The following is a 142,012-nucleotide window of genomic DNA, read 5'->3' as shown; positions in this document are numbered from 1 at the left end:
GAAGACTCCTGAGAGTCCCTTGGACTGCTAGAACATCCAACCAGTCCGTCCTAAAGGAGATTAGTCCTGGATGTTCATTGGAAGGACTGATGTTGAAGCTGAAACTCCAATACCTTCCTTTCTCTGATGAACAGGTCTTGTGGCCTCTAAGCCTGACCTGGTCACCTTTCTGGAGCAACTGAACGATCCCAGGAGTATAACGATAATGGAGACAACAGACATATACCCAGGTCGGTAGGAATGAACTCAGATGAGAGATCCAAGGAGCAGAGGGGAAGTCATCCTTGTCTAACAGCTGTAATACTGTCTGTCCAAGACCCAAGAGCTGTGACACTTGAAATCTTTGTTGTCTCGAGACACAGCCGAGGAGCATCCACTCACATGACACTCCGAACGGATCATCTGAGTGGTTACATTCTACTTTTCGTCACTGAGGAGACACCCATCTTCACACACTCACACAAAGGGCTTTTGAATTCTCCCAGTTTTTCAACTTGCTGAATACATCTCAGCTTCCCATAGAAGCAGCTCTCAAAATTCTTCTCTTTTGCCTTAAGTTGTGTGAAACACTAACTTAGAACAGGCAGGAAGCAGCTCTGCTCCAGAGGAAGTCAAAGAGATTTAAAGACATCAAAAGGCAGAGAAAGGAAGCACAGCTGCACAGAAGGACCAACAGACCCAAAACGGACTGGGGAGGGGTGAAGGGAGGTAAGGCTCCGCCCCCACTGGCCCCGCCCCTACGTACCTTCGCTTCCGGCCTCGTCCCTCCCTCCCCCCTTACGTCGCCTCTCGTTGGCCGCGGCGTAGCGCACTCACCGTCCTCTGTACCGGATTTTCTACCCGCGCGTGCGCAGTAGCCTGCAGACCCGGAGTTGCTGTTTAAATGAGCGACAGAGAGTTCTGGTGAGTTTGTTTGTTACTTTAAAACCAGGACGTCGTAGTCCCACGGCCTGTTGTCCTTCACACGTGGGTTTCGGGGGTCTCTGTGGACGTTCAAGGTACCGCCCCCATTTTCCCGTCCCCAGTGTGTCTTCGCATCACCGTGAGAAGTTCTGAGGTCAGTTAGCTTAGCTGCCGGGTCCCTGGAGCCCACGTCCGCTTCCTGTTAGCATCGTTCTAGGGTCTAAGTCCTTCTCTGGCAGTTCTGCCTTCTAGTTTGTAGAGACCGCTGCTTAAAAGTCCTGCATTACCCAACCCCTAGGTCCCTGATCCACGAAGAGGTGAAGGAGGCTCTATTCTGTATGGAGTTTGTTCAGGGTCTCGCCTATGGTTTGAAGGGGAGGGTCAGCCTACAACGCGTGGTTTTCAGAGGAAGGGCCGCGAGTTCTGAAGAAAAGAATAAAACTAAAACCACCTCGTTTGATTCTGTGTTCCAGAATCCCTGCTGTGCCAGTGGCCGTGGAGGATTGTGATTTGTACCTGTTGAGATTCTCCCTCTGTGTGGGGCTGTGTTACAGGGAGCTCGCTGTGGTTTTCTAAGTATTGAACAGCCTATTTTCAACACTCGGGTCACTTCCCAAGACTGATCTTACCTGAGAAGGAAGACCAGAGGAGGAGGAAAGCAAGGAGTCAGAAATGACTCGTTCGCAGGTAAGAGGCACAGTCCGTGTTTGTTCTGTCTCTCCCGAAATGCTGTTTCTTTGGACTTGATAAGCTTCTTAACTTCTGGATGGGTTTGTTTGGACTTAACCATAGTCATCATGCCAAGGGACCCATTGCCCTCCTGGCATGTGTGACAGAAAACAGTATTGCCGGGCAGAGAAGCTCACTCAAGCTTTTAAGTCCCGAGTTTTTATTGGGGTTTAGCCACATAGCCGTAGTTGATAACATCTCCAGCATTCTCCCCTCTTTAGAGGTTGGACTAATAAGCCCACCTGGCTCAAAGCCCCAAACCTCTAGTCACTTCGTTGGTCTTTGTGAAATGCCCAGCCTCACAACCTGAGTCATCTCATTATTAAAGTAGGGGCCAAGCGTAGGTCATGTTGCTAGCATAAATTATCAGGGCGCATGGGGAGTGTAAAGCCACTGCACTCACTAAGGACATTCCAAGAGAAAAAAAAAAACAAATTCCAAGAGTAGTTAACAAACATCCAGAACCTGGGGACCAAAGCCTGCCAAATTCTTTTTTTGTTGTTGTTTTGTTTTGGTATTTATTTGGTTTTGGCTATACTGGGATTTTGCTGATGGTCTTGGGCTTTCTCTGTTGTGATTAGGAGGGGCTACTATCTTGTTGTGGAGCTCTGGCTCTAAGGCACGGGTTCAGTCGTTGTACTAATAACTGGCAGGCTCTGGAGGATGTGGGCTTCAGCAGTTGTGGCACACTAGCTTAGTTGCTCCGAGGCTTGTGGGATCTACCCTGACCAGGGATGGAACCCGTGTCCTCTGCATTGACAGGCCAATTTCTCACCAGTGGAGCATCAGGCAAGCCCCTAAATTCTTTTCTTTTTTCCCCTAAATTCTTTGTTACACAACGCTGAAACCTAAATCTTTCCTTTATGCCCTTTGACTTTTTTTTCCCTCTGATTTTTGTTACTTTGGAATACCTCACCTGTTTCAATATGAAAAAATATTTTGTTGTGTTTACCTTGTATTTTTCAAAATAATGTCTAAGTCTCTTTAGGTGAGCTTCTTTCACTACCTTGTAACTATTTTGCTTCATCTATTTTGAAGTTTTACTAGTCTATACAGTTATAACTTCATCTGTAATTTGGCAGAATTACAGATTTACAGATTGTAATTACAGAAATCTGTAATTTCCCTCTATTTATGTTTTTTTCATTTTTAAATTCAAAATTATGTTGGCTCCCCTAGATACAGCTGAGACTTATACTTGAAATATCCATGTTTGTTTTGAGTTTGAATTGTTCTGAGTTTGGAGTCACTGAAGTCTTTATGTCTCCACATCTTCCAAGTAAAACTTGTGGTTTTCAGACTTTATGTGCTTCAGTAAAGGTTTACAGTTTCTTCACATAGGTCTGGAAATGTGTTCTAAATAGGTGTCATGGTATATTTGCTAATAAAATGTAGACTGTTTCTCATATTGTGTTTTTGGTCATTGTTACTAGAGAGAAACATTTGTTTTCAGTGAACCCAAGTGATTCAGTGGTAAAGAATCCGCCTGCCAATGCAGGAGAACTGGGTTTGAGCCCCGGGTTAGGAAGGTCCCCTGGAGGAGGAAATGGCAACCCCCTCCAGTATTCTTGCCTGGGAAATCCCAGACAGAGGAGTCTGGATGGCTACAGTCCATGGGGTCGCAAAGTGTTAGACGTGATTCATGTGACTTAGCACACATTCATGCACAATTTGTAAATGTTTGTTTTACCATAAATGCTAAAATACACGAGTTTTTTTTTTTTTTTTTAAGGTAGATTAAAAGTGTTTCTTCCAAAAGATCTGTTACTTATGAAAGGCTGCTTTTACCTGAAGTGTGTTTATGTGTGCATCTGTGTGTGCAGGCAGAAACCTAGGGCTTACTTAAAAGCCATCATCATTTCATGAAGATGTGTATTGATTCTAACCTTTGAAAACTGTTCTTACATATTTTCCATGGCCTTCGATTGTTTCATTTTAGTGAAACGAATATATAGTTCCATTTTAATATATGTATGCATGGAAATGTTCATATGATTTAATCAGTTATTTTTCTTGTATTCTTTACAGTTAGAGAAACTTCTAAGAACTTTCTTTAGAGTTGTCCCTATGTATTGGTGTGTGTATTATTAGTTAAAGTTTAGAGTACATAAAGTGAAGTAAATTTAAGCTGTTTAAGGAATGTTTGCTACATATTTGCAAAAAGGTGGAACAGCAACATAATTGGAAGACTCTGTCAAAACTCTCAGAAAGATATATAGTATATCCTAAATAGTTAAAATGATTGTTACTACTGAGGATGCTATCATATTTGAACTGTAAAATGTGTAAAACACTTGAAGTTCAAAAGTAAGGATGAATGCTTACCTTACTATTGCATTTCGTTACTATTCAACATGGCCATTCATGGAGCAGAATTTTGAATACCACTAGTTAAAAGAAGCTTGTTAACAATACTAAGGGAAAAAGTTAAGCTTGCTAAAAGAAATGGCACATTTGTCCCACTCAAGAACTCTTGGGTCAGAGTATGCTTTTTAAAAATATTCCCTGTTTCCTTGATAGAAAATTCATCCTGTGTCATACAAATACAACACTCAAAAATAAATATGCCAATGTTGTGCTTATTATTTTATCATTTCTTTTCCAGATCAGAATAGTTTCTGAAATGGTTTGTGGTTCATTTCTCATCTTTTTTTGGCTTAGGATTGTAATAGAAAATATTGCTGTGTTAAAGTCATATTATACTCTAACACCAGTTCAGTTCTGCTCTCAGGACTGAGATAAATGAGATGAATCGCCTGCATGGATTTCTTTCAGTAAACTCTTTCCCTTCAGTAAATCTGCCTCTTGAGATACAGGTTTTCTTCTGACCTTATGACCATTGTTAATTCCTTCTTTCCTTGGTAACGGTTACTATACGTTTGGTTTTCTGATCTTTATTATTCTCAAAGAAATTCCTTAACAGCCTGTATATGCTCACACAACAATCATTAAAGCACCCTTGTTCCATGAGAGCTTGGGTCCCTGTGTCTTTCTTTCTTTCTCTCGCTCTCTCTCTCTCTCTCACTCTCCCTCTCAGGCTAATTCTCTGGAGCGTGGAAACCGGCTGAGCTCACTTTCTCACCCGGGCTTTCAAGAGTTCCTCAAGAGGATGCCCTGTGCCTTCATGAGGGGTACAAGCCCTGTGTCAAGGGCTTTATAGGTTCTCTGCATAAACCAGGGAATATCAGCCTCTTTCTGTCTTTTGCTTTCTTATTGTTGACTCCGGACCACCAGGTTCTGGGCCATTAAAGGACTGCAACGTTGGGCTGCATATCAGGGAAGTCATATATGAAGTGAAATTTGCTTACGACACATTTTTAAAATATTTATTTATTTGGCTGCACTGAGTCTTCTTGTGGCAGGTAGGATCTTCAGTCATCCTTGTAATTTTCAGGTTCTTTGGTTGTGACATGTAAACTCTTAGCTACAGCATGTGGGATCTAGTTTGCTGATCGGAGAAAGAACCAGAGCTCTGTGCACTGGAAGCTCAGGGTCTTAGTCACTGGATCATCACAGAGTTTCTGAACTAACATTTTTTAATGATAGATTCAGGTCATAGTTTCCATATAGTGCCAAAATACCCATGCAGTGATAATGCATTCCTCCATGTACTTCTTACCCCATGACTTATGTTCACTGGTTTAGATGTTTCTGTGAGATTTCCATGCTATGAATTTGTTTTTTTTTTTACTTGACTTGAACAACTGTCTTGAAAAGAAAAAGTGAGGGATATGCCTAAACTCTCACAATTAATGAAGTAACACCATGTCTTCTTACTTTCTTTCTGCTTTAGAAGATGAACACTCAGGTGTGTTGAGCAGAGATGCTGGGTTTTGGGAGTGGGGGTTTTCATCCCAAGCCCAGGTCTGATCTTTTCCAGTATACTCCATGCTCACATCAGAGAGTGTCATCACAGTTGTATTTTCCAAAATGTTTACAAGAATCTAATTAGTCCTAATCTATGCTCAACTGTATTAAAATTAAGATACAGTTCAGTGCAAATAAAGAAGATCATCCTCTCACATTACGTACATTTTAATCCATTCAAAATTAACTGAGTTTAGTGACATGAAAAATTTTCTCTCTTCCTCCTAATGAGCATATAGCCCCACTTGAGTGTATGTCTGTACTCAGTGGAGATGAGTTTGAGTAGGCTCCGAGAGTGGGTGATGGACAGGGAGGCCTGGTGTGCTGTGGGCCATGGGATCGCGAAGAGTCAGATACGACTGAGCAACTGAACTGGACTGTATGTATGAAAACATTAACATGACTTGATCAATTTTTTCTTCTTCTTTTCTTTTTGCTTTGTTTTTTGAAGAACTTCTGGGGAAGGGAATGACTACCCATTCCAGTATTCCTGCTTAGGAGTTTCTTGGACAGAGGAATCTGGCCAGTTAGAGTCCATGGGGTCACAGAGAATGAGACATGACTGAGTGACTAAACCTTTTCTGTCTTCAGTATTCTTTACAGTTACAGAAACTTCTATCAACTTTTCTTAGCGTTGTCTCTGTGAATCTGCCTGTGTTTTATTAGCTAAAGTCTAAAGTACATAAACTGAAGTAAAGTTTAAGCTCTGCCGTTTAATGGCTGTTTGTTAAAATATGTGCCAAAAGGTACAAGAGCAACTTTACTGATTTTTAATTATTTCTCTTGTCCTTTCAAGACTCTGATAAAAACCATCAGAAAGATATAGAGTATATACTAAATAGTTAAAATGATTCTTTCTGCCAAGGTTGTGGTTACCCAACGAGTGAAGAACAGATAAAACCAAGGAGGGTCTTAGAATGCAGAAACTAAAAAACCAGACCCTTATTGTCTCATGTCTGGACATTCTTTTCCAACTCGCATCCAGACCATGACATTTTTGGTGACTTGTTTGGGGACTTAGAGTCTCTTCCCCGCCTCCTCGCTTCTCCTTCCTCATAGGGACCCTCTGCCAACAGCAAGTGCTGTGGCAGCAACTGAGGAACTCTGGCCAGGGTTACCCTCTGGTGTGTTGTAAAGGCCTCACTGCCCACTGCACCCAAAGTGGCTGCCGCTTGAATGGGTGAGGGTCTCTCCTTTGTCTTTTTTGCAAGTGAGGACTATGCGAACCAATATTGTGTGGGCTCAGGTCAGACACATAAAAGCCATTAGGGCGCCTGCCTGAGAAAGACTCCCATGTGAGGATAGGGGGGACACAGAACGGATCAGGCTACAGGGGCATCTGCCCCCAGGAAGACAACTTCCGTCTACCATGTCAGGCACATAGTGGTAGAAGCAAAACAGAGACCATTGTCCCCGGGCCACTGCCTCCTGGATATATTGCAAGGCGGATTCCTCAGCCTTCTTCCCTGTCACTTTCACTTCTTTCCCTTCTGGTCTGGATTGGTTTACAGGAGCCTGGGTGTTGCCTCTGAGCCATCCCAAGTGTGCCTTCCACGTTTCAGGGAATCACCAAATGGTGAGTCACCTGGTTGCTCCCAGGAATATCTTTCTCTGCCCGTGTCACCTGGTGGCTTCGCTGCAGGGCTCTCACAGGTCTCGTCTCACTGTTGGACGCGACTGCTGGGCCGCTCGGCCATTTTGTGCATCAGTCGCATGGAGAGACGACTGGGGGAAAAGGGACGCCTTTCTGTCAGCCAGTGACTCAGTTCGCCCATTCTGTGGTAGGTGGGCTAAGAGTGGGTTCTCTCTCATCCCAGGAGGCTCTCTCATACTCAACCCTTGGCTCCATTCTCAGAAACTGGGAAATGTTGACCCTCCAAAAGGCCTGACTCCTACACAAATGGGGGACCCCCCAGAAATGGCCTCTGAGTGGCACACCAGGTTTTGCCAAAGGAATGGCAAGGACTTAGAATTTCCTTGCATTCTGTTGCCTCCCTGTCTCCTGTGCCCCTCTGTCTCTGTCCCTCAGATTTCCTAGATGACCCCTACTTGACCTTTCATATCCACATGATCTCTGGGAAAGGATTCTGAGGTTCCCTTTGGTCCAGGTCTTTCTCCTATATTCAAAAGCCTGAAGGATCAAAAACTGTCCTATCATTCTAAAGAATCCCCTTCTAAGGATGCTTATCTGTCAGGTGGAGAGGGAACCAAGCTTCCCCCACTGCTGAACATCCTAAAGAATTCCCTTCTGACTATTGTTTCTCAGGGCTGGGAAGGACCAAGCTTCCCCCACTCCTGCAAATTCCCTTAACCCTTCAGATTCTCCTCATGAGACAAAGACCTCAGCTCCCACCAGAGGGACAGTCCAAACTTTTTATCAGCTGAAATGCCCCTGATATCAGAGTCAATTTCAGCATTATTTGGTCTATATTTTAGCTATAAAACTAAGACTACAGAAATGAATAATGGCTTTTTGACACAGGATGACCCTGATATTTTTTAGACTCTGGAGAAAACTGGTTAAAATGAAATTTTCTTTCCCTCGGAAACTGCAAAACCCTTTCTTTTTGCATATGCATTTAAAACCAACTAGCTTGTTAAAAGGCCTACCTAAGGAAAAGCTTGAAGTTAACCCTTTCCTAGTCCTTGAAATACACTGCCCACTTTGCCTGAGACCTCACTCAGCCTTGGACAAATCACAACATCAGGCCAAACAAACAAACAAACAAAAAAGGGTCAAAGAGATGTTTTAACTCTCAGGCAGGAAACTATGAGGTCTCTGTCTGTCTGTCTGTCTGTCTGGATTTATGTATGTCTCAGTGTGCGCTCTTTTTTTTTTTTTTCGTAATATTGCTGAAGTTGTAAATGAGTTCTAATTTAATTGGCCTAAAGGAAAGTAAGCGCTTACAAATCAGACAATTCTAACTACCCGAGAAATTAACCTAAATGAATTTCAGATTCACGTGAACTGGGAAATATTCAATATTAAATATGGAGTATTAATGTTTGTTTGCTAATCTAATGTAGATATGTCTAAGACTCATTAAGCACAGTATTTTCATTGTCCCAGGTTTATTATAAGTTAAATGTTGTTATATTTTTTTATCTGTTACAAGTTTGTCAACCAGGGAAGTACCTCTAGGAAAGGAAAAAAAAAAACCTTCAAAGAAAATGTAAAAGAGATATGAGCTTTCAGAGAAACTCTTAACAATAATTATACTTTAGAAATGTCTGTCTAAAACATTCTCTAGATTGTGGTAACCTAAGTTTCTAGGGCTGTGCTAAACTAAGTGATGGGAGTTTATTGAATAGCTAAGTCATTTCCAAATAAAAGAAGATTCTGAAACATTCATTACTAAGGACTAACTTCCTCTTACAGAGAAACTGAGATTTTGGACTATTCATGAATAATGCTTGATGGATCGTGAGATGTTCTCTAGAATTTTTTTTTTTTTAGAAATTATCACTGGTATTTATGTTCACCAATGTATAGAATGCTTAAGTTCTTGGTTGCTTAAGGAAAGTAGGATGTATATTTTCAGTAAAGAAGGTATGAGGAATGAAATTACATTTTATGAACGAAAAGGAAGTAGGTCTGACTTACAGGTGGCTGTTTAAGGGTGGGAGAACAAAGTAATGGGTACAGAAGTGATAAGAAGGTTTCATGGAAATTGGACCCCAAGGGAAGAGTTTTGTTCATAAATACAAGTTTTCTTGAGATGTTGGGCTGCCTTTGATGATGGATTTTAAGTTTCTTTACCTCTGAAGTGATCTGTTCTATGTTTACCTTTGAAATCTTCTTTTTTACTTTGGCTACGTGAATATAATGTTTCCGAGTGATCTATATGATTTTATCTGACTTGAGTGTTATAACCCCTTTTGATATTTGCCAACAAAACTTCCTAAATAACTTGACTTCTAGCTGACTTTGGAATGCTTCAGAGGGCCCGTGAGAAATCCCAGGGAGCTATTAAACTACCTGGGTTCATTGGACATGTTAAATTACATGGGAAGTACTGTTGAAGGGGTGATAAATCTTCTCAGATTATACGATATGGTGGATGTTACTAATATAGATATCCTAAAATTATGTGGAGTTCATATAGATCTGATATGCCCTAATAAAATGTGGTCAACTATAAGTCTAGTTATCCTGTTAAAGTGTTACAAGTCATAGCAATGACCAAGCTACCTTGTCAATTGCAGTTTAATCAGATTTAAACATGCCTTCTATGATTTCTCTCTGATGCCTTTGTAAGAATACTGCTACTTCATGATTTATGGAAAAGATTTTTCTAAGGTTAACCGATGAACAAGTTTTGTTTGCTATCTGGTAAGCTGGTACCAGACTGGAATTTAGTCTACTTTCTATGCTAATAGAACAGAGTTTTCTTAGAATGCAGCTTTCAAGAAGACATTATGAATTTCTTTGCCTTTAAGTGATTTATATTCATTTTTAAAATCTTTTGTTACTTTGGTAAAGTAAATAAGCATTACTTAAAGATTATGGTACATGTAGACAAAGCTCATTCTTCTTGTAAAAAAATAACCCCTCATGGTTAGACTTTTGCCATCCTGATGTCCGAAAAACATGGCCATAGTCTGCTCCTGAATTGGGGAATTAAAAATGGGTGAACAATAGATGTAAATCAAAGAGTCAGTGCTATGGGAAATCCAAGATGGCTGCCTGGCTTTTCCCAGCTCCCTGACAAACCTCATTTTTATTTGATGGGTTAAAGCCTTCCCTGGCTACAGGGTTAATGCCCTCATAAAGAAAAAACTTGTTTCACTGAATATTAAGTTTTGTTCATTGTTAAACTAAATTTCTAGTTTTGTTAATTAAAGTCTAGTGTTTACTAAGACTCACTTCTGAGATAGTTCCTTGTTATATTATATTTCTAAATGAGTTGATTAAGTGATTAAAAAAGACGCTGTAAGTTTGTTTCTAAAGCTAATCTCAGTAAGCAGTCTTCAGATAAAGATTAGATGCTCCATGATATACAACCAGGAGATTAACACCTGGCTATAGTCATTTAAGAAATGAAGTCAGATGACCTGGGGTATACTGCTCTACCTAATGAAAGTTCTTGACTTACTATTCTTACTTATGACCTGACTACTAACTGCTAGCTATAGCTATATTATTTTCTATGTTGCTTGTTTCAGAAGATTGTTTCTTAGGTTCCTAAATCTGTGACTGAGCCTGCGATAAAATGTTGATATGCAGTTACATATGCTATTAATTGTTGTAATAATGTAACTCTAGATATGGGAAGAAGCAACAAGAGGGACTATTTTCTGGGACCAAGAGGCTAGTAAGACAGGTATGATCCAAAGACTTTTGCTACTCACAAGGCCTGCTCTAGAAACAGCACATTGAGTGGCCTATCAATGGAACCTTCCCTAGACCTAGGAATGAGCCTTCCCAGTGCTTCGGGACACAATGACCAAGAAATGCCCCCAGAGCATGGTCAAATATGTGCCTACAAAGGGACCCTGCTGACTGGACTCTGCCAGCTGTCTCGACAAAGATGACATCATGACCACTGCAAGCTCCTGACTTTCAACACCCCCCAAAAGGAGTTCAGCGTAGAGATCAGGAATAAGGCACTCTGAGCTCCGGGAAAAACCCAGAAGAACTGGCCTTCTGATAGTCAGATACTTTCAGGTAAAGATTTTGTGAGCCCAAATTCTTGCTTCTTCTTGTACCTAGAGAAACACTAACGTCACGAACCAATGTCCAGTCCTGGTTCTCCTCGCTAGCCCATGAGCAGCTTTTCTACTTCTCATCTTTGGGTCATGTACCTTTAACTTTCTTGTAAAGTTTGTTTCTTCTAAAATACCACAAATATCCAAGTGGTCATGCAAGAATATTCCCTGACCAACACCTAGACAATGCGGAAACAAGTCACCTTATCATTCCATGGACTCTCATCGCCCTCCATAAATGCACCCTGACAGAGTAGGCAAAGGGAACTCAGATTCCCATGACACCCCTGCTCAGCCTGAGAAAGCCCGAGCGGTCATCGCCCCTTTTTCCTTGAAACTGGAATCCCAAATGTGTGAGAAGGGAAATGGGTATAGTTAGACATGAACAGGGTATCAACAAGGGCCAAAGAATTGGCCCTGAAAATAAAGAGAGGGAGGTATGTGGCGACCCAGGGACAAAGAGTAGATAAAACCAAGGAGGGTCTTGGAATGCAGGAATGGAAAAACAAGACCCCTTAGCATTTACCCTCCCCCATGTTGTAGCTATTGATGGATTTCAGGTCCTCCTGAGCAGCATAAACTGTCTCCCCTCCTACCCCATAAGGAGAATGTATTTTTCTTATTCTGCCCCCCACCTAGTATATGTGCCTCATCCATTCAGCAAATGATCCACAAGACCCCTATCCCACTCCTTGTACCCTGGCTATGAAAGTGGACTGAGGACCCCTGTTCAACATCCGTTCTCATTTGAGCTGGCCTGCTGTTCTAACAGAGTCCCCCATTCTAATAAACTTGACTTCCCTCTCATTTTGTCTCATGTCTGGAAATTCTTTTCCAACCCGAGCCCAGACCACAAGAAAGGTCACTATCCTATTCAGTTCAGTTCAGTCGCTCAGGTGTGTCCGACTCTCTGTGACCCCATGATCGCAGCACCCCAGGCCTCCCTGTCCATGACCAACTCCCGGAGCTTACTCAAACTCATGTCCATCGAGTCAGTGATGCCATTCAGCCATCTCATCCTCTGTCATCCCCTTCTCCTCCTGCCCCTAGTCCCTCCCAGCATCAGGGTCTTTTCCAATGAGTCAACTCTTGGCATGAGGTGGCCACAGTATTGCAGTTTCAGCTTCAGCATCAGTCCTTCCAATGAACACCCAGGACTGATCTCCTTTAGGATGGACTGCTTGGATCTCTTTACAGTCCAAGTGACTCTCAAGACTCTTCTCCAACACCACAGTTCCAATGCAATAATTCTTCAGTGCTCAGCTTTCTTCACAGTCCAACTCTCACATCCATACATGACCACTGGAAAAACCCTAGCCTTGACTAGATGGACGTTTGTTGGCAAAGTAATGTCTCTGCTTTTTAATATGTTATCTAAGTTGGTCATAACTTTCCTTGCAAGGACTAAGCATCTTTTTAATTTACTATCCTATTCGAGCTACTAAAATCTGTAAAACAATTAAAGTTCCAACTTAAGTATGAATTCTTGACTTATTATTCTTTCATAGAGGTTCAAAATCATTCATCGAGCAGAATTTTCAACATTACTAACTCAAATAACCTTGCTAAAAATGTGGCACTTTGGCCCCACTTCAGAACTCCTGTTTCAGAATACACTTAAAAAATTTTTTTCCTGTTTCTTTGGTAAACAATTTATCCTATGTCACACGAGTAGAACACTGAAAAATGAATATGCTAATGTTGTCCTGATGATTTTATAATTTCTCTTCTAGATGAGAATACTTTCTCTAATGGCTTGTGGATCATAACTCATCCTCTTCTTCACATTAGAAGTTGGGTAGAAAGGATTACTGTGTAAAAAATATATTTTGTAATACCAGCCAAGCCATTACTTCACGACCAGGTCTCTGAACTTGCTGTTTTCACCTTGGGTCACATTAGGATGTCTTCCCACGTCCACATGGCCTCTGTACTTTGTATTTCAGGGACGGCTGACCTTCCGGGATGTGGCCATAGACTTCACTCAAGAGGAGTGGGAATGCCTGGACCTCAGTCAGTAGGAATTGTACAGGGACGTGATGTTCGAGAATTACGGGAGCCTGGCCTTCTTGGGTGAGAATAACTGCCATCCAGAATCCCTTATCCACCCACTGGGTTTTTGTTCTGTCATTCTAAGAATGTTTTCTGACATTTTCTGCTTCCCACAGTAGTTCCAGATCTCTGCTTTCTAGGGGAAAATGGGTATTTGTGAGTTTAGGAAGAAAAGTGATGATTCATGATGATTCGTTATGCTGGTGATGTTTTTCTTCCTTCTGCCTCCTTCATTCTAGGTTAGTGGTAATTGTGTAAGTTCTGTGGCATTAAATAGTTGTACCCTCTCTTAATTTCACATCAATTCTACGTACATTTGCCTTAGTACTACTTGACCGGAATCTCAGGATCTGTTTGTTAGGTGTTTGTTAGTATTGTATAGCGGCTTTGAATAAAGTATTTCAGGAAATGTTTTCTAGGACAAAATGCGTTGTCGTCTCACCTGAATACATATTGGATTCGATACTGATGAATCTCTACCAACACAAATTTTTCTTTCTCTGATCAACAGGGCTTGTCTCTAAGCTGGACCTGGTCGCCTTTCTGGAGCAATTGAAGGCTCCCAGGAATATAAGGAGAATGGAGACAACAACCAGTTACCCAGGTAGGTATGAATGGATGGAGATGAAGACTCAGATGAGTGGTCCAAGGAGCAGCGAGGAACTCATCCTTCGTCACATGACTTTGGATGATTTGCTTCAATGGAAATGGTTTTTGAAAACCTGGGTTTGTGTCTGCTACTGTCATAGAAATGTATCACCTGCCCCATTCTGTCTCTTAAATCATTCATGGAATTTATCTCCAGTGATTACTTTTCTCCATCACAGTGTGAACTGAAAGGCTCCTCTTGGCTTGTGACAAACTGCATTCATTAGTTGCTCTTCAGTTTCTTGGGAGCCCTAGGAAAACTGCCCGTTTTCGAGTAATTATGTGACAGTCCTTTTCAAGTTTCCTTCTACCTCTAGACAGAAATGTGTGAGTGGAGTGGTAGACAAACTGCCAAACTTCTAGGAATACTGGGAACGGGTTTCTGTCCTCTGGTTATAATTTCCTATCCACTGGGAGCGACACATAGGACCTTCTAAATAAATTTCAAATTCAAGTAATTTTTCACTGCAGAAAGCAAAACCTCATGAAAGTGAAAGAATGTACATCTCAGGTTGACTTCAAAGTTTCTCTTTTACTTTTATGATCTCATATTAAATATCTTTAGTGTATTTGATCCAATTATAACTTGCTAAAATACTTTATTATATTCTTTTACCTCATGGAATTTTCAAATAAATTGACATAAACTCTTAGCACATGTTCCACTATAGTATTAATGGTTGATTCAAACTATGACAAATTTTAGGTTATATAAAGAAATCTTCATTAAAAGTTCTAAATGGAATATAGCTGTTTTCCAATTGTGTGCTTCTATACAGCAAAGAGAATCAATTATACTTATCAGTCAGTTCAGTTCCATCACTCAGTCGAGTCTGAGTCTGCAGTCCATGGTCTGCAGCAAGCCAGGGTTCTGTGTCCATCACCAACTCCCAGAGCCTGCTCCAACTCTAGGCCATTGAGTCAGTGATGCCATCCAACTATATCATCCTCTATTCTCCCCTTCTCCTCTCATCTTCAGTCTTTCCCAGCATCAGGGTCTTTCTCAGTGGGTCAGTTCTTCGCACCAGGTGGACAAAGTATCGGAGTTTCAGCTTCACCATGTCGTTCCAATGAATATCCAGGACTGATTTCCTTTAGGATAGAGTGGTGTGATCTTCTTGCAGTCCAAGGGACTCTCAAGAGTCTTCTCCAACAACACAGTTCAACAGCATCAATTCTTCTGCACTCAGCTTTCTTCATGGTCCAACTCTCACATCCATACATGACTACTAGAAAAACCATAGCTTTGACAACATGGACCTTTTTCAGCAAAGTAATGTTTCTGCTTTTTAATATGCTCCCTAGGTTGGTCATAGCTTTTCTTCCAAGGAGCAAGCGTCTTTTACTTTCATGACTGTAGTCACCATCTGCAGTGATTTTGGAACCCCAAGAAATAAAGTCTGTCACTGTTTCCATTGTTTCTCCCACTGTTTGCATAAAAGGGTATGACCGGTACCATGATCTTCGTTTTGTGAAGGTTGCGTTTGAAGCCAGCTTTTGTACCCTCTTCTTTCAGTTTCATCAAGAGACTCCTCAGTTCCTCTTCGCTTTCTGCTATAAGGGTGGTGTCATCTGTATATCTGAGATTATGGATATTTCTCCCTGAAATCTTGATTCCAATTTGTGCTTCATCCAACCCGGTATGTTGCATGATGTGCTGTACATATAAGATAAATAAGCAGGGTGACAATATACAGCCCTGACGAACTCCTTTCCCAATTTGGAATCCGTCCGTTGTCACATGTCCAGTTCTCACTGTTGCTTCTTGACATGCATACAGATTTCTCAGGAGGCAGGCAAGGTAGTCTGGTGTTCCCATCTCTTTAAGAATTTTCCACAGTTTCTTGTGATCCTCACAATCGAAGGCTGTGGTGTAGCCAATAAAGCAGATGTAGTTGTTTTTCCAGAACACTCTTGCTTTTTATGTGATCCAAGGGATGATGGCAATTTGATCTCTGGTTCCTCTGCCATTTCTAAATCCAGCTTGAACATCTGGAAGCTCACAGTTCTCACACTGTTAAAGCCTCGCTTGGAGAATTTTGAGCCTTTACTATTGTTTGAAATGAGAGAAATTGTGTAATAGTTTGAGCGTTCTTTGGCATTGCCTTTCTTTGTGATTGGAATGAAAACTGACCTCTTCCCGTCCTGAGGCCACTGCTGAGCTTTAAAATTTGCTGGCTTATCTAGTGCAGAACTGTAGCATTATCCTCTTTTAGGCCTTGAAATGCCTCAGCTGTTCTTCCATCACGTGCAGTGGCTTTGTTGGTCATCATGCCTTCTAAGGCCAACTTGACTTTGGACGCTGGGATGTCTGTTCCTAGCTGAGTGATCACACCATCGTGGTTATCTCGGTCATTAAGATCTTTTTTGTATAGTTCTTCCATGTATTCTCACCAACTTGTCTTAATATCTTCTGCTGCTTTTAGGTCCATCCGGTTTCTGTCCTTTACTGTTCCCATCTTTGCTTGAAATATTCCTGGTGCCTCTAATTTTCTTAAAGAGATAGTCTTTACCGTTCTATTGATTTCCTTCCCATTTAGGTCTGCACAGAGCAATCAGTAGAGTTCCCTCTTTCAGTCATAGTTTTAAAGTCTCTCTTCTTATTTATTTCTTAAAACTAGTACTTTATTAAGTTTATCTTCTTTGTATTCAGCTTCCTCAGACACTGTCTTGTGTGTCCTCAGTTTCTGATTAGTTCTCTGTCACTATCACTTATGATTTTTAGACTGAAGCATCTAATAGACCATTCTCAGAAACATGTGAGGCAAAAGGTCGAGTTACGAATTCCTAGGCACCTAGGATTTGTGAAAGTGTTTGCTGTCTCCACTTAAGAGGACTAAAAGCAGGAAGTAATCATTAGGTTGCCTATCACCTCTGAATTCAGTGGTGCTTGGAAGCTTTTATCTTGTTTCTTCCCCTATAACTTATTTCTTTGCCATCTCATTTGTCCACCGTTCTGTTTGCGGTCTCTCTTTTGAAGGCTACAGGAACCTAGTTAGTCTTCCTTCTGGTGTCTGCACCTTGGTGGGTGAGGTTGGTCCCGAGGTTGGTGCCCTCATCCTCTTGATCTGGGCTTTGATTGCTGTTAGCCGTGACCAGAACCTGCTGTGGATATTCAGGGCTGTTTCCACATTGTTCTGTGGTTGTTACTGCCCTCTCTCTGCTGGTGCGTGCTCCGTGCATGGTGGAATAGTGCCCCCAGATCTGAATCTTAGCTGTGATTCTGATCTGTGGTGTGAGGCAGGTGGGACTGGAGCACCCCCACATGGAGAAAAGTCACTGAGTATTACTCCTCTGGGGATGTTCACTCAGGATGTGCTCTGGTTCCCCCTCCCGTGCGTTCTGCAGGCCCTCATGTGATGTAGTGTTGGCACTGCTCTTGGCCCCACCTTAACCACGGGCATGATGGCACATGGCCCTGGATGTTCACAGATGTTGTTTTCACAAGGTCACCGGCATAGATTCAGTGAAGTCAGGTCCTGGGATTGCATTCAGCGTGGAGCTGGACCTGCTGTGGTGCTCTTGGGCAGCTCAGGCTCTGTCCTGGCCCAGCCCCCTTGTGTGGGAGCCCACAGAGTCTACAGCAGCTAGAGCTGCCCCTGCCCTGACGGAGAGAGCGCTGGTAGGTGATTCAGATGCTCTGTAGGGGCTGAGGTTACACAGCCTGCCGTGGGTGTGAGACCGTGGCTTCTGTTGCTGCAGGGAGAGGTGTCAGCTTTTCTTCTTCATCCCTGGGGCCAGCTGTGCTTTCAGGTCCATCTGAGCGTGTGGGCAACTCACAGGTGTCTGCTCCTGAGCTGCCCCAGAGCGCAGGAGTCTGCTGATTGTGGAGGAGGTCGATGGGGGAAGCCGTGGCTTGGGCTCAAAGACTACATGGGTGGAGTTCTTCATAGTCCTTGGCGAGCAGGTCCGGCAGAAGGGACAAGGGATGCAATGGGCTTCTTCTTTGGCCACCACTCCCCAATGCCACTCTGCTCTCTGGTGGTTCAGGCTTCCACTACAAGCATCCCGTTTGCAGAGCTCTTCCCACAGCCCCATCCCTTCAGCATGTTTCCTCACAGCCAACCTCAATCCTCTGCCTTGATCTGCTCTCTGAACCCCACATTCCAGCACCCAGCCCTTGTCTGCAGTGGTGGTCATGCCTCTCAGGCTGGGTGGGCAGGGCAGGGGTCAGGACCCCGTGTGCAGGTCTCTCTCTGTCCTGCTGCCACATGCTGTTTGCCATGTTCTCTCCCACAGAGAATGAGGCTCTCCTTCTGTCCAAACTGAGTCCCCGATGAGGGGCTTCCCCTAATTTGGAGACCTCTTCTCACTTTCATCTCCCCACAAGTTTACAGGCCCCATCCCACTTTCTCTCCTCTTTCTTTTCCTTCTTCTCTTGTCCTACCTGACTCAGCAGGAATCTTTCTTGTTTCTTTAGACTTCGAGGGGTCTCCGCTAGTGTTCAGCTGGGCTCTGTGAGAATTGTTCCATTTCTCATTCATTTGTGGAGAGAGAGATGATCTCCACATCTGCCTATGCCTCTGGCATCTTGATCCTTCGTCTCTGTTTTATTTTTAAACTAGCTAATAGTCATCAATTTTCTCTAAATCTTTGAAGGTATTCACTAAGAATAGCAAGTAAAATTACTTGTTATTTGGTATCTTTCAGCTATGACTCCACAAGACACCCAGGATTTGATGCCGAAGAATCCAACGTTAGAAGATGTATTCCCAAAAGCAAACTTAGGAATATGTCAACTATTTCACCTCAGAACCTTAAATTTAATGAAAGCTTGGGAATATACGAGAGTATATGAAAGACAGAGAGGATGCTTACATGGACATAAAGAAATGGAGACAGTTACACAGAATGCTAACATTACTGCAAAAAGAAATGAGCAATGTGAGTCAAATTGGGAAAAACACCCACTTCAGTCTTCAACATCTGCCGAGACATGTAAGTGTTTAAGAAAAGATTTCCATCCCTTTTTGAAACATACATGTTCTCTAAAAGTAAACCTGGAAAATCTGGAAGGTAATCTAGTCTCTACTGCAAATCCTCATTCAGACAATTCTGAACTTAGGCTTCGACTAAACATACATTCAAGCATGTCTGAACACCTACAATTTAACAGTGAGTGGGAAAACACACAGTCTAATCATTTTGAGAGATCCGTGAGCAGGGGGTCATTTTTCTTCCCCCAACAGATATTTTCTCTCCATTCCAAGATATATCATGTTGATGATAATGGAAGAGATGCAACCCAACCATCATTGTTCAATACATATTGTGATGTGGTTAATACACAGCAATGTTGCATGTGCAATAAAATGAGTCAGACCTTAAGTAAGAGCTCCAGCTCCAATAATTACAAGAGTATTTTTGATGGACTGAGAAGGTATTCAGGCAATGAACCTGGGTATACGGTTGAAGGAGACTCCAACCTTAAGAATCATCTGGGACCCAAATCTTCAATGAAGGATTCTAAACGTCATAAATGTAGAAATGCCTTTGATCAAATGTCAGGTTTTTCTCTCGATAAGAGTACTTGTACTGAAGAGAGGACTTGTACTGAATATGGTAAGGTTTCTAGTCAGTCTTCAGAACTTATTAAACCGCAGACTGTTCAGAATCCACAGAAAGAAAACAAGTGTAAGGTTATGTGGGAAAGTGTTTAGTAAGCCATCCAATCTAAATAAACATAGGGAAATTCATACAGGAAGGAAACCTTTCCAATGTACAGAATGTAGCAAAGCGTTTACAAGTCACTCAGTTCTTACTCAACATCAGGGAATTCATACTGGAGAGAAACCTTACACATGTACAGAATGTAGCAAAGCCTTTACTTACAATTCAAGTCTTATTCAACATGGGCGGATTCATACTGGAGAGAAACATAAATGTACAGAATGTAGCAAAGCCTTTGTCTGTTACTCACAACGAATGGATCGGATCATCAGCGAACTCATACTGGAGAGAAGCCTTATAAATGTAAAGAATGTGGCAAAGCCTTCCATAGTCGCTCACTTCTCACTCGACATCAGCGAATTCATTCTGGGGAGAGACCTTATAAATGTAAAGAATGTAACAAAGCCTTTATCCATCGCTCACATCTTACCCAACATCAGCGAATTCATACTGGAGAGAAAGCTTATTGTGCAGAGTGTGGCCAAACCTTTATTTGTCACTCAGAGTTAATTGTACATCATCGAATCCATATTGGGGAGAAAGCGTACAAATGTAAAGAATGTGGCAAGGCCTTTATTACAAATTCGGCCCTTACTCAACATCACCAAATTCATACCGGGGATAGACGTTATAAATGTAGAGAATGTGGCAAGGCTTTTATTAAGGTTTCTGGTCTTACTAAACATCAGCGAATCCATACTGGGGAGAGACCATATTCATGTACTGAATGTGGCAAAGCCTTTGCTTACAACTCAACGCTTACTCAACATCGGTGAATTCATGCTGGCGAGAGACCTCATAAATGTAAAGAATGCAACAAAGCCTTTCCTCGTCTCTCACTTCTTACTCAGCATCAGCGAGTGCATACCGGAGAGAGACCTTATAAATGTACTGAATGTGGCAAAGCCTTTGGTTGCAAGTCAACGCGTGCTAAACATCAGCGAATTCATACTGGAGAGAGACCTTATAAATGTACAGAATATGGCAAAGCCTTTAGTCAGAGTGCCCATCTCGCTAAACATCTGAGAAGACACTGAAGAGAAACCTTAGAAATGGGACATGTGATGGAATAGGTTTTCCCTAAACATGCATCAGAAAACACAATAGTTTATATAAGAAACCTATGGAGATGATGTAACAAATATGTAGAAAGGTATTTAATCAAATGGTAAATCAAAATAAATATCAGGGATTACATACTAGAAGACATGTCATCAGTCCTCTTTTCTGAAGTTTCTCTGCAGGAGAATGACTGTAGGGAGTACTCCATAGTTAAACACATAGAAAATGGATATATTAGCATGAATCGTGAGATGAAGGTTGATGGTTAGAACGTTCCAATTCTTAGCAATGTATGTATGCTTGTTCGTAACGACGTGAACTGAGATTATTTGAAGTGAATGTGATTCAGCACTCAAGTAATGCATACTATGCTTTGTTTCTGGTATGTTTGTATAGCGAGGTTTTTGACGGTTTATTAAAGATTAGCCTTTTTATATTGTGTAGCAACCATTTCTATCTATCCTCCATTAGAAGATGAAAGGTACCATGATGTAAAATGGACAGTGACCATCTAAATGGAGGTGTCTGTCATTGATGTGAAATATCTGGAAGTTGCCATGATGTCAGTGATCTTTTAATCTTTCCATGTATTAAAGTAAAACAGAAGTTGCTGGTAAGGTTTCAATGGTAATATCCTTGATTTGTAAGAAGAACACAATGACAGTTCACTGCAATATTGATTTATTTTTATAATATCAATGCAAGTCATGAATATTACTGGCAGTGTTGAAATAAAGACACATTCTGTGACAACCTATAAATGTATTAGAAACCCTTCCTGGAAAAGGCATAAAATTAGTGCATACCATGCTTGCTAAGTGCTTCCTAGGCTTTGTTTGGTAAGCAGTAAAAATCACAAATCTCACATCATTACAACAGAAAGATGAATATCTCACTCTGTACTTTTGATCTGTATTTAATCATGGATCATACCGTGGATTGTAAAAGGTTTTATTTCAACTATGTGTTAAATTAATACATGGTTATTAATAACAGTGATTGGCTTTTAGTGTTTTGGTTGATTGTAATGAATGAAATGTTAACCCACCAGCTACAGTAACCTCTCCCACCTTATTTAAGGTTGTAGTGAGGAAACCACAACGAACTCGTTGGTAACACAGAGAGATGGCATATGTGGAAATTACTTTACTCACTGGGTTTAAACTTCTCATAACTTCATATATATTCCCTCTTTTCTGTGTTGTATCTCTTCTCCCATTTTTTAACTACTTGGATACTGTGATGGTTCTAATAGGAAGGATTATGCAGAGTATTGTTGACAATTTCCCTAAACTGCTCCATGCTGTTGCTGCCTCAGCATCTCTCTGGGGAGCGGGTAACCTGCAGTTCCCTGAACTCACAGAAGGCAGTCCTGTGAGCACCTGCACTAGATGACCATCTTCCTTGAGATCAGCAGTCTTGCTGAACCCCAGGGTCTATTCACAGGCCCCCCTTCAATCACACTGAGAGAGTCAGTTTCTAGGGAGGTTGCTAAGTCTGGGCGTCCTCAAGGAGAGAGGGATCTGGAATTCTCGAAAGAAAAAACGTTTTTCTTTTTGCCTCTACAATAATGTATCCTGCTTGATAACAGTCTCTGGAAAAAAAAAAAAATCTGGCTAATAATGTTATCTTAAAAGGTAAATTATTGGGGTGGGTCTAGTGAGGTCTTTACAACCTTCAGAAATTCTTTTGATCCCCTGTAATAACTAATTAAAAGTATATAACTCCTTTGCTAACACTAGTAAGGGTGCATTCTTTCTGCCCCTTCTGATGTCTATGTCAAAAGCTTTCTCTGTCTCTTTTATATGTTAATAAAACTGTTATACAAAAGCTCTGAACTATAAAGCCTCCTCTCTGGCCCTGGATTGAATTCTTCTCCTCAGGAGGCCAAGAATCCAGGCGTCTTTCATGGTTCCGCAGCAGTCTTTCATCTTGGGCGCTCGTCCGGGATTCTTCAGGACAAGGTGAGGATGCTTGGAGCTCTGCTTGTCTGTCTCTAGTGAACACGTTTCTGCTTCACTTCGCTAACTCTGCAGTGTGCTTGTGTGAATGAACGAGATGCCCTGCGTGAAGCAAGGGAGGAGGCCTGCTCTGCGGTTCCTCGGTGACCTCATATGCCTTAGGGCAGAAACCTGTTGGGGGTTTATACCGACCTGCCAATGACAAGAGGCAGCCAATGTCTCTTTCGGGCACTGACTAGAAATGGGCAAAGCGTGTGGACCGAACTCTCCTTTCTCGGTCAAACTTTCCACTCTCTTTGGCCATTTCATGACTTCTTGGGAATTAGAACGATTAACCTATCTGTCAAATCCTAGACTTTCAAGGGACTTGTGATCTATGCTGTTACTGTGTGCTGTTACTTCGCTCCCCCACTTGGACTGGTAGTCAGGAAGCGCCTAGCTTCACTAGGAATGGAAAGTCAGGAAGCGCCTAGCTTCGCTAGGAATGGAAAGTCAGGAAGCTTGATGGAGCTCTCGCTCCAAGAGCATCTCTGAGGATAAAGGATACTTAGATCGGAAGTGCAGTGGGTTTCTTCCTGTGGTAACACGCTCCTAGTGGACCACAGGGGACTTTCCAGGAGCTTTTGTCCCAACTCCTAGTTCTTTCTGTGGAATCATAATGAGCTGGAAGGACTGGCCCTAAGAACTCAGGAAGAAAAATCACTTTTTCCTCACTGGCGAGCCCTTCTCCATCTCTTTTGCTATCGCTTACACTGGTGCGATGATGCTTGGAAGGAACATCTCAGTTTTATGTTTGTATCCGTCTTATTGTGGTCAGGAATATAGTCAGGGTTGTGCACACACTCTCAGGTGACGAAAGTTTCCCCAGAGGTCTTAGCTTGGGAGGCATTCCGGAAGGTTACTCTGATGGCACCCCAGGTGGCATCAGAGGCAAGCAAGGCATTAATGGCGAGGAGCTGGACATCAGTTAGGGACGCCATCAGGTCTGCCCCTGGTGCATCTCCGACCCGTCTCTGTGGTAGAACCGGCAGGGACGAGTGTGACGCCTGCGTCGGTAAGGGACAGACTAGGTCCGACCAAGGAAGGATAGCTTTGGAGTAAAGTCTGTCTACACCCTCATCTAGAGCAGGGAGGGATGCCTCTGGTAGAAAGATGGCGCTGGTGGCTTTTCTTCTCTCTTACAGATGGGAGCTAACTATTGCAGCCTCACTCCTTTGAACTGTATCCTGAAAAACTGGAATAGATCTGATCCCCAGGGCTTAAAGAAGACACATCTGATCTTCCTGTGTGATACTGCATGGCCATGGTATCCTTGGAGGATGGCAAACGGTGGCTGGTTGGAGGGTCTCTTGATTATAGTACTGTTTTACAATTAGACCGGTTCTGTAGAAAACAGGGGAAATGGGTAGAAGTAGCATATGTGTTGTCCTTTTTCTCACTGTGAGGTATGCCGGACTTATGTCCTAAGAGTATAGATTTGACTGTGAAACCTTCAGCTCCCTCCTGTCCTCCTACTTTGCCCCCACACCCGGAACTCCCACCTGAGCAAACTGAAAGTCAGGGAACCGCCCCCCACCCCCCACCCCGGGAAGGTTTGCCTTGGTCTCAGTAAAAACCCAAACTGAGATTCAAACGGCCCAAGTAGAGGTCCAAACAACTCCTATCCCAGTACAACTTCAGACTGCTCTGGTTTCAATAGGACCTCACACCACTAAAGTAAGAGAACCTCAGACAGCAAAAACTAAGGGTGAAATACAGGATGAGATGGAGGACAGGAAACAGAACAAAAAAAGCAGGTTTCTCCAATCTGTCCCTGGGATCGTATGCACAGAGCAGCCAGAGATGGTGAGGACAGCCACATAAGCTGTTGCCTCTTCATGAAGCACCCATCGGGAGAAACAATCAGTCTATGAGAGGTAATAAGCCCTTTTCTTATCAAGAAATATAAAGAATCAAGGAGGATCTGGGAGACTATTTAGAAGACCCAGCAAAGTATATCGGAGAAGGCAATGGCACCCCACTCCAGTACTCTTACCTGGAAAATCCCATGGATGGAGGAGCCTGGTAGGCTGCAGTCCATGCGGTTGCTTAGAGCCGGACACAACTGAGTGACTTCACTTTCACGCATTGGAGAAGGAAATGGCAGCCCACTCCAGTGTTACTGCCTAGAGAATCCCAGGGACGGGTAGCCTGGTGGTCTGCTGTCTATGGGGTCGCACAGAGTCAGACAGGTCTGATATGACTTAGCGGCAGGAGAAAAGTATATTAGAGTTTATACTTAACTGAGAATATGTTATCTCAACAATTTAGGGACCAATCCCCTAAACAGCAGAAGTAATTATGGAATGAAAACGACGTCCATTCCCCTTGGAAGCATAATTCTACTAAAAGAAAAGGAGGGAATGAGCGTTTCAATGTCAAGGCAGGTTGATAAGAAGTCCAGGGGTCCCCAAGGAGAGAGGGATCTGGAATTCTGAAGGAGCTAGTAAGAACAAAAGTTTTTTTTTTTTTTTTTTTTTACCCTCTATATTCCTTCAGTTCAGTTCAGTTCAGTCGCTCAGCTGTGTCCGAATCGTTGCTACCCCATGAATCGCAGCACGCCAGGCCTCCCTATCCATCACCAACTCCCGGAGTCTACACAAACCCATGCCTATCGAGTCTGTGATGTCATCCAGCCATCTCATCCTCTGTCGTCCCCTTCTCCTCCTGCCCCCAATTCCTCCCAGCATCAGGGTCTCTTCCAATGAGTCAACTCTTCGCATGAGGAGGCCAAAGTATTGGAGTTTTAGCTTCAGCATCAGTCCTTCCAATGAATACCCAGGACTGATCTCCTTTAGGATGGACTGCTTGGATCTCCTTGCAGTCCAAGGGACTCTCAAAATTCTTCTCCAACACCACAGTTCAAAAGCATCAGTTCTTTGGCGCTCAGCCTTCTTCACAGTCCAGCTCTCACATCCATACATGACCACTGGAAAAACCATAGCCTTGACCAGACGGACCTTTGTTGGCAAGGTAATGTCTCTGTTTTTTAATATGGTCTCTAGGTTGGTCATAACTTTTCTTCCAAGGAGTAATTTCATGGCTACAATCACCATCTGCAGTGATTTTGGAGCCCCCCAAAATAAAGTCTGACACTGTTTCCACTGTCACCCCATCTATTTCCCATGAAGTGATGGGACCAGATGCCATGATCTTAGTTTTCTGAATGTTAAGCTTTAAGCCAACTTTTTCACTCTCCTCTTTCATTTTCATCAAGAGGCTTTTTAGTTCCTTTTACTTTCTGCCATAAGGGTGGTGTCATCTGCATATCTGAGGTTGTTGATATTTCTCCAGGCAATCTTGATTCCAGCTTGTGCTTCATCCAGCCCAGAGTTTCTCATGATGTACTCTGCATGTATATTAAACAAGCAGGGTGACAATATACAGCCTTGACGTACTCCTTTTCCTATTTGCAACCAGTCTGTTGTTCCATGTCCAGTTCTAACTCTTGCTTCCTGACCTGCAAACAGGTTTCTCAAGAGGCAGGTCAGGTGGTCTGGTATTCCTATCTCTTTCAGAATTTTCCAGAGTTTATTGTGATCCACAAAGTCGAAGTCTTTGTCATACTGAATAAAGCAGAAATAGATGTTTTTCTGGAAATCTCTTGCTTTGTCAATGATCCAGTGGATATTGGCAATTTGATCTCTAGTTCCTCTGCCTTTTCTAAAACCAGCTTGAACATCTAGAAGTTCATGGTTCACGTATTGCTGAAGCCTGGCTTGGAGAATTTTGAGCACTACTTTACTAGCGTGTGAGATGAGTGCAATTGTGCGGTAGTTTGAGCCTTCTTTGGGGTTGCCTTTCTTAGGGATTGGAATGAAAACTGACCTTTTCCAGTCCTGTGGCCACTGCTGAGTTTTCCAAATTTGTTGGCATAATGGGTGCAGCACTTTCACAGCATCATCTTTCAGGATTTGAAATAGCTCAACTGGAATTTCATCACATCCACTAGCTTTGTTCGTAGTGATGCTTTCTAAGGCTCACTTGACTTCACATTCCAGGATGTCTGACTCTAGGTGAGGGATCACACCATTGTGATTATCTGGGTCGTTAAGTATTTTTTGTACAGTTCTGTGTATTTTTGCCACCTCTTCTTCATATCTTCTGCTTCTGTTAGGTCCATACCATTTCTGTCTTTTATCGAACCGATCTTTGCGTGAATGTTCCCTTGGTATCTCTTAATTTTCTTGAAGTGATCTCTAGTTTTTCCCAATCTGTTGTTTTCCTCTATTTCTTTGCATTGATCGCTGAGGAAGGCTTTCTTATCTTCCTGGCAATTTTTTGGAACTCTGCATTCAAATGAGAATAACTTTCCTTTTCTCCTTTGCTTTGTGCTTCTCTTCGTTTCACAGCTGTTTGTAAGGCCTCCTCAGACAACCATCTTGCATTCTTAAGATTGTGTAAAAATAATCTATCCTGCTTGAAGACAGTCTCTGGAAAAACAAAAACAAAAACAAAAAACCTTCTAGCTATTCCTGTTATCTTAAAATATAAATTATGGGAATGCGTCCAGTGAGGTCTTTACAAACTCCAGACATTCTTTTGATTCACTGTAATAACTAATTAAGAGTATATAACTCCAGTGCTAATAATAGAGAGGGGGCCCTCTTTCTGCCCCCTTCTGATGTCTATCTCAAAAGCTTTCGCTATCTCTTTTATACTTTAATAAAACGTTATTACACAAGAGCTCTAACCAGTCAAGCCTTGTCTCTGGCCCTGGATTCAATTCTTCTCCACTGGAGGCAAAGAATCCCGGCGTCTTTGTGGTTCAGCAACAACCTTGCAGAACCCTCACGGAGCTCACCAGAATCCTTTTCTTGGTTTAAACGGATTAATCCGCACTCAGCTTAGGGAGCCCAGAGCACTTCACCCAGGGTAACTTATAAAAGCTGAACTGCAAGTACTCATGTTTTCTTTGCCTGATTCTAGCTTTGACCTCTCTCAGGAATTTCCTCCCCTACAGAGGGGTCTCAGGTACGATGAGTGTGAGGCCTTGAGTTCAGGATTCCTGAACGTTGGTGTGGGGGAAGAAACATCAGAAGAAATGGAATTTGCTGACGACTCCATTCATGGCCCCACTGTAGACCTGCAGATTCATAAGTTCCTAGCGTGGGGACCTGACCACCAGGGATTTCTATTCATTGAAATGGTTCAGAAAGAATATTTAGGCGAGAGGTTTGCATCTGGTTTCCCACCAGGATCATGTGACCAGCGTTCGTAAATGACCTGACTGATGCTCTCCCAAGAGTTTTGTGTCGGTCAGTGTGGTGGGTAGGAAGTGCTCCAGGGGACTCTAAGGGGAGGCCCGGGTTAAGGACGTGGCTCCATCCGTGAGAGCTTAGGCCCAGTTTCAGTCCAAAGAGAGGCCGCAGGGTTGGTCTAGCTGGATTTGGATCGGGAAAGTCAGTCAGCTCACATCGTCCGTGTGAGCAGAGCATTAGGAGCTCTCTGTGGGGAGAGAACAATCAAGAAATTGGCTCATAGGCTGGTCTCCCAGCGGGAAGTGATTTTTCTTGAATCTCTCCTGAGGCAGAGGACAGGAGAGGTCGGTCTCAGCTTTGCAAGGTCCTTCTGTCTGTAGGAGCGGTGGTTGCAGGTTAAAGAGCTGTGTTGACGCCCTCCAATGCACTTTCCCAAAACTCAGAAGTGCGTTTGCAGCATCACATCCCAGAGGAGACAGAGCAGGAGGAAGAAGAGGAGGAAATGGCAGCTTCTCAGGTCAATATCCTGTCCTGGGCCTGGGACTGCATCTGCTTTTCCTCCTAAAATGCCCGCAATGGGAATATGCAAGCCTTTAGCTTTCTGCTCCTAATTTTTCTTCCCGGGGCATTTGTTATCATCTTATTTTTTTTCCATTTCTTCTTATAATAGTGAAGACCTGCCCTTTAGACTACTTCCTTGTGTCCCAGAGCCTTTTCTCCATTGTCTGCATCCTCACTTTCTTTGGAGCATCATGAATTCTCAACATGCATAAGTGACTTTCAACTGTTGAAAATATTCTTTTAGTGAGAGATCAGCATGGGGAGTCACTCCTATCCTCACTCCCATTGCGATGTGATTTGGTGTTTGGATTTTAGGGACTTTGGGAAATGCAGTGATGACTACAGAAATTATGATTTTTACAATATGACATTTTGTTTTCAGCAAATATAGCTATGTTTTTTTCAATAGTCATATATGGATGTGAGTTGTTGTTCAGTTGTTCAGTAGTATCTGACTTTTTGCAAGCCCATGGACTTCAGCTCGCCAGGGGTCCCTGTCCTTCACCATCTGCCAAGGCTTGCTGAAACTTTCCCCATTGAGTCGGTGATGCCAAACAACCATCTCATCCTCTGCTGTCACCTTCTCCTCCTGCCATCAGTCTTTCCCAGCAGCAGGGTCTTTTCCAGTGAGTCAACTCTCCACACCAGGAGGCCAAAATTTTGGAATTAAGCTTCAGTGTCAGTCCTAGAGGTGAATATTCAGGATTGATATCCTTTAGTTTTGTAGCCACATGTTTCGGGAAACAAACTCACTCAGGAGGACAGTGCAGATACTGGAATGCAGAGTCTCCTCTTAGCCAGGGACCCTGACCGGTTTTCGCAAAAACCTTACATACCTGAAGTGTACGTGCTCAAACCCACCTCCCCAAATTCCTTGAAACTAGTCTGGACAAGGTAAAAGAGAGAAATGATTAAAGTTAACCCATGATTCAGGTGTCATAAGCCTGGATAGTTAAGCACTGGACATTTATCAATAGGCCTGTGGTCATACCCTGATAAGCATGATGGGATTTATGACTTTGTTCTGTTACAGAGATAATTAACACATTCTTTTAGGCGACGGACCGTCTAGGCACAAGTCCTGAGGCTCCTTCATCCGGGGTCTGGTTTTCCATTGCTATGTCATTTCCATCGATACTGAGCATATAGCTCAGAGTCCACAGTCCGACCCACGATGGACTCCTGCTTTCAAGATGGAGCCTGTTCTGTCTCTTTCCTCCCTCATAAGGACTAATTTGATCTCCTTGCTGTCCAAGGGACTCTCCAGAGTCTTCTCCAGGACCACAATTTGAAAGCATCAATTCTTAAGTGCCCTGCCTTCTTTATGGTCCAAATCTCAAATGACCATTGGAAAGACCATAGTTTAGACTAGATGGACGTTGTTAGCAATTGATGTTTTTCCTTTTCAATACACTGTCTAAGTTTGTCATAGCTTTCCTTTCAAGAGGCAAGCATGTTTTGATTTCATGGCTGCAGTGACCGTCCACAGTGATTTTAGAGCCCAAAAAGAGAAAATCTGTCACTGTATCCACTTTTCCCCTCTATTTGCTATGACGTGATAGGACCAGATGTCATGATCATAGATTTTAATGATGAGTTTTAAGCCAGCTTTTTCACTCACCTTACTCACCTTCATCAAGAGGCTCTTTAATTCCTCTTCACTGTCTGCCAGTAGAGTGGTATCATCTGTATATCTGAGGTTATTTGTGTTTATGCAGGCAATCTTGACTCTAACACTAAAGAAACCTTTTCTAAATGCAGGTCTCTGAGCCTAGGTGAACCAAAGGCTGCGATTCAGAAGCTACCAGTTATTTCCTATTTGGTAAGTGCTGAGGAGCTGGGGCGGGTGGGGGTGGGGGGGTGGGGTGAGAGACTGCCATCCACCACTGTTGTTCAGACTTTGGTCCTTGAATAGACTGATTCATAGAGGGTGTGAATTAGTGATCAGGGAGCCCCCTCATCCATTCAGAAGTCGGGGAATGATAGGCTTCTGTCTCTATGTTTGTTGTTGTTCAGTCACTCAGTCGTGTCCAACTTTTTGAGACCCAGGGACTACACCATGCCAGGTTTCCCCTTCCTTCACCATCTACTGGACTTTGCTCAAAGTCATGTCCATTGAGATGGTGATGCCATCAAAATCTCTAGTCCTCTGTCGTCTCCTTAGAATCAGGATGTGAACAGTCAAGGAAGAAGGATTGGCCCCAGATAACTAGATGCATATGAAAGGAACCATTTCAATAAGTTCAGGTGCTTCCATCTTCCCATACAAGGAAGATCATTAAATCTCTTCATGTGAGAGATGTTTTTCCTTTATGTTAATTGTCACTTTTAATATTCAGCTTACCTGCCCTTCCTACAAACTTGTATATAGTGTGGCTCCTTCCTTGCTTCCTCAGCGTCGTCTGACTTGTGGTCACCTGACACACCGTCTCCTGGACTCAAGTTTGAATATTCCCACCAGATAAAACCTAACTCTCAACGTTCAGGCCACGTGTATTTTTTCTCAGGCTGTAGTTATCTCACTTATTTCTTAACACAGATCATTATTTCCTTTGGTGATCTTGAGATATGCATTTAAGGCATCATTTTCACAGGTATTTCTCCATTCCCATACACTCTTTTGGACTTCCAAGGTGGCAGTAGGACTAAAGAATCTAAGTGCCAATGCAGGAGGCCTAAGGGACATGGGCTTGATCCCTGGGTCAGGAAGATCCCCTGGAGGAGGAAATGACATTCCACTCCAGTATTCTTGCCTGCAAAATCACATGGACAGAGGAGCCTGCTGAGCTACAGTCCAAAGGGTCAAAAGGATTCAGACATGACTGAGCGTCTAGGCACATACATTTTTAACCTGAGTTTCGTTGCTGTCCCTGGTTTATTTTCAAGGAAATCTGTGATGGTCAAGAGAAAACGTTCAATTTTTACATGACCTCCTGCTCCTTCTGCCTCTGTGACTCAGCTTGCTCCTTGCAAAATCCATATCAGGTAGGTCTAAAAAATGGGGACTCACAATACTGGGAACTGGAGCTTATCTCACTCACCCTTGTCTTGCTCTTTGCAATCGCCCTACCAACTGCAAACCTGTAAACTTGCTTAATCATGCATGCAAACCCGCTTAATCATGCCTGTATGAAAACTCTTGTACCCCTTTGTTTGGGGCTCGGAGCTTGGAGGGTTAACTCCTCTGGGGCCACCAGTGTAATGAACTGGAGTTCTCCAACTCTCTGAGTGTGGTGCTTGGTTTCTCGAGTACTGGTTTCTGCAACATTTCTGGAGGCCCCAGCGAGATTCCAACCACGCTGGCCCCTTCAGCCACTGGACTGGTGACTCAGCCAGGTCAAAATGAAGGAGCCCCGAAATGAACAAGGAGGCGTGACACCTCATGGTATTCCCAGAACGTTGTTCCAACTTTCTGGATGGCCGAGCCCTGACCAGACCCGTTAAAGGGACAGGCCAACTCACCAGGAATGGCCACGGGGTCAGGTAAAGCCCTGGGGCCAATCCCTAGTCAGGAGATCTTACCCCAATAAGCAGAAGAGACTGATCACCTCCTTGGAGCTTCCAGGAAGGGAGCATCAGATAGGCAGGCCTGGGGACTCAGGAAAAGGGCGGTATTGTGATAGGCTCTGAGTGACCTTGTATGCATGATTGCTGACTGAAGGAAGTGAAAGTGAGCTTCACAGTTCGTGGACTATGGAGCCTGAGAGCGTCCAAAATCTGCAGTTCCGTGAGGACCTCAGGAGGCTGAAAGGCGGTGCCAGTCTCTGGGGGACTTGATCTCTCCTGAGAGACTGGTTCGGGTTGGGGGTTTATACCGACCTGCCAGTATTAAGTGAGGGCTTCCCTGGCGGCTAAGATGGTACAGTGTCTGCCTGCAGTGTGGGAGGCATCTTCAGTCTCCCTCGGGAGAGTGGCCAGGCAGATGGAAAATGAATGTGAACGAGTGTGTGGCCTGATTGCCTCGAGCTTCAGGCTCGATTGTGTGGCTTCACGGCCTTCATGGCTGTGGAGTCCCTGTGGGCCCTAGCTTGCAGTTCCATGGCGACCTCATACGGCTCAAGGCAGTGTCTGCCTCTGGGGGAACCAGTCCCTCCCTGCGAGACAGATCTGCATCAGGGGTTTATACTGATCTGCCAATGCTAAGAGGCACCTAAGATCTGCCTTGGGGGGTGGCCAAGTGGACACCTAAATGGTCTCCTCTTTGGAGGGGGCGCCCACCCTTGTTTGTGTTTTTGTCACTGACTCCGGACAGGATACACAGGGAGGGAGAAATTATGGTTACTGGGTATTCTTCTGTCGACTGACTCCTTGAGCAGACATCTAAGATTTTAGGTTTTCCTCAAAACGCTGCCAGGTAGATTAGATTTGTCAACATGGGTGGAAGTTCCTCTAAACCAACAGTTTTAGATTGCATGGGAAAGAACTTTAAGAAGAGCTTTGGAGGAGATTTTGGAGTCAAGACGACCCTTAGGAAGCTTTGTAACTTATGTGAGCTCCTTTGGCCAGCCTTTGCTGTTGGGTGGCCACCAGAGGGCACTCGACCTGCCCACTGTCCAAGCAGTGCCCCAGGTAATCACTGGGACTCCGGGACATCCAGACAGTCTCCATACATAGACTCCTCGTTTCTAATAGCACAGACCCTGCCCCCATGGGCAAGATTTTGCCCAAATGGACAGAAACAGAGTAGGGAATTTGTGGCCCAATCACTCAGAAAAAAAGAAAGATGGGGGGAAAGCCCTATATTCCAGGGAGATGCAGTAGAAGACCCACTGATGCCCCTGCCACACATTCCCCTGACTCGACAAGCCCCAGCCCAGCCGGTTCCAGACCCATTGCCAGACAGTCCACCTCCCTCCCTGTCCCCCGCACCACCTCACGAGCAAGACTCCAGCCCCTAGCAAGGAGGGACACAGCTCCGCTCAGCCAAACAGTCTAACCAGCTGACCTCAGCCTGTCAGATATCACTGAGAGAAACTGAAGGTCCTCAACAAGGAACGAGGATGACTTAGTCCAGCCTGATCGCTCCATCCTCTATTACCAACCCCTCAGCACTACTGATCTCCGAAACTGGAAACACCATAACCCAGCTCCCTCTGATAGACCACAGGCTATGATTGACCTCTTGAGTCCATTTTCCACACCCATCAGCCTACACGGGCAACTGTCGCCAGCTCCTCATGTCTTCCTTCACCACTGGGGAAAGGCGATGCATCTCGACAGAAGCCCAAAATGGCTCGGAGGACAAGCCCCTGCAGAGGTCTTAGATGTAGAAGGGTGGGCATGAGGAGCGATGCCAGACCCTAGACATAATTGGAATTTCAGTATCAGAGAAGGCAAGAAACCCTGGGTTGCTACCATGATGCCTTTCTACATGGACTTCGAGCAGGAGTCAAAAAGCCCACCAATATGTCCAACATTACAGCGATAATACAGAAAGTAGATGAGACGCCCCCCGATTTCTATGAAAGACTGTGTGAAGCGTTCCGGACATACACCCTGTTGGACCCTGAGACACCTGAGAATCAACGAATAAACACTGCCCCTGAGGCTGAATTCTGCGCAGACATGCGACGGAAGCTCCAAATGGTGGACGGGTTTGCTGGGACGAATGCCACACGGCTTCTGGAGGTAGCAAATAAAGTCTTTGTGAACTGAAACCATGAAGTCCAACAAGAAGCAGATGAAAGAGTGAAACAAACAAACAAACAAAAAGAATGCAACAGGAAGCAGCCCTTCTAGCAGCGGCAGTGAGGAGCTCAGATCCAGTGAAACAGGCTGTTCCCGCGTGGAGAGGGGAAACGAAGAAGAGACCACCTTTATGCCACGACCAGTGCGCCCACTGCCCTGAGACCAGACACCAGAAGAATGAGTGCCCCCATCGCAGAGGGACATCTAAAGGGTCCAAGAAGTTCAGTCGATCCAGCACAGAAAGGTACCAGCGTAAGCCGGCCTTGCAAAATCTTATCGGCCTGGCTGGAGCAGAATCAGAGTAGGGAAGACCCAGCTCCCTGATCCTAGGCCCCCAGGAGCCCACGATCTCATAAGTTGAGGGCGAATCAATGTCTTTTACGGTGGATGCCGGGGCTGAACCCTCCGTGGTAACCACAGCTGTGGCTCTCCTCACAGGCTGATCAGCGACTATTGTTGGGGCCATGGGGGACATGACAGCCCGCTCACTGTGCAAGGCTCATGCGTGTCAGTGAGGGGGCCATCTGGGGACTCATGTTTTCTACTTACTGGAATGCCCCATTCCCCTGCTAGGGGGAGACCTACTGACAGAGCTGCGGACACAAATCACTGTTCCCTTGGAAATCCTGTGAGCCTCACTCTGGGGAGACAGTCGTCTCTGATGATGGCCATGACCGTGTGTCGGGAGCTGCCAGGACGTGCCCCGGCCGTGACAAGGTCACGAGTCGGGAAAGGAACCTGCAAGGCAGCTCTTCCCCTCGGGGTTGTCCCGGGGGCCCGGCATGTCCCTTTCTTCCTTCTGTCTTATTTTTCTTGGGCTTTCTATTAATTTTGGGGGATATAATATATAGTAATAAGGCCTCCCTGGAAAAGTCTAAGCCTTTTTGGAAATGCTCATGATTGCTCTGGCTCAGGACTTGACCACAAACATCATCAGAAAAGAAAAGGCCACAGGTATCATTTGGCTGCTTGCTTAAAAGATTATAATGCTCTAGAATAGAAAAGAGTATTTAGGTTTTAGGCATTTAGGTTTAGAAGTAGATATACTGGTTTAGTTTACTTGCTCCTTGGTTGAAAGGGTTGTCATTATTGCTATTTCCTTGTTGCTATTTGTTCATTGTTTCCCTTTCTTTAAACAACATGGGATATTACAGGTGTTTTTGTAGAATTAGAAAATGGGGTACATAGGATTTCAATAGAAGATTTATATTAACCAGCTTCACTGCCATTTTCTCACTATTAATAGAGGTGTTTTGCTGCTTTAGAGGTGTTTTTGCTGTTTAATAGTTAATCATTGTCAATTGAGATTTTGTGGTTTCAGGTAAAGAAAAATATCAGGGTTTTCTCATGGTACTCTTCTCAGAAATGTCAAACATGTTACTGTGACCCTTCCCATGTATTGTTTTATTACCCAAAGAATTCATACTATATCTGGAATCTATGGAACATTGTTTGTGTTAGAATGAGAATGTTAGGCCATTGAGGCAAGAAGACTATATATGGGGCATTTAAGAAAAAAACCTGTAATCGGGAACGTTCTAGATTAATGCATAGGGGAAAACCATGGGGACAAAAATATTGACAGAAGCATGAAACAATATCTGATGTAATATGTGGTGGCTTCAGGGGGAGGCAACGTTCATTCTATAAAAACTGAGCTATCCTAGAAAAAAAAAAAAAAAAGCTTCCTCTTCTTCACAACCTTCTGTGTGTGTCTGTCTTCTTCCTCGCCAACGCCACTCATCCTTTTGGTATTCCTGGTCCGGCCGGGGCTGGACCTCGGCAACCGTGCCTTAACAGGAACTGATGAGATAGTGAAGGCCGAGGGCCAGCACCGAGGGCTGAACTGTGGGCACTCGCGCAGGCGCTAAGGCACGCGAAGGGAAAGGAGTCAACATGTATACCGAGGCAAGGAATGCCTTTTGCTACTTTAGATGTACATGGAGCCACTTATAAAGAAAGGGGACTATTGTCAGCAGGGAAGGGGGGGAGGAGATTACAAAGAAAAAAGAAATCCTTCAGCTGTTAGAAGCAGTCTGGAAGCCTTCCCAAGTGGCAGTCATCCATTGTAAAGACCATCAGCGAGGAATTGACCTTATCAGCAACGGAAATCGGTTCACTGACCAGGCAGCCAAGGAAGTGGCCACCCATCCGAGGCCCACAGTGAGCCCTGAGTCAATCGTTAAGGTCCTCTTGGCACCAGAATTGCCTCCATCCCCAAAATATGCCAGGAAGAAGATCAATGGGCTCTAAATGAGGGAAGAATAAAAGAAAAGGAGAGCTGGTAGAAGCTCCCAGACCTAAGACTCCTTGTGTCCAGCAATATAGAAATCCAGCTGGTAAAACAGCATCATGAGAAATCTCCTTTAGGAAAACCTGCGCTGGCGACCTTACTGAGCCACTTCTATTTCGTTCCTAAGCTCCCAGCCCTGTGTGTGCAGATCAGTGCTAGTTCTGTGACGTGTGCTCAGAACAACGTCAGCCAAGGACGAAGACCCAACCCAGGGGTGCTGACTGTTGGAACACTGCCGTTAGAAGATCTAGAAGCGGACTTTACTGAAGTCAAGCCCTATAGAGGCTATAAGTATTTCCTTGTGGTAGTCTACACCTACTCAGGATGGGCTGAAGCCTACCCCACATGCACTGAACGGGCACGAGAAGTGGCCAAGGCCCTGTGAAGAGACATGATCCCGAGATATGAGCTGTCTCTCTCCCTAGGGTCTGACAATAGGCCAGCATTTGTGTCTCAGGTAATCCAAACCTCATCCGGGACACTGGGCCTCGAATAGAAGCTTCATACCGCTTACAGGCCTCAGAGCTCAGGGAAAGTTGAACGCATGAATTGTAACCTCAGGACTACATTAGCTAAACTCCGTCAGGAGACCAGTTATCTTGGATCGACATGTTACCCCCCAGCCTGACTCCAAGCCCGATGCACCCTGAGTCCTCAGGCTATTCTCCCTTTGAGATCTTATATGGGAGAAAACCTCCAGTGATAGGAAAACTCAAGGGAAACCCCCAACAATTAGCTGACCTGGAGATGTCCCGACACCTCCATTTCCTGGGAAAAGTCTTCCACCATATCGCCTGAGAAACCTTCGAAAGGACACCCATTCCTTTGGGCAATTGGGTTCATCCCAATCATCCAGGAGATGAGGTATGGGTTGAAGATTGGCAAGAAGAACCATGTCCGCCAGGAGACAGGCCCTCACACAGTTGTCCTGGCAACCCCTACTGCTCTTAAACTTACAGGCGTCATCCCTTGGATCCACCACACCAGAGTCAAGAAGGCAGCGGCTTCCTGTGATGAGGACACCTGGAAAACAATCTGGGACCCCAGAAATCCCCTCAAGGTCTGGTTCCATAAACAACGGCACTCACCCACCAAAGACGCTGCGCCTGCTCTAGCCGCTCCAGATGCTGACTAGTCACGTGCCATTCACGCACGGCAGAAGCTTGAGGATTCTTCAGCCTTGTTCGAGCCATCCTCTGGCAGCTGGCTGGTCAACTCATGGAAGCTTGAGGATCTGGCTATCAAGATACCAATGGATTTTTACTGTCAACTTTGGCCTCTATTCCTCATTGGTATTATTGTTGTACTCTTTGCTACAGGCCTAGCTTCAGTAGCACCCCAGGACTGGGATTTCTGACTGGATCAGAAGCTGCAGTTAGCTGTCTGTTAACTCACCGAAGTGGGAAGCTTCATTCTAATTAGATGTTTCTATGATCGGTTCTCCCTCCTATCTAAATCGCTCACAGGATAGCTGACCCCACTTCACGACAGGCTCAGTTGCTATAGCTGTGACAACTCAGAGATGCGGATAAAACCTTTTGCTAGTGCTCAGTTGCCTGTTATGTGCAGCTGCTTTGGAGCCTTTTGGTGTCCCTTGCTGTAACAGATGGAGCCGTTCCTTATCCATCATGCACCTGTCAACATTACAGTCAACCCTTGGAAAAATCCCTTACTCAACCATCAGCTAGAGCAATGTATAGATAGCCTATCCTATAGGCCGATCACCCTCTGCCTTCATAACCATGCGGTGTATATCCAGGGTCCTGGGTGCCAAAAATGGTTCCCAGCTGTGTCCCCCACTGCCGCTACCTTTCCCCCACCAGAGGATCCAAACCCCGGGCGGGACCCCGACACCATGGTCTTGCCATCACTCCCCTGTGCCTCCATCTACGCCCAAATGCCATGTAGATGTTACAACCCAGAACAGCTGTCTGTCTGCCAAATAAATGGAAAAACCTACTGGACAGGGACAATAATGCAGACAAATGAAATCACGGACCAACTTTGCCCTTCAAAATCAGGCTCTGCCTGTTGGTAGTATGACGCAGGTTATAGAGTTAACTCCCCGTTAAACCTTCATCTGTACCAGATTCTCAACGCAACTCCTCACCTTCTATATGACACCAACCCCAGCTGGCCAGAGATTGCTGGCTTTGCTCATCCTTAGGAGCTCCACGGTATTTAGCTACACCAGTACCATTAAATATTGCAACAGCCATGGGAACTGTGACAGATCCACCCTTAGAAGGACCAGTCTTAAGGGCAATTGAGTTAACTCAAAAGGCTCCAGAACGCTTTACAAATGATGGAGGAACTGAAGTTGTAGGCAATTTAGCCAGGGACGAATGTAATCAAACTGTAAAAGGTGAATGGCCCACTCATCTTGCCACAGACACAATATGGTGCCGCCCCATCAAGGCCTTTTCTTAGTTTGTGGGACAGGTGTTTACTTATGTCTACCAGTCAATGGGTGAGTATCTGCACCTTAGCTTTCCTGGATCCCCAGATGAATATTGGCCCTAACAACCACACTCTCACTGTACCTCTGACAGCACAGACCTGGTCCAAAAGAGCCATCCAGGTTATCCCCTACTGGTTGGTTTGGAAGTTTTGGCTAGGGTAAATATTGGAATAGGAGGCATTGTTTCATCAATCACCTTCTACCATACACCATCCAAGGACTTCACATGAAGGAGGAAACAGAACAGGCTCTGTCTTGAAAGCAGGACTCCATCTTGAGCCGGACTGTGGACTTTGAGCTGTATGCCTAGTATCTAAGGAAATGACATATCAACTGGAAAACTAGGCCCCCGGAAGAGCCCCAGGACTCTCCTTTGCCTGAAAGAATACCCTAATTATCTGTGTAACCGAATAGAATCATACATTCTATTATGCTTTTTGGGTATGACCACAGTCTTATTGGTCTTAACTACCTAGGCTTAACTACCCAGGCTTCAGGCATATGATTGCCGGTTAACTTTGAGTGTATCTTTCTTTTTCCATTGTTCAGACTAGTTTCAGGGAACCTTATCCACTTAGGGTATAGAAGGCTTTCATAAAAACTGGTTGGGGTCCTTGGCTAAGAGGAGACTGCCTTGGCCCCGCCGGTGTCATAAACTGCACTCCACTATCTGCGTTGTCCTTCTGAGTGAGTTTGTTTCCCAGAACGCGTGGCTACAACACAGAGACAAGATTGAGAGAGTAGCCACATCTTTAGTGGCCCTACAGGAGCAGCTAGATTTCTTGGCTGAGGTGTTTTTACAGAATGGGAGAGGGCTCCACCTACTGACAGCTGAGAAGGCGGGACTCTGCCTGTTTCTCTTGAAGGAAGAAGGCTGCTTTTGTGTAAACCAATTAGGAATAGTCAGAGACATGGCCCAACAGCTAAGGGAATGAATCATGAAAAGCAGAGAGGAACTAGCAAATTCCTGGGGTAATTGGAACAGTACCTGGAGCTGGGAATTGTGGCTTCTCCCATTAACCGGTACTCTCTTCATGTCCTTTCAGGCCCTTTTTTTTGGCCCTTGTATTCTCAAAGTTATTACCCAGTTCATCACCTCTCGAGTGGAATCCATAAAGTTACAAATGTTAATAGCTCAATATAGTCCCCTAAATGACGGGGAGCTCTGAATGTCCTACCAAACATGAGATGATGCTTTCTACAATTAGTGATAGAAGCATCAAGAGGGTGCGATGAAGAGGAAAAAGTACAGATTTTTTTCATAGCCTCCTTCTCCTTCTGCCTCTGTAACTCAGCTTCCTTTTTGCAAAGTTATGATCACGAAGGTCTCATAATGTGAGGACTCACAATACTAGGAACTAGAATTAATCCAACTCATACTTGTCCTCCTCTTTGCAATTGCCCTAGACCCTGCAAACCTGCAAACTCTCTTAATCATGCCTGTCCCTGTATCAAAACTCTGCAACCCCTTTGTTTGGGTCTCAGAACTTGGAGTGTTAACTCCTCTGGGCCCCCGGAATAATAAACCTGAGTTCTCCAACTCTCCAAGTGTTGGTGCTTGGTTTCTGCAATGACTGAAACACTCCAGTCTCCTGGTCTCTGAAGTTGCAGGTCCCTCGCTTGCAGACAGGTGGTCACAGTTCAAGTCATTTTGTGAAAACCTGTGTCCCTAGGCTGCAGAGGGTAGTAGAAAAACCTAGGTACTCGGGGTATCCTGTGGATTCCCAAGTGGCACTAGTGGTAAAGAACCACTTGTCAATGCAGGAGACACCAAGAGATATGAGTTCAATTCCTCGGTCAGGAAGATTCCCTGGAGGAGGGCATGGCAACCCATTCCAGTATTCTTCCCTGGAGAGTCCCCAGTGGCAGAGGAGCCAGGCAGGCTACAGTCCAAGGGGAGGCAAAGAGTCGGATTTAGCACGCTAAAGGCAAGGCATCTTTGGGAAGAATTCTGAGAGCAAACTTTGCAGGAACCCAAGGCCCCCAGGTGCTTCCCACCAAGCACGCATTCCCACCACCCCTCCCCCAAGGGCACAGGCAGAGGCAGCGGAGGGCCACACCCATCCTAGAAAGAGCCCCTCCCCAGGCAATCTGCCCGACTTCCTTTGTTTCCAGACGTTCCCGCCCTAATCCTCGCTCTGCCGAGGTCTCAGGAGTGCGGAGTGTGAGGCTGCAGCTCAGGGCTCCTAAATGCGGGTCTTCACCCGCCATGTTTCAAAAACTCTCATAATGTAAGTCAGCTAGCCCAGTAGTCAGGTCCATTGTCTCCCGAGAATTGTGCTGCGACCTGCTCTCTGTAATGCAAAAAGAAAGGAGAACTCTCAGGGGTGGTCTGCAAAGAGAATGCACCAAAGGTAAGCACCCAACACAGAATGTGATTCACATGTCAGATTAGTCTTGATTGCCGCCTACCGATCAGAAACAGAGGAAGCCCAAAAAAGGCTCGAAAGGGCAGGAGAGACTAGAATCTTTTTTGTTCATTTTCACTGCAGCAGTTGCAGGTGAGAGAGCTGTGTGGATGCCGTTGACGGTATTTTCCCAAACTGTGGATGTGAGTTTGTGACACAACATCCCCAGAGAAGACTCAGAGCAGCAGGAAGAAGAGGAGGAAATGGCAGCTTCTCAGGTAAACGTCCTGTCCGGGTCTGGGGCTGGGCTGCTTTTCCTCCTGAAATGCCTGGACTGAGAACCTGCAAACCTTTCATTCTCTGATTCTAAGTTTTCTCCCTGGGTGGTTTGTTGTTATCTACCTCTTAGTTTTTCATTTTTTTTTTTCTTAGTATAGTGAAGAGCAGCTCTTTAGACTAACTTCTCCATTAAATCCCAGAGCCTGTTATCCATTGTCTGTATCCCGGCTTTCTCTAGAGCCTAATGAATTCTCAACATGAATTAGTGACGTTCAGTTGTTCATATATGCCCTTTGGGCGAGATCAACACGGGGAAGCCCTGCTACCAGAGACTGCCATTGGGATGTGGTCTGGTGTTAGGATCATAGTGAAGTAGGGGAAAAGCTGTGATGAGTTTATATCTGGATGCAGCTTCAGCTCATTAGAACAGGAGTTACAGATTGTCCTTATAAATAGACTGAACTCAGTGGTCCATAGATCTTCAGAAAAGATTCAGAAATAAAAACGTTGCAGAGACTGCTCTATATCGATAAGTGAGACTAACTACTTAAATGTGGTATTAGGCTACAGATCAGGGAAGGCACATATGAAGTGAAATTGGCATAAAACACTTTTTAAAAATATTGATTTAAATTTGAAAGTGATCGCATTAAAGACCTGAGGTTGCAAGAGACCACAGTATGAACCAGAATTCCATTTTCCTTTAAAAGACCTCAGTGGAAAAGGTATTTGGAATGAGTTTCCTTTGGGAAAGACTGGCGGGAAAATACAGAAAACCCTGGCCATTGTTGAAAGGCACTGGGGTCTTTCTGGAGTCAAAAACAATGGGATTAAACTCCAGTAGGAACAAGCTCATTTCCACTCCAACAGTCTGGAATAAACTCACAAAAGGAACAAGGTCTCCTTGGTTCCAGTACTCTGATGGTGACCAGGGCCACCTGGTTAGAGGTAACACCTGAGGGTTTGAAAGGCAAATCTCAATTGTGGTTTAATTTTTTTTTTTTCTTTCTGATATTAAGGAAAAAGGTTCTAAGGTGTTTTATAAACAACATCCCACACCCACACACATGTAAAGCTTTATAGAATATATAGAAAAGATATTGAAAAGATGTTCCACTTTGCATTCTAAAGGAAACTGCCACTTGAGAATGTGAAGAGGCCAGTGAATAAATGGAACATCATTTCTGGAAAAAAAAAAAATATTGATTTATTTGGCTGCACCAGGTCTTTGTTGTGGCAGGTAGGATCTTCAGTCATCCTTGTAGTTTGCAGGTTCTTTCATTGTGACATGTTAACTCTTAGCTACAGCATGTGGGATCTGGTTTCCTGATGAGGGAAAGAACCAGAGCTCCATGCATTGGGAGCTCAGGGTCTTAGTCACTGGATCATCACGGAGTCCCCAAACTAACATTTTTTAATGATAGATTCAGATCATAGTTTCCATATAGTGACAAAATACCCGTGCAGTGATAATGCATTCTTCCATGTACTTCTTGCCCCATGACTCATGTTCACTGGTTTAGGTGTTTCTGTGAGATTCCCATGCTATGAATTTGTTTTTTTCCATTTGACTTGAACAAGTTTCTTGGAAAGAAAAAGTGAGGGATGTACCTAAACTGTCACAATTAATGGGGTAGTTTCATGTCTTCTTTCTTTCTTTCTGCTTTAGGACATGAACACTCAGGTGTGTTCAGCAGAGATGCTGGGTTTGGGGAGTGGGGGTTTTCATCCCAAGCCCCGGTCTGATCTTTTCCAGTACACTCCATGCTCACATCACAGAGTCTCATCACAGTTTTGTATTTTCCAAAATGTTTACAAAAATCTTATTAATCATAATCTATGCTCAACTGTACTGAAATTCTAAATATAGCTCAGTGTAAATAAAGACTATCATCCTCAAACATTATGTACATTTTTAACCCATTCAAAATTACCTGAGTTTAGTGACATGAGACTTTTTCTCTCTTACCCTTAAAGAGTATACAGCCCCATCAGGATGTAGGTTAGTCCTCAGTGAGATGAACTGAGTAGGCTCTGGGAGTTGGTGTTGGACAGGGAGGTCTGGCGTGCTGTGGCCCATGGTGTCGTGAAGAGTCGGACCTGACTGAGCGACTGAACTGAACTGGAATACATGTATGGAAATACTAACATGACTTGATCAATTATTTCTTCTTCTTCTCTTTTTTTTTTCTGGTTAGTATTTTTAGAAATTCTGTGGAAGGGAATGACTACCCACCCCAGTATTCCTGCTTGGGAATTTCTTGGACAGAGGAACCTGGCAAGTTAGAGTCCATGGGGTCACAAAAAATTGGACATGCCTGAGTGACTAAACCTTTTCTTGGCTTTAGTATTCTTTACAGTTACAGAAACTTCTATCACCTTTTCTTAGCATTGTCTCTGTGAATCTGTGTTTTATTAGTTCAAATCTGAAGTACATAAGCTGAAGTAAAGTTTAAGCTCTGCCATTGAATGACTGTTAATATTTGTCAAAATGTATAAGAGCAACATTACTGATATTCATTATTTCTAACTAACCATATCTCTCAGGTGGGCAGGGAACAAAGCTTCCCCCACTCCTGAACATCCTCAAGAATGCCCTTCTGAGTACTCCTATTTCTCACGGGTGGAAAGGACCAAGCTTCCCCCAGTCCTGCAAATTCAATGGATGACTGCCACTTGGGAAGGCTTCCAGACTATCGTATTAGACCCATTAAAATCTGTAAAACAATTGTTCTGCCCGTAGTCCGAGTCCCCGGTCGGGAAAGAAGACTCCTCGAAACAATGCAACTCGCAATAGGGGAATTTATTACTGACTCGAGCCAGGGCCTCCCGCCCTCACCAGGTGTGTGAGGACGAAAGGCCCCAAGCCCCAGTTCTCTCGGGTATTTATTAGGTCAAAATAAGCAGCAGGTAGTTGGCGCAATCGGATTGGTTACACAGTGGGTAGTTGGCACAAGCTGATTGGTTACACAGTTGCAAGGTAATTTTTGTTGGCCCAGCGTGGGGCTTTCAGTTTTCTCCTGATAGGTTCCCTTTTCTCTGGCTAGGCATATGTTGATTGGCTGGCTCTAGGAGGCCTGATTATTATGTTACCCTGGGAAACCAGGCCTACTCCTAATCTAGGCTGCCTGCCATGGCGTTAGCCGTGACAGCCTCACACAATTACAGTTCCAACTTAAGTATGAATTCTTACCTTACTATTCTATTTCATTACGGTTCAAAATCGTCATTCATGGAACAGAATTTTCAACATTACTAACTCAAGTAACCTTGCTAAAAATGTGGCACTTTGGCCCCACTTCAGAACTCTTGGCTCAGAATACACTTTAAAATAATTTTTTCCTGTTTCTTTAATGAACAATTTATCCTATGTCACAGGAGTAGAACACTGAAAAATAAATATGCTAATGTTGCCCTGATGATTTTATAATTTCTCTTTCAGATGAGAATAGTTTCTCTAATGGCTTGTGGATCATAACTTATCCTCTTTTCTTCACATTAGAAATTGGGTAGAAAGATTACTGTGTAAAAAATATATTTTGTAATGCCAGCCAAGCCACTAAATCACGACCATGTCTCTAAACTTGCTGTTTTCATCTTGGGTCACATAAGGAAGTCTTCCCACGGCCCCATGGCCTCTGTACTTTGTATTTCAGGGACGGCTGACATTCTGGGATGTGTCCATAGACTTCACTCAAGAGGAGTGGGAATGCCTGGACCTCGGTCAGCGGGAATTGTACATGGATGTGATGTTAGAGAACTACGTGAACCTGGCCTCCTTGGGTGAGGATACCTGCCTTCCAGAATCACTCACCTACCCACTAGGTTTTGGTTCCTTCATTTCTAGAATGTCTTCTGAAATTTTCTGCTTCCCACAGTAGTTCCAGATCTCTGCTTTCTAGGGGAAAATGAGTATCTGTGAGTTTAGAAAGAAAGGCTTCATGATGACTCGTTATGCTGGTGATGTTTTTCTTCCTTGATGTACTCCGCCTCCTTCATTCTAGGTTAGTGGTAATTGAGTAAGTTCTGTGGTATTAAATAGTTGCACACTCCCTTAATTTCACATTGACAGTACTTACTTTTGCCTTAGTACTAATTGACCAGAATCTCAGGATCTGATTGATAGGTGTTTGTTAGTATTGTATAGCGGCTTTGTATAAAGTATTTCCAGATATTGCTTTCTAGAACAAAATGGGTTCTCGTCTCACCTGAATACATATTGGATTCGATACTGATGAATCTCTAACAACACAAAGTTTCCTTTCTCTGGTCAACAGGGCTTATCCCTAAGCTGGACCTGGTCGCCTTGCAGGAGCAATTGAAGGATCCCAGGAATATAAGGAGAATGGAGACAACAGCCATTTACCCAGGTAGGTATGAATGGATGGAGATGACTCAGGTGAGTGGCCCAAGGAGCAGCGAGGAACTCATCCTTCGTCACATGGCTTTGGAAGATTTGCTTCAATGGAAATGGTTTTTGAAAACCTGGGTTTGTGTCTGCTACTGTCGTAGAAATGTATCACCTGCCCCATTCTATCTCTTAAGTCATTCATGAATTTATCTCCAATGATTAGTTTTCTCCACCACAGTGTGAACTAAAAGTCTCCTCTTGGCTTGTGACAAACTGCATTCATTTGTTGCTCTTCCATTGCTTGGGGGCCCTAGGAAAACTCTGCCAATTTCTGAGTAAATATGTGACAGTCCTTTTCAAGTTTCCTTCTACTTCTGGACAGAAATGTGTGAGTGGAGTGGTAGACAAACTGCCAAACTTCTAGGAGTACTGGGGATGGGTTTTTGTCCTCTGGTTTATAATTTCCTATCCACTGGGAGCTACACATAGGACTTTCTATATACATTTTAAATTCAAGTAATTTTTCACTGCAGAAAGCAAAACCTTGTGAAAATGAAAGAATGCACATCTCAGGTTGACTTCAAAGTTTCTCTTTCACTTATATGATCTCAGATTAAATATCGTAAGTGTATTTGCCCTCATTCTAACTTCTAAAATACTTTGTTATACTCCATTACCTCATAGAATTTTAAAATAAATTGACATAAACTCATAGCACATTTTCCACTGTATTATTAATAGTTGATTCAAACTATGACAATTTTTAGGTTATATGAAGAAATCTTTTTTAAAAGTTCCAATTGGAATATAGCTGTTTTCCAATTTTGTACTCCTTTACAGCAAAGAGAATCAATTATACATATCAGTCAGTTCCGTTCAGTTGCTCAGTCGAGTCTGACTCTGCAATCCATGGTCTGCAGCAAGCCAGGCTTCCCTGTCCATCATCAACTCCCAGAGCCTGCTCAAACTCTTGGCCATCGAGTCAGTGGTGCCATTCAACCATCTCATCTACCGTTGTCCCCTTCTCTCATCTTCAGTCTTTCCCAGCATCAGGGCCTTTTTCAGTGAGTCAGGTCTTCGCATCAGGTGGCCAGAGCATCAGAGCTTCAGCATCAGTCCTTCCAATGAATATTCAGAACCTATTTCCTTTAGGATGGAGTGGTGTGATCTTCTTGCAGTCCAAGAGACTCTCAAGAGTCTTCTCCAACACCACAGTTCAAAAGCATTACTTCTTCGGCACTCAGCTTTCTTCATGGTCCAACTCTCACATCCAAACATGACTACTGGAAAAACCATAGCTTTGACTAGACGAACCTCTGTCAGCAAAGAAATGTTTCTGCTTTTTAATATGCTGCCTGCTTTGGTCACAGCTTTTCTTCCAAGGAGCAAGCGTCGTTTACTTTCATGGCTGTAGTCACCATCTGCAGTGATTTTTGGAACCCCCAAAAATAAAGTGTCTCGGTGTTTTCACTTTCTCCTGCCGATTGCCATGAAACGATCTGACTGGTGCCATGATCTTCGTTTTGTGAAGGCTGAGTTTTTCAGCCTTTTCACTGTCTTCTTTCAGTTTCATCAAGAGACGCCTCAGTTCATCTTCTCTTTCTGCTATAAGGGTGGTGTCATCAGAACATCTGAGATTATGAATATTTCTCCCTGAAATCTTGATTCCAATTAGTACCTCACCCAACCTGATATGTTGCATGACGTACTGAGCATATAAGTTGAATAAGCAGGGTGACAATGTACAGCCTTGACGTACTCCTTTCCCAATTTGGAATCAGTCCATTGTCACATGTCTAGTTCTCACTGTTTCTTCTTGACATGCATCCAGATTTCTCAGGAGGCGGGTAAGGTTGTCTGGTGTTCCCATCTCTTTAAGAATTTTTCACAGGTTCTTGTGATCCTCACAATCAAAGGACAATAAAGCAGATGTAGTCATTTTTTCAGAACTCTCTTGCTTTTTATATGATTCAAGGGATGTTGGCAATTTGGTCTCTAGTTCCTCTGCCATTTCTAAATCCAGTTTGAACATCTGGAAGTTCTCGGTTCACATACTGTGAAAGCCTTGCTAGGAAAATATTTGAGCCTTTACTATGGTTTGAAACGAGGGAAATTGTGTAGTAGTTTGAGCATTCCTTGGCGTTGTCTTTCTTTGTGATTGGAATGAAAACTGACCTTTCCCAGTCCTGTGTCCAGTGCTGAGTTTTCAAAATTTGCTGCCTTATCTAGAGCAGAATTTTAGCATTATCATCTTTTAGGACTTGAAATAGGTCAGCTGGAGTTCCATCACTTCCACTAGCTTTGTTGGTCATCATGCCTTCTAAGTCCTACTTGACTTTGGATGCCAGGATATCTGTTCCTAGGTGAGTGATCATACCATCTTGGTTATATTAGTCATTAAGATCTTTTTTTGTATAGTTCTTCCATGTATTCTTGCCAACTTCTCTTAATATTTTCTGCTTCTTTTAGGTCCATCCCATTTCTGACCTTTATTGTTCCCATCTTTGCTTGAAATATTCCCGGTACCTCTACTTTTCTTAAGGAGATCTCTAGTCTTTACCGTTCTGTTCATTCCTTCCCATTTAGGTCTCCAAAGAGCAATGAGTAGACTTCCCTCTTTCAGTCATAGTTTTAAAGTCTCTCTTCTTATTTAATTTCTTAAAACTAGTACTTTATTAAGTTTATCTTATTTGTATTCTGCTTCCTTGGACACTGTCTTATGTTTCCTCAGTTTCTGATTAGTTCTCTATCACTATCATTTATGATTTTTAGATGGAAACATCTAATAGGCCATTCTCAGAAATGTGTGTGGCAAGAAGTGGATTTAAGAATTATTAGGCACCTAGGATTTGTGAAAGTGTTTGGTGTCTCCACTTAAGAGGACTAAAAGTAGGAAGTAATCATTAGATTACCTGTCACCTCTGAATTCAGTGGTGCTTGGAGGTTTTTAACTTGTTTCTTCCCCTATAACCTATTTATTTGCCATCTCATTTTTTCCAGTGTTCTGTTTGTGGTCTCTCTTTTGAAGGCTACAGGAACCTAGTTAGCCTTCCTTCTGGTGTCTGCACCTTGGTGGGTGAGGTTGGTCCCGAGGTTTGTGCCCTTATCCTCTTGATCTGGGCTTTGATTGCTGTTAACCGTGACCAGAGCCTGCTGTGGATATTCAGGGCTGTTTCCACATTGCTCTGTGGTTGTTACTGCCCTCTCTCTGGTGGTGCCTGCTCCCTGCATGGTGCAATAGAGCCCCCAGGCCTGAATCTTAGCTGTGATTGTGATCTGTGGTGCGAGACAGGTGGGACTGGAGCACCTGCACATGGAGAAAAGTCGCTGAGTATTACTCCTCTGGGGATGTTCACTCAGGATGTGCTCTGGTTCCCCCTCCCATGCGTTCTGCAGGCTCTCATGTGATGTAGTGTAGGCACTGCTCTTGGCCCCACCTTAACCATGGGCCTGATGGCACATGGCCCTGGATGTTCACAGATGTTGTTTTCACAAGGTCACCAGCATAGATTCAGTGAAGTCAGGTCCTGGGGTTGCATTCAGCGTGGAGCTGGACCTTCTGTGGTGCTCTGGGGCAGCTCAGGCTCTGTCCTGGCCCAGCCCCCTTGTGTGGGAGCCCACAGAGTCTACAGCAGCTAGAGCTACCCCTGCCATGACTGAGAGAGCGCTGGTAGGTGATTCAGATGCTCTGTAGGGGCTGAGGTTACACAGCTGGCCGTGGATGTGAGACCGTGGCTTCTGTTGCTGCAGGGAGAAGTGTCAGCGTTTCTTCTTCATCCCTGGGGCTCAGCTGTGCTTTCAACTCCATCTGAGCGTGTGGGCAACTCACAGGTGTCTGCTCCTGAGCTGCCCCAGAGCACAGGAGTCTGCTGATTGTGGAGGAGGTCGATGGGGGAGGCCATGGCTGGTGGCTCAAAAGACCTACATGGGTGGAGTTCTTCATAATCCTTGGTGAGCAGGTCCTGCACAAGGTTCAAGGGATGCAATGGGCTCCTTCTTTGGGCATCACTCACCAAAGGTACTCTGCTCTATGGTGGTTCAGGCTTCCAACTGAAACATCCCACTTGTAGAGCTCCTCCCTCACTCCCATCCCTTCAGGATGTTTTCTCATAGCCAACTGCAGTCCTCTGCCTGGGTCTGCTCTCCAGAACCCACATTCCAGCACCCAGCCCTTGTCTGCTGTGGTGGACCTGCCTCTAAGGCTGGTTGGGTAGGGCAGGGGTCAGGACCCCATGTGAAGGTCTCACTCTGTCCTGCTGCCACACGCTGTTTGCCATGTTCTCTTCCCACAGAGAGTGAGGCTCTCCTTCTGTCCAAACTGAGCTCCCCTAGTGAGGGGCGTCCCCAGATATTGAGACCTCTTCTGACTTTCATCTCCCTCATGATTGCAGGCCCCTACACACTTCCTCTCCGCTTCCTTTTCCTTCTTCTTTCTTTTCCTTCCTTTTCTTCTTTCTTTTCCTTCCTTGTCCTTCTTCTTTCTTTTCTTTCCTTTTCTTCTTCTTTCTTTTATCCTACCTGGCTCAGCAGGAATCTTTCTTGTTTTTTTAGATTTCAAGAGGCCTCTGCTATGTTCAGCAGGGCTCTCATAATTGTTCCATTTCTCATTCATTTGGGCAGAGTTAATCTCCACATCTGCCTAAACCACTGGTGTCTTGATCCTTCTGTCTCCACTTTATTTTATTTTATCTTTTTTTTTTCCATTTTATTTCTAAAGTAGCTAATGGTCATCAATTTTCTCCAAATCTTTAAAGATTTTCACTGAGAATAGAAGGTAAAATTACTTGCTATTTGGAATCTTTCAGCTATGACTCCACAAGACATCCAGGATTTGATGCCAAAGAAGCCAGCGTTAGAAGATGTATTCCCAAAATCAAACCTAGGAATATATCAAACATCTCAGCTCAGAAACTTAAATTTAATGAAAGACTGGGAATGTCCGAGAGTATATGAAAGATGGAGAGTGTGTTTAAGTGGACATAAAGAAATGCAGACAGTTACACATAATGCTAACATTACTGCAAAAAGAAATCAGCAACATGAGTCAAACTGGGAAAAACACTGCCTTCAGTCTTCAACATCTGCAGAGAAGTGTAAGTATTTAAGGAAAGGTTTCCATCCTTTTGTGAAACATACATGTTCTCTGAAAGGAAATGTGGAAAATCTGGAAGGTAATCTAGTCTCTACTGAAAATACTCATTCAGACAATTCTGAACATAGGCTTCGACTAAACATACATTCAAGCATGTCTGAACACCTACAATTTAACAATGAGTGGGAAAACTCACAATCTAATCAATTTGAGGGATCCATGACCAGGAGGTCATTATTCTTCCCCCAACAGATATTTTCTCTGCATTCCAAGATGTATAATGTTGATGATAATGGAAGAGATGTAATGCAACCGTCATTGTTCAATACATATTGTGATGTGGTTAATATACAACAACGTTGTATGTGTAATAAAATGAGTGAGACTTTAAGTATGAGCTCCAGCTCCAATAATTACAACAGTATTTCTGGTGGACTGAGAAGGTATTCAGACAATGAAACTGGGTATACGGTTGAAGTAGACTCAAACCTTAAGAAACATCAGAGACCCAAATCTTCAAACAAGGAAGCTAAAAGTAATAAATATGGAAATACCATTTATCAAATGTCAGGTTTTTCTTTCGATAAGAGTACTTGCACTGAAGAGAGGACTTGTACTGAATATGGTAAGGTTTCTAGTCAGTCTTCAGAACTTTTTCCACAGCACACTGTTCAGAATCCACAGAAAGAAAACAAGTGTAAGGTATGTGGGAAAGTCTTTAGTAAGCCATCCAATCTAAATAAACATGGGAAAATTCATACAGGAAGGAAACCTTTCCAATGTACAGAATGTAGCAAAGGGTTTAAACGTCGCTCACATCTTACTCAACATCAGCGAATTCACACTGGAGAGAAACCTTATAAATGTATAGAATGTGGCAAAGTGTTTACTCACAATTCAAGTCTTTTTCATCATCGGCAAATTCATACTGGAGAGAAACATTACAAATGTACAGAATGTGGCAAAGCCTTTACTTACAATTCAGGTCTTATTCATCATCGGCAAATTCACACTGGAGAGAAACATTACAAATGTACAGAATGTGGCAAAGCCTTTACTTACAATTCAGGTCTTATTCAACATCAACAGGTTCATACTGGAGAGAGACCTTGCAAATGTAAAGAATGTGGCAAAGCCTTTACTACAAGTTGGAACCTTTCTCAACATCACCGAATTCATACTGGGGATAGACGTTATAAATGTACAGAATGTGGCAAGGCCTTTATTAAGGGTTCTGGTCTTACTAAACATCAACGAATCCATACTGGGGAGAGACCATTTTCATGTACTGAATGTGGCAAAGACTTTGCTTACAACTCAGCACTTACTCAACATCAGCGAATTCATACTGGAGAGAGACCTTATAAATGTACAGAATGTGGCAAAGCCTTTCGTCGTAGTAGTTATCTCAGTAAGCATCTGAGAAGACACACTGGAGAGAAACCGTAGTAATGGAACAAGTGATGGAAGAGGTTTGCCCTGAACATGCATCAGAAAACACAAGAATTTATACAAGAAACCTATCGAAGTGATGTAACTAATAGGTAGAAAAGTATTTAATCAAAAGTTAAATTGAAATAAATATCAGAGATTGCATACTAGAAGGCATTTCATCAATTTTGTTTTCAGAATTTTCCCTGAAAGAGAATGAATGTAGGGAGCACTCCATAGTTAAAACACATAGGAGATGAATATATTAGCATGAATTGTGAGATGAAGGTTGATGGTTAGAAAGTTACAATTCATAGCACTGTGTGTATGCTTGTTAATAATGATATGATTTCAGATTATTTGAAATGAATGTAATTCAGCACTCAAGTAACCCATACCATTCCTTCTTTCAAACATAGGTTTTTGATGGCTTATTAAATATTAGCCTTTTAATACTGTGTTGCAACCATTTCTATCTATTCTCCATTAGAAGGTGAAGGATATCATGATGTTAAATGGACAATGCCAATCTAAATGGAGGTGTTTGTCATTGATGTGAAATATCTGGAGGTTGCCATGATGTAAGTGATCATTTAATCTTTCCATGTTGTAAAGTAAGACAGAAGTTGGTTGTAAGGTTTCAATAGTAATACCCTTGGTTTGTAAGAATACAATGACAGTTCACTGCAATATTGATGTATCTCTATAATATCAACACAAGTCATGATTGTTACTTGACCATGTTGAAATAAAGACAGCTTCTGTGATAACCTAGAAATGTATTAGAAACCCTTCTTGGAAAAGACATGGAATTAGTGTATATCATGCTTGCTAAGTGCTTCCTAGGCTTTGTTTGGTAAGCTGTGAAAATCACAAATCTCACATCACTATATCCTAAAACGAATATCTTTCTCTGTACTTTTGATCTGTACTTAATCATGGATCATACCATGGATTGTAAAAGGTTTTATTTCCACTCTGTGTGAAATTAATACATGGTTATTAATAAAAGAGAATGGCTTTTAGTGTTTCAGTTGATTGTAATGAATGAATTGTTAACCCACCACCAACAGAAATCTCCCCCACCTTATTTAAGGTGGTAGTGAAGAGATGACGATGAACTATTTGGTAGCACAGAGAGATGACATATGTGGAAATTAGTTTACTCACTGGCTTTAAATTTCTCATAACTTCAGATATATTTCATCATTTCTATGTTGTATCTCCTTCCCATTTTGTAACTATTTGGACACTGTGATGTTTCTAATAAGAAACATTATACGGAGTCCTGTTGAGAGCTCCCCTGAACTACTCCATTCTGTTGCTGCCTCAGCATCTGTCTGGGGAGCAAGCAGCCTGCAGGTCCTTGAACTCACACCAGCCAGTCCTGTGAGCGCCTGCACTAGATGACCGCCTTCCTTGAGATCAGCAGTCATGCTGAACCCCAGGGTGTATTCACAGGCCCCTGTTCAATCACACTGAGAGATTCAATTTCTAGGCAGGTTGATAAGTCCGGGGGTCCCAAAGGTGAGAGAGGTCTGGAATTCTCAAGGAGGAAGAAAGAACAAACTTTCCCCCCCCCCTCCCTCTACGTTCCTTAGGGTTATGAAACAAATTATACTGCTTGAGGACAGTCTCTGGAAAAAAAAAAAAAAAAAACAACTTTCTGGCTAATCCTGTTGTCTTAAAATGCAAATTATGGGAGTGTGTCCAGTGAGGTCTTTACAACATCCAAACATTCTTGTGATTCAGTGTAATAACTAATTAAAAGTATACAACTCCTTTGCTAACACTAGTGAGGGGGCATTCTTTCTGCCCCCTTCTGATGTCTATGTCAGAAGCTTTCTCTATCTCTTTTATACTTTAATAAAACTTTATTACACAAAAACTCTGAATGATCAAGCATCATCTCTGGCTCCAGATTGAATTCTTCTCCTCAAGAGACTAAGAATCCAGGTGTCTTGTTAAGCAGCAACCTTTCAAAACCCTCACAGTACTCACCAGAATCCTTGTGTTAGCTTGAATTCAGCAATCCATATTCCGCCTAGGGAGCCCAGAGCACTCCACCCAGGGTAACCTCTAAAGGCTGAACTGCAAGTACTGGTGTTTTCTCTGATTCCCGCTTTGACCTCTCTCAGAAATGCCTGCCCTAAATCCTCCGCTACAGAGAGGGCTTCGTGCGGTGAGTGTGAGGCTTTGAGCTCAGGACTCCTGAACGTTGGTTTGGGGAAGAAACATCAGAAAAACTGGGATTTTCTGATGACACCTTTCACGGCAGCAGTGTTGACCTGCAAATTCATAACTTCTTGGAGTGGGGACCTGGGCACCAGGGATTTGTATTCATTGAAATGGTTCAGAAAGAATCTTTAGCCAAGTGGTTTCCATCTGGTGTCCCACCAGGATCATGTGACCAGTGTCAGGAAATGACCTCACTGATGTCCTCCCAACAGAGTTCCATGTTGGTTCTCTGGGAGTGTCAGTGCGGTGTGTAGGAAGTCCTCCAGGGCATTCTAAGGAGAGACTTGGGATAAGGACGACGCTCCTGGTCCATCTGTGAGAGATGAGCCCTGGACTCTGTCTGAGGAGAGGCCGCAGGGTTGGTCTAGCTGGATTTGGACCGGGGAAGTCAGTCAGCTCACATTGTCTGTGTGAGCAGAGTGTTAGGAGTGCTTTATGTGGAGAGACCAATCAAGAAATAAGTTCACAGGCTGGTCTCCAGGTAGGAATTGATTGTTCCTGAACCTCTCCTGAGACAGAGGACAGGAGAGGTCGGTCTTCTCAGCTTTCCAAGGTCCTTCTGTCTGTAGGAGCGGTGGTTGCAGGTTAAAGAGCTGTGTTGATGCCCTCCAAGGTAGTTTCTCAAAACTCAGAAGTGCGTTTGCAGGATAATATCCCCAGACAAGACAGAGCAGGAGGAGGAAAGGAGGGAATGGCAGCTTCTCAGGTCAATATCCTGTCCTGGGTCTGGGGCTGTGTCTGCTTTTCCTCCAGAAATGCCCAAATGAGAACATGCAAGCCTTTAGCTCTCTCCTCCTAAGTTGTCTTCCCGGGCATTTGTTATCTATCATCTTATTTTTCCCATTTCCTCTTATATTAGTGAATACCAACCCTTTAGACTACTTCCTTGTGTCCCAGAGTCTTTTCTACATTGTCTGCATCCTCGCTTTCTATGGAGCATGATGAATTCTCATCATGAATTGGCGACTTTCAACTGTTGAAACTATCCTTTTTGTGAGAGATCAGCATGGGGACTCACTCCTATCCTCACTCCCACTGGGATGTGGTTTGGTGTTGGGATTTCAGGGACGTTGGGAAATGCAGTGATGGCTTAGCACCAGGATGTAATTTAGATATTTAAAAACCGAGTTTGAAAATGCCATTATGCATAGAACCAACTCTCTTCTGTCCATGGGATTTTCCAGGCAAGTATTCCTGTAGTGGGTTGCCATTTCCTCGTCCCGGGGTTTTTTCCACCCCGAGACTGAAGCTGCATCTCCAGCATTGGCAGGCAGATTCTTTACCACTGAGCCAGCTGGGAAGCCCAGTGACTCAACTCAGTGGTCCAGAGTTTTTCAGAAAATTTTCAGTGGGCATTGTACAGAGACGTGATGTTAGAGAACTGTAGGAACCTGGCCCACGTGGGTGAGGACAACTTCCTTCCAGAATCCCTTATCTACCCACTGACTTTTGGTTCCATCATTTCTAGAATTTTCTGAGAATTTTCTGATTCACAGAATAGTTTGAAGTCTCACCTACCTAGGGAAAATGGGCATGTATGAATTTAGAAAGAAAGGCTTTAGGATAATTCATTATGCTGGTAACCTTTTTCTTCCTTGATGTACTCTGCCTCCTTCTGTGAGACTCAAATCCTAGGCAGGTTGATAAGAAGTCTGGGGTCCCCGAGGAGGGGGGGGGGATAAGGGAGGAGAGAGGGGTCTCAAAGAGGAGATAGGGGTCTGGAATTCTCAAGGCAGAGAAAAGGACAAATACCTTTTTTCCCTCTACATTCCTTGGTCTTAGACACATAAAATGACATTTTTTATGTTATGTGTCTTAGACACATGACTTTTTCTTTAAGCCCAGAACTGATGATTAAACAAGAAACAACTTGGTTTAAACTCTGTACTAGGGATTATACAACAACAATGTATCCTGCTTGAGGACAGTTTATCCTTCCTGAATACCTCCTGACTAATCCTGATATCTTAGAATTTGTATTATCGGAGTGGGTCTGGTTCAGTTCAGTTCAGTAGCTCAGTCCTGTCTATTTGCCACCCCATGGACTGAGCACACCAGGGCTGTCTGTCCATCGCCAACTCCCAGAGTTTACTCAAACTCATGTCCATTGAGTTGACGATGGCATCCAACCATCTCATCCTCTGTCGTCCCCTTCTCCTCCCGCCTTCAATCTTTCCCACCATCAAGGTCTTTTCAAATGAATCATCCCTTCGCATCAGCTGGCCAAAGTATTGGAGATTCAGCTTCAGCATCAGTCCTTCCAATGAATATTCAGAACTGATTTCATTTAGGATGGACTGGTTGGATCTCCTTACAGTCCAAGGAACTTCCAAAAGTCTTCTCCAACACCACACTTCGAAAGTGTCAATTCTTCCGTGTTCAGCTTTCTTGGTAGTCCAATCCTCACATCCATGCATGACTACTGGAGAAACCACATCTTTGACTAGATGGATATTTGTTGGCCAAGTAATGTCTCTGCTTTTTAATATGCTGTCTAGGTTGGTCATAACTTTTCTCAAAGGAGCAAGCGTCTTTTAATTTCATGGCTGCAGTAACTATCTATACTGATCTTGGAGCCCCCCCAAAATAGTCTATTACTGTTTGGATTGTTTCCCCATCTATTTGCCAAGAAGTGATACAACCAGATGCCATGATCTTAGTTTTCTGAATGTTGAGTTTTAAGCCAATTTTTTCACTCTCCTCTTTCAGTTTCTTTCTTTCCTTTTTTTTTTTTTTTTTTCTAGAAAGAAGAACATTTCTTTACAATGAGTGGAGCTCTTCTTCCAAGGAAAAAAAGAGCATCTCTTATATTTATTTATCCCTGAATTCTTTTCTTAATTGAGGTATAGTTGATGTACAATATTACATTAGTTTCAGGTATATACCATAGTGATTCAGTATTTTTACAGATTATACTCCATTAAAAGTTATCACAAGATAAAGGGTATAATTTTCTATGCTATACAATATATCCTTGTGACTTATCTATTTTATACATAGTAGTTTTTGTAATTTATTTATTTTCATCGGAAGCTAATTACCTTACAATATTGTAGTGGTGTCCTCTTTCAGTTTCATCAAGAGGGTCTTTAGATCTTCTTTGCTTTCTGCCTTAAGGGTGATTTCATCTGCATATCTGAGGTTATGGATGTTTCTCCTGGTAATCTTGACTCCAGCCTGTGCTTCAGCCAGCCCAGCACTTTTCATGATGTGCTGTGCATATAAGTTAAATAAGCAGGGTGACGTATACAGCCTTGAGTACTCCTTTCCCGATTGGGAACCAGTATGTTGACCCATGTCTAGTTCTAACTGTTGCTTCTTGACCTGCATACAGATTTCTCAGGAGGCAGGTCAGGTGGTCTGGTGTTCCCATCTCCTGAAGAATTTTCTACAGTTTGTTGTGATCCACATGGTCAACGGCTTTGGCACAGTCAATAAAGGGGTCTGGGTCTGGTAGGATCTTTCTATTGTTAAGTTCTAATCATGTTATCCTCAAACATAAATTGTAGGAGTGGGTCTGGTAAAATTTTTACAACCTTGAGACATTGTTTTGATTTATTGTAATCACTGATTTAATAAGTATATAGCTCCCTTTCTTAGTCTAGCAAGGGGGGCACTCTCCGCCCCCTTCTGATGTCTCTGTCAGAAGCTTCTCTGTCCCGTTTTCACTTTAATAAAACTCTGCTACACAAAAGCTCTTGAGTGATCAAGTCTGATACCTGGTCCCTGGTCCTGAAGTTAAATCTTCTTGTTTGGAGATCATGAATCTGACACCCTTCACTGTAAGCTATCATTTTATTCTAGGTTAGTGGTAATTATCTTAATTTCACAGTTACACACTTATTTTGCCTTCGTAGTACTTGACCAATATCTCAGGATCTGATGTTATGTGTTTGTTTGTGTTATATAGGTGATTTGAATAAAGAATTTGGGGAAATCATTTTCCGGGCAGTATTAACATTCTCCCATGCATTCTTGTCTCAACTGAATACATACTGGATTGGACACTGATGAATCTCTGACAACACAAATATTCCTTTCTCTGATGAACAGGTCTTGTGGTCTCTAAGCTGGACCTGGTCACCTTTCTGGAGCAATTGAATGATCCCAGGAGTATAAGGAGAATGGAGACATCAGCCATATACCCAGGTAGTTATGAATGGATGGAGATGATGACTCAGATGAGAGGTCCAAGGAGCAGTGAGGAAGTCATCCTTCCCCAGGTAGTTCTGGAAGCTCATCTTCAGTGGAAATCAACTGGGAAAATCTGGTTTTGTATCCACTGCTGTCAGAGAAATGTATCACCTGCCCCATTCTGTCTCTTAAATCATTCATGAATTCATCTCCAGCGATTACTTTTCTTCATCACAGTGTGAACTAAAAGTCTCTTCTTGGCTTGTGACAAACTGCATTCACTGGTTGCTCTTCCATTTCTTGGGGGTCCTAGAAAAACTGGTCCGATTTTGAGTAACTGTATGCCAGTCCTTTTAAAGTTTCTTTCTACCTCTAGACAAAAATATGTGGGTGAAGTGGTAGACAAACTGCTTAATTTTTAGGAATACTGGGGACAGGTTTTTGTTTTCTGATTTTTAACTTCGTATCCACTGAGAACTAGAGATAGGACCTTCTAAATCAAATTTCAAACTCAAGTACTTTTGTCACTGCAGAAAGCAAAACCTCGCCAAAATGAAAGAATGCACATCTCAGGTTGACTTCAAAGTTTCTCTTTTCCTTATATGATCTTATATTAAATATCTTAAGTGCATTTGCCCCAATTCTAAAATGCGAAAATATTTAATATATTCAATTACCTCATAGAATTTTAAAATAAACTGGCATAAATGTTTAGCACATTTCCCCCATATTATTAATCATTGATTCAAGCTATAACAATTTCTAGATTATATAAATATATCCGTTTAAAAAGTTCTATTTGGAATATAGCTGTTTTACAATTTTGTACTACTGTACTGCAAAGAGAATCAATTACACCTATCAGTCAGTTCAGTTCAGTTGCTCAGTCGTGTCCAACTCTTTGGGACTCCATGGACTACAGCACGCCAGGCTTCCCTGTCCATCACCAACTCCCAGAGCCTGCTCAAACTCAGGTCCATCGAGTCAGTGATGCCATACAAACATCTCATCCTCTCGTTCCCTTCTCCTCCTGCCCTCAGTCTTACCCAGCATCAAGATGTTTCCTAATGCATCAGTTCTTCACATCAGATGGTCAAAGTATTGGAGCTTCAGCTTCAGCATCAGTCCTTCCAACAAATATTCAGGACTGATTCCCTTTAAGATGGAGTGGTGTGATCTTTTTGCAGTCTAAGAGACTCTCAAGAGTCTTCTCCAACATCACAGTTCAAAAGCATCAATTTTTCCATATTCAGCCTTCTTTATGGTTCAACTCTTACATCCACACATGACTGCTGGAAAAACCATACCTTTGACTAGACAGACATTTGTCTGCAAAGTAATGTCTCTATTTTTCATTATGCTGTCTACATTGCCCATAGCTTTCCTTCCAAGGAGCAAGCGTTTTTTACTCTCATGGTTGAAGTCAACATCTGCAGTGAGTTTGGAGCCCAAGAAAGTAAAGTCTCACTGTTTCAATTGTTTCCCCATCTATTTGCCGTGAACCGATGGGACTGGATGCCATGATCTTAGTTTTCTGAATGCTGAGTTTGAAGCCAACTTTTTCACTCCTCTCTTTCAGTTTCATCAAGAGACTCTTCAGTTCCCCATTGCTTTCTGCCATTAGGGTGGAGTCATCTGTATATCTGAGGTTACTGATGTTTCTCCCTGCAGTCTTGATTCCAGTTTGTGCTTCTTCAAGCCCGACATTTCACGTGATGAAAAGTGAAAGTAAAAGTCACTCCGTTCTGACCAACTCTTTGTGACCCTATGGACTATACAATCCATGGAATTCTTTAGGCCAGAATACTGGAGTGGGTAGCCATTCCCTTCTCCAGGGGATCTTCCCAGCCCAGGGTTCGAACTGAGGTCTCCTGCATGATGCACTCTGCATAAAAGTTAGATAAACAGGGTGACAATAGGCAGTCTTGACATATTCCTTTCCCTATTTGGAACTAGTCCGTTTTTTCATGTCCAGTACTGTTTCTTCTTGACTTGCATACAGATTGCTCAGGAGGTGGGTAAGGTGGTCTGGTATCCCCATCTCATTAAGAATTTGCCACACTTTGTTTTGATCCACACCGTCAAAGGCTGTGGAGTAGTCAATAAAACATAAGTAGATGTTTTTCTGGAACTCTCTTGCTTTTTCTATGATTCAATAGATGTTGGCAATTTAACCTCTGGTTCCTCTGCCTTTCCAAATCCAGTTTGAACATCTGGAAGTTCTCAGTTCACATACTGTTGAAGACACACTTGGAGAATATTAAATCTTACTTTGGCAGTATGTGAAATGAGTGCAATTGTGTGGTAGTTTGGTCATTCTTTGGCATTGCCTTTCTTTGAGATTGGAATGAAAACTGACCTTTTCCAGTCCTGTGGCCAATGCTGAGTTTTCCAAATTAGCTGGCATGTTGAGTGCAGCACTTTAGCAACATCATCTTTTAGGACTTGAAATAGCTCAACTGGAATTCTATCTCCTCCACTAGCTTTATTCATAGTGATCCTTCCCATGGCCCACTTGACTTCAGACTCCAGAATGTCTGTCTCTAGGTGAGTGATCACACCATCCTAGTTATATTGGTCATTAAGATCATTTTTGTATATCTCTTCTGTGTATTCTTGGCCCTTTTTCTTAATACTTTCCACTTCTGTCAGGTCCATACCACTTCTGTCCTCTATTGTGCCCATCTTTGCATAAAAATTTCCCTTGATATATCAATTTTCTTGAAGAGATCTGCAGTCTTCCCCATTCTATTGATATCTGTCCCACTTTGGTCTCTACAGAGCTATGAGTAGACTTCCCTGAGTCTCAACCGTATTTTTAAAAGGCTCTCTTCTTATATAATTTCTTAAGGACTAGCACTTTATAAAGTTTATCTCATTTGTAATCCACTTCCTCGGACACTGTCTTATGTGTCCTCAGTTTCTGATTTGTTTTCTGTCACTATCATTTATGAATTTTAGATTCAAACATCTAATAGAAAATTCTCAGAAACATGTGTGAAAAGAAGTGGATCAAAGAATTATCAGGCACCTAAGATTTGTGAAAACATCTGGTGTCTCCACTTAAGATGATTAAAGCAAGAAGTGATCATTAAATTGCCTACCTACTCTTTACTTAGTGGTTCATGCAGGGTTTGATGATGCTTCGCTCTCTGTCACCAGTTATTTGCCATCTCATTTTGTCCAGTTTTCTGTCTGTGATCTCTGTTTTGAAGGTTACAAGAACCTAGTTAGTCTTCTTTCTGGTGTCTGCAACCTGGTGGCTGAGGTTGGTCCAGAGGTGCATGCCCTTGTTCCCTTGATCTGGGCTTTGACTGTGTTACTGTGATCAGAGCCTGCCCTAGATATTGAGGGGTACTTCCCCATTGCTCTGTGGTTCTCACTGCCCTCTCTGTGGTGAGTCCATGCTCTCTGGTTGGTGGACTAGAGCCCCAGATCTGTTTCTTAGCTGTGCTTCTATCTGCGGTGTGAGGCTGGTGGGACTGGTGCGCCCCCACTGGGAGAGAAGCCACTGAGCACTGGTCCTCTCAACATGCTCACTTCGGGGCGTGCTGTGAGTCACCTTTTGTGCTGCAGCAAGCGCTTGTGTGATCCTATTATTGGCGCTGCTCTTGCCCCACCTTAAGCATGCGTCACCCTGCTTATTTAACTAACGTGCAGAGTACATCATGAGACATGCTGGACTGGATGAAGCACAAGCTGGAATCAAGATTGCTGGGAGAAATACCAATAATCTCAGATATGCAGATGACACAACCTTTAGGGCAGCATGCAAAGAAGAGCTAAAGAGCCTCTTGATGAAACTGAAAGAGGAGAGTGAAAATGTTGGCTTAAAACTCAACATTCAGAAATCTAAGATCATGGCTTCTGGTCCCAACACTTCACAGCAAATAGATGAGAAACAATGAAGGCAGTGACAGATTTTATTTTTTCGAGTTCCAAAATCACGGAAGATGGTGACTGTAGCCATGTAATTTTAAGACGTTTATTCCTTGAAGAAAAGTTATGACCAACCTAGCCAGCATATTAAAACACAGAGATATTACTTTGCTAACAAAGGTCTGTGTAGTCAAAGGTATGGTTTTTCCAGTAGTCATGTATGGATGTGAAAGTTGGACTATAAAGAAATCTGAGCACTGAAGAATTGATGCTTTTTAACTGTGGTGTTGGAGAAGATTTTGAGAGTCCCTTGGACAGCGCGGAGATCCAACCAGTCCATCCTAAAGGAAATCAGTCCTGAATATTCATTGGAAGGACTGATGCTGAAGCTGAAACTCCAACACTTTGGCCACCTGATGTGAAGAAGTGACTTTGGAAAAGACCCTGATACTGGGAAAGGTTGAAGACAGGAGCAGAAGGGGACAACAGAGGATGTGATCGTTGGATGGCACCGCTGACTCAATGGAGATGAGTTTGAGTAAATTCCGGGAGCTGTTGATGGACAGGGCGGCCTGGCGTGCTGCAGTTCATGGGGTCCCAAAGAGTCGGACATGACTGAGCGACTGAACTGAACTGAATCCCTCAGATGATACATTGGGAGGAAACCTCAGTAATTGTAACCAGAGATTTGCTTACAACAGGGCAGCTGGCTTTTCTCTTAGGAAGTGAGTCCAGAAAGAAATAGGGAGACAGGAACCCACATTGCTGTTTATAATATAACCCCAGAAATGACATACCGTTACTCCTGCCAGAATCTGTTCATAAACAGATTAAGTTCAGTTCAGTTCAGTCGCTCAGGCGTGTCCAACTTTTCGCGACCCCATGAACAGCAGCACACCAGACCTCCCTGTCCATCACCAACTCCCGGAGTCCACCCAAGCCAATGTCCATCGAGTCAGTGTTGCCATCCAACCATCACATCCTCCATCATCCCCTTCTCCTCTTGTCCTCAATCTTTCCCAGCATCAGGATCTTTTCTAATGAGTCAGCTCTTTGCATCAGGTGGCCAGAGTATTGGAGTTTCAGCTTCAGCATCAGTCCTTCCAATGAATAGCCAGGACCGATCTCCTTTAGGATGGACTGCTTGGATCTCCTTGCAGTCCAAGGGACTCTTAAGAGTCTTCTCCAACAGTACAGTTCAAAAGCATCAATTCTTCAGTGCTCAGCTTTATTTATAGTCCAACTCTCACATCCATATGCCTCTGTTAACTGTTGTTGCTGCTGCTGAAGTGATTACGTTCTACTTTTCGTCACTGAGGAGACACACATCTTCACACACTCACACAAACGGCTTTTGAATTTTCCCCGTTTTTCAACTTCCTGAAAACATCTCAGCTTCCCATAGAGGCAGCTCTCAAAATTCTTCTCTTTCCCTTAAGTTGTGTGAAACACTAACTTAGAACAGGCAGGAAGCAGCTCTGCTCCAGAGGAAGTCAAAGAGATTTAAAGGCATCAAAAGGCAGAGAAAAGAAGCACAGCTGGATAGAAGGACCAACAGACCCAAAACGGACTGGGGAGGGGTGAGGGGAGGCAAGGCTCTGCCCCCACTGGCCCCGCCCCTACGTACATGCGCTTCCGGCCTCGTCCCACCCTCTCTCCTGACATCGCCTCTAGTTGGCCGCGGCGTAGCTCACTCACCCTCCTCTGTACCGGATTTTCCGCCTGCGCGTGCGCAGTATCCGGCAAGACGGAATTGAGTTTAAATGAGCGACAGTTTTTGTGAGTTTGTGTGTTTAAAACCCGGATGTCGTAGTCCCACGGCCTGTTGTCCTTCACACGTGGGTTTCGGGGGTCTCTGTGGACGTTCAAGGTACAGCCCCCATTTTCCCGTCCCCAGTGTGTCCTCGCATCGCCGTGAGAAGGTCTGAGGTCCGTTAGCTTAGCTGCCGGATCCCTGGGACCCACGTCCGCTTCCTGTTAACATCGTTGTAGGGTCTAAGTCCTTCTCTGGAAGTTCTGCCTTCTTCTTCTTCTCTGGTTCCTCTGCCTTTTCTGAAAACAGTTTGAACATCTGGAAGTTCTATGTTCACGTATTGCTGAAGCCTGGCTTGGAGAATTTTGAGCATTACTTTACTAGCGTGTGAGATGAGTGCAGTTGTGTGATAGTTTGAGGATTCTTTGGGATTGCCTTTCTTAGAGATTGGAATGAAAACTGACCTTTTCCAGTCCTGTGGGCACTGCTGAGTTTTCCAAATTAGCTGGCATATTGGGTGCAGCACTTTCACAGCATCATCTTTCAGGATTTGAAATAGCTCAACTGGAATTCTGTCACATCCACTAGCTTTGTTCGTAGTGATGCTTTCTAAGGCCCACTTGACTTCACATTCCAGGATGTCTGGCTCTCGGTGAGTGATCACACCATTGTGATTATCTGGCTCATGAAGATCTTTTTTGTACAGTTCTTCAGTTCCTCTTCACTTTCTGCTATAAGAGTGGTGTCATCTGTATATCTGAGGTTATGGATAATTCTCCCTGAAATCTTGATTCCAATTTGTGCTTCATCCAACCCGGTATGTCGCATGATGTACTTTGCATAGACGTGAAATAAGGAGGGTGACAATATACAGCCTTGGTCCAACCTAAACCACGGGCATGATGGCACATGGTCCTGGTGTCTCGCAGATGTTGTTTTCACAAGGTCACCGGCATAGATTCAGTGAAGTCAGGTCCTGGGATTGCATTCAGCGTGGAGCTGGACCTGCTGTGGTGCTCTGGGGCAGCTCAGGCTCTGTCCTGGCCCAGCCCCCTTGTGTGGGAGCCCACAGAGTCTACAGCAGCTAGAGCTACCCCTGCCTTGACTGAGAGAGCGCTGGTAGGTGATTCAGATGCTCTGTAGGGACTGAGGTTACACAGCCGGTCATGGGTGTAAGGCCGTGGCTTCTGTTGCTGCAGGGAAAGGTGTCAGCTTTTCTTGTTCATCCCTGGGGCTCAGCTGTGCTTTCAGCTCCATCTGCGCGTGTGGGCAACTCACAGGTGTCTGCTCCTGAGCTGCTCCAGAGTGCAGGAGTCTGCTTATTGTGGAGGCTGTAGATGAGGGAGACCATGCCTGCGGGCTCAAAAGTCCTACGTGGGTGTAGTTCTTCATAGTCTTTGGCGAGCAGGGTCCGGCACAAGGGAAAAGGGATGCAATGGGCGTCTTCTCTGGGCATCACTCACCAAAGGCACTCTGCTCTCTGGTGGTTCAGACTTCCACCACAAGCATCCCGTTTGCAGAGCTCCTCCCACAGTCCCATCCCTTCAGGATGTTTCCTCACAGCCATCCTCAATCCTCTGCCTGGGTCTGCTCTCTGAACCCCACATTTCAGCTCCCAGCCCTTGTCTGCAGTGGTGGACGTGCCTCTCAGGCTGGGTGGGCAGGGCAGGGGTCAGGCCCCCGTGTGCAGGTCTCTCTCTGGCCTGCTGCCACACGCTGGTTGCCATGTTCTCTCCCACAGAGAATGAGGCTCTTCTGTCCAAACTGAGTCCCCGATGAGGGGCTTCCCTGGATGTGGAGACTGCTCACTTTCATGTCCCCCCAGGTTGCAGGCCCCATCCCACTTCCTCTCCTCTTCCTTTTCCTTCTTCTTTCTCGTGTCCTACCTGGCTCAGCAGGAATCTTTCTTGTTTCTTTAGATTTCGAGGGGTCTCTGCTAGTGTTCAGCTGGGCTCTGTGAGAATTGTTCCATTTCTCTTTCATTTGTGGAGAGAGAGATGATGTCCACATCTGCCTATGCCTCTGGCATCTCGATCCTTCCATCTCTATTTTATTTTTAAACTAGCTAATGGTCATCAATTTTCTCTAAATCTTTAAAGGTATTCACTGAGAATAGTAGTTAAAATTACTTGTTATTTGATATCTTTCAGCTATGACTCCACAAGCCACCCAGGATTTGATGCTGAAGAATCCAGTGTTAGAAGATGTATTCCCAAATGCAACCCTAGGAATATGTCAACTATTTCACCTCAGAAACTTAAATTTAATGAAAGCCTGGGAATATACGAGAGTATATGAAAGACAGAGAGGATGCTTATATGGATGTAAAGAAATGGAGACAGTCACACAGAATGCTAACATTACTGCAGAAAGAAATGAGCAATGTGAGTCAAATTGGGAAAAACACCCACTTCAGTCTTCAACATCTGCCGAGACGTGTAAGTGTTTAAGAAAAGATTTCCATTCCTTTTTGAAACATACATGTTCTCTAAAAGGAAACCTGGAAAATCTGGAAGGTAATCTAGTCTCTACTGCAAATCCTCATTCAGACAATTCTGAACTTAGGCTTCGACTAAACATACATTCAAGCATGTCTGAACACCTACAATTTAACAGTGAGTGGGAAAACACACAGTCTAATCATTTTGAGCGATCCGTGAGCAGGGGGTCATTTTTCTTCCCCCAACAAATATTTTCTCTGCATTCCAAGATATATAATGTCGATGATAATGGAAGAGATACAACCCAACCATCATTGTTCAATGCATATTGTGATGTGGTTAATACACAGCAATGTTGCATGTGCAATAAAATGAGTCAGACCTTAAGTAAGAGCTCCAGCTTCAATAATTACAAGAGTATTTTTGGTGGACTGAGAAGGTATTCAGGCAATGAAACTGGGTTGAAGGAGACTCCAACCTTAAGAAACATCAGGGCCCCGAATCTTCAACCAAGGATTCTAAAAGTAATAAATGTAGAAATGCCTTTAATCACATGTCAGGTTTTTCTCTCGATAAGAGTCCTTGTACTGAAGAGAGGACTTGTACTGAATATGGTAAGGTTTCTAGTCAGTCTTCAGAACTTATTAAACCGCAGACTGTTCAGAATCCACAGAAAGAAAACAAGTGTAAGATATGTGGGAAAGTGTTTAGTAAGCCATCCAATCTAAATAAACATAGGAAAATTCATACAGGAAGGAAACCTTTCAAATGTACAGAATGTAGCAAAGCATTTAAACGTCACTCAGTTGTTACTCAACATCAGGGAATTCATACTGGAGAGAAACCTTATACATGTACAGAATGTCGCAAAACGTTTACTTACAATTCAGGTCTTATTCAACATCAGCGGATTCATACTGGAGAGAAACATAAATGTACAGAATGTAGCAAAGCCTTTGTCTGTTACTCACAACGAATGGATCATCAGTGAATTCATACTGGAGAGAAGTCTTATAAATGTAAAGAATGTAACAAAGGCTTTATTCAATACTCATCTCTAACCTACCATCAGCGAATTCATTCTGGGGAGAGACCTTATAAATGTAAAGAATGTAACAAAGGCTTTATTCAGTACTCGTCTCTAACCTACCATCAACGAATTCGTATTGGAGAGAGACCGTATAAATGTAAAGAATGTAACAAAGCCTTTATCCATCGCTCACATCTTACCCAACGTCAGCAAATTCATACTGGAGAGCAAGCTTATCATTGTGCTGAGTGTGGCCAAGCCTTTATTTGTCATTCAGAGTTAATTGTACATCATTGAATCCATACTGGGGAGAAACCATACAAATATAAAGAATGTGGCAAAGCCTTTATTACGAATTCGGCCCTTACACAACATCACCAAATTCATACCGGGGATAGACGTTATACATGTAGAGAATGTGGCAAGGCCTTTATTAAGGTTTCTAGTCTTACTAAACATCAGCGAATCCATACTGGGGAGAGACCATATTCATGTACTGAATGTGGCAAAGCCTTTGCTTACAACTCAACGCTTACTCAACATCGGTGAATTCATGCTGGCGAGAGACCTCATAAATGTAAAGAATGTAACAAAGCCTTTCCTCGTCTCTCACTTCTTACTCAGCATCAGCGAGTTCATACTGGAGAGAGACCTTATAAATGTACAGAATGTGGCAAAGCCTTTACTCAGAGTGCCCATCTCGCTAAACATCTGAGAAGACACTGAAGAGAAACCCTAGTAATGGAACATGCGATGGAATAGGTTTTCCCTAAACATGCATCAGAAAACACAAGAGTTTATATAAGAAACCTACGGAGATGATGTAACAAATATGTCGGAAGATATATAATCAAATGTTAAATCGAAATAAATATCAGGGATTACATACTAGAAGGCATGTCATCAATCCTCTTTTCTGAAGTTTCTCTGCAGGAGAATGGCTGTAAGGAGTACTCCATAGTTAAACACATAGAAAATGGATATATTAGCATGAATCGTGAGATGAAGGTTGATGGTTAGAACGTTTCAATTCTTAGCAATGTATGTATGCTTGTTCATAATGACGTGAACTGAGAGTATTTGAAGTGAATGTGACTCAGCACTCAAGTAATGCATACTATGCTTTGTTTCTGGTGTGTTTGCAAAGCGAGGTTTTTGACGGTTTATTAAAGATTAGCCTTTTTATATTGTGTTGCAACCATTTCTATCTATCCTCCATTGGAAGATGGACGGCGACCATCTAAATGGAGGTGTCTGTCATTGATGTGGAATATCTGGAAGTTGCCATGATGTAAGTGATCTTTTAATCTTTCCATGTATTAAAGTAAAACAGAAGTTGCTGGTAAGGTTTCAATGATAATATCCTTGATTTGTAAGAACACAATGACAGTTCACTGCAATATTGATGTATCTTTATAATATCAACGCAAGTCATGAATATTACTTGGCAGTGTTGAAATAAAGACAGCTTCTGTGACAACCTCTAAATGTATTAGAAACCCTTCCTGGAAAAGGCATGGAATTAGTGTATGCCATGCTTGCTAAGTGCTTCCTAGGGTTTGTTTGGTAAGCAGTAAAAATCACAAATCTTACATCATTATAACAGAAAGATGAATATCTCTCTCTGTACTTTTGAGCTGTATTTAATCACGGATCATGCTGTGGATTGCAAAAATTTTTATTTCAACTATGTGTTAAATTAATACATGGTTATTAATAACAGTGATTGGCTTTTAGTGTTTTGGTTGATTGTAATGAATGAAATGTTAACCCACCAGCAACAGTAACCTCTCCCACCTTATTTAATGTTGTAGTGAGGAGACCACAACAAACTCTTTGGTAACACAGAGAGATGGCATATGTGGAAATTACTTTACTCACTGGGTTTAAACTTCTCATAACTTCATATATATTCCCTCATTTCTGTGTTGTATCTCCTCTCCCATTTTTTAACTACTTGGACACTGTGATGGTTCTAATAAGAAGGATTGTGCAGAGTATTGCTGACAGTTTCCCTAAACTGCTCCATGCTGTTGCTGCCTCGGCATCTGTATGGGGAGCAGGTAACCTGCAGTTCTCTGAACTCACACAAGGCAGTCCTGTGAGCACCTGCACTAGATGACCATCTTCCTTGAGATCAGCAGTCCTGCTGAATCCCAGGGTCTATTCACAGGCCCCCCTTCAATCACACTGAGAGAGTCAGTTTCTAGGGAGGTTAATAAGTCTGGGGGTCCTCAAGGAGAGAGGGATCTGGAATTCTCAACAGAAAAGCGTTTTTCTTTTCTCCTCTAAATTTCTGAGGATTATAACAATAATGTACCCTGCTTGATAACAGTCTCTGGAAAAAAAAAATCTGGCTAATAACATTATCTTAAAAGGTAAATTATTGGAGTGGGTCTAGTGAGGTCTTTAAAACCTTCAGAAATTCTTTTGATCCCCTGTAATAACTAATTAAAGTATACAACTCCATTGCTAACACTAGTGAGGGTGCATTCTTTCTGCCCCTTCTGATGTCTATGTCAAAAGCTTTCTCTGTCTCTTTTATACTTTAATAAAACTGTTACACAAAAGCTCTGAAATATTAATCCTCGTCTCTGGCCCCGGATTGAATTCTTGCCTCAGGAGGCCAAGAATCCAGGCGTCTTTCATGGTTCCGCAGCAGTCTTTCATCTTGGGCGCTCGTCCGGGATTCTTCAGGACAAGGTGAGGATGCTTGGAGCTCTGCTTGTCTGTCTCTAGTGAACACGTTTCTGCTTCACTTCACTAACTCTGCAGTGTGCTTGTGTGAATGAACGAGATTCCCTGCGTGAAGCAAGCAAGGAGGCCTGCTCTGCGGTTCCTCGGTGACCTCATATGCCTTAGGGCAGAAACCTGTTGGGGGTTTATACCGACCTGCCAATGACAAGAGACAGCCAATGTCTCTTTCGGGCACTGAATAGAAATGGGCAAAGCGTGTGGACCGAACTCTCCTTTCTCGGTCAAACTTTCCACTCTCTTTGGCCATTTCATGACTTCTTGGGAATTAGAACAATTAACCTATCTGTCAAATCCTAGACTTTCAAGGGACTTGTGATCTATGCTGTTACTGTATGCTGTTACTTCGCTCCCCTACTTGGACTGGTAGTCAGGAAGCGCCTAGCTTCACTAGGAATGGAAAGTCAGGAAGCGCCTAGCTTCACTAGGAATGGAAAGTCAGGAAGCGCCTAGCTTCGCTAGGAATGGAAAGTCAGGAAGCTCGATGGAGCTCTCGCTCCAAGAGCATCTCTGAGGATAACGGTTACTCAGATGGGAAGTGCAGTGGGTTTCTTCCTGTGGTAAAACTAGCTCTCAGTGGACCAGAGGCAGCTTTCCAGGAGCTTTTGTCCCAACTCCTAGTTCTTTCTGTGGAATCGGAATGAGCTGGAAGGATGGACCTAATAACTCAAGAACAAAAATCACTTTTTCCTCACTGGTAAGCCCTTCTCCATCTCTTTTGCTATCGCTTACACTGGTGCGGTGATGCTTGGAAGGAACATCTCAGTTTTATGTTTGTATCCGTCTTATTGTGGTCAGGAATACCGTCAGGGTTGTGCACATGCACTCAGGTGATGAAAGTTTCCCCCAGAGGTCTTAGCTTGGGAGGCATTCCATAAGGTTACTCTGATGGCACCCCAGGTGGCATCAGAGGCAAGCAGGGTTTTAATGGAGAGGAGCTGGCCGTCAGTCAGGGATGCCATCAGGTCTGCCCCTGGTGCATCTCCGACCCGTCTTTGTGGTAGAACCGGCAGGGACGAGTGTGACGCCTGCGTCAGTAAGGGACAGACTAGGTCCGACCAAGGAAGGATAGCTTTGGAGTAAAGTCTGTCTACACCCCGATCTAGAGCAGGGAGGGACGCCTCCGGTAGAAAGATGGCACTGGTCGCTTTTTTTTCTCTCTTACAGATGGGAGCTAACAATTGCAGCCTCACTCGTTTGAACTGTATCCTGAAAAACTGGGATAGATCTGATCCCCAGAGCTTAAAGAAGACACGCCTGATCTTGCTACGTGATACTGCAGGGCCACAGTATCCTTGGAGGATGGCAAATGGTGGCCGGTTGGAGGGTCTCTTAATTATAGTACTGTTTTACAATTAGACCGGTTCGGTAGAAAACAGGAGAAATGGGTAGAAGTAGTATATGTGTTGCCCTTTTTCTCACTGTGAGGTATGCCGGACTTATGTCCTAAGAGTATAGATTTGACTGTGAAACATTCAGCTCCCTCCTGTCTTCCTACTTTGCCCCCATACCCGGAACTCCCACCTGAGCAAACTGAAAGTCAGGGAACCGCCCCCCACCCCCCACCCCGGGAAGGTTTGCCTTGGTCTCAGTAAAAACCCAAACTGAGATTCAAACTGTCCAAGTAGAGGTCCAAACAGCTCCTATCCCAGTACAACTTCAGACTGCTCTGGTTTCAATAGACTCTCAGACCACCAAAGTAAGAGAACCTCAGACAGCAAAAACTAAGGGTGAAATACAGGATGAGATGGAGGACAGGAAAGAGATAAAAAAAATCAGGTTTCTCCAATCTGTCCCTGGGATCGTATGCGCAGAGCAGCTAGAGAGGGTGAGGACAGCCACACAAGCTGTTGCCTCTTCATGAAGCACCCATCGGGAGAAATAATCCATCTATGAGAGTTAATAAGCCCTTTTCTTATCAAGAAATATAAAGAATCAAGGAGGATCTGGGAGACTATTTAGAAGACCCAGAAAAGTATATCGGAGAAGGCAATGGCAGCCCACTCCAGTACTCTTACCTGGAAAATCCCACGGATGGAGGAGCCTAGTAGGCTGCAGTCCATACGGTTCCTTAGGATCGGACACGACTGAGTGAATTCACTTTCTCGCATTGGAGGAGGAAATGGCAGCCCACTCCAGTGCTACTGCCTAGAGAATCCCAGGGACGGGGAGCCTGGTGGGCTGCTGCCTACGGGGTCGCACAGAGTCGGATACGACTGATGGGACTTAGCGGCAGGAGAAAAATATATTAGAGTTTATTCTTAACTGAAAATATGTTATCTCAACAATTTAGGGACCATGCCCCTATACAGCAGAAGTAGTTATGGAACAAAAACAATGTCCTTTTCCCTTGGAAGCATAATTCTCCTAAAAGAAAAGGAAGGAATGAGGGTGTCAATATCTAGGCAGGTTGATAAGAAGTCCAGGGGTCCCCAAGGAGAGAGGGATCTGGAATTCCCAAGGAGAAAGAAAGGACAAAAGTTTTTTTTTTCCCCCATCTACATTCAGTTCAGTTCAGTCGCTCAGTCATATACGACTTTTTGCAAGCCCATGAATCGCAGCACGCCAGGCCTCCCTATCCATCACCAACTCCTGGAGTCTACACAAACCCATGCCCATCGAGTCAGTGATGCCATCCAGCCATCTCATCCTCTGTTGTCCCCTACTCCTCCTGCCCCCAATTCCTCCCACAATCAGGGTCTTTTCCAATGAATCAACTCTTCACATGATGTGGCCAAAGTAATGCATTTGCAGCTTCAGCATCAGTCCTTCCAATGAACAACCAGGACTGATTTCCTTTAGGATGGACTGCTTGGATCTCCTTGCAGTCCAAGGGACCCTCAAGAGTCTTCTCCAACACCACAGTTCAAAAGCATCAATTCCTTGGCGCTCAGCCTTCTTCACAGTCCAACTCTCACATCCATACATGACTACTGGAAAAACCATAGCCTTGACCGGACGGACCTTTGTTGGCAAAGGAATGTCTCTGCTTTTTAATACGCTATCTAGGTTGGTCATAACTTTCCTTCCAAGGAGTAAGCGTCTTTTCATTTCATGGCTGCAGTCACCATCTGCAGTGATTTTGGAGCCCCCCCCCCCAAAAAAAAAATAAAGTCTGACACTGTTTCCACTGTCTCCCCATTTAGTTCCCATGAGGTGATGGGGCCAGATGCCATGATCTTAGTTTTCTGAATGTTAAGCTTTAAGCCAACTTTTTCACTCTCCTCTTTCACTTTCATCAAGAGGCTTTTTAGTTCCTCTTCACTCTCTGCCATAAGGGTGGTGTCATCTGCATATCTGAGGTGGTTGATATTTCTCCCAGCAATCTTGATTCCAGCTTGTGCTTCATCCAGCCCAGAGTTTCTCATGATGTACTCTGCATAGACGTTAAATAAGCAGGGTGACAATATACAGCCTTGACATACTCCTTTTCCTATTTGCAACCAGTCTGTTGTTCCATGTCCAGTTCTAACTCTTGCTTCCTGACCTGCAAACAGGTTTCTCAAGAGGCAGGTCAGGTGGTCTGGTATTCCTATCTCTTTCAGAATTTTCCAGAGTTTATTGTGATCCACAAAGTCGAAGTCTTTGTCATACTGAATAAAGCAGAAATAGATGTTTTTCTGGAACTCTCTTGCTTTGTCGATGATCCAGTGGATATTGGCAATTTGATCTCTAGTTCCTCTGCCTTTTCTAAAACCAGCTTGAACATCTAGAAGTTCATGGTTCACATATTGCTGAAGCCTGGCTTGGAGAATTTTGAGCATTACTTTACTAGCGTGTGAGATGAGTGCAATTGTGCGGTAGTTTGAGCTTTCTTTGGGGTTGCCTTTCTTAGGGATTGGAATGAAAAGTGACCTTTTCCAGTCCTGTGGCCACTGCTGAGTTTTCCAAATTTGTTGGCATATTGGGTGCAGCACTTTCACGGCATCATCTTTCAGGATTTGAAAGAGTTCAACTGGAATTCCATCACATCCACTAGCTTTGTTTGTAGTGATGCTTTCTAAGGCCCACTTGACTTCACATTGCAGGATGTCTGACTTTACATGCGTGATCACGTCATCGTGATTATCTGCGTCATGAAGATCTTTTTTGTACAGTTCTCCTGTGTATTCTTGCCACCTCTTCTTCATATCTTCTGCTTCTGTTAGGTCCATACCATTTCTGTCCTTTATCGAACCCATCTTTGCGTGAAATGTTCCCTTGGCATCTCTAAATTTCTTGAAGAGATCTTTAGTCTTTCCCATTCTGTTGTTTTCCTCTATTTCTTTGCATTGACTTGAGGAAGGCTTTCTTATCTCTCCTTGCTATTCTTTGGAACTCTGCATTCAAATGGGAATGACTTTCCTTTTCTCCTTTGCTTTTCTCTTCTCTTCTTTTCAAGCTATTTGTAAGGCCTCCTCAGACAACCATCTTGCATTCTTAAGATTATATAAAAATAATCTATCCTGCTTGAAAACAGTGTCTGAAAAAAAAAAAAAAAAAAAAACCTTCTGGCTAATCCTGTTACCTTAAAATGTACATTATGGGAGTGGGTCCAGTGAGGTCTTTACAACCTCCTGACATTCTTTTGATTCACTGTAATAACTAATTAAGAGTATATAACTCCAGTGCTAGCACTAGCGAGGGGGCAATCTTACTGCCCCCTTCTGATGTCTATGTCAAAAGCTTTCTCTATCTCTTTTATACTTTAATAAAACGTTATTACACAGAAGCTATAACCAGTCAAGCTTTGTCTCTGGCCCTGGATTGAATTCTTCTCCACTGGAGGCAAAGAATCCCAGTGTCTTTGTGGTTCAGCAACAACATTGCAGCACCCTCACAGAGCTCACCAGAATCCTTTTCTTGGTTTAAATGGATTAATCTGCACTCAGCTTAGGAAGCCCAGAGCACTTTACCCAGGGTAACTTATAAAAGCTGAACTGCAAGTACTCATATTTTCTTTGCCTGATTCTAGCTTTGACCTCTCTCAGAAATTCCTTCCCTAAATCCTCCCCTACAGTGGGGTCTCAGGTACGATGAGTGTGAGGCCTTGAGTTCAGGACTCCTGAACGTTGGTTTGGGGGAAGAAACATCAGAAGAAATGGAATTTGCTGATGACTCCATTCATGGCCCCACTGTAGACCTGCAGATTCATAAGTTCTTAGCGTGGGGACCTGACCACCAGGGATTTCTATTCATTCAAATGGTTCAGAAAGAATATTTAGGCAAGAGGCTTGCATCTGGTTTCCCACCAGGATCATGTGACCAGCGTTCGTAAATGACCTGACTGATGCCCTCCCAAGAGTTTTGTGTTGGTCAGTGTGGTGGGTAGGAAGTGCTCCAGGGGATTCTAAGGGGAGGCCCGGGTTAAGGACGTGGCTCCATCTGTGAGAGCTCAGGCCCAGTTTCAGTCCAAGGAAAGGCCGCAGGGTTGTTCTAGCTGGATTTGGACCGGGAAAGTCAGTCAGCTCACATCGTCCGTGTGAGCAGAGCATTAGGAGCTCTCTATGGGGAGAGAACAATCAAGAACTTGGTTCATAGGCTGGTCTCCAAGCAGGAAGTGATTTTTCTCGAATCTCTCCTGAGGCAGAGGACAGGAGAGGTCGGTCTTCTCAGCTTTCCAAGGTCCTTCTGTCTGTAGGAGCGGTGGTTGCAGGTTAAAGAGCTGTGTTGACGCCCTCCAATGCACTTTCCCAAAACTCAGAAGTGAGTTTGCAGCATCACATCCCAGAGGAGACAGAGCAGGAGGAAGAAGAGGAGGAAATGGCAGCTTCTCAGGTCAATATCCTGTCCTGGGCCTGGGACTGCATCTGCTTTTCCTCCTAAAATGCCCGCAATGGGAATATGCAAGCCTTTAGCTCTCTGCTCCTAATTTTTCTTCCCGGGGCATTTGTTATCATCTAATTTTTTTCCATTTCTTCTTATAATAGTGAAGACCTGCCCTTTAGACTACTTCCTTGTGTCCCAGAGCCTTTTCTCCATTGTCTGCATCCTCGCTTTCTTTGGAGCATCATGAATTCTCAACATGCATAAGTGACTTTCAACTGTTGAAGATATTCTTTTAGTGACAGATCAATTACTCCTATCCTCACTCCCATTGCGATGTGATTTGGTGTTTGGATTTTAGGGACGTTGGGAAATGCAGTGATGACTACAGATATTATGATTTTTACAATATGACAGTTTGTTTTCAGCAAATATAGCTATGGTTTTTTCAGTAGTCATATACGGATGTGAGTTGTTCAATCGCTCAGTAGTATCCGACTTTTTGCAAGCCCATGGACTTCAGCTCGCCAGGTGTCCATGTCCTTCACCATCTGCCAGAGCTTGCTGAAACTTTTCCCATTGAGTCGGTGATGCCAAACAACCATCTCACCCTCTGCCATCACCTTCTCCTCCTGCCATCAGTCTTTCCCAGCAGCAGGGTATTTTCCAATGAGTCAACTCTCCATACCAGGGGGCCAAAATATTGGAATTTAGCTTCAGAGTCAGTCCTAGAGGTGAATATTCAGGATTCATATCCTTTAGTGTTGTAGCCACATGTTTCGGGAAACAAACTCACTCAGAAGGACAGTGCAGATACTGGAATGCAGTTTATCACTCCAGCGGGCCCAAGGCAGAGTCTCCTCTTAGCTAGGGACCGTGACCGGTTTTCGCAAAAACCTTATATACCTGAAGTGTACGTGCTCAAACCCACCTCCCCAAATTCCTTGAAACTAGTCTGGACAAGGTAAAAGAGAAAAACGATTAAAGTTAACCCATGATTCAGGTGTCATAAGCCTGGATAGTTAAGCACTGGACATTTATCAATAGGCCTGTGGTCATACCCTGATAAGCATGATGGGATTTATAACCTTGTTCTGTTACAGAGATAATTAACACATTCTTTTAGGCGACGGACAGTCTAGGTATAAGTCCTGAGGCTCCTTCATCCGGGGTCTGGTTTTCCATTGCTGTGTCATTTCCATAGATACTGAGCAAATAGCTCAGAGTCCACAGTCCGACCCACGATGGACTCCTGCTTTCAAGATGGAGCCTGTTCTGTCTGTTTCCTCCTTCATAAGGACTAATTTGATCTCCTTGCTGTCCAAGGGACTCTCCAGAGTCTTCTCCAGGACCACAATTTGAAAGCGTCAATTCTTAAGTGCCCTGCCTTCTTTATGGTCCAAATCTCAAATGACCATTGGAAAGACCATAGTTTAGACTAGATGGACATTGTTAGCAATTGATGTTTTTGCTTTTTTTTTTACACTGTGTAAGTTTGTCATAACTTTCCTTTCAAGAGGCAAGCATCTTTTGATTTCATGGCAGCAGTGACCGTCCGCAGTGATTTTAGAGCCCCAAAGGAGAAAATCTGTCACTGTATCCACTTTTCCCCTCTATTTGCTATGACGTGATAGGACCAGATGTCATGATCATAGATTTTAATGATGAGTTTTAAGCCAGCTTTTTCACTCACCTCATTCACCTTCATCAAGAGGCTCTTTAATTCCTCTTCACTGTCTGCCAGTAGAGTGGTATCATCTGTATATCTGAGGTTATTTGTGTTTATGCAGGCAATCTTGACTCTAACACTAAAGAAACCTTTTCTAAATGCAGGTCTCTGAGCCTAGGTGAACCAAAGGCCGCGATTCAGAAGCTATCAGTTATTTCCTATTTGGTAAGTGCTGACGAGCTGGGGCAGGTCGGGGGTGGGGTGAGAGACTGCCATCCACCACTGTTGTTCAGACTTCGGTCCTTGAATAGACTGATTCATAGAGGGTGTGAATTAGTGATCAGGGAGCCCCCTCATCCATTCAGAAGTCGGGGAATGATAGGCTTCTGTCTCTATATTTGTTGTTGTTCAGTCACTCAGTCGTGTCCAACTTTTTGAGACCCAGGGACTACACCATGCCAGGTTTCCCCTTCCTTCACCATCTACTGGACTTTGCTCAAAGTCATGTCCATTGAGATGGTGATGCCGTCAAAATCTCTAGTCCTCTGTCGTCTCCTTAGAATCAGGATGTGAACAGTGAAGGAAGAAGGATTGACCCCAGATAGCTAGATGCATATGAAAGGAACCATTTCAATAAGTTCAGGTGCTTCCATCTTCCTATACAAGGAAGATCATTAAATCTCTTCATGTGAGAGATGTTTTTCCTTTATGTTAATTGTCACTTTTAATATTCAGCTTACCTGCCCTTCCTACAAACTTGTATATAGTGTGGCTCCTGCCTTGCTTCCTCAGCGTCATCTGGCTTGGGGCCACCTGACACACCTTCTCCTGGGCTCAAGTCCGAACATTCCCACCAAATAGAACCTAACTTATCGGTTACTGGTTATTCTTCTGTCAACTGACTCCTTGAGCGGACATCTAAGAGATTAGGTTTTCCTCAAAACCCTGCTGGGTAGATTAGATTTGTCAGCATGGGTGAAAGTTCCTCTAAACCAACAGTTTTAGATTGCATGAGAAAGAACTTTAAGAAGGGCGTTGGAGGAGATTTTGGAGTCAAGACGACCCTTAGGAAGCTTTGTAACTTATGTGAGCTCCTTTGGCCAGCCTTTGCCGTTGGGTGGCCACCAGAGGGCACTCGACCTGCCCACTGTCCAAGCAGTGCCCCAGGTAATCACTGGGACTCCGGGACATCCAGACAGTTTCCATACATAGACTCCTCATTTCTAATAGCACAGACCCTGCCCCCATGGGCAAGATTTTGCCCAAATGGACAGGAACAGAGTAGGGTATTTGTGGCCCAATCACTCAGAAAAAAAGAAAGCTGGGGGGAAAACCCTATATTCCAGGGAGATGCAGTAGAAGACCCACTGATGCCCCCGCCACACATTCCCCTGACTCCACAAGCCCCAGCACAGCCGGTTCCAGACCCATTGCCAGACAGTCCACCTCCCTCCCTGTCCCCCGCACCACCTCACGAGCAAGACTCCAGCCCCGAGCAAGGAGGGACGCAGCTCCGCTCAGCCAAACAATCTAACCAGCTGACCTCAGCCTGTCAGATATCACTGAGAGAAACTGAAGGTCCTCAACAAGGAACGAGGATGACTCAGTCCAGCCTGATCGCTCCGTCCTCTATTACCAGCCCCTCAGCACTACTGATCTCCTAAACTGCAAACACCATAACCCAGCTTACTCTGATAGACCACGGGCTATGAGTGACCCCTTGAGTCCATTTTCCACACCCATCAGCCTACGTGAGCAACTGTCGCCAGCTCCTCATGTCTTCCTTCAGCACTGGGGAAAGGCGACGCATCTCGACAGAAGCCCCAAAATGGCTCGGAGGACAAGCCCCTGCAGAGGTCTTAGATGTAGAAGGGTGGGCATGAGGAGCGATGCCAGACCCTAGACATAATTGGAATTTCAAAATCAGAGAAGGCAAGAAACCCTGGGTTGCTACCGTGATGCCTTTCTACATGGACTTCGAGCGGGAGTCGAAATGCCCACCAAAATGTCCAACATTACAGCGATAATACAGAAAATAGATGAGACGCCCCCCGATTTCTATGAAAGACTGTGTGAAGCTTTCCGGACATACACCCTTTTGACCCTGAGACACCTGAGAATCAACCAATAGACACTGCCCCTGAGGCTGAATCCTGTGCAGACATGCAACGACAGCTCCAATAGCTGGACGGCTTTGCTGGGACGAATGCCACACGGCTTCTGGAGGTAGCAAATAAAGTCTTTGTGAACTGAAACCATGAAGTCCAACAAGAAGCAGATGAAACAGTGAAACGAACAAACAAAAAGAATGCAACAGGAAGCAGCCCTGCTAGCAGCGGCAGTGAGGAGCTCAGATCCAGTGAAACAGGCTGTTCCCGCGTGGAGAGGGGAAACGAAGAAGAGACCACCTCTAGCCCCGACCAGTGCGCCCACTGCCCTGAGACCAGACACTGGAAGAATGAGTGCCCCCATCGCAGAGGGACATCTAAAGGGTCCAAGAAGTTCAGTCAACCCAGCACAGAAAGGTACCAGCCTAAGCCGGCCTTGCAAAACCTTATCGGCCTGGCTGGAGCAGAATCAGAGTAGGGAAGACCCAGCTCCCTGATCCTAGGCCCCCAGGAGCCCACGATCTCATAAGAAGTTGGGGGCCAATTAATGACTTTTACGGTGGATGCCGGGGCTGAACACTCCGCGGTAACCACACCTGTGGCTCTCCTCACAGGCTGATCAGCGACTATTGTTGGGGCCACGGGGGACATGACAGCCCGCTCACTGTGCAAGGCTCATTCGTGTCAGCAGGGGGCCATCTGGGGACTCGTGAAGTTCTCTGCTTACTGGAATGCCCCATTCCCCTGCTAGGGGGAGACCTACTGACAGAGCTGCGGACACAAATCACCGTTCCCTTGGAAATCCTGTGAGCCTCACTCTGGGGAGACAGGCGTCTCTGATGACGGCCATGACCGTGTGTCGGGAGCTGCCAGGACGTGCCCCGGCCGTGACAAGGTCATGGGTCGGGAAAGGAACCTGCAAGGCAGCTCTTCTCCTCGGGGTTGTCCCGGGGGCCCGGCATGTCCCTTTCTTCCTTCTGTCTTATTTTTGTTGGGCTTTCTATTAATTTTGGGGGATATAATATATAGTAATAAGGCCTCCCTGGAAAAGTCTAAGCCTTTTTGGAAATGCTCATGATTGCTCTGGCTCAGGACTTGACCACAAACATCATGTCAGAAAAGAAAAGGCCACAGGTATCATTTGGCTGCTTGCTTAAAAGATTATAATGTTCTAGAATAGAAAAGAGTAGAGGCATTTAGGTTTAGAAGTAGATATACTGCTTTAGTTTACTTGCTCCTTGGTTGAAAGGGTTGTCATTATTGCTATTTCCTTGTTGCTATTTGTTCATTGTTTCCCTTTCTTTAAACAACATGGGATATTACGGGTGTATTTGTAGAATTAGAAAATGGGGTACATAGGATTTCAATAGAAGATTTATATTAACCAGCTTCACTGCCATTTTCTCACTATTAATAGAGGTGTTTTGCTGCTTTAGAGGTGTTTTTGCTGTTTAATAGTTAATCATTGTCAATTGAGATTTTGTGGTTTCAGGTAAAGAAAAATATCAGGGTTTTCTCATGGTACTCTTCTCAGAAATGTCAAACATGTTACTGTGACCCTTCCCATGTATTGTTTTATTACCCAAAGAATTCACACTATATCTGGAATCTATGGAACATTGTTTTTCTTAGAATGAGAATGTTAGGCCATTGAGGCAAGAAGACTATATATGGGGCATTTAAGAAAAAAACCTGTAATCGGGAACGTTCTAGATTAATGCATAGGGGAAAACCATGGGGACAAAAATATCGACAGAAGCATAAAACAATATCTGATGTAATATGTGGTGGCTTCACAGGGAGGCAACGTTCATTCTATAAAAACTGAGCTATCCTAGGGAAAAAAAAAAAAAAAAAAAAAAGCTACCTCTTCTTCACAATCTTCTGTGTGTGTCTGTCTTCTTCCTCGCCGACGCCACTCATCCCTTCGGTATTCCTGGTCCGGCCGGGGCTGGACCTCGGCAACCGTGCCCAGGCAAGATCAAAGACAGCTCTATACCTCCGGGAGGGAACAAATAAATCCCCCCAGGCTGCTAATAGAATTCCCTGATGTCTGGACAGAGAAGGGGCTCCCAGGTTTGGTTAATAACCATGTGCGCATTATAGTGGGCCCGAGGCCAGAAGCCACACCAGTAAGACGGAAACAATATCCAGTACCACGGGAGACACGCCTGGGAATTCGGGACCACAGCCAGCGCCTACAAGATGCCCAGATCGTAATCAAATGTCAGTCTCCTTGGAACACCCCACTCTTACCAGTCAAAAAGTCTGGAGGGAATGACTACAGCCCTGTCCAGAACCTCCGCGCCATCAACAGTGCAGTGATCATCATCCATCCAGTGGTCCTAAATCCTTACACTCTCCTGAGTCTCTTAGCGGCTCAGACATGCTCTTCACCTGCCTCGGTCTCAAGGATGCACTCTTCTGCCTCTGACTGTCGCCAGCCAGCCAGCCCTTGTTTGACTTTGAGTGGGAGGACCCACACACCGAGAAAAAGACACAGCTGACTTGAACCAGACTGCCACAAGCTTCAGGAACTTACCTGCCCTGTTTGGTGAACACTTGGCTACAGACCTTGCTGCCTTTCCCGGAGACACTTTGAACTGCACCCCACTCCAGCGCAGGGATGACCTGGTGCTAGCCGATCCCTCCCAGGGGACTGCTGGAGGCACCAGAGCCCTGACGGCTCCACTCTCCACCATGGGGCACAAGGTGCATGGAAATAGGCTCAGATCAGCAGACAAGAGGCCGAGTACCTCGGGATTGTCATCTCAAAAGGGCATCGGGCACTTGGACATGAGAGGAAAGAAGCCATCTGTTCAACACTTCGGTTGAAAACCAAGAAAGCAGTCCATGAGATGGGGCTGCTGGATTCTGCTGATCTGGAGACCAGGTTTCTCTGAAATAATGAAGCCTTTGTTTATAGCCACAGCAGGGTCTGGTAAGGAGCCCCTGGGGTGGGAACCTGAACAAAGAAAGGCCTTCAAGGAGATTAAGAGACTCTTGAGCAGCGCTCCAGCATTAGGGCTGCCAGATGAGACATGGGGCTTTACCCTCTTTGTACATGAACAAAATCACACTGCACTGGGGGTCCTCACACAAACAGCTGGGACATGGCAGTGCCCAGACGCATACCTGTCCAAACCACTGGATCCAGTGGCCGTGGAATGGCCGCCACACCTCCGCGCTTTGGCTGCCACTGTGATTCTGGCCAGAGAAGCAGATAAGCTTACACTAGGACAAAATGTAAATGTAAAGATTCACCATGCTGTTACTGCCCTGAAAACAGGGCACGTAAGTGGATGGCTGTGGGGAGCCGCCGGAATGCGCCCAGTCTGTGACAAGGTCTTGGGATGAGAGAGGAACCTGCAAGGCAGCTGTTCCTCACACGTGGCTGCCCCGGGGGCCCAATATGTCCCCTCAGGAATCACCCGGACGGACCCAGACCGTGACAAGGTCAGGGGATGAGAGAGGAACCTGCGAGGCAGCTCTTCCCCTCGGGGTTGTCCAGGGGGCCCGGTATGTCTCTTTCCTCTTTCTGTCTCACTGTTGTTGGGCTTTCTATTAATTTCTGGAAATGTAATATATAGTAATAAGGCCTCGTTGGGAAAGTCCAAGCCTATTTAGAAATGCTCATGATTGCTCTTGCTGAAGACACGTCCATAAACATCAAGTCAAAAAGGAAAAGGCAAAAAAAAAAAAAAATTAAAAAAAGGAAAAGGCCACAGGCATAGTTTGGCTGCTTGCCGAAAAGATGATAATGTTCTAGAATAGAAAAGAGTAGAGGCATTTAGATTTTGAAGTAGATATACTGCTTTAGTTTACTTGCTCCTTGGTTGAGAGGGTTTTCATTACTGCTATTTCCTTGCTGCTATCTGTCCATTGTTTCCCTTTCTTTAAACAACATAAAAATTAAAAAAAAAAAATAGAAGATTATGGGTATTTCTGAAGAGTTAGGAAATTGGGTACATAGGATTTCAATAGAAGATTTATATTAACCAGCTCACTGCCATTACCTCACTATTAATAGAGGTGTTTTACTGCTTCATAGTTAATCACTGTAGACTTTGCAATTTTAGGTAAAGAAAAATATCAGTGTTTTCACATGGCACTATTCTCAGAAATGTCAAACATGTTTGTGTAGCCCTTCCCATGTATTGTTTTATTGTTTAACGAATTGATGCTATACCTGAAATTTGTGGAACGTTGTTTTTGTTAGAGTGAAAATGTTAGGCCATTGAGGCAAGAAGACTAATGTACGGGACATTCAGGAAAAAAAACCCTGTAATTGGAAATGTTCCAGATGAATACACAGGGGAGAAACATGGGAAAGAAAAATATTGACAGAAGCATGAAACCAATATCTGATGTAATATGTGGTGACTTAAGGGGGAGGTAATGTTCATTCTATAAAAACTGAGCTGTCCTAAAAATAAAAAAAAAAAAAAAGAAGCTTTTTCCTCCACGCAACCGTCTCTGTGTGTTTGTCTTCTTCTTCGCCGACACCACTCATCCCTCGGGTGTTCCTGGGCCCGCTGGGGTTGGACTCCAGCAGCTGGCCAACTCCAGGGTGATTCACTATCAAGAACTGCTTTCCAAAAACCCATGGGTCCAACTCGAGACTGTGCAGACACTGAACCCCACCAGTTTGTTCCTACAGAAGCAGGAACCCCGATCATAACTGTGAGGAGCTCATAGATGAGATTTACTCAAGCAGGCTGGGCCTGATGGACATTCCCCACTAGAACCGAGAACTGGAACTGTTCACCGACGGAAGTACTTTTATCCAAGATGGGGAGCGCAAAGGGGGGCTCTGCCTTAACAAGAACCGATGAGATAGTGAAGGCCGAGGCCTTGCCACAAGGGTGGTCAGCAGCGAGGGCTGAACTGGGCACTCGTGCCGGCACTAAGGCACACCGAAGGGAAAGGAGTCAACATCTATACCGAGGCAAGGTATGCCTTTTGCTACTTTAGATGTACATGGAGCCGCTTATAAAGAAAGGGGACTATTGTCAGCAGGGAAGGGGGGGAGGAGATTACAAACAAAAAAGAAATCCTTCAGCTGTTAGAAGCAGTCTGGAAGCCTTGCCAAGTGGCAGTCATCCATTGTAAAGATCATCAGCGAGGAATTGACCTTATCAGCAACGGAAATCGGTTCACTGACCAGGCAGCCAAGGAAGTGGCCACCCATCCGAGGCCCACAGTGAGCCCTGAGTCAATCGTTAAGGTCCTCTTGGCACCAGAATTGCCTCCATCCCCAAAATATGCCAGGAAGAAGATCAATGGGCTCTAAATGAGGGAAGAATAAAAGAAAAGGAGAGCTGGTAGAAGCTCCCAGACCTAAGACTCCTTGTGTCCAGCAATATAGAAATCCAGCTGGTAAAACAGCATCATGAGAAAACTCCTTTAGGAAAATCTGCGCTGGCGACCTTACTGAAACACTTCTATTTCGTTCTTAAGCTCCCAGCCCTGTGTGTGCAGATCAGTGCTAGTTCTGTGACATGTGCTCAGAGCAACACCAGCCAAGGACCAAGACCCAACCCAGGGGTGCTGACCGTTGGAACACTGCCGTTAGAAGATCTAGAAGTGGACTTTACTGAAGTCAAGCCCTATAGAGGCTATAAGTATTTCCTTGTGGTAGTCTACACCTACTCAGGATGGTCTGAAGCCTACCCCACATGCACTGAACGGGCACGAGAAGTGGCCAAGGCCCTGAGAAGAGACATGATCCTGAGATATGAGCTGTCTCTCTCCCTAGGGTCTGACAATAGGCCAGCATTTGTGTCTCAGATAATCCAAACCTCATCCAGGACACTGGGCCTCGAATGGAAGCTTCACACCTCTTACAGGCCTCAGAGCTCAGGGAAAGTTGAACGCATGAATTGTAACCTCAGGACTACATTAGCTAAACTCCGTCAGGAGACCAGTTATCTTGGATCGACATGTTACCCCCCAGCCTGACTCCAAGCCCGATGCACCCTGAGTCCTCAGGCTATTCTCCCTGTGAGATCTTATATGGGAGAAAACCTCCAGTGATAGGAAAACTCAAGGGAAACCCCCAACAATTAGCTGACCTGGAGATGTCCTGACACCTCCATTTCCTGGGAAAAGTCTTCCACCATATCGCCCGAGAAACCTTCGAAAGGACACCCATTCCTTTGGGCAATTGGGTTCATCCCAATCATCCAGGAGATGAGGTATGGGTTGAAGATTGGCAAGAAGAACCATTTCAGCCAGGAGACAGGCCCTCACACAGTTGTCCTGGCAACCCCTACTGCTCTTAAACTTACAGGTGTCATCCCTTGGATCCACCACACCAGAGTCAAGAAGGCAGCGGCTTCCTGTGATGAGGACACCTGGAAAACAATCTGGGACCCCAGAAATCCCCTCAAGGTCTGGTTCCATAAACAACGGCACTCACCCACCAAAGACGCTGCGCCTGCTCTAGCCGCTCCAGAAGCTGACTAGTCACGTGCCATTCACGCACGGCAGAAGCTTGACGATTCTTCAGCCTTGTTCGAGCCACCCTCTGGCAGCTGGCTGGTCAACTCACGAAAGCTTGAGGATCTGGCTATCAAGCTATCAGTGGATTTTTACTGTCAACTTTGGCCTCTATTCCTCATTGGTATTGTTGTACTCTTTGCTACAGGCCTAGCTTCAGTAGCACCCCAGGAGTGGGATATGGGTCAGAAGGTGCGGTTAGCTGTCTGGTAACTCATCGCAGTGGGAAGCTTCACTCTAATTAGATGTTTCTATGATCGGTTCTCCCTCCTATCTAAATCGCTCACAGGATAGCTGACCCCACTTCACGACAGGCTCAGTTGCTATAGCCGTGACAACTCAGAGATGCGGAGAAAACCTTTTGCTAGTGCTCAGTTACCTGTTATGTGCAACTGCTTTGGAGCCTTTTGGTGTCCCTTGCTGCAACAGATGGAGCCGTGCCTTATCCATCATGCACCTGTCAACATTACAGTCAACCCTTGGAAAAATCCCTTACTCAACCATTAGCTAGAGCAATGTATAGATAGTCTATCCTATAGGCCGATCACCTTCTGCCTTCATAACCATGCGTGTATATCCAGGGTCCTGGGTGCCAAAAATGGTTCCCAGCTGTGTCCCCCACTGCCGCTACCTTTCCCCCACCAGAGGATCCAAACCCTGGGTGGGACCCCAACACCATGGCCTTGCCATCACGCCCCTGCACCTCCGTCCGTCTACGCCCAAATACCATGTAGATGTTACAACCCAGAACAGCGGTCTGTCTGCCAAATAAATGGGAAAACCTACTGGACAGGGACAATAATGCAGACAAATGAAATCACGGACCAACTTTGCCCTTCAAAATCAGGCTCTGCCTGTTGGTAGTATGACGCAGGTTATAGAGTTAACTCCCCGTTAAACCTTCGTCTGTACCAGATTCTCAACGCAACTCCTCACCTTCTATATGACACCAACCCCAGCTGGCCAGAGATTGCTGGCTTTGCTCATCCTTAGGAGCTCCACGGTATTTAGCTACACCAGTACCATTAAATATTGCAACAGCCATGGGAACTCTGACAGGTCCACCCTTACAAGGGCCAGTCTTAAGGGCAATTGAGTTAACTCAAAAGGCTCCAGAATGCTTTACAAATGATGGAGGAACTGAAGCTGTAGGCAATTTAGCCAGGGACGAATGTAATCAAACTGTAAAAGGTGAATGGCCCACTCATCTTGCCACAGACACAATATGGTGCCGCCCCATCAAGGCCTTTTCTTAGTTTGTGGGACAGGTGTTTACTTATGTCTACCAGTCAATGGATGGGTATCTGCACCTTAGCTTTCCTGGATCCCCAGATGAATATTGGCCCTAACAACCAGACTCTCACTGTACCTCTGACAGCACAGACCTGGTCCAAAAGAGCCATCCAGGTTAGCCAAACCAAATGGTTGGTTTGGAAGTTTTGTCTAGGGTAAGTATTGGAATAGGAGGCATGGCTCCATCAATCACCTTCTACCATACACCATCCAAGGACTTAACATGAAGGAGGAAACAGAACAGGCTCTATCTTGAAAGCAGGACTCCATCTTGGGCCGGACTGTGGACTTTGAGCTATATGCCTAGTATCTATGGAAACGACATATCAACTGGAAAACTAGGTCCCCGGAAGAGCCCCAGGGCTCTCCTTTGCCTAAAAGAATACCCTAATCATCTGTGTAACCGAATAGAGTAACACATTCTATTGCGCTTTTTGGGTATGACCACAGGCTTATTGGTCTTAACTACCTAGGCTTAACTACCTAGGCTTCAGGCATATGATTGCTGGTTAACTTTGATTGTATCATTCTTTTTCCTTTGTTCAGACTAGTTTCAGGGAACCTTATCCACTTAGGCTATAGAAGGTTTTCACAAAAACTGGTTGTGGTCCTTGGCTAAGAGGAGACTCTGCCTTGGCCCCGCCGGTGTAATGAAGTGCACTCCACTATCTGCGTTGTCCTTCCGAGTGAGTTTGTTTCCCAGAACGCATGGCTACAACACACAGGCAACATTGAGAGAGCAGCCACATCTTTAGTGGCCTTACAGGAGCAGCTAGATTTCTTGGCTGAGGTGTTTTTACAGAATGGGAGAGGGCTCCACCTACTGACAGCTGAGAAGGCGGGACTCTGCCTCTTTCTCTTGAACGAAGAACGCTGCTTTTGTGTAAACCAGTTAGGAATAGTCAGAGACATGGCCCAACAGCTAAGGGAATGAATCATGAAAAGCAGAGAGGAACTAGCAAATTCCTGGGGTAATTGGAACAGTACCTGGAGCTGGGAATTGTGGCTTCTCCCATTAACCAGTACTCTCTTCATGTCCTTTCAGGCCCTTTTTTTGGCCCTTGTATTCTCAAAGTTATTACCCAGTTCATCACGTCTCGAGTGGAATCCATAAAGTTACAGATGTTAATAGCTCAATATAGTCCCCTAAATGACGGGGAGCTCTGAATGTCCTATCAAACACGAGATGATGCTTTCTACAATGAGTGATAGAAGCACCAAGTGGGGGCAATGAAGAGGAAAAACTACAGATTTTTTTCATAGCCTCCTTCTCCTTCTGCCTCTGTAACTCAGCTTCCTTTTTGCAAAGTTATGATCACGAAGGTCTCATAATGTGAGGACTCACAATACTAGGAACTAGAATTAATCTAACTCATCCTTGTCCTCCTCTTTGCAATTGCCCTAGACCCTGCAAACCTGCAAACTCTCTTAATCATGCCTGTCCACGTATAAAAACTCTGTAACCCCTTTGGGGCTCAGAACTTGGAGTGTTAACTCCTCTGGGCCCCCGGCATAATAAACCTGAGTTCTCCAACTCTCCAAGAGTCGGTGCTTGGTTTCTCCAATGACCGAAACACTTCCAGCCTCCTGGTCTCTGAAGTTGCAGATCCCTCGCTTGCAGACAGGTGGTCACAGTTCAAATCATTTTGTGAAAACCTGTGTCCCCAGGCTGCAGAGGGTAGTAGAAAAACCTAGGTACTCAGGGTATCCTGTGTCTTCCCAAGTGGCACTAGTGATAAAGAACCACTTGTCAATGCAGGAGACACCAAGAGATACGAGTTCAATTCCTGGGTCAGGAAGATCCCCTGGAGGAGGGCATGGCAACCCATTCCCGTATTCTTCCCTGGAGAGTCCCCAGTGGCAGAGGAGCCAGGCGGGCTACAGTCCAAGGGGAGGCAAAGAGTCGGACTTAGCACGCTAAAGGCAAGGCATCTTTGGGAAGAATTCTGAGAGCAAAGCTTTGCAGGAACCCAAGGCCCCCAGGAGATTCCCACCAAGCACGCATTCCCCACCACCCCTCCCCCAAGGGCACAGGCAGAGGCAGTGGAGGGCCACACCCATCCTAGAAAGAGCCCCTCCCCAGGCAATCTGCCCGACTTCCTTTGTTTCTAGAATTTCCCGCCCTAATCCTCAGCTCCGGAGAGATCTCAGGAATGCGGAGTGTGAGGCTGCAGCTCAGGGCTCCTAAATGCGGGTCTTCACCCGCCGTGTTTCAAACACCCTCATAATGTAAGTCAGCTAGGCCAGTAGTCAGGCCCATTATCTCCCGTGAATTGTGCTGCGACCTGCTCTCTGTAATGCAAAAAGAAAGGAGAACTCCCAGGGGTGGTCTGCAAAGGGAATGCACCAAAGGTAAGCACCCAACACGGAATGTGATTAACATGTCAGATTAGTCTTGATTGCCACCTACCGATCAGAAACAGAGGAAGCCCAAAAAAGGCTCGAAAAGGGCAGCAGAGACCATAACCTTTTTTCTTCATTTTCACTGCAGCAGTTGCAGGTGAAAGAGCTGTGTGGAGGCCTTTGAAGGTATTTTCTCAACCTGTGGATGTGAGTTTGGGACATAACATCCCCAGAGAAGACTCAGAGCAGCAGGAAGAAGAGGAGGAAATGGCAGCTTCTCAGGTAAACGTCCTGTCCGGGTCTGGGGCTGGGCTGCTTTTCCTCCTGAAATGCCTGGACTGAGAACCTGCAAACCTTTAGTTCTCTGATTCTAAGTTTTCTCCCTGGGTGGTTTGTCGTTGTCTACTTCTTAGTTTTTCATTTTTTTCTTAGTATAGTGAAGAGCAGCTCTTTAGACTAACTTCTCCATTAAATCCCAGAGCCTGTTATCCATTGTCTGTATCCCGGCTTTCTCTAGAGCCTAATGAATTCTCAACATGAATTAGTGACGTTCAGTTGTTCACTATATGCCCTTTGGGCGAGATCAACACGGGGAGGCACTGCTACCAGAGACTGCCATTGGGATGTGGTCTGGTGTTAGGATCATAGTGAATTAGGGGAAATCGCGTGATGAGTTTACATGTGGGTGCAGCTTCAGCTCATTAGAGCAGGAGTTACAGACTGTCCTTATAAATAGAGTGAACTCAGCGGTCCACAGTTCTTCAGAAAAGTTTCAGAAATAAAAACGTTGCAGAGGCTGCTCTATATTGATAAGTGAGACTAACTACTTAAATGTAGTGTTAGGCTACAGATCAGGGAAGGCACATATGAAGTGAAATTGGCATAAAACAGTTTTTTAAAATATTTATTTATTTGGCTGCACCAGGTCTTCATTGTGGCAGGTAGGATCTTCAGTCATCCTTGTAGTTTTCAGGTTCTTTGGTTGTGACATGTAAACTCTTAGCTACAGCATGTGGGATCTGGTTTCCTGATGAGGAAAAGAATCAGAGCTCCATGCATTGGGAGCTCAGCGTCTTAGTCATTGGATCATCACAAAGTCCCCAAACTAACATTTTCTAATGATAGATTCAGATCATAGTTTCCATAATAGTGACAAAATACCCGTGCAGTGATAATGCATTCTTCCATGTACTTCTTGCCCCATGACTCATGTTCACTGGTTTAGGTGTTTCTGTGAGATTCCCATTCTATGGATTTGTTTTTTCCATTTGACTTGAACAAGTTTCTTGGAAAGAAAAAGTGAGGGATGTACCTAAACTGTCACAATTAATGGGGTAGTTTCATGTCTTCTTTCTTTCTTTCTGCTTTGGAAAATGAACACTCAGGTGTGTTCAGCAGAGATGCTGAGTTTTGGGAGTGGGGGTTTTCATCCCAAGCCCAGGTCTGATCTTTTCCAGTACACTCCATGCTCACATCACAGAGTCTCATCACAGTTTTGTATTTTCCAAAATGTTTACAGAAATCTTATTAATCATAATCTATGCTCAACTGTACTGAAATTCTAAATTCAGCTCAGTGTAAAAAAAAAAAATTAAGTCAGTGTAAATAAAGAATATCATCCTCAAACATTATGTACATTTTGAATCCATTCAAAATGACCTGACTTTAGTGACATGAAACTTTTCTCTCTTACCCTTAATGAGTATACAGCCCCATTGGAGTGTAGATCAGTACTCAGTGAGATGAACTGAGTAGGCTCTGGGAGTTGGTGTTGGACAGGGAGGTCTGGCGTGCTGTGGTCCATGGTGTCGTGAAGAGTCGGACCTGACTGAGCGACTGAACTGAACTGGAATGTATGTATGGAAATACTAACATGACCTGATCAATTATTTCTTCTTCTTCTTCTTCTTTTTCTGGTTAGTTTTTTTCATAGAACTTCTGTGGAAGGGAATGACTACCCACCCCAGTATTCCTGCTTGGTAATTTCTTGGACAGAGGAACCTGGCAAGTTAGAGTCCATGGGTCACAAAAAATTGGACATGCCTGAGTGATTAAACCTTTTCTTGGCTTTAGTATTCTTTACAGTTACAGAAACTTCTATCACCTTTTCTTAGCCTTGTCTCTGTGAATCTGTCTGTGTTTTATTAGTTAAAATCTGAAGTACATAAGCTGAAGTAAAGTTAAAGCTTTGCCATTTAATGGCTGTTTGTTAATATATGTCAATAGGTATAAGAGCAACATTACTGATATTCATTATTTCTAACTAACCTAATCTCTGAGGTGGGGAGGGAACCAAGCTTCCCCCACTCCTGAACATCGTCAAGAATTCCCTTCTGACTACTCCTGTTTCTCACGGGTGGAAAGGACCAAGCTTCCCCCACTCCTGCAAATTCAATGGATGACTGCCACTTGGGAAGGCTTCCAGACTATCCTATTAGGACCATTAAAATCTGTAAAACAGTTACAGTTCCAACTTAAGTATGAATTCTTACCTTACTATTCTATTTCATTACGGTTCAAAATCATCATTCATCGAGCAGAATTTTCAACATTTCTAACTCAAATAACCTTGCTAAAAATGTGGCACTTTGGCCCCACTTCAGAACTCTTGGCTCAGAATACACCTAAAAATTTTTTTTTTTCCTGTTTCTTTGATAAACAATTTATGTCACAGGAGTAGAACACCGAAAAATAAATATGCTAATGTTGCCCTGATGATTTTATAATTTCTCTTTCAGATGAGAATAGTTTCTCTAATGGCTTGTGGATCATAACTCATCCTCTTTTCTTCACATTAGAAATTGGGTAGAAAGGATTACTGTGTAAAAAAATATATTTTGTAATACCAGCCAAGCCACTAAATCACGACCAGGTCTCTGAACTTGCTGTTTCCATCTTGGGTCACATGAGGAAGTCTTCCCACGGTCCCATGCCCTCTGTACTTTGTATTTCAGGGACGGCTGACATTCCGGGATGTGGCCATAGACTTCACTCAAGAGGAGTGGGAATGCCTGGACCTCGGTCAGCGGGAATTGTACAGGGATGTGATGTTAGAGACCTACGGGAACCTGGCCACCTTGGGTGAGAATAACTGCCATCCAGAATCGCTTACCTACCCACTAGGTTTTGGTTCCTTCATTTCTAGAATGTCTTCTGAAATTTTCTGCTTCCCAGAGTAGTTCCAGATCTCTGCTTTCTAGGGGGAAATGAGTAACTGTGAGTTTAGAAAGAAAGGCTTCATGATGACTCGTTATGCTGGTGACATTTTCCTTCCTTGATGTACTCTGCCTCCTTCATTCTAGGTTAGTGGTAATTGTGTAAGTTCTGTGGTATTAAATAGGTGCACACTCTCTTAATTTCACATTGACACCATTTACTTTTGCCGTAGTACTACTTGACCAGAATCCCAGGATCTGATTGATAGGTGTTTGTTAGCATTGTATAGCGGCTTTGAATAAAGTATTTCTGGATATCGCTTTCTAGAACAAAATGCATTCTCGTCTCACCTGAATACATATTGGATTCGATACTGATGAATCTCTAACAACACAAAGTTTCCTTTCTCTGATCAACAGGGCTTGTCTCGAAGCTGGACCTGGTTGCCTTTCTGGAGCAACTGAAGGATCCCAGGAATATAAGGAGAATGGAGACAACAGCCATTTACCCAGGTAGGTATGAATGGATGGAGATGACTCAGGTGTGTGGTCCAAGAAGCAGCGAGGAACTCATCCTTTGTCACATGGCCTTGGAAGATTTGCTTCAGTGGAAATGTTTTTTGAAAACCTGGGTTTGTGTCTGCTACTGTCGTAGAAATGTGTCACCTGCCCCATTCTGTCTCTTAAATCATTCATGAATTTATCTCCAGCGATTAGTTTTCTCCACCACAGTGTGAACTAAAAGTCTCCTCTTGGCTTGTGACAAACTGCATTCATTCGTTGCTCTTCCATTGCTTGGGGGCCCTAGGAAAACTCTGCCCATTTCTGAGTAAATATGTGACAGTCCTTTTCAAGTTTCCTTCTACCTCTAGACAGAAATGTGTGAGTGGAGTGGTAGACAAACTGCCAAGCTTCTAGGAATACTGGGAATGGGTTTCTATTCTCTGGTTTACAATTTCCTATCCACTGGGAATGACACATAGGACCTTCTATATAAATTTCAAATTCAAGTAATTTTTCACTGCAGAAAGCAAAACCTTGTGAAAATGAAAGAATGTACATCTCAGGTTGACTTCAAAGTTTCTCTTTCACTTATGTGATCTCATATTAAATATCTTAAGTGTATTTGCCCTCATTCTAACTTGTTAAAATACTTTATTATATTCTATTACCTCATAGAATTTTAAAATAAATTGGCATAAACTTAGTGCATTTTCCACTATATTATTAATAGTTGATTCAAACTATGACAATTTTTAGGTTATATAAAGAAATCTTTTTTAAAAGTTCCAATTGGAATATAGCTGTTTTCCAATTTTGTACTCCTATACAGCAAAGATAATCAATCATACATATCAGTCAGTTCAGTTCAGTTGCTCAGTCGAGTCTGACTCTGCAATCCATGGTCTGCAGCAAGCCAGGCTTCCCTGTCCATCATCAACTCCCAGAGCCTGCTCAAACTCTTGGCCATCGAGTCAGTGGTGCCATCCAACCATCTCATCCTCTGTCGTCCCCTTCTCTCATCTTCAGTCTTTCCCAGCATCAGGGTCTTTTTCAGTGAGTCAGTTCTTCGCATCAGGTGGCCAGAGCATCAGAGCTTCAGCATCAGTCCTTCCAATGAATATTCAGAACCTATTTCCTTTAGGATGGAGTGGTGTGATCTTCTTGCAGTCCAAGAGATTCTCAAGAGTCTTCTCCAACACCACAGTTCAAAAGCATTAATTCTTCGGCACTCAGAGTTCTTCATGGTCCAACTCTCACATCCACACATGACTACTGGAAAAACCATAGCTTTGACTAGACGACCCTCTGTCAGCGAAGTAATGTCTCTGCTTTTTAATATGCTGCCTGCTTTGGTCATAGCTTTTCTTCCAAGGAGCAAGAGTCTTTTACTTTCATGGCTGTAGTCACCACCTGCAGTGACTTTGGAACCCAGAAAATAAAGTCAGTGCTTTCACTGTTTCTCCTGCCGATTGCCATGAAACGATCTGACTGGTCCCATGATCTTCGTTTTGTGAAGGTTGAGTTTTTCAGCGTTTTCATCGTCTTCTTTCAGTTTCATCAACAGACTCCTCAGTTCCTCTTCGCTTTCTGCTACAAGGGGGGTATCATCTGTACATCTGAGGTTATGAATATTTCTCCCTGAAATCTTGATTCCAATTAGTGCTTCATCCAACCTGATATGTTGCATGAAATACTGTGCATATAAGTTGAATAAGCAGGGTGACAATGTACAGCCTTGACGTACTCCTTTCCCAATTTGGAATCAGTCCATTGTCACATGTCCAGTTCTCACTGTTGCTTCTTGACATGCATACAGATTTCTCAGGAGGCAGGTACGGTAGTCTGGTTTTCCCATCTCTTGAAGAATTTTCCACAGTTTCTTGTGATCCTCACAATCAAAGGCTGTGGTGTAGCCAATAGCAGATGTAGTTGTTTCTCCAGAACTCTCTTGCTTTTTATATGATCCAGGGGATGTTGGCAATTTGATCTCTGGTTCCTCTGACATTTCTAAATCCAGTTTGAACATCTGGAAGCTCTCGGTTCAGATACTGTTAAAGCCTTGCTAGGAAAATATTTGAGCCTTTACTGTTTGAAATGAGGGAAATTCTGTAGTAGCTTGAGCATTCCTTGGCATTGTCTTTCTTTGTGATTGGAGTGAAAACTGACCTTTCCCAGTCCTGTGTCCACTGCTGAGTTTTCAACATTTGCTGGCTTATCTAGTGCAGAACTTTAGCATTATCATCTTTTAGGACTTGAAATAGGTCAGCTGGAGTTCCATCACTTCCACTAGCTTTGTTGGTCATCATGCCTTCTAAGTCCTACTTGACTTTGGATGCCAGGATGTCTGTTCCTAGGTGAGTGATCACACCATCGTGGTAATCTCGGTCATTAAGATCTTTCTTGTATAGTTCTTCCATGTATTCTTGCCAACTTCCCTTAATATCTTGTGCTTTTTTTAGGTCCATCCTGTTTCTGTCCTTTATTATTCCCATCTTTGCTTGAAATATTCCCGGTACCTCTAATTTTCTTAAAGAGATCTCTAGTCTTTACCGTTCTATTGATTTCCTTCCCATTTAGGTCTCCACAGAACAATGAGTAGAGTTCCCTCTTTCAGTCATAGTTTTAAAGTCTCTCTTCTTACTTAATTTCTTAAAACTAGTACTTTATTATGTTTATCTTATTTGCATTCAGCTTCCTTGGACACTGTTTATGTGTCGTCAGTCTCTGATTAGTTCTCTGTCACTATCATTTATGATTTTTAGATTGAAACATCTAATAGACCATTCTCAGAAACTAGTGTGGCAAGAAGTGGATTTAAGAATTATTAGGTATATAGAATTTGTGAAAGTGTTTGCTGTCTCCACTTAACATGACTAAAAGCAGGAAGTAATCATTAGATTGCCTATCACCTCTGAATTCAGTGGTGCCTGGAGGTTTATATCTTGTTTCTTCCCCTCTAACCTATTTCTTTGCCATGTCATTTTGTCCATCATTCTGTTTGTGGTCTCTGGTTTGAAGGCTACAGGAACCTAGTTAGCATTCCTTCTGGTGTCTGCACCTTGGTGGGTGAGGTTGGTCCCAAGGTTGGTGCCCTCATCCTCTTGATCTGGGCTTTGATTGCTGTTAACCGTGCCCAAAGCCTGCTGTGGATATTCAGGGCTGTTTCCCCATTGTTCTGTGGTTGTTAGTGCCCTCTCTCTGGTGGTGCCTGCTCCCTGCATGGTGGAATAGAGCCTCCAGATCTGCGTCTTAGCTGTGATTCTGATCTGTGGTGCGAGGCAGGTGGGACTGGAGCACCCGCACATGGAGAAGTCACTGAGTATTACTCCTCTGGGGATGTTCACTCAGGATGTGCTCTGGTTCCCCCTCCCATGCGTTCTGCAGGCCCTCATGTGATGTAGTGTAGGCACTGCTCTTGGCCCCACCTTAACCATGGGCATGATGGCACATGGCCCTGGATGTTCACAGATGTTGTTTTCACAAGGTCACCAGCATAGATTCAGTGAAGTCAGGTCCTGGGATTGCATTCAGCGTGGAGCTGGACCTGCTGTGGTGCTCTGGGGCAGCTCAGGCTCTGTCCTGGCCCAGGCCCCTTGTGTGGGAGCCCACAGAGTCTACAGCAGCTAGAGCTGCCCCTGCCATGACTGAGAGAGTGCTGGTAGGTGATTCAGATGCTCTGTAGGGGCTGAGGTTACACAGCCTGCCGTGGGTGTGAGACCGTGGCTTCTGTTGCTGCAGGGAGAGGTGTCAGCTTTTCTTGTTCATCCCTGGGGCTCAGCTGTGCTTTCAACTCCATCTGAGCGTGTGGGCAACTCACAGGTGTCTGCTCCTGAGCTGCCCCAGAGCACAGGAGTCTGCTGATTGTGGAGGAGGTCGATGGGGGAGGCCGTGCCTGGGGGCTCAAAAGTCCTACGTGGGTGGAGGTCTTCGTAGTCCTTGGCGAGCAGGGTCTGGCACAAAGGACAAGGGATGCAATGGGCTTCTTCTTTGGGCATCACTCCCCAATGCCACTCCGCTCTCTGGTGGTTCAGGCTTCCACCACAAGCATCCTGCTTGCAGAGCTCCTCCCACAGTCCTATCCCTTCAGCATGTTTCCTCACAGCCAACCTCAATCCTCTGCCTGGGTCTGCTGTCCGAACCCCACATTTCAGCACCCAGCCCTTGTCTGCAGTGGTGGACATGCCTCTCAGGCTGGGTGGGCAGGGCTGGGGTCAGGACCCTGTCTGCAGGTCTCTCTCTCTCCTGCTGCCACAGACTGGTTGCCATGTTCTCTCCCACAGAGAATGAAGCTCTCCTTCTGTCCAAACTGAGCCCCTGATGAGGGGCTTCCCCGGATGTGGAGACCACTCCTCAGTTTCATGTCCCCCCAGGTTGCAGGCCCCATCCCACTTCCTCTTCCTTCTTTTTTCTCGTGTCCTACCTGGCTCAGCAGGAATCTTTCTTGTTTCTTTAGACTTCGAGGGGTCTCTGCTAGTGTTCAGCTGGGCTCTGTGAAAAGTTTTCCATTTCTGATTCGTTTGTTGAGACAGAGATGGTCTCCACATCTGCATAATCCTCTGGCATCTTGATGCTTCCATCTCTATTTTATTTTATTTTTTTATCTCTATTTTAGTTTTAAACTAGCTATGGTCATCGATTTTCTCTAAATGTTTAAAGATATTCAGTGAGAATAGCAGGGGAAATTACTTGTTATTTGATATCTTTCAGCCTTGTCTGCACAAGACACCCAGGATTTGATGCCAAAGAATCCAGCATTAGAAGATGTATTCCCAAAAGCAAACCTAGGAATATATCAAATATTTCACCTCAGAAACTTACATTTAAGGAAAGTCTGGGAATATATATCGGTATATGAAAGACAGAGAGGATGTTTATATGGACATAAAGAAATGGAGACAGTTACACAGATTTCTAACATTACTGGAAAAAGAATTGAGCGACCTGAGTCACGTTGGGAAAAACACCCACTTCAGTCTTCAACATTTGCCAAGATGTGTAAGTGTTTAAGAAAAGATTTTCATCCTTTTTTGAAACATACATGTTCTCTAAAACGAAACATGAAATATCTGGGAGGTAATCTTGTCTCTACTGCAAATACTCATTCAAACAATTCTGAACATAGGCTTCGACTCAACATACATTCAAGCATGTCTGAACACCTACAATTTAACAGTGAGTGGGAAAACTCACAGTCTAATCAATTTGAGGGATCCGTGAGCAGGGGCTCATTTTTCTTCCCCCAACAGATATTTTCTCTCCATTCCAAAATGTATAATGTTGATGATACTGGAAGAGATGCAATCCAACCATCATTGTTCAATACATATTGTGATATGGTCAGTACACAACAACTTTCCGTGTGTAATAAAATGAGTCAGACCTTAAGTAAGAGCTCCAGCTTCAATAATTACAAGAGTATTTCTGGTGGACTGAGAAGGTATTCAGGCAATGAACCTGGGTATATAGTTGAAGGAGACTCCAACCTTAAGAAACATCAGGGACCCAAATCTTCTAACAAGGATTCTACAAGTAATACATGTAGAAATGCCTTTGATCAAATGTCAGGTTTTTCTCTCGATAAGAGAACTTGTCCTGAAGAGGGGACTTGTACTGAATATGGTATGGTTTTTAATCACTCTTCAGAACTTATTCAACCACAGACTGTTCAGAACTCACAGAAAGAAAACAAGTGTAAGATATGTGGGAAACTGTTTAGTAAATCATGCCATCTAAGTAGACATAAGAAAATTCATACAGGAAGGAAACCTTTCCAATGTACACAGTGTAGCAAACTGTTTAAGCATCGCTCACTTCTTACTAAACATCAGCGAATTCACACTGGAGAGAAACCTTATAAATGTGCAGAATGTGGCAAAGCCTTTATTTACAACTCACATCTTATTGAACACCAGCGAATTCATACTGGAGAGAAGCCTTATAAATGTAAAGAATGTGACAAAGCCTTTAGTCGTCCCTCACGTCTTGCTGGACATGAGCGAATTCATTCTGGGGAGAGACCTTACAAATGTCAAGAATGTAACAAAGCCTTTATTCAATACTCACATCTTACTCGACATCAGCGAATTCATACTGGAGAGAAGCCTTATAAATGTAAAGAATGTGACAAAGCCTTTCCTCGTCCCTCACATCTTACTGGACATGAGCGAATTCATTCTGGGGAGAGACCTTATAAATGTAAAGAATGTAACAAAACATATATTCATTGCTCAAATCTTACTCGACATCAGCAAATTCATTCTGGGGAGAGACCTTATAAATGTCAAGACTGTAACAAAGCCTTTATTCAGTGCTCACATCTTACTCAACATCAACGAATTCATTCTGGGGAGAGACCTTACAAATGTCAAGAATGTAACAAAGCCTTTATTCAGTACTCACATCTTACTCGACATCAGCGAATTCATACTGGAGAGAGACCTTATAAATGTAAAGAATGTAACAAAGCCTTTACTACGAATTCGGCCCTTACTCAACATCACCGAATTCATACCGGGGATAGACATTATAAATATACAGAATGTGGCAAGGCCTTTTTTTAACATTTCTAGTCTTACTAAACATCAGTGAACCCATACTGGGGAGAGACCGTATAAATATACAGAATATGGCAAAACCTTTAATCGGAACTCAATTCTTACTACACATTTGCGAGTTCATACTGGAGAGAAACCTTATAAATGTACAGAATGTGGCAAAGCCTTTAGTCATAGTGGTAATCTCACTAAACATCTGAGAACACACACTGGAAAGAAACCCTCATAATGGAACAAGTGATGGAAGAGGTTTGCCCTGAACATGCATCTGAAAACACAAGAGTTTATGTAAGAAACCTATGGGAATGATGTAACAAATATGTAGAAAGGTTGTTAACCAAAAGTTAAATCAAAGTAAATATCAGAGATTGCATACGAGAAGGCATTTCATCACTTTTGTTTTCAGAAGTTTCTCTGAAGGAGGATGACTGTAGGGAGTACTCCATAGTTAAAACACACAGAAGATGGATGTATTAGCATGAATCATGAGATGAAGGTTTATGGTTAGAAAGTTACAATTCTTAGCAATGTATGTATTCTTGTTAGTAATGACATGATTTGAGATTATTTGAAGTGAATATAATTCAGCACTCAAATAATCCATACAGTGCTCACCAGAATCCTTGTCTTGGTTTGAATGGATGAATCCACACTCAGCCTAGGGAGTCCGAGGCACTTTACTCAGGGTAACTTATAAAAGCTGAACTGCAAGTACTCCTGTTTTCTCTGCCTGATTCCAGCTTTGACCTCTCTCAGAAACTCCTGCCCTAAATCCTCCCCTACAGAGAGGTCTTAGGTGTGGTGAGTGTGAGGCTTTGAACTCAGGACTCCTGAACATTGGTTTTGGGGAGGAAACATCAGAACAAAATGGGATTTGCTGATGACTCCTTTCATGGCCCCACTGTAGACATGCAGATTCATAACTTCTTAGAGTGGGGACCTGGGCACCAGGGATCCGTATTCATTGAAATGGTTCAGAAAGAATCTTTAGCCAATTGGTTTCCATCTGGTTTCCCATCAGGATCATGTGACCAGTGTCAGGAAATGACCTCACTGATGCCCTCCCAACAGAGTTCTATTTTGGTCCTGTGGGAGCATCAGTGTGATGTGTTGTATGTGCTCCAGGGGATCCTAAGGGGAGGCCCGGGATAAGGACTTGGCTCCTGGTCCACTTGTGAGAGCTGAGGCCCAGCTTCAGCCCCAGGAGAGGCCGCAGGGTTGGTCTAGCTGGATTTGGACCAGGGAAGTCAGTCAGCTCACACCGTCTGTGTGAGCAGAGTGTTAGCAGCTATCTCTGGGGAGAAAACAATCAATAAATTAGCTCACAGGCTGGTCTCCAGGTAGGAATTGATTGTTCCTGAATCTCTCCTGAGACAGAGGACAGGAGAGGTTGTTCTTCTCAGCTTTTCAAGGTCTTTCTGTCTAGTGAGAGAGTCATTTCCTAGGCAGGTTGAGAAGAAGCTTGGGGGTCCCCAAGAAAGAGGGGTCTGGAATTCTTAAGCAAGAAGAAAGGACAAACTTTTTTTCTTTCCTCTACATTCCTTAGGGTTATATAACAATAATGTATCCTGAAAAAAAAAAAATGTATCCTGCTTGAGGACAGTCTCTGGATTAAACCTTCTGGCTAATCCTGTTATTTTAAAATGTAAATTATAGAAGTAAATCTGGTGAGGTCTTTACAACCTCCAGACATTCTTTGGATTCATTGGAGAGTATGTAACTCCATGGCTAACACTAGCAAGCGGATACTGTTTCTGCCCCCTTCTGATGTCTATGTCAGAAGCTTTCTCTGTCTCCTTTATACTTTAATAAAACTTTACTGCACAAAAGCTCTGAGCAATCAAGCCTTGTCTCTGGCCCCAGATTGAATTCTCCAGAGGCCAAGAACCCCAGTGTCTTTGCGTGATTCAGCAACAACCTTTCATCTTGGGGGCTTATCTGGGATTCTTCAGATCAAGGTAAGGATGCTTGGAGCTCTAGTTCTCCTAGCGAACACGTTTTCTGCTGTACTTGACTAACTCTTTGGTGTGCTTGCGTGAATGAATGAAATGCCCTGCATGAAGCAAGCGAACTGCTCTGCGGCTCTGTGGTGACCTCATAGGGCTGATGGCAGAAAACTGTCGGGGATTTTTACCAACCTGCCAATGCCAAGAGATACCCAACGTCTCCTTGGGGACTGACCAGAGATAGGCTAAGCATGTGGACTGAACTCTCCTTTCTCGGTCAAACTTTTTGGTCTCTTTGGCCATTTCATAACTCCTTGCAAATTAGATGGAGGATAGGAGACAAAGAGGTAAAGAAAAGCAGGTTTCTCCAATCTCTCCCTGGGATCATATACACAGAGCAGCCAGAGAGATTGAGGAACAGCCACACATGAAGAGGCTGTCTTCATGAAGCACCTACTGGGAGAAATAATCAGTATAAGCCTTTTTCTTATCAAGAAATACAAGAAATCAAGGAAGATTTGGGAGAGTATTTAGAGGACCCAGAAAAATATATTAGAGCTTTTAAAGATGTTTCTCTGCTTTATGACCTTACTTGGAAGGATGTGATATATATCTTGGGACAAATGCTGACTCCTGACTCAAAAAAGTTTTGGGAAAAGCAGTTGCTTATGGAGATGAACTGCTTGGTAATGAATCAGTAGGGAAGAGGGAGATAACTGCCCTCCCCACTGGGAATGAGGTGGTCCCAATTACAGAACTAGACTGGGACTACAACACAGCTAAAGATGGGATCAGAGTCATTTTGTCAGATATATTCTTGAAGGACTCAGGCAGGGGTGTGCTACACCTTTAAGGTAAAGTCGCTTAGTCGTGTCCGACTCTTTGCAACCCCATGGAATGTAGCCTACCAGGCTCCTCTGCCCATGGGATCTTCCAGGCAAGAGTCCTGCAGTGGGTTGCCATTTCCTTCTTCAGGGTATCTTCCTGACCCTGGGATTGAACCTGGGTCTTCAGCATTGCAGACAGACGCTTTACCATCTGAGCCACCAGGAAGCACATTAAAGTAAGCCTTTAAGCTATGGCAAATTGGCAGACATAGAACAGGAGGAGAAGGAAGCTGCTGGTAAATTCTTAGATAGACGGAGAGAAGCAGATTCACTGAGATTGATCCCAAAAGTGAAGAGGGAAAAGTGATCTTAAAGGATAGATTTCTCACTCAGTCTAGATACCAGCCATTAGCTATTAAAAACGGGCATATGGACCAAATCAGTCTTTAGATAATCTGTTCCAACTGGCTCAGACAGTCTATTATGGTAGGGATTATGAGGAAAAGAAAGAAAGACAGAAAAAGACAAAGGAACAGGTGGAAGCCTTCGCAATGGCTATGAAAACCCTTCTTAAACAGCCTGAGAAAGATGCCCAGAGGGACCCAGGTGAAAAGGGATGGAGTTGCTATTACTGTGGAAAGGAGGGGCACCTCAAGCGGGATTGCCCTCAGGCATCTAAGCTGCCCCCAGTTCCATGTCCAGTCTGCAAAGGACCACACTGGAAGAGAGACTGCCCCCAGAGGCGTAGGTCTCAGGGGTCGGACTCTCAAGACAATCAGGACTGAAGGTGCCCAGGGGTCCCCACACAAGCTCCCATCCTAATTACACGTGAGGAACCCCAGGTATTAATAACTGTGGGAGGCCAATCTGTCGATTTCCTTTTAGATACTGGGGCAACTTACTCTGTGTTCTGAAACCCCTGGCCCACTATTTTCCCAATCTGCTTCTGTAATGGGACTGTCTGGACAAGCCAAAAGATGGACCAGATAATCTATGTGAGCCTACTTCTGCTGACTGTAAAAATCCTGAGTCTGCCGTTTGATCCTCAAGACAATGTCCTCCCGTCCTGGGCTCATTCCTACTCTGAATTCCACAATCAGTCTAACTGCTGGGTCTGTGGAGTGCCCCCCTCTTCATCAGTGGAAGGCCTCCCGTGGCGGACATGTCCACTTCAAGGAAAAGACTCTCCAAGTCTGCAAATACCGTCAATAATAATCACATGTGATGCCTCATCTTAAACTGATGACATCTAACAACCTTAAGCTGGACTGATGTAACTATAGACATAACCTGACTTTTCATTTTGATTTTAACTTGGTTTAATGACTGTTTTGCCTGTAACTGTATCATGGGATTTTCTAACCGCCTAAAAGCCTTTAGTTTAGAAATGGTTGTCTAAGCTTCCTCATAGGAGGGAGCCTAGACACAGCCTCCTCCAACTATTACTGGGGGCCCCTGAATCAGAGACCCTCAATACGAGGCTTAGGAGAATACATTGCCTCAACAACAATTTAGGGACCACACCCCTTAACAGCAGAAGTTGTTATGGAACGGAAACGATGCCCCTTTCCCTTGGCAACACAATTCTAAAAGAAAGTTGGGGGGGGGGGGGTGGGTATAAGAGAGTCATTTCCTAGGTAGGCTGAAAAGAAGTCCAGGGGTCCCCAAGGAGAGAGGTCTGGAATACTCGAGGAAGAAAGGACAAACTTTTTACTTTTTTCCCTCTACATTCTTTAGGATTACATAATAATAGTGAATCCTGCCTGAGGACAGTCTCTGGATTAAACCTTCTGGCTAATCCTGTTATCTTAAAATGTAAATTATGGGAGTAGATCTGGTGATGTCTTTACAACCTCCAGACATTCTTTGGATTCATTGGAGAGTATGTAACTCCATGGCTAACACTAGCAAGCGGGTACTCTTTCTGCCCTCTTCTGATGTCTATGTCAGAAGCTTTCTCTATCTCCTTTATACTTTAATAAAACTTTATTCCACAAAAGCTCTGAGCGATCAAGCCTCGTCTCTGGCCCCGGGTTGAATTCTTCTCCTCTGGAGGCCAAGAACCCGGGCGTCTTTGGGTGATTCAGCAACAGCCTTTCAGTAGGAGTGGTGGTTGCAGGTTAAAGAGCTCTGTTGATGCCCTCCAAGGTATTTTCTCAAAACTCAGAAGTGCGTTTGCAGCATAACATCCCCAGAGAAGACAGAATAGGAGGAGGAAGAAGAGGAAACGGCAGCTTCTCAGGTAAATGTCCTACCCTGGGTCTCCGGCTGTGTCTGCTTTTCCTCCTGAAATGCCCAAATGAGAATATGCAAGCCTTTAGTTCTCTGCTCTTAATTTTTCTTCCCAGGCATTTGTTATCATCTTAGTTTTCCCCATTTCCTCTTATTATAGCGAAGACCTGCCCTTTAGACTACTTCCTTGTGTCCCAGAGCCTTTTCTCCGTTGTCTGCATCCTCGCTTTCTATGGAGCATGATGAATTCTCAACATGAATCAGCGACTTTGAACTGTTCAAAATATTCTTTTTGTGAGAGATCAGCATGGGGAGTCACTCTTATCCTCACTCCCACTGGGATGTGGTTTGGTGTTGGGATTTTAGGGACGTTGGGAAATGCAGTGATGACTTAGCACCTGGATGCAATTTAGATATCTAAAACTGAGTTTGAAAATGCCATTATCCATAGAACCAATTCTCTTCTGTCCATGGGATTTTCCAGGCAAGAATTCTGCAGTAGGTTGCCATTTTCTCATCCCGGGGATTCTCTCCACCATGAGACTGAAGCCACATCTCCAGCATTGGCAGGCAGATTCTTTACCACTGAGCCAGCTGGGAAGCCCAGTGACTCAACTCAGTGGTCCAGAGTTTTTCAGAAAATGTTCAGAAATAAAAAGAAAACTAGGAGATACTGTCCTTTGCATTGCTAAGACTTACTAGATAAATGCATTATTAGGATACTAAACAGAGGAAGTACAGGTGACATGAAATTTGCATAAAATTAACATTTTAAAATGTTAGACTCAAGTTATAATTTCCTTGTTAATTCCAGAATGCCCAGGCAGTGATAGTGCATCTTTCATGTGATTCATTTACACCATGACATCTGGTGTAATGATGTAATGATACCACTGGTTCTGGAGACGTCTCTTTGACATCATGAGGCTATGAAGTTCATACTTCTTTCCTCTCTCTTTAAAGAAGATTGTAGAAGAAAGGAATAAGGAATGTGTGGAAATGCTCATAGTTAATGGAGAAACTCCCCCATCTTGGTTTCTCTTTGCTTCTGAGAATGAACACTCATTGTGTAGATTATAGATGCTGGGTGTTTGGGGTAGGTGTACTGATCATCCAAGCCCAGGTGTGATGTGAAGATTATGGTACATGGAGACAAAGCTCATTCGTCTTCTACAAAAATAACCCCTGATAAGTAGACCTTGCTATCCTGATGTCCTTAAATCATGGCCATAGTCTGCTCCTGAATCGCGGAATTAAAAATGGGTGAACAATAGCTGTAAATCAAAGAATCAGCGCTATGGGAAATCCAAGATGGCTGCCTGGCTTTTCCCAGCTCCCTGACAAACCTCATTTTTATTTTGATGGGTTAAAGCCTTCCCTGGCTACAGGGTTAATGCCCTCAAAATGAAAAAAATATGTTTCACTGAATAGTAAATTTTTCATTGTTAAAGTAAGTTTCTAGTTTTCTTAGTTAAGGTCTAGTGTTTACCAAGACTCATTTCTGAGATAGTTCCTTGTTATGTTATAGTTCTAAAAGATTCAATTAAGTTATTATAAAGGACACTAAGTTTGTTTCTAAAGCTAATCTCAGGAAGCAGTCTTCAGATAAAGATAATATGCTCCATGATGTACAACCAGGAGATTAACACCAGGCTTTAGTCATTTAAGAAATGAAGTCAGATGACCTGGGGTATACTGGGCTCTACCTAATGAAAGTTCTTGACTTATCATTCTTACTTATGACCTTCCTAATAACTGCCAGCTATAGCTATATTATTTTCTATATTGCTTGTTTCAGATTGTTTCTTATGTTACTCAATATGTGACTGAGCCTGTGATGAAATGCTGATACGCAGTTCCAGATGAGATCAATGATTGTAATTATGTAACACTAGATATGGGAAGAAGCAAGAACAGGGAATGTTTTCCTGTACCAAGAGGCTAGTAAGACAGGTATGGTCCAGAGATTTTGCTACTCACAAGGCCTGCTCTAGAAACAGCACTCTGAGTGGCCTATCAATGGAATCTTCCCTAGACCTGGGAATGAGCCTTCCAAGTGCCACAGGACACAATGGCCAAGAAGTGCCCCAAAAGCATGGTCAAATATGTGGCTACAAAGGGACCCTGTGGACTGGACTCTGCCAGCTGTCTCTACAAAGAGGACATCATGACCATTTCAAGTTGCCGACTTTCAACAGCCCCAAAAGTTCAGAGTAGAGATCAGAAAGAAGGCACTCTGAGCTCTGGGAAAAACCCAGAAGAACTGGCCTTCTGATAGTTAGATAATTTCAGGTAAAGATTTTATGAGCCCAAATTCTTGCTTCTTCTCATACCTAGAGAAACACTAACGTGACGAACCAATGTCCAGTTCTGGTTCTCTTGGCTAGCCCATGAGCAGCTTTTCTACTTCTTTTCATCTTTGGGCCAAGTACCTTTAACTTTCTTGTAAAGTTTGTTTCTTTTAAAATACCACACATTTCAAAGTGGTCGTGCAAGAATATTTCCTGACCAACACCTAGACAATGCTGAAACAAGTCACCTTATCATTCCATGGGCTCTCATCGCCCTCCATAAATGCACCATAACAGACTAGGAAAAGGGAACTCAGATTCCAATGGCACCCCTGCTCAGCCTGAAGAAGCCAGAGAGGTCATCGCCCCTTTCTCCTTGAAACTGAAATCCCTAATGTGTGAGAAAAGAAATGGGTAGATAGTTAGACATATGCAAGGTGTTAACAGGGGCCAAAGAATTGGCCTTAAAAATAAAGTGAGGGAGGTATGTGGTGACCCACGGACTAAAGAGTAGATAAAACCAAGGAGGGTCTTGGAATGCAGGAATGGAAAAACAAGACCCTTAGCAACTTTCTTGCCCCATGCTGTAACTATTGATGGATTGCAGGTCCTTCTGAGCAGCATAAACTGTCTCCTCTCCTACCCCATAAGGAAAATGTATTTTTCTTTTTCTTTTTCTTGGTGGGGGGGAGAATCTATTTTTCTTACTCTGCCCCCCACCTAGTATATGTGCTTCATCCATTCAGCAAATGATTCACAAGACCCCTATCCCACTCCTTGTACCCTGGCTATGAAAGTGGACTGAGGACCCCTGTTCAACATCCGTTCTCATTTGAGCTGGCATGCTGTTCTAACAGCGTCCCCCATTCTAATAAACTTGACTTCTCTCTCATTTTGTCTCATGTCTGGAATTTCTTTTCCAACCCGAGCCTAGACCAAGAGAAGGGATACTATCCTATTAGACTTGTTAAAATCTGTAAAACAGTTACAGTTCCAACTTAAGTATGAATTCTTACCTTACTATTCTATTTCATTACGGTTCAAAATCGTCATTCATCAAGCAGAATTTTCAACATTGCTAACTCAAATAACCTTGCTAAAAATGTGGCCCTTTGGCCCCACTTCAGAACTCTTGGCTCAGATACACTTTAAAAAATTTTTTCCTGTTTCTTTCATAAACGATTTATCCTATGTCACACGAGTAGAACACTGAAAAATAAATCTACTAATGTTGCCCTGATGATTTTATAATTTTTCTTTCAGATGAGAATAGTTTCTCTAATGGCTTGTGGATCATAACTCATCCTCTTTTCTTCACATTAAAATTGGGCAGAAAGGATTATTGTGTAAAAAATATATTTTGTAATACCAGCCAAGCCACTACTTCACGACTAGGTCTCTGAACTTGCTGTTTTCATCCTGGGTCACATAAGGAAGTCTTCCCACGGCCACATGCCGTCTGTACTTTGTATTTCAGGGACAGCTGACCTTCCGGGATGTGGCCATAGACTTCACTCAAGAGGAGTGGGAATGCCTGGACCTCGGTCAGTGGGAATTGTACAGGGATGTGATGTTAGAGACCTACGGGAACCTGGCCTCCTTGGGTGAGGATAACTGCCTTCCAGAATCAGTTACCTACCCACTAGGTTTTGGTTCCTTCATTTCAAGAATGTCTTCCGAAATTTTCTGCTTCCCACAGTAGTTCCAGATCTCTGCTTTCTAGGGGAAATGAGTATCTCTGAGTTTAGAAAGAAAGGCTTCATGATGACTCGTTATGCTGGTGATGGTTTTCTTCCTTGATGTACTCCGCCTCCTATATTCTAGGTTAGTGGTAATTGTGTAAGTTCTGTGGTATTAAATAGGTGCACACTCCCTTAATTTCACATTGACAGTACTTACTTTTGCCTTAGTACTACTTGACCAGAATCCCAGGATCTGATTGATAGGTGTTTGTTAGTATTGTATAGCGGCTTTGAATAAAGTATTTCCGGATATCATTTTCTAGAACAAAATGCGTTCTCGTCTCACCTGAATACATATTGGATTGGATACTGATGAATCTCTAACAACACAAAGTTTCCTTTCTCTGATCAACAGGGCTTGTCTCTAAGCTGGACCTGGTCGCCTTTCTGGAGCAACTGAAGGATCCCAGGAATATAAGGAGAATGGAGACAACAGCCATTTACCCAGGTAGGTATGAATGGATGGAGATGATGACTCAGGTGAGTGGCCCAAGGAGCAGCGAGGAACTCATCCTTCATCACATGGCCTTGGAAGATTTGCTTCAGTGGAAATGTTTTTTGAAAACCTGGGTTTGTGTCTGCTACTGTCGTAGAAATGTGTCACCTGCCCCATTCTGTCTCTTAAATCATTCATGAATTTATCTCCAGCGATTAGTTTTCTCCACCACAGTGTGAACTAAAAGTCTCCTCTTGGCTTGTGACAAACTGCATTCATTCGTTGCTCTTCCATTGCTTGGGGGGCCCTAGGAAAACTGCCCATTTCTGAGTAAATATGTGACAGTCCTTTTCAACTTTCCTTCTACCTCTAGACAGAAATGTGTGTGTGTGAGTGGAGTGGTAGACAAACTACCAAACTTCTAGGAATACTGGGGATGGGTTTTTGTCCTCTGGTTTATAATTTCCTATCCACTGGGAATGACACATAGGACCTTCTATATAAATTTCAAATTCAAGTAATTTTTCATTGCAGAAAACAAAACCTCATGAAAATGAAAGAATGCACATCTCAGGTTGACTTCAAAGTTTCTCTTTCACTTATATGATCTCATATTAAATATCTTAAGTGTATTTGCCCTAATTCTAACTTGCTAAAATACTTTATTATATTCTATTACCTCATAGAATTTTAAAATAAATTGGCATAAACTCTTACCACATGTTCCACTATATTGTTAATAGTTGATTCAAACTATGACAATTTTTAGGTTATATAAAGAAATCTTTTTTAAAAGTTCCAATTGGAATATAGCTGTTTTCCAATTTTGTATGCCTTTACAGCAAAGAGAATCAATTATACATATAAGTCAGTTCAGTTCAGTTGCTCAGTCGAGTCTGACTCTGCAATCCATGGTCTGCAGCAAGCCAGGCTTCCGTGTCCATCATCAACTCCCAGAGCCTGCTCAAACTCTTGGCCATCGAGTCAATGGTGCCATCCAACCATCTCATCCTCTGTCGTTCCCTTCTCTCATCTTCAGTCTTTCCCAGCATCAGGGTCTTTTTCAGTGAGTCAGTTCTTCGCATCAGGTGGCTAGAGCATCAGAGCTTCAGCATCAGTCCTTCCAATGAATATTCAGAACCTATTTCCTTTAGGATGGAGTGGTGTGATCTTCTTGCAGTCCAAGAGACTCTCAAGAGTCTTCTCCAACACCACAGTTCAAAAGCATTAATTCTTTGGCACTCAGCTTTCTTCATGGTCCAACTCTCACATCCACACATGACTACTGGAAAAACCATAGCTTTGACTAGACGACCCTCTATCAGCAAAGAAATGTTTCTGCTTTTTAATATGCTGCCTGCTTTGGTCATAGCTTTTCTTCCAAGGAGCAAGAGTCTTTTACTTTCATGGCTGTAGTCACCATCTGCAGTGACTTTGGAACCCAGAAAATAAAGTCAGTGCTTTCACTGTTTCTCCTGCCGATTGCCATGAAACGATCTGACTGGTGCCATGATCTTCACTTTGTGAAGGCTGAGTTTTTCAGCGTTTTCACCGTCTTCTTTCAGTTTCATCAGCAGACTCCCCAGTTCCTCTTCGCTTTCTGCTACAAGGGGGGTATCATCTGTACATCTGAGGTTATGAATATTTCTCCCTGAAATCTTGATTCCAATTAGTGCTTCATCCAACCTGATATGTTGCATGAAATACTGTGCATATAAGTTGAATAAGCAGGGTGACAATATACAGCCTTGATGCACTCCTTTCCCAATTTGGAATCAGTCCATTGTCACATGTCCAGTTCTCACTGTTGCTTCTTGACATGCATACAGATTTCTCAGGAGGCAGGTACGGTAGTCTGATGTTCCCATCTCTTTAAAAATTTTCCACAGTTTCTTTTTTTTTTTTTAATATTTATTTGGCTGCGTTGGGTCTTAGTTGCAGCATGTGGGATCCCTCACTGCAGTGCACGGGCGTCTCTAGTTGTGGTCTGTGGTCTTCTCTTTAGTTGTGCACAGGCTTAGTTGCCCCGATTTATGTGAGGTCTTAGTGTCCTGACCAGGGATCGAACCTGAGTCCCCTGCATGGGAAGGTGAATTCTTAACCACTGAACCACCAGGGAAATCCCCCACAGTTTCTTGTGATCCTCACATTCAAAGATGTGGGGTAGCCAAAAAAGATGTAGTTGTTTTTCCAGAACTCTCTTGCTTTTTACATGATCCAAAGGATGTTGGCAATTTGATCTCTGGTTCCCCTGACGTTTCTAAATCCAGTTTGAACATATGGAAGCTCTCAGTTCACGTACTGTTAAAGCCTTGCTAGGAAAATGTTTGAGCCTTTATTATTGTTTGAAATGAGGGAAATTGTGTAGTAGCTTGAGCATTTCTTGGCATTGTCTTTCTTTGTGATTGGCATGTAAACTGACCTTTCCCAGTCCTGTGTCCACAGCTGAGTTTTCAACATTTATTGGCTTATCTAGTGCAGAACTTTAGCATTATCATCTTTTAGGACCTGAAATAGGTCAGCTGGAGTTCCATCACCTCCACTAGCTTTGTTGGTCATCATGCCTTCTAAGTCCTACTTGACTTTGGATGCCAGGATGTCTGTTACTAGGTTTGTGATCACACCATCATGGTTATCTCAGTCATTAAGATCTTTTTTGTATAGTTCTTCCATGTATTCTTGCCAACTTCTCTTAATATCTTCTTCTTCTTTTAGGTCCAACCCGTTTCTGTCCTTTATTGTTCCCATCTTTGTTTGAAATATTCCTGGTACCTCTAATTTTCTTAAAGAGATCTCTAGTCTTTACCGTTGTATTGATTTCCTTCCCATTTAGGTCTCCACAGAGCAATGAGTAGAGTTCCCTCTTTCAGTCATAGTTTTAAAGTCTCTCTTATTTAATTTCTTAAAACTAGTACTTTATTAAGTTAATCTTATTTGTATTCAGCTTCCTTGGACACTGTTTATGTGTCCTCATTTTCTGATTAATTCTTTATCACTATCATTTATGATTTTTAGATTGAAACATCTAATAGACCATTCTCAGAAACTTGTGTGGCAAGAAGTGGATTTAAGAATTATTAGGCACCTAGGATTTGTGAAAGTGTTTAGTGTCTCCACTTAAGATGACTAAAAGCAGGAAGTAATCATTAGATTGCCTATCACCTCTGAATTCAGTGGTGCTTCGAGGTTTTTATCTTGTTTCTTCCCCTATAATCTATGTCTTTGCCATCTCAGTTTGTCCAGCATTCTGTTTGTGGTCTCTCTTTTGAAGGCTACAGGAACCTAGTTAGCCTTCCTTCTGGTGTCTGCACCTTGGTGGGTGAGGTTGATCCAGAGGTTTGTGCCCTTATCCTCTCTTGATCTGGGCTTTGATTGCTGTTAACCATGACCAGAGCCTGCTGTGGATATTCAGGGCTGTTTCCCCATTGTTCTGTGGTTGTTAGTGCCCTCTCTCTGGCGGTGCCTGCTCCGTGCATGGTGGAATAGAGCCTCTAGATCTGCGTCTTAGCTGTGATTGTGATCTGTGGTGCGAGACAGGTGGGACTGGAGCACCTGCACATGGGGAAAAGTCGCTGAGTATTACTCCTCTGGGGATGTTCACTCAGGGTGTGCTCTGGTTCCCCCTCCCATGCGTTCTGCAGGCTCTCATGTGATGTAGTGTAGGCACTGCTCTTGGCCCCACCTTAACCATGGGCCGGACGGCACATGGCCCTGGATGTTCACAGATGTTGTTTTCACAAGGTCACCAGCATAGATTCAGTGAAGTCAGGTCCTGGGATTGCATTCAGCGTGGAGCTGGACCTGCTGTGGTGCTCTGGGGCAGCTCAGGCTCTGTCCTGGCCCAGCCCCCTTGTGTGGGAGCCCACAGAGTCTACAGCAGCTAGAGCTGCCCCTGCCCTAACGGAGAGAGCGCTGGTAGGTGATTCAGATGCTCTGTAGGGGCTGAGGTTACACAGCCGGTCGTGGGTGTGAGACCGTGGCTTCTGTTGCTGCAGGGAGAGGTGTCAGCTTTTCTTCTTCATCCCTGGGGCTCAGCTCTGCTTTCAGCTCCATCTGAGCGTGTGGGCAACTCACAGGTGTCTTCTGCCGAGCTGCCCCAGAGCACAGGATTCTGCTGATTGTGGAGGAGGTCGATGGGGGAGGCCATGCCTGGGGGCTCAAAAGACCTACATGGGTGGAGTTCTTCATAGTCCCTTGCAAGGACAATCTGGCACAAAGGACAAGGGGTGCAATGGGCTTCTTCTTTGGGCATCATTCACCAATGGCACTCTGCTCTATGGTGGCTCAGGCTTCCAACTCAAGCATCCCACTTGTAGAGTCCGCCCTCACCCCATCCCTTCATGATGTTTCCTCATAGCCAACTGCAGTCCTCTGCTGGGTCTGCTCTCCAGAACCCACATTCCCGCACCCAGCCCTTGTCTGCAGTGGTGGACCTGCCTCTCAGGCTGGGTGGGCAGGGCAGGGTCAGGCCCCCGTGTGCAGGTCTCTCTCTGTCCTGCTGCACAGGCTGGTTGCCGTGTTCTCTTCCCACAGAGAATGAGGCTCTCCTTCTGTCCAAACTGAGCTCCCCTAGTGAGGGGCTTCCCCAGATATGGAGACCTCTTCTGACTTTCATCTCCCCCAGGATTGCAGGCCCCAACACACTTCCTCTCCTCTTCCTTTTCCTTCTTCTTTCTTTTATCCTACCTGGCGCAGCAGGAATCTTTCTTGTTTTTTTTAGATTTCGAGGGGCCTCTGCTAGTGCTTAGCGGGGCTCTGTGAGAATTGTTCCATTTCTCATTCATTTGGGCAAAGATGATCTCCACGTCTGCCTAAACCACTGGTATCTTGATCCTTCTGTCTCCATTTTATTTTTAAACTAGCTACTGGTCATCAATTTTCTCTAAATCTTTAAAGATATTCACTGAGAATAGCAGGTAAAATTACTTGCTATTTGCAATCTTTCAGCTATGACTCCACAAGACATCCAGGATTTGATGCCAAAGAATCCAGCATTAGAAGATGTAGTCTCAAAAACAAACCTAGGAATATATCAAACATCTCAGCTCAGAAACTTAAATTTAATGAAAGACTGGGAATGTACGAGAGTACATGAAAGATGGAGAGTGTGTTTAAGTGGACATAAAGAAATGCAGACAGTTACACATAATGCTAACATTACTGCAAAAAGAAATCAGCAACATGAGTCAAACTGGGAAAAACACTGCCTTCAGTCTTCAACATCTGCAGAGAAGTGTAAGTATTTAAGAAAAGATTTCCATCCTTTTGTGAAACATACATGTTTTCTGAAAGGAAATATGGAAAATCTGGAAGGTGATCTAATCTCTACTGCAAATACTCATTCAGACAATTCTGAACTTAGGGTTCAACTAAACATACATTCAAGCATGTCTGAACACCTACAATTTAACAATGAGTGGGAAAACTCACAATCTAATCAATTTGAGAGATCCATGATCAGGAGGTCATTATTCTTCCCCCTACAGATATTTTCTCTGCATTCCAAGATGCATAATATTGATGATAATGGAAGAGACGTAATCCAACCGTCATTGTTCAATACATATTGTGATGTGGTTAATACACAACAACATTGCATGTGTAATAAAATGAGTGAGACCTTAAGCAAGAGCTCCAGCTCCAATAATTACAAGAGCATTTCTGGTGGACTGAGAAGGTATTCAGGCAATGAAACTGGGTATACGGTTGAAGGAGACTCCAACCTTAAGAAACATCAGGGACCCGAATCTTCAAACAAGGAATCTACAAGTAATAAATATGGAAATACCTTTGATCAGATGTCAGGTTTTTCTCTCGATAAGAGTACTTGTACTGAAGAGAGGACTTGTACTGAATATTGTAGGGTTTCTAGTCAGTCTTCAGAACTTTTTCCACAGCACACTGTTCAGATTCCACAGAAAGAAAACAAGTGTAAGATATGTGGGGAAGTCTTTAGTAAGCCATCCAATCTAAATAAACATGGGAAAACTCACACAGGAAGGAAACATTTCCAATGTACAGAATGTAGCAAAGAGTTTAAACGTCGCTCACATCTTACTGAACATCAGCGAATTCACAGTGGAGAGAAACCTTATAAATGTACAGAATGTGGCAAAGCGTTGACTCACAATTCAACTCTTTCTCATCATTGGCGAGTTCATACTGGAGAGAAACATTACAAATGTACAGGATGTGGCAAAGCCTGTACTTACATTTCAGGTCTTATTCAACATCAGCAAATTCATACTGGAGAGAGACCTTATGAATGTAAAGAATGTAACAAAGCCTTTGTTCGGTGCTCAGAGCTTACTCAACATCAGCGAATTCATACTGGAGAGAAGCCTTACAAATGTAAAGAATGTTACAAAGCCTTTCGCCAATGGTCACATCCTACCCAACATCAGCAGGTCCATACTGGAGAGAGACCTTATAAATGTAAAGAATGTGGCAAAGCCTTTATTAGGAGTTCGGACCTTTCTCAACATCACTGAATTCATACCGGGGATAGACGTTATAAATGTACAGAATGTGGCAAGGCCTTTTTTTAACGTTTCTAGTCTTACTAAACATCAGCGACTCCATACTGGGGAGAGACCATTTTCATGTACTGAATGTGGCAAAGCCTTTGCTTACAACTCAGCACTTATTCAACATCGGCGAATTCATACTGGAAAGAAACCTTATAAATGTACAGAATGTGGCAAAGTCTTTCGTTGTAGTAGCTATCTCAGTAAGCATCTGAGAAGACACACTGGAGAGAAACCGTAGTAATGGAACAAGTGATGGAAGAGTTTTGCCCTAAACATGCATCAGAAAACACAAGAGTTTATGCAAGAAGCCTATAGAAGTGATGTAACGAATATGTAGAAAAGTATTTAATCAAAAATTAAATTGCAATAAATATCAGAGATTGCATACTAGAAGGCATCTCATTAATTTTGTTTTCAGAAGTTTCTCTGAAGGAGAATGACTGTAGGGAGTTCTCCATAGTTAAAACACATAGAAAATGGATATATTAACATGAATTGTGAGATGAAGGTTGATGGTTAGAAAGTTACAGTTCATAGCAATGTATGTATGCATGTTAATAATGATGTGATTTGAGATTATTTGAAGTGAATGTAATTCAGCACTCAAATAATTCATACCATGCCTTCTTTCTAGAGTGGTTGCAAACATAGGTTTTTGATGGTTTATTAAAGGTTAGCCTTTTTATATTGTGTTGTAACCATTTCTATCTATTCTGCATTAAAAGATGAAGGATACCATGATGTTAAATGGAAAATGACCATCTAAATGCAGGTGTTTGTCATTGATGTGAAATATCTGGAGGTTGCCATGATGTAAGTGATCATTTAATCTTTCCATGTTGTGAAGTAAAACAGAAGTTGGTTGTAAGGCTTCAATAGTAATATCCTTGATTTGTAAGAACACAATGACAGTTCACTGCAATATTGATGTATCTTTATAATATCAACACAAGTCATGATTGTTACTTGACCATGTTGAAATAAAGACAGCTTCTGTGATAACCTAGAAATGTATTAGAAGCCCTTCCTGGAAAAGGCATGGAATTAGTGTATATCATGCTTGCTAAGTGCTTCCTAGGCCTTGTTGGGTAAGCTGTAAAAATCACAAATCTCACATCATTATATCCAAAAATGAATATCTTTGTTTGTACTTTTGATCCATATTTAATCGTGGATCATACCATGGATTGTAAAAGATTTTATTTCCACTCTGTGTGAAATTAATACATGGTTATTAATAAAAGTGAATGGCTTTTAGTGTTTCAGTTGATTGTAATGAATGAATTGTTAACCCACCACCAACAGCAATCTCGCCCACCTTATTTAAGGTGGTAGTGAAGAGATGACGATGAACTATTTGGCAGCACAGAGAGATGGCATATGTGGAAATTACTTTACTCACTGGCTTTAAATTTCTCATAACTTCAGATATATTCCATCATTTCTATGTTGTATCTCCTCTCCCATGTTGTAACTACTTGGACCCTGTGATGGTTCTAATAAGAAACAGTATACAGAGTCCTGTTGAGAGCTTCCCTGAACTGCTCCATGCTGTTGCTGCCTCAGCGTCTGTCTGGGGAGCAGGCAGCCTGCAGGTCCTTGAACTCACACCAGCCAGTCCTGTGAGCACCTGCACTAGATGACCCCCTTCCTTGAGATCAGCAGTCTTGCTGAACCCCAGGGTCTTTTCACAGGCCCCTGTTCAATCACACTGAGAGAGTCAATTTCTAGGCAGGTTGATAAGTCCAGGGGTTGCCAAGGAGAGAGGGGTCTGGAATTCTCAAGGAGGAAGAAAAAACAAACGTGTTCCCCCCCCCAACACACACATTCCTTAGGATTATGTAACAAATTATCCTGCTTGAAGGCAGTCTCTGGAAAAAAACTATCTGGCTAATCCTGTTGTCTTAAAATGTAAATTATGGGAGTGTGTCCAGTGAGGTCTTTACAACCTCCAGACATTCTTGTGATTCACTGTAATAACTAATTAAAAGTATACAAGTCCTTTGCTAACACTACTGAGGGGACACTCTTTCTGCCCCCTTCTGATGTCTATGTCAGAAGCTTTCTCTATCTCTTTTATACTTTAATAAAACTTTATTACACAAAAACTCTGAGCGATCAAGCCTCATCTCTGGCTCCAGATTGAATTCTTCTCCTCAAGAGATTAAGAATCCAGGTGTCTTATGGTTGAGCAGCAACCTTTCAACACCCTCACAGTACTCACCAGAATCCTTGTGTTGACTTGAATTCAGCAATCCACACTCCACCTAGGGAGCCCAGAGCACTTCACCCAGGGTAACTTCTAAAGGTTGAACCACAAGTACTGGTGTTTTCTCTGCCTGATTCCAGCTTTGACCTCTCTCAGAAATCCCTGCCCTAAATCCTCCCCTACAGAGAGGTCTTAGCTGCAGTGAGTGTGAGGCTTTGAGCTCAGGACTCCTGAACGTTGGTTTGGGGGAAGAAGCATCAGAAAAAAAATGGGGTTTTCTGATGACTCCTTTCACGGCAGCAGTGTTGACCTGCAAATCCTTAACTTCTTGCAGTGGGGCCCTGACCACCAGGGATTTGTATTCTCTGAAATGGTTCAGAAAGAATCTTTAGCCAATTGGTTTCCATCTGGTTTCCCATCAGGATCATATAACCAGTGTCAGAAAATGACCTCACTGATGTCCTCCCAACAGAGTTCCATGTTGGTTCTCTGGGAGTGTCAGTGCGGTGTGTAGGAAGTCCTCCAGGGCATTCTAAGGAGAGACTTGGGATAAGGACGACACTCCTGGTCCATCTGTGAGAGCTGAGCCCCGGAGTCAGTCTGAGGAGAGGCTGCAGGGTTGGTCTAGCTGGATTTGGACCAGGGAAGTCAGTCAGCTCACATTGTTTGTGTGAGCAGTGTTAGGAGTGCTTTATGGGGAGAGAACAATCAAGAAATAAGCTTACAGGCTGGTCTCCAGGTAGGAATTGATTGTTTCTGAACCTCTCCTGAGACAGGACAGGAGAGGTCGGTCTTCTCAGCTTTCCAAGGCCCTTCTGTCTGTAGGAGCGGTGGTTGCAGGTTAAAGAGCTGTGCTGATGCCCTCCAAGGTAGTTTCTCAAAACTCAGAAGTGCGTTTGCAGCGTAATATCCCCAGAGAAGACAGAGCAGGAGGAGGAAAGGAGGAAATGGCAGCTTCTCAGGTCAATATCCTGTCCTGGGTCTGGGGCTGTGTCTGCTTTTCCTCCAGAAATGCCCAAATGAGAACATGCAAGCCTTTAGCTCTCTCCTCCTAATTTGTCTTCCCGGGCATTTGTTATCATCTTATTTTTTCCGTTTCCTCTTATATTAGTGAAGACCAGCCCTTTACACTACTTCCTTGTGTCCCATGCCTTTTCTCCATTGTCTGCATCCTTGCTTTCTATGGAGCATGATGAATTCTCATCATGAATCAGCGCTTTCAGCTGTTGAAACTATTCTTTTTGTGATAGATCAGCATGGTGAGTCACTCCTATCCTCACTCCCATTGGGATGTGGTTTGGTGTTGGGATTTTAGGGACGTTGGGAAATGCAGTGATGACTTAGCACCTGGATGCAATTTAGATATTTAAAACCGAGTTTGAAAATGCCATTATCCATAGAACCAACTCTCTTCTGTCCATGGGATTTTCCAGGCAAGTATTCCTGTAGTGGGTTGCCATTTCCTCGTCCCGGGGTTTTTTCCACCCCGAGACTGAAGCCGCATCTCCAGCATTGGCAGGCAGATTCTTTACCACTGTGCCAGCTGGGAAGCCCAGTGACTCAACTCAGTGGTCCAGAGTTTTTCTGAAAATTTTCAGCCGGCATTGTACAGAGACGTGATGTTAGAGAACTGTAGGAACCTGGCCCACGTGGGTGAGGACAACTTCCTTCCAGAATCCCTTATCTACCGACTTTTGGTTCCATCATTTCTAGAAGTTTCTGAGAATTTTCTGATTCACAGAATAGTTTGAAGTCTCACCTACCTAGGGAAAATGGGCATGACTGAACATAGAAAGAAAGGCTTTAGGATAATTCATTATGCTGGTAAACTTTTTCTTCCTTGATGTACTCTGCCTCCTTCTGTGAGAGTCAATTCCTAGGCAGGTTGATAAGAAGTCGGGTCCCTGAGGAGAAGGGGTGGGATAGGGGAGGAGATAGGGGAGAGGGGGGTCTCGAATAGGAGATAGGGGTCTGGAATTCTCAAGGCAGAGAAAAGGACAAATACCTTTTTTCCCTCTACATTCCTTGGTCTTAGACACACACAATGACCTTTTTATGTTATGTGTCTTAGACACATGACTTTTTCTTTAAGCCCAGAACTGAAGATTAAACAACAAACAACTCGGTTAAAACTCTGTACTAGGGATTATACAACAACAATGTATCCTGCTTGAAGACAGTTTATCCTTCCCGAAAACCTCCTGACTAATCCTGATATCTTAGAATTTATATTACGGGAGTGGGTCTGGTTCAGTTCAGTTCAGTCGCTCAGTCCTGTCTGACTATTTGCGACCCCATGGACTGCAGCACACCAGGCCTGCCTGTCCATCACCAACTCCCAGGGTTTACTCAAACTCATGTCCATTGAGTTGGTGATGCCATCCAACCATCTCATCCTCGGTCGTCCCCTTCTCCTCCCGCCTTCAATCTTTCCCACCATCAAGGTCTTTTCAAATGAGTCAGCTCTTCACACCAGCTGGCCAAATTATTGGAGATTCAGCTTCAGCATCAGTCCTTCCAATGCATATTCAGAACTGATTTCATTTAGGATGGACTGGTTGGATCTCCTTACAGTCCAAGGAACTTCCAAAAGTCGTCTCCAACACCACAGTTCAAAAGCATCAATTCTTCCGTGTTCAGCTTTCTTTGTAGTTCAACTCTCACATCCATACATGACTACTGGAGAAATCATATCTTTGACTAGATGGATCTTTGTTGGCAAGGTAATGTCTCTGCCTTTTAATATGCTGTCTAAGTTGGTCATAACTTTTCTTCCAAGGAGCAAGCGTCTTTTAATTTCATGGTTGCAGTAACCATCTATAGTGATTTTGGAGCCCCCCCCGCCAAAAAAAAAAAAAAAAAATAGGCTATCACTGTTTAGATTGTTTCCCCGTCTATTTGCCAAGAAGTGATGCGACCAGATGCCATGATCTTAGTTTTCTGAATGTTGAGTTTTAAGCCAACTTTTCCACTCTCCTCTTTCAGTTTCTTTCTTTCTTTCTTTTTTCTAGAAAGAAGAACCTTGATTTACATTGAGTGGAGCTCTCCTTCCAAGAAAAAAAAAAAAGAGCACCTTTTATATTTCTTTTGTCCTGAATTCTTTTCTTAATTAAAGTATAGTTGGTGTACAGTATTACATTAGTTTCAGGTATATACCATAGTGATTCAGTATTTTTACAGATTATACTCCATTAAAAGTTATCACAAGATAAAGGGTATAATTTTCTATGCTATACAATATATCCTTGTGACTTATCTATTTTATACATAGTAGTTTTTTTTAAATTTATTTATTTTAATCAGAAGCTAATTACCTTACAATATTGTAGTGGTGTTCTCTTTCACCTTCACCAAGAGGGTATTTAGTTCTTCTTCGCTTTCTGCCTTAAGGGTGATTTCATCTGCATATCTGAGGTTATGGATATTTCCCCTGGCAATCTTGACTCCAGCTTGTGCTTCAGCCAGCCCAGCATTTTTCATGATGTACTGTGCATATAAGTTAAATAAGCAGGGTGACATACACAGTCTTGAGTACTCCTTTCCCCATTGGGAACCAGTCTGTTGACCCATGTCTAGTTCTAACTGTTGCTTCTTGACCTGCGTACAGGTTTCTCAGGAGGCAGGTCAGGTGGTCTGGTGTTCCTATCTCCTGAAGAATTTATCACAGTTTGTTGTGATCCACACGGTCAATGGCTTTGGCATAGTCAATAAAGGGGTCTGGGTCTGGTAGGATCTTTCTATTGTTAAGTTCTAATCCTGTTATCCTCAAACGTAAATTGTGGGAATGGGTCTGGTAAAATTTTTTACAACCTTGAGACATTGTTTTGATTTATTGTAATTACTGATTTAATAGTATATAGCACCCTTGCTTAGACTAGCAAGGTTGGGGGTGGGGGGCACTCTCCACTCACTTCTGATGTCTCTGTCAGAAGCTTCTCTGTCCCTTTTTCACTTTAATACAATTCTGCTACACAAAAGCTCTTGGGTGATCAAGCCTGATGCCTGGTCCCTGGTCCTGAAGTTAAATCTTCTTGTTTGGAGATCATAAATCTGACATCGTTCACTGTAAGCTATCATTTTATTCTAGGTTAGTGGTAATTGTATAAGCTCCGTAGTATTAAATAGTTATACCTTTTCTTAATTTCACAGTTACACACTTACTTTGCCTTCGTAGTACTTGACCAATATCTCAGGATCTGATGTTATGTGTTTGTTTGTGTTATATAGGTGACTTGAATAAAGAATTTGGGGAAATCATTTTCCGGGCAGTATTAACATTCTCCCATGCATTCTCGTCTCAACTGAATACATATTGGATTGGACACTGATGAATCTCTGACAACACAAATATTACTTTCTCTGATGAACAGGTCTTGTGATCGCTAAGCTGAACCTGGTCACCTTTCTGGAGCAATTGGAATGATCCCAGGAATATAAGGAGAATGGAGACATCAGCCATATACCCAGGTAGGTATGAATGGATGGAGATGATGACTCAGATGAGAGGTCCAAGGAGCAGTGAGGAAGTCATCCTTCCCCAGGTGGTTTTGGAAGATCATCTTGAGTGGAAATCAATTTGGAAAACCTGGTTTTGTATGCACTGCTGTCAGAGAAATGTATCACCTGCCCCATTCTGTCTCTTAAATCATTCATGAATTCATCTCCAGTGATTACTTTTCTTCACCACAGTGTGAACTAAAAGCCTCCTCTTGGCTTGTGACAAACTGCATTCATTGGTTGCTCTTCCATTTCTTGGGGGTCCTAGAAAAACTGGTCCGATTTTGAGTAACTGTATGCCAGTCCTTTTAAAGTTTCTTTCTACCTCTAGACAAAAATATGTGAGTGAAGTGGTAGACAAACTGCTTAATTTTTAGGAATAGTGGGGACAGGTTTTTGTTTTCTGATTTTTAACTTTGTATCCACTGAGAACTAGAGATAGGACCTTCTAAATCAAATTTCAAACTCAAGTACTTTTGTCACTGCAGAAAGCAAAACCTCCCCAAAATGAAAGAATGCACATCTCAGGTTGACTTCAAAGTTTCTCTTTTCCTTATATGATCTTATACTAAGTATCTTAACTGTATTTGCCCCAATTGTAAAATGCTAAAATATTTAATATATTCAATTACCTCATAGAATTTTAAAATAAACTGGCATAAATGTTTAGCACATTTCCCCCCATATTATTAATAATTGATTCAAGCTATAACAATTTCTAGATTATATAAATATATCCGTTTAAAAAGTTCTATTTGGAATATAGCTGTTTTAAAATTTTGTACTACTGTACTGCAAAGAGAATCAATTACACCTATCAGTCAGCTCAGTTCAGTCACTCAGTCGTGTCTAACTCTTTGGGACTCCATGGACTACAGCACGTCAGGCTTCCCTGTCCATCACCAACTTCCAGAGCCTGCTCAAACTCATGTCCATCGAGTCAGTGATGCCGTCCAACCATCTCATCCTCTCGTCCCCTTCTCCTCCTGTCCTCAGTCTTACCCAGCATCAAGATGTTTGCCAATGCATCAGTTCTTCGCATCAGATGGTCAAAGTATTGGAGCTTCAGCTTCAGCATCAGTCCTTCCAACGAATATTCAGGACTGATTCCCTTTAGGATGGAGTGGTGTGATCTCTTTGCAGTCTAAGAGACTCTCAAGAGTCTTCTCCAACAGCACAGTTCAAAAGCATCAGTTTTTCGATATTCAGCTTTCTTTATGGTCAACTCTCACATCCATACATGACTGCTGGAAAAACCATACCTTTGACTAGACAGACATTTGTCTGCAAAGTAATGTCTCTATTTTTCATTATGCTGTCTACATTGCCCATAGCTTTCCTTCCAAGGAGCAAGCGTTTTTTACTCTCATGGTTGAAGTCAACATCTGCAGTGATTTTGGAGCCCAAGAAAGTAAAGTCTCACTGTTTCGATTGTTTCCCCATCTATTTGCCATGAACCGATGGGACTGGATGCCATGATCTTAGTTTTCTGAATGCTGAGTTTGAAGCCAACTTTTTCACTCCTCTCTTTCAGTTTCATCAAGAGACTCTTCAATTCCCCTTTGCTTTCTGCCATTAGGGTGGTTCATCTGTATATCTGAGGTTATTGATGCTTCTCCCTGCAGTCTTGATTCCAGTTTGTGCTTCTTCAAGCCCAACATTTCACATGATGAAAAGTGGAAGTAAAAGCCACTCCGTTCTGACCAACTCTTTGTGATCCTATGAACTATACAATCCATGGAATTCTTTAGGCCAGAATACTGGAGTGGGTAGCCATTCCCTTCTCCAGGGGATCTTCCCAGCCCAGGGATCAAACTGAGGTCTCCTGCATGATGTACTCTGCATAAAAGTTAGATAAACAGGGTGACAATAGGCAGTCTTGACATATTCCTTTCCCAATTTGGAACTAGTCCATTGTTCCATGTTCAGTACTGTTTCTTCTTGACTTGCATACAGATTGCTCAGAAGGTGGGTAAGGTGGTCTGGTATCCCCATCTCATTAAGAATTTGCCACACCTTGTTTCGATCCACACCGTCAAAGGCTGTGGCGTAGTCAATAAAGCATAAGTAGATGTTTTTCTGGACTTCTGTTGCTTTTTCTATGATTCAATAGATGTTGGCAATTTAACCTCTGGTTCCTCTGCCTTTCCAAATCCAGTTTGAACATCTGGAAGTTCTCAGTTCACATACTGTTGAAGACACGCTTGGAGAATATTAAATCTTACTTTGGCAGTATGTGAAATGAGTGCAATTGTGTGGTAGTTCGATCATTCTTTGGCATTGTCTTTCTTTGGGATTGGAATGAAAACTGACCTTTTCCAGTCCTGTGGCCAATGCTGAGTTTTCCAAATTAGCTGGCATGTTGAGTGCAGCACTTTAGCAACATCGTCTTTTAGGACTTGAAATAGCTCAACTGGTATTCTATCACCTCCACTAGCTTTATTCATAGTGATCCTTCCCATGGCCCACTTGACTTCAGACTCCAGGATGTCTGTCTCTAGGTGAATGATTACACCATCCTAGTTATATTGGTCATTAAGATCATTTTTGTATAACTCTTCTGTGTACTCTTGGCCCTTTTTCTTAATACTTTCCACTTCTGTCAGGTCCATACCACTTCTGTCCTTTATTGTGCCCATCTTTGCATAAAAAGTTCCCTTGGTATATCAATTTTCTTGAAGAGATCTGCAGTCTTCCCCATTCTATTGATATTTGTCCCACTTTGGTCTCCACAGAGCTATGAGTAAACTTCCCTGTTTTTTAACCGTATTTTTAAAAGGCTCTCTTCTTATATAATTTCTTAAGGACTAGCACTTTATAAAGTTTATCTCATTTGTAATCCACTTCCTCGGACACTGTCTTATGTGTCCTCAGTTTCTGATTTGTTTTCTGTCACTATCATTTATGAATTTTAGATTCAAACATCTAATAGAATTTCTCAGAAACATGTGTGAAAAGAAGTGGATTAAAGAATTATCAGGCACCTAGGATTTGCGAAAACATCTGGTGTCTCCACTTAAGATGATTAAAGCAAGAAGTAATCATTAAATTGCCTACCTATTCTTTATTTAGTGGTTCATGCAGGGTTTAATGTTGCTTCGCTCTCTATAACCTATTTCTTTGCCATCTCATTTTGTCCAGTTTTCTGTCTGTGATCTCTGTTTTGAAGGCTACAAGAACCTAGTTAGTCTTCTTTCTGGTGTCTGCAACTTGGTGGGTGAGGTTGGTCCAGAGGTTCGTGCCCTTATTCCCTTGATCTGGGCTTTGACTGTGTTACTGTGATCAGAGCCTGCCCTGGATACTGAGGGGCACTTCCCCATTGCTCTGTGGTTCTCAATGCCCTCTCTGTGGTGAGTCCATGCTCCCTGGTTGGTGGACTAGGGCCCCAGATCTGTTTCTTAGCTGTGCTTCTATCTGCGGTGTGAGGCTGGTGGGACTGGTGCACCCCCACTGGGAGAGAAGCCACTGAGCACTGGTCCTCTCAACATGCTCACTTCGGGGCATGCTGTGAGTCACCTTTCACGCTGCAGCAAGCGCTTGTGTGATCCTATTATTGGCGCTGCTCTTGCCCCACCTTAAGCATGCATCACCCTGCTTATTTAACTCATATGTAGAGGACATCACGAGAAATGCTGGACTGGATGAAGCACAAGCTGGAATCAAGGTTGCTGGGAGAAATATCAATAATCTCAGATATGCAGATGACACAACCTTTAGGGCAGAATGCAAAGAAGAGCTAAAGAACCTCTTGATGAAACTGAAAGAGGAGAGTGAAAATTTTGGCTTAAAACTCAACATTCAGAAATCTAAGATCATGGCATCTGGTCCCAACACTTCACCGCAAATAGATGAGAAACAACGGAGACAGTGACAGATTTTATTTTTTCGGGTTCCAAAATCACTGAAGACGGTGACTGTAGCCATGTAATTTTAAGACGTTTATTCCTTGAAAGAAAAGTTGTGACCAACCTAGACAGCATATTAAAACACAGAGATATTACTTTGCTAACAAAGGTCTGTATAGTTAAAGATATGGTTTTTCCAGTAGTCATGTATGGATGTGAAAGTTGGACTATAAAGAAATCTGAGCACTGAAGAATTGATGCTTTTTAACTGTGGTGTTGGAGAAGATTCTGAGAGTCCCTTGGACAGCAAGGAGATCCAACCAGTCCATCCTAAAGGAAAATCAGTCCTGAATATTCATTGGAAGGACTGATGCTGAAGCTGAAACTCCAACACTTTGGCCACCTGATGTGAAGAAGTGACTTTGGAAAACACCCTGATACTGGGAAAGGTTGAAGACAGGAGCAGAAGGGGACAACAGAGGATGTGATCTTTGGATGGCATCACTGACTCAATGGAGATGAGTTTAAGTAAACTCCAGGAGTTGGTGATGGACAGGGCGGCCTGGCGTGCTGCAGTTCATGGGGTCCCACAGAGTCAGACATGACTGAGTGACTGAACTGAACTGAATCACTCAGCTGATACGTTGGGAGGAAACCTCAGTAATTGTAACCAGAGACTTGCTTACAACAGGGCAGCTGGCTTTTCTCTTAGGAAGTGAGTCCAGAAAGAAATAGGGAGACAGGAACCCACATTGTCGTTTATAATATAACCCCAGAAATGACATACCGTTACTCCTGCCAGAATCTGTTCATACAGATTGAGTTCAGTTCAGTTCAGTCGCTCAGTCGTGTCCAACTTTTCGTGACCCCATGAACAGCAGCACACCAGACCTCCCTGTCCATCACCAACTCCCAGAATCCACCCAAGCCGATGTCCATCGAGTCGGTGATGCCATCCAACCATCACATCCTCCGTCGTCCCCTTCTCCTGTCCCCAATCTTTCCCAGCATCAGGATCTATTCCAATGAGTCAACTCTTTGCATCAGGTGGCCAGAGTATTGGAGTTTCAGCTTCAGCATCAGTCCTTCCAATGAATAGCCAGGACTGATTTCCTTTAGAATGGACTGCTTGCATCTCCTTGCACTCCAAGGGACTCTTAAGAGTCTTCTCCAACACTACAGTTCAAAAGCATCAATTCTTCAGTGCTCAGCTGTCTTTATAGTCCAACTCTCACATCCATACGCCTCTGTTAATTGTTGTTGCTGCTGCTGCTGACGTGATTACGTTCTACTTTTCGTCAGTGAGGAGACACCCCATCTTCACACACTCACACAAAGGGCTTTTGAATATTCCCCCTTTTTCAACTTGCTGAAACCATCTCGGCTTCCCATAGAGGCAGCTCTCAAAATTCTTCTCTTTCCCTTAAGTTGTGTGAAACACTAACTTAGAACAGGCAGGAAGCAGCTCTGCTCCAGAGGAAGTCAAAGAGATTTAAAGGCATCAAAAGGCAGAGAAAGGAAGCATCGCTGGACAGAAGGACCAACAGACCCAAACCGGACTGGGGAGGGGGTGAGGGGGGCAAGGCTCCGCCCCCCACTGGCCCCGCCCCTACGTACATGCGCTTCCGGCCTCTTCCCACCCTCTCTCCTGACGTCGCCTCTCGTTGGCCACGGCGTAGCGCATTCACCCACCTCTGTACCGGATGTTCCGCCCGCGCGTGCGCAGTATCCGGCAAGACGGAATTGAGTTTAAATGAGCGACAGTTTTTGTGAGTTTGTTTGTTTAAAACCCGGATGTTGTAGTCCCACGGCCTGTTGTCCTTCACAGGTGGGTTTCGGGGGTCTCTGTGGACGTTCAAGGTACCGCCCCCATTTTCCCGTCCCCAGTGTGTCCTCGTATGGCGGTGAGAAGGTCTGAGGTCTGTTAGCTTAGCTGCAGGGTCCCTGGGGCCGACGTCCATTTCCTGTTAACATCGTTCTAGAGTCCATGTTCTTCTCTGGCAGTTCTGCCTTCTAACTTGCAGAGACCGCTTCTTAAAGTCCTGCATTGCCCAACCCCTACGTCCCTGATCCACAAAGAGGTGAAGGAGGCTCTATTCTGTATGGAGTTTGGTCAGGGTCTCGCCTATGGTTTGAAAGGGAGGGTCAGCCTAGAACGTGTGGTTTTCACAGGAAGGGCCTGGAGATCTGAAGAAAAGAATAAAACTAAAACACCTCGTTTGTTTCTGTGTTCCAGAATCCCTGCTGTGCCAGTGGCCGTAGAGGATTGTAATTTGTACCTGTTGAGATTCTCCCTCTGTGTGGGGCTGTGTTACAGGGAGCTCGCTGTGGTTTTCTAAGTATTGAACAGCCTATTTTCAACACTCGGGTCACTTCCCAAGACTGATCTTACCTGAGAAGGAAGACCAGAGGAGAAGGAAAGCAAAGAGTCAGAAATGACTCGTTCCCAGGTAAGAGGCACAGTCCGTGTTTGTTCTGTCTCTTTCCTGAAATGCTGTTTCTTTGGACTTGATAAGCTCCTTGATTTCTGAACGGGTTTGTTTGAACCTACCCATAGTCATCATCCCAAGGGACACATTGCCCTCCTGGCATATCGGTGTGACAGAAGACAGAGTGTTGCCAGGCAGAGAAGCTCACTCAAGCTTTTAAGTCCCGAGTTTTTATTAGGGTTTAGCTACATAGGTGGGATTGATAACATCTCCAGCATTCTCCCATCCTTAGAGGTTGGGCTAATCAGCCCACTTGGCTCAAAGCCCCAGACCTCTAGTCACTTCGTTGGTCTTTGTGAAATGCCCAGCCTCACAACCTGAGTCATCCCTTATTAAACCAGGGCCCACATAAGTCATCTTGTTAGTGGAAATTCTCAGGGCCCACAGAGTAATAAAGCCACTGCAGTCACTAAGGAAATTCCAAGAGTGAAAAAACTTAGATTCCAAGAGTAAAAGCAAACTTGCAGAACGTGCGAACCAAAGCCTGCTAAATTCTGTTTTTCTTTTTAAATTTTAATATTTATTTAGTTTTGGCTATGCTGGGATTTTGCTGATGGTCTTGGGCTTTCTCTGTTGTGATTAGGAGGGGCTGCTATCTTGTTGTTGAGCTCTGGCTCTAAGGCATGGGTTCAGTCGTTGTATTAATCCCTGGCAGGCTTGCAGGATGTGGGCTTCAGCAGTTGTGGCACACTAGCTTAGTTGCTCCGAGGCTTGTGGGATCTTCCCTGACCAGGGATGGAACCCGTGTCCTCTGCATTGACAGGCAGATTTCTCACCACTGGACCATCAGGGAAGTCCCTAAATTCTTTATTACACAATGCTGAAACCTAAATCTTTCCTTTATGCCCTGTGATATTTTCTCCGCCTCTGACTTTTGATGTTCCTTTGGAATACCTCACCTGTTGCATGACTACAAAATATTATGTTGCGTTTCATCGTATTCTTTTATGGTTCAAAATCATGTCCAAGTGTCTCTTTAGGTGAGCTTCTTCGGCTACCTTCTAGCGATTTTGCTTCATTTAGTTTAAAATTTCAACTAGTCTATACAGTGATAGCTTCATCTGTAATTTGGCAGGTTCCTTCTATTTAGGCTTTTTAGGTTTTTTTTTTCAAAATTATGTGAGCTCTCCTAGATACAGCGGAGACTTACATTTGAAATATCCATGTTTGTTTTGAGTTTCAATTGTTTTGACTTTGAAGTCAGTGAAGTCTTTATGTCACTACATTTTCCAAGTAAAACATGTGATTTTCTGACTTTATGTGCCTCAGTAAAGATTTACAGTTTCTTCACATAGGTCTGGAAATGTGTTCTAAATAGGTGTCATGGTATATTTGCTAATAAAATGTAGACTGTTTCTCATATTGTGTTTTTAATTCCTATTACTAAAGAGGTAAAAATCTTTTCAGTGTACCCAGTTGGCTCAGCAGTAAAGAATCTGTCTGCCAATGCAGGAGTCCTGAGTTTGATCCCTGGTTTGGGAAGGTCCCCTGGAGAAGGAAATGGCAACCCACTCCAGTATTCTTGCCTGGAAACTCCCATGGATGGAGACACCTGGAGGGCTACAGCCCATGGGGTCAAAAAGAGTTGGACATGATTGATGTGCCTTAAAACACATTCATGCACAATTCGAAATAGTTGTTTTACCATACATGCTAAAATACACATGAGTTCAAAAGAAAAGGCAGATGAAAAATGTTTCTTCCAGAAGATGTGTTATTTACAGAAGACTGCTTTTAACTTATGTGTGTTTCTGTGCATGTGTGTATACAAGCAACACCTAGGGTGTATATTACAGACATCATCATTTCATGAATATTTTTATTTATTCTAACCTTTGAAAATTGTACTTGCATGTTTTCCATGGCCTTAGATTCTTTCATTTTCTGAAATGAATATATAGTTCCATTTTAATATATATATGCATGAAAATGTTCATATGATTTGATTGATTATTTTTCTTATTTTTTGTATTCTTCACAATTAGAGAAACTTCTATGAACTTTCATTAGAGTTGTTCCTGTGTATTTGTCTGTGTTTTATTCGTTAAAGTCTAGAGTACATAAAGTGAAGTAAATTTAAGCTATTTAAGGAATGTTTGCTAAATATTTGCAGAAAGTTGGGGCAACAACATTATTGCTTTTAAATTATTTCGGTTGCACATCCAAGACTCTGTAAAAACTTTCAGAAAGATATATAATATATCCTAAATAATTAAAATGATTGTTGCTGCTGAGGATGTTATCATATTAGATCTGTAAAATTTGTAAAACACTTGAAGCTCAAAAGTAAGTATGAATGCTTACCTTAGTATTGTACTTCCTTACTGTTCAAAATGGTCATTCATGAAGCACAATTTCAACATTACTAATTAAAAGAAGCTTGTTAAAAATACTAAGAAAAAAAAATAAGGTTGTTAAAATAAACGGCACATTTGTCCCACTCATGAACTCTTGGATCAGAGTATGCTTTTTAAAAAGCAGCAGGTAATAACCTGTTTCCTTGATAGGCAATTCATTCTGTGTTATACAAATACACTCAAAAATAAATATGACTTTGCTGGTCTGATTATTCTAAGATTTTTCTTCCAGATCAGAATAGTTTCTGAATTTGTGGGCCATAGCTCATTTCTTCTTGGGTTCGAAATATGGTGAAATTATTACTGTGTAAAAGTCATAGTATAGTATAACACCAGACCCTCCCCTGTATCAAAACCAGTCCTGTGTGAACTTGCTGTTGTTGTCTTTGGGCACATTAGGAAGTCTTCTCACAGTCACATGGCATATGTGCTTTGTATTTCAGGGACAGCTGATATTGCAATATGTGACCATAGATTTTACTGAAGAGGAGTGACTGGACATCCGTCAAGGGGCATTGTATAGCGATGTGATGTTAGAGAACTATAGGAACTTGGCCACTTTGGGTGAGGACCATGTCTTTCCAGAATCCCTTATCTACTGTCAGGGTTTTGCTTCCTGCATTTCTAGAATGTCTCTTGGAATCTTCTACTTCTTATAATAGCATTTCAGATCCCTAATTTCAATGGGAAAATGGGAATTTGTGAGTTTAGAAAGAAGACTTCATGATGATTTATTATGATTCTAATTTATTTCCTCCTTGATGTCATCTGCCTGCTTCCTCTAAGTTAGTGCTAATTCTGTACGTTCCGTGGTATAAAATGGTGCTACCTTCCTCTTCAAATCAAATTTCCACTACTCACTTTTGCCTTGTAGCACATGACCAGAATCTCAGAATTTGATTTTTATGTAGTGAGTGTTGTATGCTGCTGCTGCTAAGTCACTTCAGTCGTGACTGACTTTGTGCAACACTATAGATAGCAGCCCACCAGGCTCCCCCGTCTGTAGGAGTCTCCAGGTAAGAAAACTGGAGTGGGTTGCCATTTCCATCTCCCTAGTGTTGTGAGGAAATCATTTTCTAGGCTGTCTTAACATTCTATCATGCATGCTCTCCTGACATAGATACATACTAGATTGGAAAGTGATGAATCTCGGGCAAAACCAATATTCCTTACTGATAAACAGGTCTTGTGGTTTCTCAGCCAAACCTTGTCGCTTTTCTGGAGCAAATGAAGGAGCCCAGGAGTATAAGGAGAACGAAGACAGTGGCCGTATACCCAGGTGTGTGTGAGTGGATGGAGCCGGTGACTCAGGTGAGAGGTCCAAGTATCAGTGAGGAGGTCATCCTTGGTCGTGTGGTTTGGGAAGGTCTGCTTCATTGGAAATCATGGAGAAGTCTGGATTTATTTCTGTTGTTGTCATAGACAGCTGTCACCTGCTGTTTGAATGTTGAGTATGAAGCCAGCTTTTTCAGCCTTTTCTTTCAGTTTCATCAAGAGACTCCTCAGTTCCTCTTCAGTTCAGTTCAGTTCAGTCACTCAGTCATGTCCGACTCTTTGCGACCCCATGAATCGTAGCACACCAGGCCTCCCTGTCCATCACCAACTCCCAGAGTTTACTCAAACTCATGCCCATCGTGTCGGTGATGCTGTCCAGCCATCTCATCCTCTGTCGTCCCCTTCTCCTCCTGCCCCCGATCCCTCCCAGCATCAGGGTCTTTTCCAATGAGTCAACTCTTCGCAAGAGGTAGCCAAAGTATTGGAGTTTCAGCTTCTACATCAGTCCTTCCAATGAACACCCAGGACTGATCTCCTTGCAGCCCAAGGGACTCTCAGGAATCTTTTCCAACACCACAGTTCAAAAGCATCAATGCTTTGGCGCTCAGCTTTCTTCACAGTCCAACTCTCGCATCCATACATGATCACTGGAAAAACCATAGCCTTTACCAGATGGACCTTTGTTGGCAAAGTAATGTCTCTGCTTTTTTCTCTAAGTTGGTCATAACTTTACTTCCAAGGAGTAAGCGTCTTTTCATTTCATGGCTGCAGTCACCATCTGCAGTGATTTTGGAGCCCCCCTCCCCAAAAAAAAAAGTCTGACACTGTTTCCACTGTCTCTCCATCTATTTCCCATGAGGTGATGGGACCAGATGCCATGATCTTTGTTTTCTGAATGTTAAACTTTAAGCCAACTTTTTCACTCTTCTCTTTCACTTTCATCAAGAGGCTTTTCAGTTCCTCTTCATTCTCTGCCATAAGGGTGGTGTCTGCATATCTGCATATCTGAGGTGGTTGATATTTCTCCCAGCAATCTTGATTCCAGCTTGTGCTTCTTCCAGCCCAGGCTTTCTCATGATGTACTCTGCATGTAAGTTAAATAAGCAGAGTGACGATACACATCCTTGACGTACTCCTTTTCCTATTTGGAACCAGTCGGTTGTTCCATGTCCAGTTCTAACTCTTGCTTCCTGACCTGCATACAGGTTTCTCAAGAGGCAGGTCAGGTGGTCTGGTATTCCCATCTCTTTCAGAATTTTCCACAGTTTATTGTGATCCACACAGTTGAAGGCTTTGGCATACTCAGTAAAGCAGAAATAGATGTTTTTCTGAAACTCTCTTGCTTTTTTGATGATCCAGCGGGTGTTGCCAATTTGATCTCTGGTTCCTCTGCCTTTTCTAAAAACAGCTTGAACATCTGGAAGTTCTAGGTTCACATATTGCTGAAGCCTGGCTTGGAGAATTTTGAGCATTACCTTACTAGCGTGTGAGATGAGTGCAGTTGTGTGATAGTTTGAGCATTCTTTGGGATTGCCTTTCTTAGAGATTGGAATGAAAACTGACCTTTTCCAGTCCTATGGCCACTGCTGAGTTTTCCAAATTGGCTGGCATATTGAGTGCAGCCCTTTCACAGTGTCATCTTTCAGAAAATGTATTCCCAAAAGCAAACCTAGGAATATATCAAATATTTCACCTCAGAAATTTAAATTTAATGAAAAACTGGGAATATACGAGGGCATGTGAAGACAGAGAGGATGCTTATACGGACATAAAGAAATGGAGACAGTTACACATAATGCTAAAATTACTGCAAAAAATCAGCAACATGAGTCAAATGGGAAAAACACCAACTTCAGTCTTCAACATCTGCAGAGAAGTGTAAGTGTTTATGAAAAGGTTTCCATATTCTCTAAAAGGAAACATGGAAAATCTGGAAGGTAATCTAGTCTCTAATGCAAATACTCATTCTGAATGTAAGCTTCAACTAACCATACATTCAAGCATATCTGAACACCTAAAATTTAACAATTTAAAATTGTGAGTGGGAAAACTCACAATCTAATCAATTTGAGGGATCCGTGAGCAGGGGTCATTTTTCTTCACACAACAAATATTTTCTCTCCATTCCAAGATATATAATGATGATAATGGAAGAGATGCAATCCAGCCATCATTGTTCAAAACATATTGTGATATGGTCAATACACAACAACTTTCCATGTGCAATAAAATGAGTCAGACCTTAAGTAAGAGCTCCAGCTCCAATAATTACAAGAGTATTTCTGGTGGACTGAGAAGGTATTCAGGCAATGAACCTGGGTATACGGTTGAAGGAGACTCCAAACTTAAGAAACATCAGGGACCTGAATCTTCAAGCAAGGATTCTAAAAGTAATAAATGTAGAAATGCCTTTGATCAAATGTCAGGTTTTTCTCTTGATAAGAGTACTTGTACTGAAGAGAGGACTTGTACTGAATATGGTAAGGTTTCTAGTCAGTCTTCAGAACTTTTTCAACAGCACATTGTTCAGAATCCACAGAAAGAAAACAAGTGTAAGGTTATGTGGGAAAGTGTTTAGTAACTCATGCCGTCTAAGTAGACATAAGAAAATTCATACAGGAAGGAAACCTTTCCAATGTACAGAATGTAGCAAGTGTAACCATTGCTGACTTCTTACTAAACATCAGAATTCACACTGGAGAGAAACCTTATGAATGTACAGAATGTGGCAAAGCCTTTACGTACAGCTCACATCTTATTCAACATCTGCAAATTCATACTGGAGAGAAACATGTATGTATAGAATGTAGCAAAGCCTTTATCTGTTACAGCTAACCTATCATCAGCGAATTTATACTGGAGAGAGACCTTATAAATGTAAAGAATGTAACAAAGCCTTTCATCTTTGCTCAGTTCTTACTGGACATCAGCGTATTCGTTCTGGTCAGAGACCCTGTAAGTGTAAAGAATGTAACAAAGCCTTTATTCAGTGCTCACATCTTACTCAGCATCAGCGAATTCATTCTGGGGAGAAGCCTTATAAATGTAAAGAATGTGGAGAGACCACATTAAGGGTTCTAGTCTTACTAAACATCAGCGAATCCATAATGGGGAGAGACCATATAAATGTACAGACTGTGGCAAAACCTTTAGTCATAGTGGTTGGCTCACTAAACACCTGAGAAAACACACTGGAGATAAACCATAGTAATGGAACAAGTGATGGAAAAGGTTTGCCCCAAACATGCATCAGAAAACACAGGCTTTGTACAAGAAACCTGTGGAAGTGGTGTAACAAATATGCAGATGGGTATTTAATCAAAAGTTAAACTGAAGTAAATATCAGAGATTGCATACTAGAAGGCTTTTCATCAATCTTCTTTTCAGAAGTTTCTCTGAAGGAGAATGACTGTAGGGAGTACTCCATAGTTAAAACACATAGAAAGTGGATATATTAGCATGGATCGTTAGATGAAGGTTGATGGTTAGAAAGTTACAATTCTTAGCAATGTATGTATGCATGTTAATAATGACGTGATTTGAGATTATTTGAAGTGAATGTAATTCAGCACTCAAATAATCCATACCATGCCTTCTTTCTAGTGTGTTTGCAAACATAGGTTTTTGATGGTTTATTAAAGATTAGCCTTTTATATTGTGTTGCAACCATTTCTATCTATTCTCTATTAGAAGATGAAGGATACCATAGTGTAAAATGTACAATGAACATCTAATTTGGCATGATGTGAAATATCTGGAAGTTGCTATGAAGTAAGTGATCATTTAATCTTTCCATATATTAAAACAGAAGTTGGTTGTAACGTTTCAATAGTAACATCCTTGATTTGTGAGAAGAACACAATGACAGTTCACTGCAATATTGATGTATTTTTATAATATCAACACAAGTCATGATTGTTACTTGACAATGTTGAAATAAAGACAGTGCTAATGTAGAAACTTATTAGAAACCCTTCTTAGAAAAGGCATGTAATTAGTGAATATCATGCTTGCTAAGTGCTCCCTTGTTTGCTAAGCCATAAAAATCACAAATCTCACATCATTATATCTAAAAATGAGTATCTTTCTCTGTACTTTTGATGTGTATTTAATCATGGATCATACTGCAGATTGTGAAAGGTTTTATTTCAACTATGTGTAAAATTAATACATGGTTATTAATAAAAGTGAATGGCTTTCAGTGTTTTGGTTGATTGTAATGAATGAAATGTTAACCCACCACCAACAGCAATCTCTCCCACCCTGCTTAAGGTTGTAGTGAAGAGACCACAGTGAACTATTTGGTAGCACAGAGAGATGGCATATGTGGAAATTACTCACTGGCTTTAAATTTCTCATAACTTCAGATATATTCCATCATTTCTATGTTGTATCTCCTCTCCCATGTTGTAACTACTTGGACCCTGTGATGGTTCTAATAAGAAACAGTATACAGAGTCCTGTAGAGAGCTCCCCTGAACTGCTCCATGCTGTTGCTGCCTCAGCATCTGACTGGGGAGCAGGCAGCATGCAGGTCCTTGAACTCACACCAGCCAGTCCTGTGAGCGCCTGCAGTAGATGACCACCTTCCTTGAGATCAGCAGTCTTGCTGAACCCCAGGGCCTACTTTTCAGGCCCCCCATCAATTACACTGAGAGAGTTAATTTCTAGGGAGGTTGATAAGGCCAGGGGTCCCCAAGTAGGGAGGGGTCTGGAATTCTCAAGGAGGAAGAAAGGACAAAAGTTTTATTTTTTCCTCTGCATTCATTCAGTTCAGTTCAGTTGCTCAGTCGTGTCCGACTCTTTACAACCCCATGAATCGCAGCACGCCAGGCCTCCCTGTCCATCACCAACTCCTGGAGTCCAGCCAAACCCATGTCAATTGAGTTGGTGATGCCATCTAACCATCTCATCCCCTGTTGTCCCCTTCTCCTCCTGCCCTCAGTCTTTCCCAGCATCAGGGTCTTTCCCAATGAGTCAGCTCTTTGCATCGGGTGGCCAAAGTATTGGAGTTTCAGCTTCAACATCAATCCTTCCAGTGAAAACCCAGGACTGATCTATTTAGAATGGACTGCTTGCATCTCCTTGCAGTCCAAGGAACTCTCAAGAGTCTTCCCCAACACCACACTTCAAAAGCATCAATTTTTGGCACACAGCTTTCTTCACAGTCCAACTCTCACATCCATACACGACCACTGGAAAACCCATAGCCTTCACTAGATGTACCTTTCTTGGCAAAGAAAACTATAAACAGGGGGGAAAGACAATCCTCAGAGTGGGAGAAAACAATAGCAACTGAAACAATTGACAAAGGGTTAATTTCCAAGATATACAAACAGCTCATACAACTCAATACCAGAAAAACATACAACCCAAACAAAAAGGGGGAAAGAGACCTAAGCAGACATTTTTCCAAAGAAGACTTACAGATGGCTAACAAACACGTGAAGAGTCTCAACCTCACTCATGACTAGAGAAATGCAAATCTAAGCTACAAGGAGATATCACCTCACACCGGTCAGAATGGCCAGTGGGGCGGAGCCTCGCCTCCTCTCACCCCACCCCTTTCCGTTTGGGGCTCTGTTGGTCCTTCTGCCCAACTGTGCTTCCTTTCTCTGCTTTTCGCTGCCTTTAAATCTCTTTGATTTCTTCTGGAGCAGAGCTGCTTCTTGCCTGTTTTAAGTGTGTCACACAACTTAAGGCAAAAGATAATTTCTTTTTACTTTTTCCTTATACACAGCTATTTATTTAGCTGTGTGGAGTCTTTTGTTGCAGCATGTGGGATCTAGTTCCCTGACCAGGGATTGAACCTGGGCCCTGGGCATTGGGAACTGGACCAATGCTTTAGCCACTGGACCACCAGGGAAGTCCCGGCAAAAGAGAATTTTGAGAGCTGCCTCCATGGGAAGCTGAGATGTTTTCAGCAAGTTGAAAAAAGGCAAAATTCAACAGCTCTTCGTGCAAGTGTGTGAAGATGGGTGTCTCGTAAGTGCTGAAAAGTTGAATATAATCCCTCAGATGATCCGTTGGGAGGAAACCTCAGTAAGTAACCAGCGACCTGCTTACAACGAGGCAGCCGGCTTTTCCCTTAGGAAGTGATTCTAGAAAGAAAGAGGAAGACCGGAATCCAGTGTCATCTGTAACAATCACAGAAATGATATGCCATTACCCCTGCCACATTCTGCTGATATAAAGACTATTCTGGTAGTTCTTGTTGCTGCTGGTGCTGAAGCAACCAATTGCCCTCCTTCAACCAGGACTGAACAAGTTTCCAAGAAGCAGGACCTTTTATGCTAAAGCTGGGCGGGAAACTAGCCCAGTGGGGTGGGTCGAACACTTCAACTGCTCTTCAGTTCACTTCCCAAACACCCTCCCCACTGCTGGCTTTCTTTCCTAATCTCCTCACGCAGTCCCTGAAAGGATATTCTGGAGAAGAGCTAACAAGACAGGAAAGAGAGTGCCACAGACAACTGTCCAAAGAGAGTACACCTTTCTCTTTAAATGTGAGATTAGCAACTTCCCTGGTAGTCCAGTGGTTAAGACGCTGTGATTTTTTCCACTGAAGGTTATGTGGGTTCAATCCCTGGTGGGGGACCTAAGATCTCAGAGTTGAAGATTTAATCATTTCTTACACAGAAAGCATTAATCAGTATAATATAACGGAAAATATGTATCAAGTTAATCAATTACTTATTAAATAAAACGTGTTTAGGTGGTCCAATGGTTAAGACCCCACCTTCTGATGCAGTGATTGTGGTTCCTTCCCTACCAGGGAAACTACGATCCCAAACGCTTTGGGCTGTGAACAAAAATGAAAATAAGTTTCTGAAGTATTTGTGAGTGGGGACAAATTCTAAGTTGGTCCTATTGATACTGATTTTCATGATTAAAGTATCAATAGCTCAAATCTCATGGTTCCCTGCTGGAACCTCGGGTTCTGAATATGACTTTGGTCACTAAGAACTAGGAGAACATTCTCTAGGGAGTTGGCACTAAGGTGTGCCTGCTCTTGCAGACTACAGTGAGAATCATGCGGGAATTTATGTCTAACAGACTTTGAATCCTAACAGTATACACAGGGAGTATTTGCCTCAAGATACTTCTTGAGAAGTTCTATGACATTTCAGGCAATGCGGTATGAAAATTTCACCTCCGTAAAATGACAGATGGAGAAATTCCCTCTCATTTTGAAATTCCCTCAAATTGAAAATCCTTCTCACGTACTTTGGCTCCATGTCACTACTCATAATCTAAAGGGAGGCACAGTTCAGTAGTCAACTAATTTTAGGTAGAAACACTTCTCATGATGACAAACTATACAAGCAGACACATGAAACTCCCTTCCTTTCTTAGACCTCAGTATATCCTACTGCTTCCATTTGAGTCCCTGTCTGTCTCCAGAGACCAAGGGGAGTAGAACCTTCCGCAAGCATTTCAATAGTCTCTTTGGAGATGTTGGCATAAACTTTTAATTGTTATTTTATCAGTAGCAACTGAGCAATAAAGGTTTTCACAAACAATCTCAGTTCCCCAAGCCTGTGTCACATCGAAGCTACAGGTGAAAAGATAATAGCAGTTCTGAGGGGACGTGAATCACAGGATGACAAGCCCTTATCTAGGGGTCTGGCTGCCTCCCTCCCTGTCACAGGAGCAGCTTGCTGTGACCAGAACCCACTATCTGGGAAATGGGAGGACGTCAAGTGAGTAGTTTCTGTTTCAGCCTGAGGCCAAGAATCTGCAAGAAACAGGTGCTTCGGGGAGTCTCGGTTGGTGAACATACAGGAAAAAGGAAGTGTTCTGACTCAAAGTAATCCAGGGCCAAAGCAACACGGGAAGGAGGAATAATTCAAAAAACTAAATGGAGCTATTAAAGAGAGATTGGGTGCTACACCAGATATCAGTTCCCAATGCCTCTTAATGTATCTTAGTGTAATTCTTTTTGAAAAAATATTTATTTGGCTGTATGGGATCTTACTTTTGGTGTATGGGATCTAGTTCCCTGACGAGGGATCAAACGTAGGCCTCCAAACCCAACCTCCCCCACCCACCACCCACATTGGGAATGAGGAGTCTTAGTCACTGGGCCACCAAGGAAGTCACAGTGTAATTTTTGTGACCATGATTGTTACTGTTGAATCCAAGCCATATGAAACCTGATGTTTAATGTAACTAGTGACTGGAATTGCATAGATAGATCTGAAATCATGGAGTACCTTACAGAAAACATGCATTTTTAGGGTTACTATACGTGTGCCAATAGCAGCTCCATGATTAATAAAAGTAAATTAAAATATAGGAATGATCTGTCTTTAATAGAAACAGTGTATACAGTTGACAATTCTGTGCTTAGTCAATGAATCGTGTCTGACTCTGCAACGCCATGCACTGTAGCCCGCCAGGCTCCTCTGTCCGTGGAAGTCTCCAGGCAAGAATAGTCTCTTTTTTCATTCAGTTCAGTTCAGTTGCTCAGTCATGTCCGGCTCTTTACAACCCCATGGACTGCAGCACGTCAGGCCTCCTTGTCCATCACCAACTCCCAATGTCTATTCAAACTCATGTCCATTGAGTCATGATGCCATCCAACCATCTCATCCTCTGTTGTCCCATCTCCTCCTACCCTCAATCTTTCCCAGGATCAGGGTCTTCTCAAATAAGTCACCTCTTTCCATCAGGTGGCCAAAGTATTGTAGATTCAACTTCAACATCAGTCCTTCCAATATTTAGGGCTGATTTCCTTTAGGATGGACTGGTTGAATCTCCCTGTAGTACAATGGACTTTCAAGAGTCTTCTCCAACACCACAGTTCAAAAGCATCAATTCTTCGGGGCTCAGCTTTCTTCATAGATCAACTCTCAAATCCATACATGACTACTGGATAAACCATAGCCTT

The 142,012-nt window shown here is 43.4% G+C and overlaps 3 protein-coding genes across 3 annotated transcripts; all 3 read left to right on the top strand.

Moving 5' to 3' along the window:
- The first annotated feature begins 13,154 nt into the window (after positions 1-13,154).
- LOC122692855 (zinc finger protein 2 homolog) lies at positions 13,155-20,641 on the top strand. The gene is given in 5 exon segments (XM_043900668.1): positions 13,155-13,281; positions 13,772-13,864; positions 18,559-19,552; positions 19,596-19,836; positions 19,839-20,641. Coding segments are annotated over 5 exon segments (2,139 nt in total). The 5' UTR covers positions 13,155-13,247; the 3' UTR covers positions 20,616-20,641.
- Positions 20,642-41,377: 20,736 nt separating this feature from the next.
- On the top strand, positions 41,378-100,502 carry LOC122689723 (zinc finger protein 331-like). Its single transcript, XM_043896402.1, has 4 exons — positions 41,378-41,470; positions 45,128-45,254; positions 45,749-45,841; positions 98,600-100,502. Exons 1-4 carry the CDS (start codon positions 41,456-41,458, stop codon positions 100,450-100,452), a joined length of 2,088 nt encoding a protein of 695 aa, XP_043752337.1. The 5' UTR covers positions 41,378-41,455; the 3' UTR covers positions 100,453-100,502.
- A 7,020-nt stretch (positions 100,503-107,522) lies between these two features.
- LOC122692854 (putative protein ZNF720) lies at positions 107,523-122,890 on the top strand. Its single transcript, XM_043900667.1, has 6 exons — positions 107,523-107,657; positions 109,220-109,346; positions 109,840-109,932; positions 114,868-115,007; positions 121,715-121,728; positions 122,887-122,890. The coding sequence occupies exons 1-6, from the start codon at positions 107,523-107,525 to the stop codon at positions 122,888-122,890; spliced, it is 513 nt and encodes a 170-aa protein (XP_043756602.1).
- Positions 122,891-142,012: the final 19,122 nt, after the last annotated feature.

Source organism: Cervus elaphus, chromosome 4 (assembly GCF_910594005.1).
Source record: "Cervus elaphus chromosome 4, mCerEla1.1, whole genome shotgun sequence".
NCBI lineage: Eukaryota > Metazoa > Chordata > Mammalia > Artiodactyla > Cervidae > Cervus > Cervus elaphus.
This window is presented reverse-complemented; position numbering and strand designations above follow the sequence as displayed.

Bases quoted from the DNA above. Each gene is read 5' to 3' on its own strand.
- LOC122692854 (XM_043900667.1), top strand. From the start codon at position 107,523: ATGGCCAAGAAGTGCCCCAAAAGCATGGTCAAATATGTGGCTACAAAG. The intron at 107,658-109,219 runs GTTCAGAGTAGA...TTTGTATTTCAG, and splicing joins GACTTTCAACAGCCCCAAAA to GGACAGCTGACCTTCCGGGA. The intron at 109,347-109,839 runs GTGAGGATAACT...TCTGATCAACAG, and splicing joins CGGGAACCTGGCCTCCTTGG to GGCTTGTCTCTAAGCTGGAC.
- LOC122689723 (XM_043896402.1), top strand. The intron at 45,255-45,748 runs GTGAGGATACCT...TCTGGTCAACAG, and splicing joins CGTGAACCTGGCCTCCTTGG to GGCTTATCCCTAAGCTGGAC. The intron at 45,842-98,599 runs GTAGGTATGAAT...GATATCTTTCAG, and splicing joins GACAACAGCCATTTACCCAG to CCTTGTCTGCACAAGACACC.